Source organism: Chiloscyllium plagiosum, unplaced genomic scaffold (assembly GCF_037043375.1).
Source record: "Chiloscyllium plagiosum isolate Xiang-an unplaced genomic scaffold, Cpla_swu_hap1 HiC_scaffold_50, whole genome shotgun sequence".
NCBI lineage: Eukaryota > Metazoa > Chordata > Chondrichthyes > Orectolobiformes > Hemiscylliidae > Chiloscyllium > Chiloscyllium plagiosum.
In genome coordinates, this window is record NW_028270188.1 from 47,449,400 (window position 1) to 47,592,142 (window position 142,743).

The 142,743-nt window shown below is 50.0% G+C and overlaps 4 protein-coding genes across 5 annotated transcripts in view; 3 read left to right on the forward strand and 1 right to left on the reverse strand.

The window, feature by feature from the left end:
• The first annotated feature begins 2,007 nt into the window (after nucleotides 1-2,007).
• Nucleotides 2,008-36,539, forward strand: LOC122545228 (DENN domain-containing protein 4B-like). The gene is given in 14 exon segments (XM_087985102.1): nucleotides 2,008-2,079; nucleotides 2,081-2,172; nucleotides 2,834-2,963; nucleotides 12,162-12,368; nucleotides 18,050-18,178; nucleotides 18,506-18,653; nucleotides 20,184-20,824; nucleotides 23,917-24,042; nucleotides 26,717-26,895; nucleotides 32,571-32,742; nucleotides 33,582-33,836; nucleotides 34,997-35,113; nucleotides 36,211-36,355; nucleotides 36,532-36,539. Coding segments are annotated over 14 exon segments (2,421 nt in total).
• A 10,062-nt stretch (nucleotides 36,540-46,601) lies between these two features.
• pmf1 (polyamine modulated factor 1) lies at nucleotides 46,602-59,585 on the forward strand. The gene is made up of 5 exons (XM_043684020.2): nucleotides 46,602-46,860; nucleotides 49,336-49,441; nucleotides 54,174-54,274; nucleotides 57,282-57,477; nucleotides 58,336-59,585. Exons 1-5 carry the CDS (start codon nucleotides 46,622-46,624, stop codon nucleotides 58,378-58,380), a joined length of 687 nt encoding a protein of 228 aa, XP_043539955.2. The 5' UTR covers nucleotides 46,602-46,621; the 3' UTR covers nucleotides 58,381-59,585.
• Nucleotides 59,586-76,341: 16,756 nt separating this feature from the next.
• LOC122544765 (immunoglobulin superfamily DCC subclass member 3-like) lies at nucleotides 76,342-112,135 on the forward strand. Its single transcript, XM_087985103.1, has 14 exons — nucleotides 76,342-76,357; nucleotides 81,079-81,384; nucleotides 82,180-82,324; nucleotides 83,375-83,544; nucleotides 85,884-86,003; nucleotides 96,000-96,158; nucleotides 105,140-105,308; nucleotides 107,083-107,333; nucleotides 108,369-108,533; nucleotides 110,136-110,324; nucleotides 111,070-111,191; nucleotides 111,266-111,390; nucleotides 111,782-111,929; nucleotides 112,028-112,135. Exons 1-14 carry the CDS (start codon nucleotides 76,342-76,344, stop codon nucleotides 112,133-112,135), a joined length of 2,193 nt encoding a protein of 730 aa, XP_087841229.1.
• A 12,928-nt stretch (nucleotides 112,136-125,063) lies between these two features.
• khdc4 (KH domain containing 4, pre-mRNA splicing factor) overlaps nucleotides 125,064-142,743 on the reverse strand; it is an 84,396-nt gene continuing 66,716 nt past the window's right edge. Inside the window, exons 10-14 of one of the 2 annotated variants that reach the window (XM_087984957.1) lie at nucleotides 142,484-142,671; nucleotides 139,071-139,238; nucleotides 137,324-137,433; nucleotides 133,567-133,658; nucleotides 125,064-130,140 (exon numbers count right to left, since the gene is read on the reverse strand). In XM_087984957.1, coding sequence (XP_087841083.1) covers nucleotides 129,935-130,140; nucleotides 133,567-133,658; nucleotides 137,324-137,433; nucleotides 139,071-139,238; nucleotides 142,484-142,671 — 764 coding nt within the window. In that variant the 3' untranslated portion in view covers nucleotides 125,064-129,934. The remainder of the gene's footprint in view (nucleotides 130,141-133,566; nucleotides 133,659-137,323; nucleotides 137,434-139,070; nucleotides 139,239-142,483; nucleotides 142,672-142,743) is intronic. The other variant, XR_015755330.1, reaches the window with a different exon arrangement.

Genomic DNA, 142,743 nt, shown 5'->3' on the forward strand with positions numbered 1-142,743 from the left:
AGGTGTGGTGTGTGTTAGTGGGGGGTGTGTGTGGGGTGTGTGTGTGGGTGGGTGTGTGTGGGGGGGTGGGTGTGGGTGGGTGTGGGTGGTGGGGGGGGTGTGGGTGTGTGTTAGTGGGGGGGGTTGTGTGTGGGGTGTGGTGTGTGTGTGGGTGTGTGTGTGGGGGGGTGGTGGGGTGTGTGGGTGGGTGTGGGTGGGGGGTGTGGGTGGGGGGGGTGTGGGTGTGTGTGTGGGGGGGTGTGGGTGTGTGTGTGTGGGGGTGGTGGGGTGTGTGTGTGTGGGTGTGTGTGTGGGGGTGGTGGGGTGTGTGTGTGTGGGTGTGTGTGTGTGGGGTGGTGGTGGTGTGTGTGTGTGTGTGTGTGGTGTGGGGGGTGGTGGGGTGTGTGTGTGGGTGTGTGTGTGTGGGGTGGTGGGGTGTGTGTGTGGGTGTGTGTGTGTGGGGGTGGTGGGGGTGGGTGTGTGTGGGTGGGTGTGTGTGGGGGTGGTGGGGTGGGTGTGTGTGGGGGTGGTGGGGTGGGGTGTGTGTGGGGGGGGTGGGGTGTGTGTGTGGGGGTGGTGGGGTGTGTGTGTGGGGGTGGTGGGGTGTGTGTGTGTGGGGGGTGGTGGGGTGTGTGTGTGGGGGGGGTGTGGGTGTGTGGGGGTGGTGGGGTGTGTGTGTGTGGGTGTGTGTGTGGGTGGGGGTGGTGGGGTGGGTGTGTGTGGGTGTGTGTGTGTGGGGGTGGTGGGGTGTGGTGTGTGGGGTGTGTGTGTGTGGGGGTGGTGGGGTGTGTGTGTGTGGGTGTGTGTGTGTGGGGGTGGTGGGGTGGGTGTGTGTGGGTGTGTGTGTGTGGGGGTGGTGGTGTGTGTGTGTGTGGGTGTGTGTGTGTGGGGGTGTGGGGTGTGGGTGTGTGTGTGTGGGGGTGGTGGGGTGTGTGTGTGGGTGTGTGTGTGTGGGGGTGGTGGGGTGTGTGTGTGTGGGTGTGTGTGTGTGGGGTGGTGGGGTGGGTTGTGTGTGGGGGTGGTGGGGTGGGTGTGTGTGGGGGGGGTGGGGTGTGTGTGTGGGGTGGTGGGGTGGGTGTGTGGGGGTGGTGGGGGGTGTGTGTGGGGGGTGTGGGGTGTGTGTGTGTGGGGGTGGGTGGGGGTGTGTGTGTGGGGGGGGTGTGGGTGTGTGGGGGGTGGTGGGGGTGTGTGTGTGTGTGGGTGTGTGTGTGTGGGGGTGGTGGGGTGTGTGGGTGTGTGTGTGTGGGGGGTGGTGGGGTGTGTGGGTGTGGGTGTGTGTTGTGTGGGGGTGGTGTGGGTGTGTGTGTGTGGGTGTGTGTGTGTGGGGGGTGGTGGGGTGGGTGTGTGTGGGGGTGGTGGGGGTGGGTGGGGGGGTGGGGTGTGTGGTGTGGGGGTGGTGGGGTGTGTGTGTGGGGGGGGTGGTGGGGTGTGTGTGTGGGGGGGGGTGGGTTGTGGTGTGGTGGTGTGTGTGTGGTTTTTGGGGGAGGGGGGGTGGGTGTGTGGGGGGTGTGTGGGGTGGGGGGTGTGTGTGGTGGGGGGGGGTGGGGGGGGGGGGGTGGGGGGGGGGTGTGTGGGGGGGTGGGTGGTGTGTGGGTGGGGGTGGGTGTGTGTGGGTGGAGGGGGGGGGGAGTGTTGGTGTGTGTGTGTGGTGGTGTGGTGTGTGTGGTGGTGTGGGTGGGTGTGTGTGGGGTGGGGGCGGGGGGTTGTGTGGGGGTGGGTGTGTGTGGGGTGTGTGGTGTGGGGTGTGGGTGGGTGGGTGTGTGTGGTGGGGGGGTGGCGGGGGGGGTATGGTGGGGGTGGGTGGGTGTGGGGTGGGGTGTGGTGTGTGTGGGTGGGTGGGGTGTGTGGGTGGGGGTGGAGGGGGGGGGGGTATGTGTGGGGGTGGGTGGTGTGTGGGGTGGGTGTGTGTGTGTGTGTGGGTGGGTGTGTGTGGTGGGGGTGGCGGGGGGGGGTATGTGTGGGGGTGGGTGTGTGTGTGTGTGTGGCGGGGGGGAGCAGCTGCCTGTTGACAGAGAGTTGTGTGAGGAAATGCAGTGTGTTGCTGCTTGCCTTTTGCAGGTGGATGTGGAGAAACTGGACACGGTGCGCCTGATCGAGTTGGGATGAATCCCAGCGGAGCGAGCACACTGTTTTCATCATGCCTCCTGAGGTCCCCCAGACTGCAGACGGCAAGGAGCCCCCTCGCTTGTACAGGTCTGCTCACAGCCCACCCAAAACACACACCAGTCACTCTGGGATCTTACTGTGCGAATTTCCAGCCCTCCTCTCCCAAAGGTGTCGGGTAGGCTGGGTTTTATGCTGTCTCTAGGAGTTGTGCAACCGTCTCTCCAGGCTGTCTGTTCCTGAACGTCCCCAGCCCCCCACCCCATAGAAAGATTTCTCTGGGTTGGGTTATCTAAAGAAGCCACCATCTTTTCTGAAACGTATCCATGATTGACTTTGTTCAGTCCCTCTGAGCTCAAGCGACCGCAGTCAATGCTCTCCACTCCACTCTGAAAGGGGCTGGGAATGATCCTGCAGGAGACAACTGCTCCATCTGAGCAACACCGCTCACAGGGTGCTCGACTGCAGAAGCATCACAGCTGGCCCAAGTACTGTCCCCCTCGCCACTCCTACTGATGTCACTGTGTGCCCATGGACTCTGGCAAGTCACAGGCCCACGGTTGGGAAGGCGGGGTGGTGGGGGTCTATCTCTGTTGAACAGCAATGAGCGAATCGAGTTTAACTCTGCTTTACTAAGTTACACTCTAGCATGGGATGATGGGCTGAATGGCCTCTTATGGGAGTCTGATTGGCTAGTAATGAGGCATGATTGGTGCAGGTTGCTAGGATGGCATCTTCCTTGTCTTTGTAGCTATGATGGGTTCCCACTGCTGAAAGCTGAGCTCTTCGATAAGCCACAGGATCTGCTGAAAACCTCTCAGTTCCTGAACCAGCCAAGGAACAGTGCTCCGAGCAGCCCAGCACCTCGGAGGACCAAACAGGTACTGCAGTCTCCAGGATTTGGGCCTGCAGTTCTGTCTGTGTGCAGTGTACCACCTGGCCTTGTGTGTGTGTCAGGGGGTGTGTGTTGTACTGTTATAGCAGGCCCAGTGTGTGTATTGTACTATTATAGCAAGCCCTGTGTGTGTACATTGTACTGTTATAGCAGGTTCTGTGTGTGTGTGTGTATTATACTGTTATAGCAGGTTCTGACTGTGCCTGTGTATTGTACTGTTATAGCAGGTTCTGTCTGTGTGTGTGTGTGTGTATTGTACTGTTATAGCAGGTTCTGTGTGTGTGTGTATATTGTACTGTTATAACAGGTTCTGTGTGTGTGTGTATTATACTGTTATAGCAGGTTCTGACTGTGTGTGTGTGTATTGTACTGTTATAGCAGGTTCTGTGTGTGTATTGTACTGTTATAGCAGGTTCTGTGTGTGTATTGTACTGTTATAGCAGGTTCTGTCTCTGTGTGTGTGTGTGTATTGTACTGTTATGGCAGGTTCTGTCTGTCTGTGTGTGTATTATACTGTTATAGCAGGTTCTGACTGTGCGTGTGTATTGTACTGTTATAGCAGGTTCTGTCTGTGTGTGTGTGTATTGTACTGTTATAGCAGGTTCTGTGTGTGTGTATTGTACTGTTTTAGCAGGTTCTGTCTGTGTGTGTGTGTGTATTGTACTGTTATAGCAGGTTCTGTGTGTGTGTGTGTGTATATTGTACTGTTATAACAGGTTCTGTGTGTGTGTGTGTATTGTACTGTTATAGCAGGTTCTGTCTGTGTGTGTGTGTGTGTGTATTGTACTGTTATAGCAGGTTCTGTCTGTGTGTGTGTGTGTATTGTACTGTTATAGCAGGTTCTGTCTGTGTGTGTGTGTGTGTATTGTACTGTTATAGCAGGTTCTGTCTGTGTGTGTGTGTGTGTGTATTGTACTCTTATAGCAGGTTCTGTCTGTGTGTGTGTGTATTGTACTATTATAGCAGGTTTTGTGTGTATGTGTGTATTGTCCTGTTATAGCAGGTACTGTGTGTGTGTATTGTACTGTTATAGCAGGTACTGTGTGTGTGTGTATTGTACTGTTATAGCAGGTTCTGTGTGTGTATTGTACTGTTATTGCAGGTTCTGTGTGTGTATTGTACTGTTATGGCAGGTTCTGTGTGTGTATTGTACTGTTATAGCAGGTTCTGTGTGTGTGTATTGTACTGTTATAGCAGGTTCTGTGTGTGTATTGTACTGTTATAGCAGGTTCTGTGTGTGTATTGTACTGTTATAGCAGGTTCTGTGTGTGTGTATTGTACTGTTATAGCAGGTTCTGTGTGTGTATTGTACTGTTATAGCAGGTTCTGTGTGTGTGTATTGTACTGTTATAGCAGGTTCTGTGTGTGTGTATTGTACTGTTATAGCAGGTTCTGTGTGTGTGTGTGTATTGCACTGTTATAGGATCTGTGTGTGTATTGTACTGTTATAGCAGGTTCTGTGTGTGTGTGTGTGTATTGTACTGTTATAGCAGGTTCTGTGTGTATTGTACTGTTATAGCAGTTTCTGTGTGTGTATTGTACTGTTATAGCAGGTTATCTGTGTGTATTGTACTGTTATAGCAGGTTCTGTGTGTGTGTGTATTGTACTGTTATAGCAGGTTCTGTGTGTGTGTGTATTGTACTGTTATAGCAGGTTCTGTGTGTGTGTGTATTGTACTGTTATAGCAGTTTCTGTGTGTGTATTGTACTGTTATAGCAGGTTATCTGTGTGTATTGTACTGTTATAGCAGGTTCTGTGTGTGTGTGTATTGTACTGTTATAGCAGGTTCTGTGTGTGTGTGTATTGTACTGTTATAGCAGGTTCTGTGTGTGTGTGTATTGTACTGTTATAGCAGGTTCTGTGTGTGTATTGTACTGTTCTAGCAGGTTCTGTGTATGTGTGTGTATTGTACTGTTATTGCAGGTTCTGTGTGTGTATTGTACTGTTATGGCAGGTTCTGTGTGTGTGTATTGTACTGTTATAGCAGGTTCTGTGTGTGTGTATTGTACTGTTATAGCAGGTTCTGTGTGTGTGTATTGCACTGTTATAGGATCTGTGTGTGTATTGTACTGTTATAGCAGGTTCTGTGTGTGTATTGTACTGTTATAGCAGGTTCTGTGTGTGTGTGTGTATTGTACTGTTATAGCAGGTTCTGTGTGTATTGTACTGTTATAGCAGTTTCTGTGTGTGTATTGTACTGTTATAGCAGGTTATCTGTGTGTATTGTACTGTTATAGCAGGTTCTGTGTGTATATTGTACTGTTATAGCAGGTTCAGCAAGTTCTTTGTGTGTGTGTGTATTGTACTGTTCTAGCAGGTTCTGTGCGTGTGTGTGTATTGTACTGTTATAGCAGGTTCTGTGTGTGTGTGTGTATTGTACTGTTATAGCAGGTTCTGTGTGTGTGTGTGTATTGTACTGTTATTGCAGGTTCTGTGTGTGTATTGTACTGTTATAGCAGGTTCTGTGTGTGTGTGTATTGTACTGTTATAGCAGGTTCTGTGTGTGTATTGTACTGTTATACCAGGTTCTGTGTGTGTATTGTACTGTTATAGCAGGTTCTGTGTGTGTGTGTGTATTGTACTGTTATAGCAGGTTCTGTGTGTGTATTGTACTGTTATAGCAGGTTCTGTGTGTGTGCGTGTGTATTGTACTGTTATAGCAGGTTCTGTGTGTGTATTGTACTGTTATAGCAGGTTCTGTGTGTGTGTGTGTATTGTACTGTTATAGCAGGTTCTGTGTGTGTATTGTACTGTTATAGCAGGTTCTGTGTGTGTGTGTGTATTGTACTGTTATACCAGGTTCTGTGTGTGTATTGTACTGTTATAGCAGGTTCTGTGTGTGTGTGTGTATTGTACTGTTATAGCAGGTTCTGTGTGTGTATTGTACTTTTATAGCAGGTTCTGTGTGTGTGTGTGTATTGTACTGTTATAGCAGGTTCTGTGTGTGTATTGTACTGTTATAGCAGGTTCTGTGTGTGTGTGTGTGTGTATTGTACTGTTATAGCAGGTTCTGTGTGTGTATTGTACTGTTATAGCAGGTTCTGTGTGTGTGTGTGTATTGTACTGTTATAGCAGGTTCTGTGTGTGTATTGTACTGTTATAGCAGGTTCTGTGTGTGTATTGTACTGTTATAGCAGGTTCTGTGTGTGTGTATTGTACTGTTATAGCAGGTTCTGTGTGTGTGTATTGTACTGTTATAGCAGGTTCTGTGTGTATTGTACTGTTATAGCAGGTTCTGTGTGTGTATTGTACTGTTATAGCAGGTTATCTGTGTGTATTGTACTGTTATAGCAGGTTCTGTGTGTATATTGTACTGTTATAGCAGTTTCAGCAAGTTCTTTGTGTGTGTGTGTATTGTACTGTTCTAGCAGGTTCTGTGCGTGTGTGTGTATTGTACTGTTATAGCAGGTTCTGTGTGTGTGTGTGTATTGTACTGTTATAGCAGGTTCTGTGTGTGTGTGTGTATTGTACTGTTATAGCAGGTTCTGTGTGTGTGTATTGTACTGTTATAGCAGGTTCTGTGTGTGTGTATTGTACTGTTATAGCAGGTTCTGTGTGTGTATTGTACTGTTATAGCAGGTTCTGTGTGTGTGTGTGTATTGTACTGTTATAGCAGGTTCTGTGTGTATGTGTGTATTGTACTGTTATAGCAGGTTCTGTGTGTGTATTGTACTGTTATAGCAGGTTCTGTGTGTGTATTGTACTGTTATAGCAGGTTCTGTGTGTGTATTGTACTGTTATAGCAGGTTCTGTGTGTGTGTGTGTATTGTACTGTTATAGCAGGTTCTGTGTATGTGTGTATTGTACTGTTATAGCAGGTTCTGTGTGTGTGTGTATTGTACTGTTATAGCAGGTTCTGTGTGTGTATTGTACTGTTATAGCAGGTTCTGTGTGTGTGTGTGTATTGTACTGTTATAGCAGGTTCTGTGTGTATGTGTGTATTGTACTGTTATAGCAGGTTCTGTGTGTGTATTGTACTGTTATAGCAGGTTCTGTGTGTGTATTGTACTGTTATAGCAGGTTCTGTGTGTGTGTGTATTGTACTGTTATAGCAGGTTCTGTGTGTGTATTGTACTGTTATAGCAGGTTCTGTGTGTGTGTGTGTATTGTACTGTTATAGCAGGTTCTGTGTGTATGTGTGTATTGTACTGTTATAGCAAGTTCTGTGTATGTGTGTATTGTACTGTTATAGCAGGTTCTGTGTGTGTATTGTACTATTATAGCAGGTTCTGACTGTGTGTGTGTATTGTACTGTTCTAGCAGGTTCTGTGTGTGTGTGTGTATTGTACTGTTATAGCAGGTTCTGTGTGTGTGTGTATTGTACTGTCATAGCAGGTTCTGTGTATGTGTGTATTGTACTGTTATAGCAGGTTCTGTGTATGTGTGTATTGTACTGTTATAGCAGGTTCTGTGTATGTGTGTATTGTACTGTTATAGCAGGTTCTGTGTGTGTGTGTATTGTACTGTCATAGCAGGTTCTGTGTATGTGTGTATTGTACTGTCATAGCAGGTTCTGTGTATGTGTGTATTGTACTGTCATAGCAGGTTCTGTGTGTGTGTGTATTGTACTGTTATAGCAGGTTCTGTGTATGTGTGTATTGTACTGTTATAGCAGGTTATCTGTGTGTATTGTACTGTTATAGCAGGTTCTGTGTGTGTATTGTACTGTTATAGCAGGTTCTGTGTATGTGTGTATTGTACTGTTATAGCAAGTTCTGTGTATGTGTGTATTGTACTGTTATAGCAGGTTCTGTGTGTGTATTGTACTGTTATAGCAGGTTATCTGTGTGTATTGTACTGTTATAGCAGGTTCTGTGTGTGTATTGTACTGTTATAGCAGGTTCTGTGTGTTTGTGTATTGTACTGTTATAGCAGGTTATCTGTGTGTATTGTACTGTTATAGCAGGTTCTGTGTGTGTATTGTACTGTTATAGCAGGTTCTGTGTGTTTGTGTATTGTACTGTCATAGCAGGTTCTGTCTGTGCGTGTGTATTGTACTGTTATAGCAGGTTCTGTGTATGTGTGTATTGTACTGTTATAGCAGGTTCTGTGTGTGTATTGTACTGTTATAGCAGGTTCTGTGTGTGTATTGTACTGTTATAGCAGGTTCTGTCTGTGTGTGTGTGTATTGTATTTTTATAGCAGGTTCAGTGTGTGTGTCTGTATTGCAGTGTTATAGCAGGCCCAGTGTGTGTGTGTGTATCTGTGTTGTACAGTTATAGCAAGCCCTGTGTGTGTGTGTGTCTGTGTTATACTGTTATAGCAGGCCCAGTGTGTGTGTGTGTCTGTGTTGTACTGTTATAGCAGGCCAATGTGTCTGTGTTGTACTGTTATAGCAGGCCCAGTGTGTCTGTGTTGTACTGTTATAGCAGGCCCAGTGTGTCTGTGTTGTACTGTTACAGCAGGCCCAGTGTGTCTGTGTTGTACTGTTACAGCAGGCCCAGTGTGTCTGTGTTGTACTGTTATAGCAGGCCCAGTGTGCATGTGTTGTACTGTTATAGCAGGCCCAGTGTGTGTGTGTTTTACTGTTATAGCAGGCCCAGTGTGTGTGTGTCTGTGTTGTACTGTTACAGCAGGCCCAGTGTGTGTGTGTTTTACTGTTATAGCAGGCCCAGTGTGTGTGTGTGTCTGTGTTGTACTGTTACAGCAGGCCCAGTGTGTGTGGTTGTGTATTGTACTGTTATAGCAGGTCCTGTGTGGGTGTGTATTTGACTGTTATAGCCGGCTGTGTGTGGGTGTATTGTACTGTTATAGCATGCCATGCGTGTGTGGGTATATTGTACTGTTATAGCAGGCCGTGTGTGTGTATTCTACTGTTGTAGCAGACCGCGTGTGTGTGTGTATTGTACTGTTATAGTAGGCCCTGTGTGTGTGTGTGTGTGTGTGTGTATTGTACTGTTTTAGCAGGCCGTGTGTGTGTGTATTGTACTGTTATAGCAGGCCCTGTGTGTGTGTGTATTGTACTGTTATAGCAGGCCGTGTGTGTGTGTGTGTGTATTGTACTGTTATAGCAGGCCGTGTGTGTGTGTGTATTGTACTGTTATAGCAGGCCCTGTGTGTGTGTGTATTGTACTGTTCTAGCAGGCCCTGTGTGTGTGTGTGTGTGTGTGTGTATTGTACTGTTATAGCAGGCCCTGTGTGTGTGTGTGTGTGTGTGTGTATTGTACTGTTCTAGCAGGCCCTGTGTGTGTGTGTATTGTACTGTTATAGCAGGCCCTGTGTGGGTGTGTATTTGACTGTCATAGCCGGCTGTGTGTGGGTGTATTGTACTGTTATAGCATGCCCTGTGTGTGTGTATTGTACTGTTATAGCATGTTCTGTGTGTGTATTGTACTGTTATAGCAGGCCGTGTGTGTGTATTCTACTGTTGTAGCAGACCGCGTGTGTGTGTGTATTGTACTGTTATAGTAGGCCCTGTGTGTGTGTGTGTGTGTGTGTGTGTGTATTGTACTGTTTTAGCAGGCCCTGTGTGTGTGTATTGTACTGTTATAGCAGGCCCTGTGTGTGTGTGTATTGTACTGTTATAGCAGGCCGTGTGTGTGTATTGTACTGTTATAGCAGGCCCTGTGTGTGTGTGTGTGTGTATTGTACTGTTATAGCAGGCCGTGTGTGCGTGTGTATTGTACTGTTATAGCAGGTTCTGTCTGTGTGTGTGTGTATTGTACTGTTCTAGCAGGCCCTGTGTGTGTGTGTGTGTGTGTATTGTACTGTTATAGCAGGCCCTGTGTGTGTGTGTGTATTGTACTGTTCTAGCAGGCCCTGTGTGTGTGTGTATTGTACTGTTATAGCATGCCCTGTATGTGTGTATTGTACTGTTATAGCATGTTCTGTGTGTGTATTGTACTGTTATAGCAGGCCCTGTGTGTGTGGGTGTATTGTACTGTTATGTATTGTACTGTTATAGCAGGCCCTGTGCGTGTGGGTGTATTGTACTGTTATAGCAGGCCCTGTGTGTGGGTGTATTGTACTGTTATAGCATGCCCTGTGTGTGTGTATTGTACTGTTATAGCATGTTCTGTGTGTGTATTGTACTGTTATAGCAGGCCCTGTGTGTGTGGGTGTATTGTACTGTTATAGCAGGCCCTGTGTGTGGGTGTATTGTACTGTTATAGCATGCCCTGTGTGTGTGTATTGTACTGTTATAGCATGTTCTGTGTGTGTATTGTACTGTTATAGCAGGCCCTGTGTGTGTGTGTGTGTATTGTACTGTTATAGCAGGCCCTGTGTGTGTGTGTGTATTGTACTGTTATAGCAGGCCCTGTGTGTGTGGGTGTATTGTACTGTTATAGCAGGCCCTGTGTGTGTGGGTGTATTGTACTGTTATAACAGGCCCTGTGTGTGTGTGTGTATTGGACTGTTATAGCAGGCCCTGTGTGTGTCAGTGTTTTGTACTATTATAGCAGGTTCTGTGTGTGTGTATTGTACTGTTATAGCAGGCAGTGTGTGTGTATTGTACTGTTATAGCAGGCCCTGTGTGTGTGTGTGTGTGTGTGTGTGTATTGGACTGTTATAGCAGGCCCTGTGTGTGTGTGTATTGTACTGTTATAGCAGGCCGTGTGTGTGTGTATTGTACTGTTATAGCAGGCCCTGTGTGTGTGTGTGTGTATTGTACTGTTATAGCAGGCCGTGTGTGCGTGTGTATTGTACTGTTATAGCAGGTTCTGTCTGTGTGTGTGTGTATTGTACTGTTCTAGCAGGCCCTGTGTGTGTGTGTGTGTATTGTACTGTTATAGCAGGCCCTGTGTGTGTGTGTGTATTGTACTGTTCTAGCAGGCCCTGTGTGTGTGTGTATTGTACTGTTATAGCAGGCCCTGTGTGTGTGTGTGTATTGTACTGTTCTAGCAGGCCCTGTGTGTGGGTGTATTGTACTGTTATAGCATGCCCTGTATGTGTGTATTGTACTGTTATAGCATGTTCTGTGTGTGTATTGTACTGTTATAGCAGGCCCTGTGCGTGTGGGTGTATTGTACTGTTATAGCAGGCCCTGTGTGTGGGTGTATTGTACTGTTATAGCATGCCCTGTGTGTGTGTATTGTACTGTTATAGCATGTTCTGTGTGTGTATTGTACTGTTATAGCATGCCCTGTGTGTGTGTATTGTACTGTTATAGCATGTTCTGTGTGTGTATTGTACTGTTATAGCAGGCCCTGTGTGTGGGTGTATTGTACTGTTATAGCATGCCCTGTGTGTGTGTATTGTACTGTTATAGCATGTTCTGTGTGTGTATTGTACTGTTATAGCAGGCCCTGTGTGTGTGGGTGTATTGTACTGTTATAGCATGCCCTGTGTGTGTGTATTGTACTGTTATAGCAGGCCCTGTGTGTGTGGGTGTATTGTACTGTTATAGCAGGCCCTGTGTGTGTGGGTGTATTGTACTGTTATAGCAGGCCCTGTGTGTGTGGGTGTATTGTACTGTTATAGCAGGCCCTGTGTGTGTGGGTGTATTGTACTGTTATAACAGGCCCTGTGTGTGTGTGTGTATTGGACTGTTATAGCAGGCCCTGTGTGTGTCAGTGTTTTGTACTATTATAGCAGGTTCTGTGTGTGTGTATTGTACTGTTATAGCAGGCAGTGTGTGTGTATTGTACTGTTATAGCAGGCCCTGTGTGTGTGTGTGTGTGTGTGTGTGTGTGTGTGTATTGGACTGTTATAGCAGGCCATATGTGTGTGTGTGTTGTACAGTTATAGCAGGTCTTGTGTCTCTGAGAGTGTGCATGTCTGTGTTGCTGTGTGTGTGTTGTGCTGTTGTAGCAGGCCCTTGCACTTGTGTGTTGGTGTTGGTGTGTGTGTTGCACTGTTACAGCAGGCCCTGTGTCTGTGAATGTGTGTGTGTCTGAATTAAGAACTGTTTTTTAGAGGGGCAGTTAGTCAGGCCACACTCTGTCATCTGTAATGAACCTATGAGATCCCGTGGCCTGCAATTCAGGAAGCTGGTACGTTATCCTTGCTATCCTGATATCCTGCCCCCTCAGTATCGCAACAACAGATTTTCTGGCTATACATCATCTTTCTAAGAGCTTGCTGAATGCACAATACTTCCTGTGTTCTGACAGGACTATAGTGACTACACCAGTGGTGTCATTAGACACTCTGCGGCTGTGCAGAGTGGGTTTGCAATGTCTGTTCTCTCGTTTCCCGATGTACCTAATTGGATCCTTCTGACCATCTCCTTCCCGTCTGCAGGAGATGAAATCGGCGCAGAAAATCGCCCAGAAATATTCCCTGGTGCCTGATATGTGGGCCAAGTGCCTCCTGGGTCAGTGTTACGCTCTCTGGTTCATCTATCTCCCAACACACGTGCGTGCCTCCCCACTCAAGGTCCGTGCTTTGCAAACTGCTTATGACCTGCTGAAGAAGATGGAGACCCGGAAGGTGGTGCTGCCAGATGAGGTGAGTGCCCAGACCTGGTGCCCAGGGTGGGCTGGCTGGCTGTCTGTCTGTCCCGTCACCACCCAGGCTGAAGCAGGGGAAGCTGGAGCATCATGGTCACAGACTCAAATGTTCCTTGGGCATTGATTCAAATCCGACAGGTGGTGACATGTAAATTCAATTTGAACGTCTGGAATTAAAAGTTTGTCTGATGTAACCATTGTTGTCAATACCCATCTGATTAACTCCTGACCTTTAGCGAGAGAAATCTGCTGTCCTTACCCGGTCTGGTCCTCCAGACCCCACAGTGATAGGACTGACACTTCACTCCCCTCTCAAACGGCTTGAGTCAGTCAGTCCAGGGGCAATTAGGATGGACAATATCTACCACATTTGCCAGTGTGTCCACATCCCACAAACAAGTAAAAACCAAAGCAGGACAGACTAGGAATGTTGCAGTGAATATCTCCCCACCTGACTCCTCAAAACCTGTTCATCGTCAACAGGGCACAAGTCAGGAGAGGGCTGGAATACTCATATTTGCCTGGATGGGGACAGGTGCAACAACACTCAAAAACCCTGACACCATCCAGGATTCAGCAGCCCCCACCACAGCAATTTTCCCCCCACTATTGACACTCAATAGCAGCAGTGTGTGTCTGTCTCCCCCTCCTCTGTGTCTGTCTCCCCCAGTCTGTGTGTCTGTCTCCCCCCCCTCCCCCCCCCGTGTGTCTGCCCCCTCTTGTGTCTGTCTCCCCCCCCGTGTGTCTGCCCACCCGTGTGTCTGTCCCCCCCCCGTGTGTCTGCCCACCCGTGTGTCTGTCTCCCCCCCCGTGTGTCTGTCTCCCCCCCCCCGTGTGTCTGCCCACCCGTGTGTCTGTGTCCCCCTCTCTCTGTGTCTGTGTCCCCCTCTCTCTGTGTCTGTGTCCCCCCCTCTGTGTGTCTGTGTCCCCCCCTCTGTGTGTCTGTGTCCCCCTCTCTGTGTGTCTGTGTCCCCCTCTCTGTGTGTCTGTGTCCCCCTCTCTGTGTGTCTGTGTCCCCCTCTCTGTGTGTCTGTGTCCCCCCCTCTGTGTGTCTGTGTCCCCCTCTCTGTGTGTCTGTGTCCCCCTCTCTGTGTGTCTGTGTCCCCCTCTCTGTGTGTCTGTGTCCCCCTCTCTGTGTGTCTGTGTCCCCCTCTCTGTGTGTCTGTGTCCCCCTCTCTCTGTGTCTGTGTCCCCCCCTCTGTGTGTCTGTGTCCCCCCCTCTGTGTGTCTGTGTCCCCCCCTCTCTGTGTCTGTGTCCCCCTCTCTCTGTGTCTGTGTCCCCCTCTCTCTGTGTCTGTGTCCCCCTCTCTCTGTGTCTGTGTCCCCCTCTCTCTGTGTCTGTGTCCACCTCTCTCTGTGTCTGTGTCCACCTCTCTCTGTGTCTGACTCCCCCCTCTCTGTGTCTGACTCCCCCCCTCTCTGTGTCTGACTCCCCCCCTCTCTGTGTCTGACTCCCCCCCTCTCTGTGTCTGACTCCCCCCCTCTCTGTGTCCACCTCTCTCTGTGTTTGACTCCCCCCTCTCTCTGTGTTTGACTCCCCCCTCTCTCTGTGTCTGACTCCCCCCTCTCTCTGTGTCTGACTCCCCCCTCTCTCTGTGTCTGTCTCCCCCCTCTCTCTGTGTCTGTCTCCCCCCTCTCTCTGTGTCTGTCTCCCCCCTCTCTGTGTCTGTCTGTCCCCCTCTCTCTGTGTGTCTGTCCCCCCCTCTCTGTGTCTGACTTCCCCCCCCCCGTGTCTGACTTCCCCCCCCCTCTGTGTCTGACTCCCCCCCCCCCCCTGTGTCTGACTTCCCCCCCCCCCATGTCTGACTTCCCCCCCCCCCTCTGTGTCTGACTTCCCCCCCCCCGTGTCTGACTTCCCCCCCCCCTGTGTCTGACTTCCCCCCCCTCTGTGTCTGACTTCCCCCCCCTCTGTGTCTGACTTCCCCCCCCTCTGTGTCTGACTCCCCCCTCTCTCTGTGTCTGACTCCCCCCTCTCTCTGTGTCTGACTCCCCCCCCGTGTCTGACTCCCCCCCCCGTGTCTGACTCCCCCCCCCGTGTCTGACTCCCCCCCCCCCCCGTGTCTGACTCCCCCCCCCCCCGTGTCTGACTCCCCCCCCCCCCCGTGTCTGACTCCCCCCCCCCCGTGTCTGACTCCCCCCCCCCCCTCTGTGTCTGACTTCCCCCCCCCTCTGTGTCTGACTTCCCCCCCCCTCTGTGTCTGACTTCCCCCCCCCCCTCTGTGTCTGACTTCCCCCCCCCCCTCTGTGTCTGACTTCCCCCCCCCCCTGTGTCTGACTCCCCCCCCCCTCTGTGTCTGACTCCCCCCCCCCCCTCTGTGTCTGACTCCCCCCTCTCTCTGTGTCTGACTCCTCCCCCTCTCTGTGTCTGACTCCCCCCCCCTCTCTGTGTCTGACTCTCCCCCCCCCCTCTCTGTGTCTGACTCCCCCCCCTCTCTGTGTCTGACTCCCCCCCCTCTCTGTGTCTGACTCCCCCCCCCTCTCTGTGTCTGACTCTCCCCCCCTCTCTGTGTCTGAATCCCCCCCCTCTCTGTGTCTGACTCCCCCCCCCTCTCTGTGTCTGACTCCCCCCCCCCTCTCTGTGTCTGACTCCCCCCTCTCTCTGTGTCTGTCTCCCCCACTCTGAGTGTCTGTCTGTCCCCCTCTCTCTGTGTGTCTGTCCCCCTCTCTCTGTGTGTCTGTCCCCCTCTCTCTGTGTGTCTGTCCCCCTCTCTCTGTGTGTCTGTTCCCCCCTCTCTGTGTCTGACTCCTCCCCCTCTCTGTGTCTGACTCCTCCCCCTCTCTGTGTCTGACTCCTCCCCCTCTCTGTGTCTGACTCCTCCCCCTCTCTGTGTCTGACCCCTCCCCCTCTGTGTCTGACTCCTCCCCCTCTCTGTGTCTGACTCCCCCCCCCTCTGTGTCTGACTCCCCCCCCCCCCCTGTGTCTGACTCCCCCCCCCCCCCCCCCCGTGTCTGACTCCCCCCCCCGTGTCTGACTCCCCCCCCCCCCTCTCTGTGTCTGACTCCCCCCTCTCTCTGTGTCTGACTCCCCCCCCCCGTGTCTGACTTCCCCCCCCCCTCTCTGTGTCTGACTCCCCCCTCTCTCTGTGTCTGACTCCCCCCTCTCTCTGTATCTGTCTCCCCCCCCTCTGTGTGTCTGTCTCCCCCCCCCTCTGTGTGTCTGTCTCCCCCCCCCTCTGTGTGTCTGTCTCCCCCCCCTCTGTGTGTCTGTCTCCCCCCCCCGTGTGTCTGTCTCCCCCCCCCCCCGTGTGTCTGTCTCCCCCCCTCTGTGTGTCTGTCTCCCCCCCTCTGTGTGTCTGTCTCCCCCCCTCTGTGTGTCTGACTCCCCCCCCCCCGTGTGTCTGTCTCCCCCCCCTCTGTGTGTCTGTCTCCCCCCCCTCTGTGTGTCTGTCTCCCCCCCCTCTGTGTGTCTGTCTCCCCCCCCTCTGTGTGTCTGTCTCCCCCCCCTCTGTGTGTCTGTCTCCCCCCCTCTGTGTGTCTGACTCCCCCCCTCTGTGTGTCTGTCTCCCCCCCCATGTGTCTGTCTCCCCCCCCCATGTGTCTGTCTCCCCCCCTCTGTGTGTCTGACTCCCCCCCCTCTGTGTGTCTGACTCCCCCCCCCCCTGTGTGTCTGTCTCCCCCCCCGTGTGTCTGTCTCCCCCCCCATGTGTCTGTCTCCCCCCCTCTGTGTGTCTGTCTCCCCCCCTCTGTGTGTCTGTCTCCCCCCCCTCTGTGTGTCTGTCTCCCCCCCCTCTGTGTGTCTGTCTCCCCCCCCCGTGTGTCTGTCTCCCCCCCTCTGTGTGTCTGACTCCCCCCCCCCCCCCCGTGTGTCTGTCTCCCCCCCCCCCCCGTGTGTCTGTCTCCCCCCCCTCTGTGTGTCTGTCTCCCCCCCCTCTGTGTGTCTGTCTCCCCCCCCTCTGTGTGTCTGTCTCCCCCCCCTCTGTGTGTCTGTCTCCCCCCCCCGTGTGTCTGTCTCCCCCCCTCTGTGTGTCTGACTCCCCCCCCCCCCCCGTGTGTCTGTCTCCCCCCCCCCCCCGTGTGTCTGTCTCCCCCCCCTCTGTGTGTCTGTCTCCCCCCCCTCTGTGTGTCTGTCTCCCCCCCCTCTGTGTGTCTGTCTCCCCCCCCTCTGTGTGTCTGTCTCCCCCCCCTCTGTGTGTCTGTCTCCCCCCCCCTCTGTGTGTCTGTCTCCCCCCCTCTGTGTGTCTGACTCCCCCCCCCCCCCCGTGTGTCTGTCTCCCCCCCCCCCCCGGGTGTCTGTCTCCCCCCCCCCGTGTGTCTGTCTCCCCCCCCTCTGTGTGTCTGACTCCCCCCCTCTGTGTGTCTGTCTCCCCCCCATGTGTCTGTCTCCCCCCCATGTGTCTGTCTCCCCCCCTCTGTGTGTCTGACTCCCCCCCCGTGTGTCTGTCTCCCCCCCCCGTGTGTCTGTCTCCCCCCCCATGTGTCTGTCTCCCCCCCCCCCCGTGTGTCTGTCTCCCCCCCTCTGTGTGTCTGACTCCCCCCCCCCCCGTGTGTCTGTCTCCCCCCCCCCTCTGTGTGTCTGTCTCCCCCCCGTGTGTCTGTGTCCCCCCCTCTGTGTGTCTGTGTCCCCCCCTCTGTGTGTCTGTGTCCCCCCCCTCTGTGTGTCTGTGTCCCCCCCTCTCTGTGTGTCTGTGTCCCCCCTCTCTGTGTGTCTGTGTCCCCCCTCTCTGTGTGTCTGTGTCCCCCCTCTCTGTGTGTCTGTGTCCCCCCTCTCTGTGTGTCTGTGTCCCCCCTCTCTGTGTGTCTGCGTCCCCCCTCTCTGTGTGTCTGCGTCCCCCCTCTCTGTGTGTCTGCGTCCCCCCCTCTCTGTGTGTCTGCGTCCCCCCCTCTCTGTGTGTCTGCGTCCCCCCCTCTCTATGTCTGCGTCCCCCACTCTCTGTGTGTCTGCATCCCCCCCCTCTGTGTGTCTGCGTCCCCCCCTCTCTGTGTGTCTGTCTGTCTGTGTCCCTCTCTCTCTGTCTGTGTCCCCCCCCCCGTGTCTGTCCCCCTCTCTCTGTGTTTCTGTCCGCCTCTCTCTGTCTGTCTGCCCCCCCCTCTCTGTCTGTCTGCCGCCCCCCTCTCTGTCTGTCTGCCCCCCCCCGTGTGTCTGTTCCCCCCCCCCCTCTCTGTGTCTCTGTTCCCCCCCCCTCTCTCTGTGTGTGTCCCCCTCTCTGTGTGTCTGTCTGTGTCCCTCTCTCTCTGTCTGTGTCCCCCCTCTCTCTGTGTTTCTGTCCCCCCCCCTCTGTCTGTCTGCCCCCCCCCGTGTGTCTGTTTCCCCCCCCCTGTGTGTGTCTGTTTCCCCCCCCCCTCTCTGTGTGTCTGTTCCCCCCCCCTCTCTGTGTCTCTGCCCCCCCCCCTCTGTGTGTCTGTCTCCCCCCCCCCTCTGTGTGTCTGTCTCCCCCCCCCCCTCTGTGTGTCTGTCTCCCCCCCCCCTCTGTGTGTCTGTCTCCCCCCCCCTCTCTGTGTGTCTGTTCCCCCCCCTCTGTGTGTGTCTGTTCCCCCCCCCTCTGTGTGTCTGTTCCCCCCCCTCTCTGTGTGTCTGTTCCCCCCCCCTCTGTGTGTCTGTTTCCCCCCCCCCCCCCTCTCTGTGTGTCTGTTCCCCCCCCCCTCTCTGTGTCTCTGTCCCCCCCCCCCCCTCTCTGTGTGAGTGTCCCATGCCTGAGCTGGTTCCCTAATGCTGTCCCTCTCTGGGATTGGTTCCTGTAGATGTGCCACCGGATCCTAATGCAGATGTGTGGACAGTACGGGGAGCCTGTGCTCGCAGTCCGGGTCCTACACGAGATGAAGAAGGCTGGCATCACACCAAATGCTGTTACCTATGGGTACTACAACAAGGTGAGGGGGCACGAGGGCCCAGGCTGGCCCTGGGTAGGGAGGGGGAGGGAGGCCCTGGGTCGGGAAGTTGTGGGGGAGGGGGGGGGGGGCATGCCTGGGTAGGGAGGGGGAGGGCGGATAATGGAGAATGTGCGCTGAATAATGTAATGGGTGAGGGCCTGGGCATTGCAACGAAGCAATGGGGAGGGTGTCACTGGGTACCACAACCGCGACCCACCCCCACCCCCGGCTGGAGATACCCACTGCTCCTGTGTTATCTCAGGCTGTGCACCGGGCACACTGTGTGGAGTTAACCCTGTATCTGTCTCTGTCTGTGTTCACCCGCAGGCCGTCCTGGAGAGTAAATGGCCATCCAGTAACCAGGGGGGGCGACTGCGATGGGCTAAGCTTCGAAATGTGGTTCTGGCCCTGGCTCAGTTCCGGCGGCCCCTGAGAGAGAGGCAGCTGCTGCAGTCTGGGCCCCGGAGCCTGCTGGGTAGGTGCACCCTGACCCCGCGCCCCCTCCCTGACCGGGCACTGACCCTCCCCCCACCCCCGTCCATTCCGCGTGCGTGCCGTCCCTCTCTGTCGGTTTTACTGACAGTCAGAAGCCATGAATCTTTGGGTAAAGTTGTGGAACCGGAAGCTGAAGGGCCCTGATGGGAGCTGCGTTCTGCAGTAGTCCGGATGTGGGGCGGGAAATAAAGCAGGTGATAGGAAAGGCACTGTTACAGTAACCATGGGGGAGCCTTCAATTTGGAGGGGCACTGGGAAAATCGGGAAAAGAAATCTGTGGAATGTCTGAGAGGTACAGCCTTTCGGAGCAGCTTGTGGTAGAGCCCACAAGGGAACGGGTAGTTCTGGGTTTGGTGATGTGTAATGAGGCCGACAGGATTAGTGAGTCTAAGATGAAGGAACCCTGAAGGGACAGTGACCAAAATATCAGAGACTTCGCCTGCAGTTTGAGAGGGAGAAGCTGGAGTCAGGTGTAATGGTATTGTAATGGAGTGAAGGGAATTATAAAGATATGAGGGAGGAGCTGGCCAGAGTTGATGGGAAGGGGAGCCTGGTAGGGAAGACAGTGGAGCTGCTAAGCTAGCCAGTAATAGAAAGGAAGATTACAGGAGGTTTTTGTTTAGTTGTCTGGAAGGTGAGAGTGGACACTGGACAGCTGAAGATGTAATAAAAGGGAACAAAGAAATAGCAGAGGAACCGAGTAGGTACTTTGGATCAGTTTTCTCGGTGGAAAATCCCAGCAGCATTAGCAGAGCTTCAAGAGAGTCCGAGGCAGAGGTGAGTGTGGTGGCCATCGCTGAGGAGAAGGAGCTGGGGAAACTGAAAGGTCTCTACACCCCAGAGTTCTGAAAGAGATCGCTGTAGAGGTGATGGTGGTAATCTCTCAGGACTCTCCCGGAGTCAGGGAGGGTCCCCAGCAGCTGGCAATGCACCAGTTTAAGGAGGGAGGGAGGCAGAAGACAGGAAAGTACAGGCCAGTTAGTCTGACCCCGGCTGCTGGTAAGATTCTCGAGTCCCTGATTAGGGATGAGATTGTGGAGTACTGGGAAATGTGTGGTAACACAGGGCTGAGCCAGCACAGTTCCATCAAGGGGAGGTAAGGAGCAAATTAGACAAAGGAGAACCAGTGGACGTGGTCCATTTGGGTTTCCAGAAGGCCTTTGACAAGGTGCTGCTCAGGAGGCTGTTAAATTAGGTAAGAGCCCATGGTGTTAGGGGCAGGGTACTGGCATGGGTCGAGGTTTGGCTAACTGGCAGTACAAATGCAGCCAGTGACTAGTGGAGTTGCATAGGGGTCACTGTTGGAATCACTCGTCAGCGCTGTACACTGATAAAGAAACTGCATTCGCTCCACGTTAATGGAGTAATAGCAGCAAGAATCAAAGGGGCCAAATGGCCTGCTTCTGCTTTCAGTTGGTAAATTGTGGTAGTGAGGAATGTTTGTCCTGGTGCCAATTGGGACGATTGATTAAAATGGGCTCCTGAATAATCTTGTCTTCTCGACGCACAGAACGATCCCAGGAGGAGTCTTTGCGGCGTGCACCGAAGACCCAACTCCAGCGGCACACCACCTGGGCCGGGAGGAGTACCAGCATCGAGAGCTGGCACGGTCTGGGCTCTCCCCTAGTCAAGAGCAGGAGCACCAGCTGCACCCGTTCTGGGGCGGGTGCCCGGCGGGACGAGAGAGCCCCTGAATGCCAGAGCCGGGCATCGTCTGCGGAGCGCCCAGCCCGGAGGGGGCTGCTGCGAGGCCTACCCCGCACTGCCAGGCCTGCCCCTTCGCCAGCGCCCGCCTGCCTGTGCCTCCAGCCGGATGCTCCGGCCCAGGGCGACCTCCAACCCAGCAGGTCCTCGGAGGCACTGGATCCACGGCGCAGTCCGAAGGGCTCCCGGAGGTGGGGGCTGAGGGATTCCGGACGCGATCGGAGACACAGGGCCGGCCACAAGAAGCTCGACGAGAACTGCAACAACGTGTCGGCCTTGCCCCGCGGTCTCTCGGAGAAATTCCACAGCCTGCTGACCTCGGCATCGAACAGGCGGCCGGTCTCCCAGCCCAGCCTTGGCTCAGAGCACGGGGGCTCATCTGCCTCTGACCTCACAACCTCGTCCGAGAACCTGGGCCAGCCACTAGCTCGGGACAGCGACGGCGAGGTGAGTGAGAAACTAGAGCAGGCCGAAGCACTTCATGGGGAACACAAGCAAGCAAACAAATAGAGCATCAGGAGATATCAGGGACACGACCGAGAGCTGAGTCAGGAAAGAGCATCCTCGAGAAGAAGAGAGACAGGGCATGAGGGACAGATTCCGGGAAGTTCTTCCAGAGCTTGGGAGCTGAAAAATATATAGGAGGGGACAGAGATAGGGAGGGGGTGTAGGGGCTGGAGGGGGTTTCAGAGATAGGGAGAGGGTGTAGGGGCTGGAGGGGGTGACAGAGATAGGGAGGGGGTGTAGGGGCAGGAGGGGGTGACAGAGATAGGGGGTGTAGGGGCTGGAGAGGGTGACAGGGATAGGGAGGGGGTGTAGGGGCTGGAGGGGATTACAGAGATAGGGAGGGGGTGTAGGGGCTGGAGGGGGTTTCAGAGATAGGGAGAGGGTGTAGGGGCTGGAGGGCGTGACAGAGATAGGGAGGGGGTGTAGGGGCTGGAGGGGGTTACAGAGATAAGGAGGGAGTGTAGGGGTGACAGATAGGGAGGGGGTGTAGGGTCTGGAGGAGGGGACAGAGATAGGGAGGGGCTGGAGGGGATGACAGTGATAGGGAGGGGGTGTAGGGGATGGAGGGGGTGACAGATAGGGAGGGGGTGTAGGGGCTGGAGGAGGGGACAGAGATAGGGAGGGAGTGTAGGGGTGACAGATAGGGAGGGGGTGCAGGCGCTGGAGGAGGGGACAGAGATAGGGAGGGAGTGTAGGGGTGACAGGGAGGGGGTGTAGGGGCTGGAGGAGGGGACAGAGATAGGGAGGGAGTGTAGGGGTGACAGATCGGGAGGGGGTGTAAGGGCTGGAGGAGGGGACAGAGATAGGGAGGGGGTGTAGGGGCTGGAGGAGGGGACAGAGATAGGGAGGGGCTGGAGGGGGTGACAGTGATAGGGAGGGGGTGTAGGGGATGGAGTGGGTGACAGAGATAGGGAGGGGGTGTAGGGGCTGGAGGGGATGACAGAGATAGGGAGGTGGTGTAGGGGCTGGAGGAGGGGACAGAGATAGGGAGGGGGTGTAGGGGCTGGAGGAGGGGACAGAGATAAGGAGGGGGTGTAGGGGTGACAGATAGAGAGGGGGTGTAGGGGCTGGAGGAGGGGACAGAGATAGGGAGAGGCTGGAGGAGGTGACAGTGATGGGGAGGGGATGTAGGCGCTGGAGGAGATGACAGGGATAGGGAGGGGGTGTAGGCGCTGGAGGAGGGGATAGAGATAGGGAGGGGATGTAGGCGCTGGAGGAGGGGACAGAGATAGGGAGGGGGTGTAGGGGTGACAGATAGAGAGGGGGTGTAGGGGCTGGAGGAGGGGAACAGAGATAGGGAGGGGCTGGAGGAGGTGACAGTGATGGGGAGGGGGTGTAGGCGCTGGAGGAGATGACAGGGATAGGGAGGGGGTGTAGGCGCTGGAGGAGGGGATAGAGATAGGGAGAGGGTGTAGGCGCTGGAGGAGGGGACAGAGATAGGGAGGGGGTGTAGGCGCTGGAGGAGGGGACAGAGATAGGGAGGGGGTGTAGGGGCTGGAGGAGGGGACAGAGATAGGGAGGAGGTGTAGGGGCTGGAGGAGGGGACAGAGATAGGGAGGAGGTGTAGGGGCTGGAGGAGGGGACAGAGATAGGGAGGGGGTGTAGGGGCTGGAGGAGGGGACAGAGATAGGGAGGGGGTGTAGGCGCTGGAGAGGGGACAGAGATAGGGAGGGGGTGTAGGGACTGGAGGGGGTGACAGAGATAGGGAGGGGGTGTAGGCGCTGGAGGAGGGGACAGAGATAGGGAGGGGGTGTAGGGGCTGGAGGAGGGGACAGAGATAGGGAGGGGGTGTAGGCGCTGGAGGAGGGGACAGAGATAGGGAGGAGGTGTAGGGGCTGGAGGAGGGGACAGAGATAGGGAGGGGGTGTAGGGGCTGGAGGAGGGGACAGAGATAGGGAGGGGGTGTAGGCGCTGGAGGAGGGGACAGAGATAGGGAGGAGGTGTAGGGGCTGGAGGAGGGGACAGAGATAGGGAGGGGGTGTAGGGGCTGGAGGAGGGGACAGAGATAGGGAGGGGGTGCAGGCGCTGGAGGAGGGGACAGAGATAGGGAGGGGGTGTAGGGGCTGGAGGAGGGGACAGAGATAGGGAGGGGGTGCAGGCGCTGGAGGAGGGGACAGAGATAGAGAGGGGGTGTAGGGGCTGGAGGAGGGGACAGAGATAGGGAGGGGGTGCAGGCGCTGGAGGAGGGGACAGAGATAGGGAGGGGGTATCGGGGTGACAGATAGGGAGGGGGTGCAGGCGCTGGAGGAGGGGACAGAGATAGGGTGGGGGTGTAGGGGTGGCAGAGATAGGGAGGGGGTGTAGGGGCTGGAGGAGGGGACAGAGATAGGGAGGGGGTATCGGGGTGACAGATAGGGAGGGGGTGCAGGCGCTGGAGGAGGGGACAGAGATAGGGAGGGGGTGCAGGCGCTGGAGGAGGGGACAGAGATAGGGAGGGGGTATCGGGGTGACAGATAGGGAGGGGGTGCAGGCGCTGGAGGAGGGGACAGAGATAGGGTGGGGGTGTAGGGGTGGCAGAGATAGGGAGGGGGTGCAGGCGCTGGAGGAGGGGACAGAGATAGGGAGGGGGTGCAGGCGCTGGAGGAGGGGACAGAGAACGGGAGGGGGTGTAGGGGTGACAGAGATAGGGAGGGGGTGTAGGGGTGACAGAGATAGGGAGGGGGTGTCGGGGTGACAGAGATAGGGAGGGGGTGTCGGGGTGACAGAGATAGGGAGGGGGTGTCGTGGTGACAGAGATAGGGAGGGGGTGTAGGGGTGACAGAGATAGGGAGGGGGTGTCGGGGTGACAGAGATAGGGAGGGGGTGTCGGGGTGACAGATTGGGAGGGGGTGTAGGGGTGACAGAGATAGGGAGGGGGTGTAGGGGCTGGAGGAGGGGACAGAGATAGGGATGGGCAGGAGGAGGTGAGGATAATGGGAGAGATTTGAAGATGGGGCGGAATGGTTATGAAGTGGGCAAGCATTGCCGCCCTCGCTGCACCGTTCCCATCACACAACAGCTCCCCTCCTGAGCTCATCCCCTGTTGTTTTCAGGATTGGACCTCAGCCACAGATGATCGGGAATCAGCCGACTTTGACTCTTCTGCTTCTGACCTCCGAGACACGTGTGATTCCCGATCGTGGGCATCATCAGCAAGTCTGCAAACAGCCACCATTCAGGTCAGACACTCCAACCCCAGTACGGGGTATCACACCATCACTGCCCAAGGGGAGGGAGGGTGATAGACACAGGGACATTATCCCAGTAAGGGGTATCACCCCCATTGCTGCCGTGCGGAGGGACAGGGGGGTATCACCCCCATTACTGCCGTGCGGAGGGACAGGGGAGTATCACCCCCATTACTGCCGTGCGGAGGGACAGGGGGGTATCACCCCCATTACTGCCGTGCGGAGGGACAGGGGAGTATCACCCCCATTACTGCCGTGCGGAGGGACAGGGGAGTATCACCCCCATTACTGCCGTGCGGAGGGACGGGGGGGTATCACCCCCATTGCTGCCGTGCGGAGGGACAGGGGAGTATCACCCCCATTACTGCCGTGCGGAGGGACAGGGGAGTATCACCTCCATTACTGCCGTGCGGAGGGACAGGGGGGTATCACCCCCATTACTGCCGTGCAGAGGGACAGGGGAGTACCATACCCATTACTGCCGTGCGGAGGGACAGGGGAGTATCACCCCCATTGCTGCCGTGCGGAGGGACAGGGGAGTATCACCCCCATTACTGCCGTGCGGAGGGACAGGGGAGTATCACCCCCATTACTGCCGTGCGGAGGGACAGGGGAGTATCACCCCCATTGCTGCCGTGCGGAGGGACAGGGGAGTATCACCCCCATTACTGCCGTGCGGAGGGACGGGGGGGTATCACCCCCATTGCTGCCGTGCGGAGGGACAGGGGAGTATCACCCCCATTACTGCCGTGCAGAGGGACAGGGGAGTATCACCCCCATTACTGCCGTGCGGAGGGACAGGGGGGTATCACCCCCATTACTGCCGTGCAGAGGGACAGGGGAGTACCATACCCATTACTGCCGTGCGGAGGGACAGGGGAGTACCATACCCATTACTGCCGTGCGGAGGGACAGGGGGGTATCACCCCCATTACTGCCGTGCGGAGGGACAGGGGGGTATCACCCCCATTACTGCCGTGTGGAGGGACAGGGGGGTATCACCCCCATTACTGCCGTGCGGAGGGACAGTGGGGTGTCACCCCCATTACTGCCGTGCGGAGGGACAGGGGGGTATCACCCCCATTACTGCCGTGCGGAGGGACAGGGGAGTATCACCCCCATTACTGCCGTGCGGAGGGACAGGGGAGTATCACCCCCATTACTGCCGTGCGGAGGGACAGTGGGTATCACCCCCATTACTGCCGTGCGGAGGGACAGGGGAGTATCACCCCCATTACTGCCGTGCGGAGGGACAGGGGAGTGTCACCCCCATTGCTGCCGTGCGGAGGGACAGGGGAGTGTCACCCCCATTACTGCCGTGCGGAGGGACAGGGGAGTGTCACCCCCATTGCTGCCGTGCGGAGGGACAGGGGAGTATCACCCCCATTGCTGCCGTGCGGAGGGACAGGGGAGTATCACCCCCATTACTGCCGTGCGGAGGGACAGGGGAGTATCACCCCCATTACTGCCGTGCGGAGGGACAGGGGAGTATCACCCCCATTACTGCCGTGCGGAGGGACAGGGGAGTATCACCCCCATTACTGCCATGCGGAGGGATGGGGGGGTGTCACCCCCATTACTGCCGTGCGGAGGGACAGGGGGGTATCACCCCCATTACTGCCGTGCGGAGGGACAGGGGGGTATCACCCCCATTACTGCCGTGCGGAGGGACAGGGGAGTATCACCCCTATTACTGCCGTGCGGAGGGACAGGGGAGTATCACCCCCATTACTGCCGTGCGGAGGGACAGGGGAGTATCACCCCCATTACTGCCGTGCGGAGGGACAGGGGAGTATCACCCCCATTACTGCCGTGCGGAGGGACAGGGGGGTATCACCCCCATTACTGCCGTGCGGAGGGACAGGGGGGTATCACCCCCATTACTGCCGTGCAGAGGGACGGTGGGGTGTCACCCACATTACTGCCATGCGGAGGGACAGGGGAGTATCACCCCCATTACTGCCGTGCAGAGGGACGGTGGGGTGTCACCCCCATTACTGCCGTGCGGAGGGACAGGGGGGTATCACCCCCATTACTGCCGTGCGGAGGGACAGGGGAGTATCACCCCCATTACTGCCGTGTGGAGGGACGTTGGGGTGTCACCCCCATTACTGCCGTGCGGAGGGACAGGGGAGTATCACCCCCATTACTGCCGTGCGGAGGGACAGTGGGGTGTCACCCCCATTACTGCCGTGCGGAGGGACAGGGGAGTATCACCCCCATTACTGCCGTGCGGAGGGACAGGGGAGTATCACCCCCATTACTGCCGTGCGGAGGGATGGGGGGGTGTCACCCCCATTACTGCCGTGCGGAGGGACAGGGGGGTATCACCCCCATTACTGCCGTGCGGAGGGACAGGGGGGTATCACCCCCATTACTGCCGTGCGGAGGGACAGGGGAGTATCACCCCCATTACTGCCGTGCAGAGGGACAGGGGAGTATCACCCCCATTACTGCCGTGCGGAGGGACAGGGGAGTATCACCCCCATTACTGCCGTGCGGAGGGACAGGGGGGTATCACCCCCATTACTGCCGTGCAGAGGGACGGTGGGGTGTCACCCACATTACTGCCATGCGGAGGGACAGGGGGGTATCACCCTCATTACTGCCGTGCGGAGGGACAGGGATGCCATATTGCTGTGACACAGGCCTGTCTTGCTACTAGGTTATCCTGTCCAGCTGTTCCTTCTGTACAAGCTGTGCCTCACTGGTGTATGATGAGGAGATCATGGCTGGCTGGTCTGCTGATGACTCCAACCTGAACACCACCTGTCCGTTCTGTGCACGCTCCTTCCTGCCGGTGCTTAACATCGAGATCTATGAGCCACAACTACAGCAACCAAGGTAAAACAGCTCTCTCTGTCCCTCTCCCTCTCCACATCGTCTCCCTGTAACATCTTCATCCTTGTTGGGTCAGGGTCTCACTGCCTTCCGCTCATTCAGTGTCTTTTATGCACTTAGAGTCATAGAGATGTACAGCACGGAAACAGACCCTTTGGTCCAACCCGTCCATGCTGACCAGATATCCCAACCCAATCTAGTCCCACCTGCCAGCACCCGGCCCATATCCCTCCAAACCCTTCCTATTCATATACCCATCCAAATGCCTCTTAAATGTTGCAATTGTACCAGCCTCCACCACTTCCTCTGGCAGCTCATTCCATACACGTACCACCCTCTGCGTGAAAAGGTTGCCCCTTAGGTCTCTTTTATATCTTTCCCCTCTCATTCTAAACCTATGCCCTCTAGTTCTGGACTGCCCGGCCCCAGGGAAGAGACCTTGTCTATTTATCCTATCCATGCCCCTCATCATTTTGTAAACCTCTATAAGGTCACCCCTCAGCCTCCGACGCTCTAGGGAAAACAGCCCCAGCCTGTTCAGCCTCTCCCTATAGCTCAAATCCTCCAACCCTGGCAACATCCTTGTAAATCTTTTCTGAACCCTTTCAAGTTTCACAACATATTTTTGATAGGAAGGAGACCAGAATTGCACGCAATATTCCAACAGTGGCCTAACCAATGTCCTGTACAGCCGCAACATGACCTCCCAACTCCTGTACTCAGTATTCTGACCAATAAAGGAAAGCATATCAAATACCTTCTTCACTATCCTATCTACCTGCGATTCCACTTTCAAGGAGCTATGAATCTGCACTCCAAGGTCTCTTTGTTCAGCAACACTCCCTAGGACCTTACCATTAAGTGTATAAGTCCTGCTAAGAGTTGTTTTCCCAAAATGCAGCACCTCGCATTTATCTGAATTAAACTCCATCTGCCACTTCTCAGCCCATTGGCCCATCTGGTCCAGATCCTGTTGGAATCTGAGGTAACCCTCTTCGCTGTCCAGTACACCTCCATCTATCCTGGGACAGGCTAAGCAAAGACATGCCAGAGAATTCCTAGAGGCCTGGCACTCCAACCACAACGCCATAAACAAACACATAGATCTAGATGCCATCTATCAACCCCTCAGAAAACGAACAGGAAATGACATCACCACAAACCCCAGGAACCCCATTCAGAAGAAAGATATAAATAGAAAGCAGGAGACAACAGCTTCGCTTCACTTGGAGGTCGCCACTGATAATGTTACCTAGCCAGGTAATGAAACGTCTGGATATCAAACCTACAGCTCAGTGAGCAAACCTACACCCTGTATTCCATGAGATCTAACCTTGCTAATCAGTCTCCCATGGGGAACCTTGTCGAACACCTTACTGAAGTCCATATAGATCACATCTACTGCTCTGCCCTCATCAATCCTCTTTGTTACTTCTTCAAAAAACTCAGTCAAGTTTGTGAGACATGATTTCCCACGCACAAAGCCATGTTGACTATCCCTAATCAGTCTTTGCCTTTCCAAATACGTGTACATCCTGTCCCTCAGGATTCCCTCTAACAATTTGCCCACCACCGAGGTCAGGCTCACCGGTCTATAGTTCCCTGGTTTGTCTTTACCGCCCTTCTTAAACAGTGGCACCACGTTTGCTAACCTTCAGTCTTCCAGCACCTCACCTGTGACTATCGGTGATACAAATATCTCAGCAAAAGGCCCAGCAATCACTTCTCCAGCTTCCCACAGAGTTCTAGGGTACACCTGATCAGGTCCTGGGGATTTATCCATCTTTAACCGTTTCAAGACATCCAGCACTTCCTCCTCTGTAATCTGGCCATTTTGCAAGATGTCACCATCTATTTCCTGACAGTCTATATCTTCCATATCCTTTTCCACAGTAAATACTGATGCAAAATACTCATTTATTATCTCCCCCATTTTCTGCGGCTCCACACAAAGACCGCCTTGCTGATCTTTGAGGGGCACTATTCTCTCCCTAGTTACCCTTTTGTCCTTAATATATTTGTAAAAACCCTTTGGATTCTCCTTACCTCTATTTGCCAAAGCTATCTCATGTCCCCTTTTTCCCTCCTGATTTCCCTCTTAAGTATACTCCTACTTCCTTTATACTCTTCTCAGGATTCACTCGATCTCTCCTGTCTATACCTGACATATGCTTCCTTCTTTTTCTTAACACTCAATTTCTTTAGTCGTCCAGCATTCCCTATACCTTTCACCCTGACAAGAATATACTTTCTCTGGATTCTTGTTATCTCATTTCTGAAGGTGTCCCATTTTCCAGCCCGTCGCTTTACCTGCGAACATCTGCCTCCAATCAGCTTTCAAAAGTTCTTGCCTAATACCGTCAAAATTGGCTTTTCTCCAATTTAGAACTTCAACTTTTAGATCTGGTCTATCCTTTTCCATCACTATTTTAAAATGAATAGAATTATGGTCGCTGGCCCCAAAGTTCTCCCCCACTGACACCTCAGTCACCTACCCTGCCTTATTTCCCAAGAGTAGGTCAAGTTTTGCACCTTCTCTAGTAGGTACATCCACATACTGAATCAGAAAAAAGTCTTCTACGCACTTAACAAATTCCTCTCCATCTAAACATTTAACACTATGGCAGTCCCAGTCTATGTTTGGAAAGTTAAAATCCCCTACCATAACTACCCTATTATTCTTACAGATAGCTGAGATCTCCTTACAAGTTTGTTTCTCAATTTCCCTCTGACTATAAGGGGTCTATAATACAATCCCAATAAGGTGATCATCCCTTTCTTATTTCTCAGTTCCACCCAAATAACTTCCCTGGATGTATTTCCAGGAATATCCTCCCTCAGCACAGCTGTAATGCTATCCCTTATCAAAAACACCACTCCCCCTCCTCTCTCGCCTCCCTTTCTCTCCTTCCTGTAGCATTTGTATCCTGGAACATTAAGCCGCCAATCCTGCCCATCCCTGAGCCATGTTTCCGTAATTGCTATGATATCTCAGTCCCATGTTCCTAACCATGCCCTGAATTCATCTGCCTTCCCTGTTAGGCCCCTTGCATTGAAGTAAATGCAATTTAATTTATTAGTCCTACCTTGTCCCTGCCTGCCCTGACTGTTTGACTCACTTCTGTTCTCAACTGTACCAGTCTCAGATTGAAATCTTTCCTCACTATCTCCCTGAATCCCACCCACGCCCCCCCCCCCTCCACTTTACTAGTTTAAATTCTCCTGAGCAGCTTTAGCAAATTTCCCTTCCAGTATATTCGTCCCCTTCCAATTTAGGTGGAATCCGTCCTTCTTGTACAGGTCACTTCTACCCCAAAAGAGATTCTAATGATCCAAAAATGTGAATCCTTCTCCCATACACCAGCTCCTCAGCCATGCATTCATCTGCTCTATCCTCCTATTCCTGCCCTCACTAGCTCATAGCACTGGGAGTAATCCAGATATTACTACCCTTGAGGACCTCCTTTTTAAATTTCTGCCTAACTCTCTGTAAGGTCCCTTCAGAATCTCAACTTTTTCCCTTCCTATGTCATTGGTTCCAATGTGGACAATGACCTCCTGCTGACCCCTCTCCCCCGTGAGAACATTCTGCACCCTCTCTGAGACATCCTTGATCCTGGCACCAGGGAAACAACACACCATTCTGCTTTTTCTCGACTGGTCACAGAAATGTCTGTCTGTACCTCTGACTACAGAATCCCCGAACACAATTGATCTCTTGGAAGCCAATGTACCCCTCATTGCATTAGAGCCAGTCTCAGTACCAGAAACTTGGCTGTTCGTGCTGCGTTCCCCTGAGAATCCATCACCCCCTACATTTTCCAAAACAGCATACCTGTTTGAAATGGGTATTTCCACAAAAGACTCCTACACTAGGTGCCTACCTCTCTTACCTTTCCTGGAGTTAACCCATCTATGTGACTGTATCTGAGACTTTACCCCCCTTCCTATAACTGCCATCCATCACATACTGTTGCTGTTGCAAATTCCTCATCGCTTCTATCTGTCTCTCCAACCGATCCATTCGATCTAATAAGATTCTCAGCCAGCAGCATTTATGGTAGATATTATCCGCAGTAACCCTTAAACTCTCTCATTAAACTCCCACATCTGACAAGAAGTACATATCACTGCAAAGGCCATTCTTGCTCCTTCACCATCTACAGACCCAGGAAATAACACCATCTTATTCCTCTACAAAACCCTGTACCAGGTTAAATTAATGGCTATGGCTTATATTTTAAGTTTAATCAAGAGACTTATCTCCAAAAACATATAATCAGGAAAGAACCCATTGTACTCACTACTGCAGCCTTTCTATTGGACAGACTTAAAACAACGATTACTTCCTCATGCTCTCTGTCCAGCTCTCTATTACACATGCTCACAGTTTCCCTCGCCATGCAAATACTCCCATGCAGCTTCTTTCCCTCTCTCTCTCTGCTGTCCTCCCTCTTCTCTCTGTCTCTCTCTCTCTGTGCCTTCTCAATCTCTCTATCTCTCTCCCTCTCTCTCATGCACTGACTGTGTCTCTGGAGCTTCTCGCTTGCTGTCACCGCGGGTGATGACTCTATTGCTGTCTGATGTACTGTCTTTCCACCCCCACTGTGCACCGTGCGGTGTCGTGCTCCTCCCCCCCCCCCCCCCCCCCCGCGAGGCGTGCAGTGACCCGCTACCCCCCCCGTACCGTGCGGTGACGCGCTCTCCGCTCCCCCCCCTCCCATACTGTGCGGTGAAGCGCTCCCCCCATACTGTGCCTTGACGCACCTCCTTTCCCCTCCCCCCCCATACTGTGCGGTGAAGCGCTCCACCCCCTGCCCCCCCCCCCCCCCCCCCCCCCCCCATACTGTGCGGTGAAGTGCTCCACCCCCCGCCCCCCCCCCCCCCCCCATACTGTGCGGTGACGCGCTCCACCCCCCCCCCCATACTATATGGTGAAGCGCTCCCACCCATACTGTGCGGTGAAGCGCTCGCTCACCCCCCCCCCCCCCATACTGTGCGGTGACGCGCTCGCTCACCCCCCCCCCCCCCCATACTGTGCGGTGAAGCGCTCCCCCCCCCATACTGTATGGTGAAGCACTCCCCCCCCCCCCCCCCCCCCCCCATACTGTGCGGTGACGCGCTGCCCCCCCCCCCACCCATTCTGTACGGTGACGCGCTCTCCCCCCCCCATACCGTGCGGTGAAGCGCTCCCCCCCCCCCCATACCGTGCGGTGAAGCGCTCCCCCCATACTGTGCAGTGACGCGCTCCCCCCACCCCCCCCATACCGTGCGGTGAAACGCTCCCCCCCCCCCCATACCGTGCGGTGAAACGCTCCCCCCCCCCCATACCGTGCGGTGATGCGCTCCCCCCCCCCATACCGTGCGGTGATGCGCTCCCCCCCCCCATACTGTGCGGTGACGCGCTACCCCCCCCCCATACTGTGCGGTGAAGCGCTCCCCCCCCCCCCATACCGTGCGGTGATGCGCTCCCCCCCCCCCATACCGTGCGGTGAAGCGCTCCCCCCATACTGTGCGGTGATGCGCTCCCCCCCCCCCCCCCCCAATTCCGAGCAGCAACGCGCTCCCCTCTGTACAGTGCGGTGACGCTCTCTCCCCCCCCCCCCCCCCCCCATTCCGTGCAGCAATGCGCTCCCCTCTGTACCGTGTATTGATGCGCTCCCTTTGCTTGGCTGCAGTTCTCGGGAAGGCTCGGTCAGTACTGCCAGTTTTCAGCTACCCCTGACCGATCACCATGGGAGTGTCGTGTCGTCCAGCAGCACCCAGTCCCCTGTGCTGAGTGACCGCAGCCAGATCCTGGGTGAGGAAGAGACGGAGGCGGATTACCTGGCCAAGTGGAGCAGCACTCTGGTGAGCCGCAGACCCAGTCCCTGTGGTCATCAAAATCCTAACGTTCACTCCCTCTTCCCTGGGGAGGGAGGAGCGATCTGTTCCCCTGGGCAACGATACGAGGGGGGAGGATGCTGTTTCCATAGGCGATGAGGGGAGACGGGTCTGTTCCCTTGGGTGAGGGTGGGTTTGGGTTGTCTGTTTGACTGAGGAGTGAGGTTGAAGGGGTGTTGTGATCTGCTCCTCCGGGCAGTAATGGGTGGGTCTGGTTTCCCTGGGGGAAGGGAGGGGGATTGTATTCCGTTCCCCCCCAGGCAGTGATGGGTGGGGATTGTGTTCCGTTCCCCCAGGCGGTGATGGGTGGGGATTGTGTTCCGTTCCCCTGGGGAGGGGAATTGTGTTCCGTTCCCCCAGGCGGTGATGGGTGGGTCTGATCCCCCTGGGAGAGGGTGATTTGTTTCCCTAGGCGGTGATGGGTGGGTCTGTTCCCCCTGGGGGAGGGTGATTTGTTTTCTCAGGCGGTGATGGGTGGGTCTGATCCCCCTGGGAGAGGGTGATTTGTTTCCCCAGGCGGTGATGGGTGGGTCTGTTCCCCCTGGGGGAGGGTGATTTGTTTCCCCAGGCGGTGATGGGTGGGTCTGTTCCCCCTGGGGGAGGGTGATTTGTTTCCCCAGGCGGTGATGGGTGGGTCTGCTCCCCCTGGGGGAGGGTGATTTGTTTCCCCAGGCGGTGATGGGTGGGTCTGATCCCCCTGGACACTGGAGATGGGGGGAATGGGGGGTGTTTGGTTGGGTGGTATCCAGTGGATTGTTCCTGGTCCGGCTGTTTGACCCTGCTCTCTGTCTGGTTTGCCGAGGTAGAGTTGGCTGGGAACCTGGCGCCGGGAACTGAGTCCCGAGCGAGTCAGGGTGGCCTATGTCAGTCCCTTGGTGCTGAGGAAGGAGCTGGAGAGCCTGATGGAGAACGAAGGAGACTCAGTGCTGTCTCAGGGAGAATTCGTTGACAGCCATCCCATAATATTCTGGAACCTGGTTTGGTATTTCCACCGTCTCGAGCTCCCCCACAATCTCCTTCGCCTGATACTGACATCGCAGCACGTTAGATCCCAGTCCCAGGTAAGCACGGACACACCGAGGGAGCACAGGGTGAGGCTTGTGGAAGGTGGTGCTGGAGAAGTTCCACGTGGGCCAGACCTCATGGTTTACCAAAATAAAACAGTGCCGGTGCGGAATTACACTGGCATGATCCAGTGCCCACCATTCTGCTGATCAGAGAATCATACAGTACAGAAAAGGCCCTTTGGCCCATCATGACTGGGCCGACAAACTAAATCCAAATCAGTCCCACTTTGAAGCTCCTGACCCATAGCCTTGAATGTTATGGTATTTGCCATTCTCCTCCAGGTACTTGTTAAAGGTGGTGAGGCTTCCTGCCTGAACTACCCCCTCCAGGTAGCGCATTACAGACCCCCACCACCCTCTGGTGGGGGGGAAACAAGTTTCTCAAATCCCCTCTAGACCCCCTGTCTTTCACTTTAAAATCATGCCCCCTTTTTATTGACTCTTTGACTCAGGGGAACAGCTGCTCTCTATTCACCATGTCCATTCCTCTCATAATCTTATACACTTCTATGAGGTCCCCTCTCAATCTTCTCCATTGAAAAAAACACAGTCTGAGCTTAACCAGCCTCTCTCCAAAACTAAATGCTCCATTTCAGGCAACAACCTGGTGAATCTCCTCTCTCCCCTCTGCGGTGCAATCACATTCTTCCTATAGTGAGGTGACCAGGACTGCACACAGTCCTCCAGCTGTGGCCTCACCAACATTATGCACATACCCACCCTGCTCGTGTGGTCTACGCCACAACTGTTGGAGACAAGCATCCTGTATGCGACCTTATTAACCACCCCATTAACTTGCCCCGCCTCCTTCAGGGATCAGTGGACAAGCAGCACAAGGCCCCTCTGTTCCTCTGAGCTTCCTAGTGTCCTGCCATTCATTGGAGGACTCCCTTTGGGTACATTAGGCGGGGTCATGCTGGCCCCTGACCCGGTGAGGCGGGGTCACGCTGACCCCTGACCCGGTGAGGCAGGGTCACGCTGACCCGGTGAGGTGGGGTCACGGTGAGGCGGGGTCACGCTGGCCTCTGACCTGGTGAGGCGGGGTCATGCTGACCCCTGACCTGGTGAGGCAGGGTCACACTGACCCCTGACCTGGTGAGGCGGGGTCACGCTGGCGTTATATAACTCAGTAAGGGGAGAGTATGTCATTACAGGATCTGCCATTGTGGATGTTGCATGGCAACACACTCCTGCGAGTCCGGATCCTGTGGGACGTCCTGACGTTGACCCTAACCAGTGTCCACCCCTCTACGTTCTGTGGCGAATGTACAGTAAGTCACTGCCTCATTGTTTAATCTCGTTTTCTGATTGGCATATGGCCACCCAATCCCTGTTACCTGTGTCTAGTTTGTCACCTACTGTCCCTGTACTCTATCCCCGTTCCAAGGATGTATCCAACTCTTTTCAGACGTGTACTATCAAAACCCATTTCAGGCAACATGTCCCAAGTAACCACAGCTCCATGTATTACGGCAGATGTTTGAATACAGTTCTCTTCAGTCTGTGCCCCTCTGTTTGCTGACTCCCCAGCCACTGGGAACAGTTCTCTCCGTCTACCTGCTCAATCCCTTCGTAATGTTACCTGTTATACAGAGGCACAGTCTATCATAGGGTCTGATACAGAAACAGGCCATTTGGCCCCTCAGCACAATGCTGGTGTTGCTGCTCCAGACAAGTGTCCCCCACGCAGTGACTCTCCCACTCTCCTCTCAGGGAGAGCGACTCCCCCACTCTCACCCCCCCCAGGGGGAATGACTCCCCCACTCACCCACCCCCCACCCCCCCCCACAGCAGGAGCGACTCACCCCTCCCCTCAGCAGGAGCGACTCTCCCACTCTCACCTCCCCCCCGCCAGGGGGGAGCGACTACCCCACTTACACCCCAGGTGGGAGCAACTCTTCAATCTTTTCACTCTCTGAGTGAAGACATCTCTCCCAATAGGCACTGACCACCTGATCTTTATGTCCCTGGTCCTGTCATTAACCCCCACCCCCCATCCAAGTAGGAAGCATCACCACCATCTTATTGAAAGCTTTCACAATGTGAAGATCTCATTCATGATTGCTTTTATCATTCCCTCTCCTCGATAACGATCCCCAATCTTTCCTGACACAGTGAACTCTCTGAGCTGGGTTTGTCCCAGTAGATTCTTGGCACCTGCTCTCATGTATTTTCCTCCTTTTGATAAGGGGCAAATAGATTCTGTTCACTGCGGCCAGTGGTCTCACCCAGATTTCTACAAGTTGATTATAATGTTGTAGATTTTCAAATGTTTTGTTTGCACTCTGCGCTGCAAGAGTGGGATGGCAGTGTGTGTCTCTCTCTCTGACAGGGCTGTTTCTGATGGGTCATGCGTTGTCTCTGACAGGTCAAATGCCCATGCACAGTGGCGAACAGTGAGCCAGCCCTTTACCCTAGCTTTCCTGGAGGAAGTTGGTCCGCTATGTTGTTTAAAATGAGGTGCACAAAGCCATCGGCTGATTGTGGAGACAGCCCAGCCACCCATTGCAGAGGTAGAGGGGGTGCAGGGGTGGGGGGGAGCATGGGTGGGGGAAGAATGGAAGTGGGAAAGGGCAGGGAGACGGAGGGGTGGGACGGGGGGGCGGAGACTAAGAGGGCAGGAGTGGGACAGAGGGGTGTGTGTAGTAAGGGGGAATGGGCCAGGGGGACGGATTGGGTAACTGTGCAGGGAATTGAGGGGGAAGGATGAGGGAGCAGTGTGAAAGTCCAAGGGAGTGGTGTTTTGTGGGGGGAGGGGGTTGCGGAGAGGATGGTGTGGTAGAGCTGGGGGGAGCAGCAGTGGAACAGTACGGGGAGATGGGGGGGGTGAGGGGGATCAGAGGGGTCATGGCATGGGGGAGCTTTCGAGGAATAGTGTGGGCGGATGGTTGGGGTCAATGTTGTTGGGAAACTGTGGGGGGTGCCAACAGTGTGGGGGGGAAGGGACAGTGTGGTTGGGGGAGAGGGGAACGGTATGGGGGGAAAAAGGGACAGTGTGGGTGGGGGAGGGGGGGAACAGTGTTGGGGGGAAGGGGACGGTGTGGGTGGGCTGTTGGGGGCCGGGGGGTGACATTGTGCTGACATGTTGAAGTTGTACCTGTGCGTTCCCTCCTTTAGGAGTCTGTACAGAGAGATCCTCTCCTGACCATGGCTGCACTGGGGAAGGACAACATGGATATTGGTGAGGACCAACACACTCCGCACTGGGACTTCATGGTGCTGTCTGCTATCCAGTGTTCATAGTCGAGCATTCCAAGTCAGAATATACTTACCAGCTTACAGACACTCCCATGTGAGATGGAATAGGCTGGTAGATCAGGTAGCAACCAGCTGTGCACGCTCAATGATGTTGTTAGGCAGCTGGATACAGAGTAAAGCTCCCTCTACACTGCGCCCACCCCCATCAAACACTCCCAGACAAGGACAGCACGGGGGTAGATACAGAGTAAAGCTCCCGCTACACTGCCCCCCACTAAACACTCCCAGGACAGGGACAGCACGGGGTTAGATACAGAGTAAAGCTCCCGCTACACTGCCCCCCACCAAACACTCCCAGGACAGGGACAGCACGGGGTTAGATACAGAGTAAAGCTCCCGCTACACTGCCCCCCACCAAACACTCCCAGGACAGGGACAGCAAAGGGATAGAGTCTGAGTAAAGCTTTGTCTACGTTGTCCCCCCATCACTTTGTCACCTCTTTGCTCCCCCTCGGTTTTTCTTATTCAGTTTGGAGTTAGCTGTTTGTTAGAGTGGTTTATATTTTGGAAGTTGAGGATTTATCTGTACACTTTTAAAAAAAATAACATTCTCGCTGTTTATTTTCACTGCCCCAACCTCCACCTGTATGTCTCTCTCCAACTTATCTCTATTCATTCCACTTCTTTCTCTCATTCCCCCAAGTGTGTGTCTCTCTTTCTCTCTCCCTCCTTTCTCATTCCGTCTCTCTCTCTATCCTCTCACCTCCTTGTCTGTCTGTCTCTCTGTTTCCACACCTCTCTCTGTCTCTGTCCCCTCACCTGTCTGTCTCTCTCTGTATTTTCTCTCTGTCCCCTCACCCCTCTCTCTGTCTCTGTCTCTGTCTCTCTCTCTCTCTCTCTCTCTGTCCCCTCACCTGCCTATGTGACTGTCCCATCTCTCACTCCCTGTGTATCGTTCTGACAGGCATATTTGACAAGAGATACCGGGCTGCCTGTTCCCGCCTGACTAGCTCCTGGAGCTCAGTGCAGCTGAAGCAATATCGTGTTTTGCCTCCGAGTGCCAAGGCCATTGACTGCCGGAAAACCTTTGGAGCCCTGTTGGAATGCTGATGTTAGGCTGCACTCAGCCAGCAGCCCGAAGTACAGACGCACTGTCCAGATGTCTTCTGTCTGTCTCTGTATATAACTGCCCCTGTGAAAATTGCACTGTGGTGTTGCAACCCATGCACACCCTGTAAATATGATGGTGTTTAACACTGTACAATGTGGTGAGCCAGCAAGGAGTGCGAATTGTGTCTGATATGAAGCAAAATAATGTCCTGGAAGAGAAATTATTTTTACAGTCAAAGTATATGATGCTGTGTGTATGTGTGTGTGAGAGTGTGTGTGTGTGTGTGTGAGAGAGAGAGAGAGAGAGAGATGGGAGTGTGTGGAGACAGTCTTTACACACTCTGTCAAACAGGCTTCAGTTTATGAGTTTAACATGGTCTTAAAATCTGTGACAGCCACAGGAAGTGATTTTAGATGGTGGTCAGTGTCCTTCCGTTGTTTAATTTTGTTACTTAGTTTGTCAGTTTGACTTGTCGAGACTGATCGGAGCGAGGGGAGATGGTGTGAGGTTGTGAGGAGTTCCTCTCTCCAGTTTGTTGTACGGCTCTCAAGAGTCCCCTGACCTGACTGGACTCTGACCTCCTGAACTTTCAGGTCCCCAGGAATGAATCTCTTCATTCTGACCTTCCCCCTGAATGGCCTGGCCCCAATTTTAAGGATGACTCCCCTCTCTGTTCCCCCTCCCCCCCTCTCTGTTCCCCCTCCCCCCCTCTCTGTTCCCCCTCCCCCCCCCCCTCTCTGTTCCCCCTCCCCCCCCCTCTCTGTTCCCCCTCCCCCCCCTCTCTGTTCCCCCTCCCCCCCTCTCTGTTCCCCTCCCCCCCCTGTTCCCCTTTCCCCCCCTCTCTGTTCCCCTTTTCGCCCCCTCTCTGTTCCCCTTTCTCCCCCCCTCTCTGTTCCCCTTTCCCCCCCTCTCTGTTCCCCTTTCCCCCCCCTCTCTGTTCCCCTTTCCCCCCCCCTCTCTGTTCCCCTTTCCCCCTCCCCCTCTCTGTTCCCCTTTCCCCCTCCCCCCTCTGTTCCCCTCCCCCCCGTTCCCCTCCCCCCCCCGTTCCCCTCCCCCCCCTCTGTTCCCCTCCCTCCCCCTCTGTTCCCCTCCCTCCCCCTCTGTTCCCCTCCCCCCCTCTGTTCCCCTCCCCCCCCCTCTGTTCCCCTCCCCCCCCCTCTGTTCCCCTCCCCCCCCCTCTGTTCCCCTTCCCCCCCCTCTGTTCCCCTTCCCCCCCCTCTGTTCCCCTTCCCCCCCCTCTCTGTTCCCCTTCCCCCCCCTCTCTGTTCCCCTTTCGCCCCCCTCTCTGTTCCCCTTTCGCCCCCCTCTCTGTTTCCCTTTCCCCCTCCCCCCTCTCTGTTCCCCTTTCCCCCTCCCCCCCTCTGTTCCCCTCCCCCACTCTGTTCCCCTTCCCCCCTCTCTGTTCCCCTTCCCCCCTCTCTGTTCCCCTTCCCCCCTCTCTGTTCCCCTTCCCCCCTCTCTGTTCCCCTTCCCCCTCTCTGTTCCCCTTCCCCCCCTCTCTGTTCCCCTTTCCCCCCCTCTCTGTTCCCCTTTCGCCCCGCCCTCTCTGTTCCCCTTTCCCCCGCCCTCTCTGTTCCCCTTTCCCCCCGCCCTCTCTGTTCCCCTTTCCCCCCGCCCTCTCTGTTCCCCTTCCCCCCCCCGTTCCCCCCCCTCTCTGTTCCCCCCCTCTCTGTTCCCCCCCCTCTCTGTTCCCCCCCCCTCTCTGTTCCCTTTCCCCCCCCTCTCTGTTCCCCTTTCCCCCCCTCTCTGTTCCCCTTTCCCCCCCCTCTCTGTTCCCCTTTCCCCCCCCTCTCTGTTCCCCTTTTCCCCCCCTCTCTGTTCCCCTTTCCCCCCTCTCTCTGTTCCCCTTTCCCTCCCCCTCTGTTCCCCTCCCCCCCTCTCTGATCCCCTCCCCCCGTTCCCCTTTTCCCACCCCTCTCTGTTCCCCTCCCCCCCCTCTGTTCCCCTTCCCCCCCCCTGTTCCCCTTCCCCCCCCTCTGTTCACCTTCTCCCCCCCCTCCCCCCCCGTTCCCCTCCCCCCCCCGTTCCCCTCCCCCCGTTCCCCTCCCCCCCGTTCCCCTCCCCCCCCGTTCCCCTCCCCCCCCGTTCCCCTCCCCCCCCGTTCCCCTCCCCCCCCGTTCCCCTCCCCCCCGTTCCCCTCCCCCCCCGTTCCCCTCCCCCCCGTTCCCCTCCCCACCCCGTTCCCCTCCCCCCCCCCCGTTCCCCTTCCCCCCCCGTTCCCCTTCCCCCCCCGTTCCCCTTCCCCCCCCGTTCCCCTTCCCCCCCCGTTCCCCTTCCCACCCGTTCCCCTTCCCACCCGTTCCCCTTCCCACCCCCCTCTCTGTTCCCCTTCTTCCCCCCCCCACTCTGTTCCCCTTCCCCCCCACTCTGTTCCCCTTCCCCCCCACTCTGTTCCCCTTCCCCCCCACTCTGTTCCCCTTCCCCCCCTCTCTGTTCCCCTTCCCCCCCTCTCTGTTCCCCTTCCCACCCTCTCTGTTCCCCTTCCCACCCTCTCTGTTCCCCTTTCCCCCCCCCCTCTGTTCCCCTTTCCCCCCCCCCTCTGTTCCCCTTTCCCCCCCCCCTGTTCCCCTTTCCCCCCCCCCTCTGTTCCCCTTTCCCCCCCCCTCTGTTCCCCTTTCCCCCCCTCTGTTCCCCTTCCCCCCCTCTCTGTTCCCCTCCCCCCGTTCCCCTTTTCCCACCCCTCTCTGTTCCCCTTCCCCCCCCTCTGTTCCCCTTCTCCCCCCCCCTCTGTTCACCTTCTCCCCTCCCCCCCCGTTCCTCTCCCCCCCCGTTCCCCTCCCCCCCCGTTCCCCTCCCCCCCCGTTCCCCTCCCCCCCGTTCCCCTTCCCCCCCCGTTCCCCTTCCCCCCCCGTTCCCCTTCCCCCCCGTTCCCCTTCCCACCCCCCTCTCTGTTCCCCTTCTTCCCCCCCCCCACTCTGTTCCCCTTCCCCCCCTCTCTGTTCCCCTTCCCCCCCTCTCTGTTCCCCTTCCCCCCCCTCTCTGTTCCCCTTTCCCCCCCTCTCTGTTCCCCTTTCCCCCCCTCTCTGTTCCCCTTCCCCCCCTCTCTGTTCCCCTTCCCCCCCTCTCTGTTCCCCTTTCCCCCCTCTCTGTTCCCCTTTCCCCCCCTCTCTGTTCCCCTTTCCCCCCTCTCTGTTCCCCTTTCCCCCCTCTCTATTCCCCTCTCCCCCTTCCTCCCCTTTCTGTTTCTGTTCCCCTTCCCCCCCCCCCTCTGTTCCCCTTTCCCCCCCTCTCTGTTCCCCTTTCCCCCCCCTCTCTGTTCCCCTTTGCCCCCCCCTCTGTTCCCCTTTCCCCCCCCCTCTCTGTTCCCCTTCCCCCCCCCTCTCTGTTCCCCTTCCCCCCCCCCTCTCTGTTCCCCTTTCCCCTCCTCTCTGTTCCCCTTTCCCCCCCTCTCTGTTCCCCTTTCCCCCCCTCTCTGTTCCCCTTTCCCCCCCTCTCTGTTCCCCTTTCCCCCCCTCTCTGTTCCCCTTTCCCCCCCTCTCTGTTCCCCTTTCCCCCCCTCTCTGTTCCCCTTTCCCCCCCTCTCTTTTCCCCTTTCCCCCCCTCTCTTTTCCCCTTTCCCCCCCTCTCTGTTCCCCTTTCCCCCCCTCTCTGTTCCCCTTTCCCCCCCTCTCTATTCCCCTTTCCCCCTTCCTCCCCTTTCTGTTTCTGTTCCCCTTCCCCCCCCTCTCTGTTCCCCTCCCTCCCCCCCCCGTTCCCCTCCCCCCCGTTCCCCTCCCCCCCGTTCCCCTCCCCCCCGTTCCCCTCCCCCCCGTTCCCCTCCCCCCCGTTCCCCTCCCCCCCGTTCCCCTCCCCCCCGTTCCCCTCCCCCCCGTTCCCTCCCCCCCTGTTCCCCTCCCCCCCGTTCCCCCTCCCGCCCCCCCGTTCCCCTTCCCCCCCCCGTTCCCCTTCCCCCCCCGTTCCCCGTCCCCCCCCACCCTGTTCCCCCCCCCTGTTCCCCTTTCTCCCCCCCACCCTGTTCCCCCCCCCGTTTCCCTTTCTCCCCCCCCTTCGCCTCTTCTCCCCCCCCTCGCCTCTTCTCCCCCCCCCTCGCCTCTTCTCCCCCCCCCTCGCCTCTTCTTCCCCCCTCGCCTCTTCTCCCCCCTCGCCTCTTTTCCCCCCCGCCCCTTTTCCCCCCCCTCACCTCTTTCCCCCCCCTCGCCTCTTCCCCCCCCTCTCTCCCACTCTCTTCCCCCCCTCTCTCCCACTCTCTTCCCCCCCCTCTCTCCCACTCTCTCCCTCCCCTCTCTGTCACTCTCTCCCTCCCCTCTTCCCTCTAAGGTAAGGGGGAGAAAGACCCTCAGTAACAGAGGCTGGAATTCATTGATTGGGGGTGTGGGGGAGGGGAGTCAGGGCGGCTGCATGACAGGGTGTGATGGATCGGACTGGGATTACTGACCGAGAGACACGGATGTTGGGTAGATGCTCTGACACCTTTATATTGCACATGCGTATTGCAAAACAGTATTTATTTCACAAAAAAGCCATGTCAGTGCTGCTAATGCTGCTGTATGTTGTGTAAATATTTCCTGAGGGGTGGGGGGGGGGGGGTGGTGTGTGTGTGTGTGTGTGTGTGTGTGTGTGTGTGTGTGAGAGAGAGAGAGAGAGAGAGAGAGAGAGACAGCAAGCGTGTAACTGTGAGGGAAGTTCGGGATGGAGCTACCAGACTTGACCCTGCACAGTTACTGCCTTACCCTATCCTTTTCCCCTTACCCTGGGACTTCTCGTCCTCCTGGGCTGCTGTCCTTGCCCCTGAGGACCTGCCCATTCCCACTGGTTTGGAGGAGAAGTTAGTTAAAGTGAGGCAGGCCATTTAGCCCATCCTTACTTCCCTGCCCACCATCACTGGAAGGTGACTGTTAAATGAGAGGGATCCCGTACCCCAGTGAGGGTCAGCCCCTTCAGGAGAGGGAGAGGGACCCCGCACCCCAGTGAGCGTCAGCCCCTTCAGGAGAGGGAGGGGGACCAGGGAAAGTCCGCACCTTCAGGAGAAGTGAAGAAAATAATTTTATTAACCTTTCCAGTAAAGGGAGGTAGGTTGGAGTTCGTTGGCCCTTTGCAGGGTAGTATGTCGGTTATAGATCATTAAACGTTGCTCAAATAGGAAATGTTGGGCAATCCCAATTGTGGGTATTTTAAGGTTTACAGTGTCCCAGGCACATACTGTTTGTGATGGCCTGGTATACACTATCCTGCACATAGACTGATTGCGTGGTGTTGTATTATGCAGTGCACTGGGCACTGATTTCTACTGCGATGTGCGCTTTGTTCTGTTTTATCTGTGAAACTGCTACTGATAGTCTACACTGTACAGAGCCACTTGCTGATCAGTAAATCCTGGGCGTTAAGGCCATCTATCATCTGTCTGCATGTCTGATTATTTTTCTTTCTCCAAACTACAACCCCTCTGACTGTACCCACTCCCTCAGTGCCGACTCTACGACAGTGCAACATTGCCCCAACACCGACCTCTGACAGTGCCTGCTCCCTCAGTGCCCACCCTTCGACAGTACAACAATCCCTCAGCGCTGACCCTCTGACAGTGCCCACTCCCTCAGCACCCACCCTCTGACAGTGCAGTGCTTTCTCAGCGCCGACCCTCCAACAGTGCCCGCTCCCCCAGTGCCAACCCTATTTGGAAGATGAGAGATATAAATGACAGAAAAGGAAGTGTGCTTATTAAAGGTGTCGGGTTAAGAACCAAGCTGATTACAGCAGGTCAGAAGGAAGGTGAAAAACCAAGTACAAGAAGAGAAATTATGAAACATTAATGGAAATCCCAAAGCCTTCTCTCAACACATCATTATAAAAAGTTGGTAAAAGGCAGCTGAGGATTAATTGGGATTGAAATCAGTATTTACACTCTGAGGTGAGAGACATGACTGAGGTGTTAAATGAATACTTGGCATCTATCTCTACCCACGAAACAGATGCTGCACAAACTACAGTGACAGAGAAAGAAACTCAAATCATTAGAATGGTATGTAATTTAATTAGTATATCCAATACTTTCTATCAGTGCAACACTTGAAGGTGATGAGACTTGGGAACCAAGCGAAATGTATCTAAAGATACTAAAGGTCATGAGAGTGGAAACTGCAGAGGTGTTGATGATAATCTTTCAATTTTCCCTGGATTGGGGCTAATCCAAAAGATTAGAGAACAGCAAACATTTCATCCTCACACAAACATAGTTGCAGAAGTGCTCTCGCAGTTCCAGATGATTTAACAGCAGTGGTGTGGAAATTTCAAGAACATTGTTCTGCATAGATTAAGAGTCACATGGAAAACGTGGAGTGATTTGCAAGTGTCAGTGCAGATTTGTTTGGGGGAAATTGTCTAATTAACTTGGAGTTTTTTGAACAGAACAGCAAGGCTCGATGAGGGTGGTGCTGTTGGTGTGGTGTACATGGTCTTTGAAAGGTGTTTGATAGAGTGCTACTGAAAAGACAGGAGAAAGTGAGGTCTGCAGATGCTGGAGATCAGAGCTGAAAATGTGTTGCTGGAAAAGCGCAGCAGGTCAGGCAGCATCCAGGGAACAGGAGAATCAACATTTCGCTTATGCCCGAAACGTCGATTCTCCTGTTCCCTGGATGCTGCCTGACCTGCTGCGCTTTTCCAGCAACACATTTTCAGCTACTGAAAAGACAGGTAAGGAAAGTTATAGGTCATGGAATTGTAGGGACAGTAGCAACATGACTTTGGGTGAGTGGTTATTTTTAGAGCTGAAAGGTTTGTAATGGTATCATAGAATCCCTACAGTGTGGGAGCAGGCCATTCAGCCCATTGGGTCCACACTGACCCTCCAAAGAGTATCCCACCCCTCTACTCTATAACCCAGCATTTCTTATAGAGCAAACTCTTGCAGACACAGGGAGAATGTGTAAACTTCACACAGTCATCCGAAGATGAAATCAAACCCAGGTCCCTGACAACTGAGCCACCATGCTGCCTAAAGTTCAATATTGGGATCCTTGCATTTTCTGATACACACAAGTGATCCTGTGTGCAGGGGACAATTTCAAAGTTGCGGATAGCACAACACTTTGGAGAATTGTTGAGGAGGACAATGTAGAAATTCAAAAGGACATTGGTATGTTAGTAGAGAGAATGGATCGATGAAAGACGAAGTTCAGTGTGAAGAAAGCTGAGGTGATGCCCATCACAAGGAACAGGGAAAAACTATAAAGTAAAGGGAGATTGCAGGAGATACTCAGCAGATCTGGCAACTTCTGAAGACAGAAACAATACTTTGAGTGCAGTAATCCTCCTTCAGAGTGTTAATTCTGCTTTTTCTCCACAACATGGGCTTCTCCAGCACTTTGCTTTTGTTTTAGATTTTAAGCCTCTGCAGTTCTTTGAATTATTATCACATAAAATACATGAATCTGAAGGGTGTGTCGGAGCTGAGGGAGTTGGGTGTATAAATACTTGTCGTTAAGGACGTTAGAACAAATAGACAGCTGTTTGCAGAGCATACCAATTCTAGGTTTCATAAATAAGAGTACAGTAGTAGGGACGTTATGATGATCTTATACAGAACCAGTAGTTAGACCTCTGCGGGAAGATTTGTGTTTGGTTTTGGACACTGCATTAGGAAGGATAGAGTCATAGAGATGTACTGCATTGAAACAGACCCTTCGGTCCAACCCGTCCAGATATCCCAACCCAATCTAGTCCCACCTGCCAGCACCCGGCCCGTGTCCCTCCAAACCCTTCCTATTCATATACCCATCCAAATGCCTCTTAAATGTTGCGATTGTACCAGCCTCCACCACATCCTCTGGCAGCTCATTCCATACACCTACCACCCTCTGTGTGAAATAGTTGCCCCTCGGGTCTCTTTTATATCTTTCCCCTCTCACCCTAAACCTATGCCCCTCTGGTTCTGGTCTCCCCGACCCCAGGGAAAAGACTTTGCCTATTTATCCTATCCATGCCCCTCATAATTTTGTAAACCTCTATAAGGACACCCCTCATCCTCCGCTCCCGGGAAAACAGCCCCAGCCTCTTCAGCCTCTCCCTGTAGCTCAGATCCTCCAACCCTGGCAACATCCTTGTAAATGAACCCTTTAAATTGTGTTCTGTGATTTTTTTTAAAACTTTGACAGAAATAGGGAGCCAGGAGGAACAGCATGGGCTGAAAGGCCGCCTACCAAGTCTCATAGCTTTGATAGGCTCAAACGGGGAGTGGGTGGGGTCTCTGTATTGAGTGACCCTCAGTCTGACCAATCATGGATTTAGAGTGGTCCGCGCGATCAAAGCCGATGGTAGGCGGTTCCAAGAAGATTGGCCAATGACAGGAGTCCACAGAAACAAACCGGGCGCAGTTAACGTGTCGGTTTTCCTGATTCGCCGGGAGCGAAAGCGGGGCCCAATCAGTGCAGAGAGGGTGGGGCGATCGGCGCCTGACTGACAAGCCTCTAGCCCAATTGGCAAAGCGTCCGTCGACCAGTCAGGTTGAAGCGCGCGGGTGGGGCCTTTGGCGGGAAGAATGGAGCTCGAGAGCGGCGAGAGGAGAGGGAGCGGAGTAACGGTCACCCCCGAGGGAGGGCGGGAGAGCTCGGAGGGCGCCCCGCCTGAGGGGGAGCGGGGAGGGGTAACCCCGCCGTCCACGGGTCTGGACACTTCATCCGGATCGGGGGCGGACACTCCGGCCTCGGACTCAAAAAGGCTGAGACTGTTCAAGGCGGCGATAGATACCACAGTGGAGAAGCTTCTAGAAACCGCCAGGTAACAGTCAACAGACTGCCCCTTTAAGGGAAACCTGCCCGTGTTACACTGGAACTGCCCCTTTAAGGGAAACCTGCCCGTGTTACACTGGCACTGCCCCTTTAAGGGAAACCTGCCCGTGTTACACTGGAACTGCCCCTTTAAGGGAAACCTGCCCGTGTTGCATTGGCACTGCCCCTTTAAGGGAAACCTGCCCGTGTTACACTGGAACTGCCCCTTTAAGGGAAACCCTGCCCGTGTTACACTGGCACTGCCCCTTTAAGGGATACCTGCCTGTGTTGCATTGGCACTGCCCCTTTAAGGGATACCTATCCGTGTTACACTGGCACTGCCCCTTTAAAGGATACCTGCCTGTGTTGCATTGGCACTGCCCCTTTAAAGGATACCTGCCCGTGTTACACTGGCACTGCCCCTTTAAGGGATACCTGCCTGTGTTGCATTGGCACTGCCCCTTTAAGGGATACCTGCCCGTGTTACACTGGCACTGCCCCTTTAAGGGATACCTGCCTGTGTTGCATTGGCACTGCCCCTTTAAGGGATACCTGCCCGTGTTACACTGGAACTGCCCCTTTAAGGGATACCTATCCGTGTACATTGGCACTGCCCCTTTAAGGGATACCTATCCGTGTTGCATTGGCACTGCCCCTTTAAGGGATACCTGCCTGTGTTACACTGGCACTGCCCCTTTAAAGGATACCTGCCCGTGTTACACTGGCACTGCCCCTTTAAGGGATACCTATCCGTGTTGCATTGGCACTGCCCCTTTAAGGGATACCTGCCTGTGTTGCATTGGCACTGCCCCTTTAAGGGATACCTGCCTGTGTTGCATTGGCACTGCCCCTTTAAGGGACAACTGCCCGTATTGCATTGGCACTGCCCCTTTAAGGGATACCTGACCCTTTGATGAAAAGCCCCTTGTGTTTGGATTGTCCCTCAAGGGGTACACCTCTATAAGGTCCTGCCCCTTTAAGGAATACATCTTTAACTTTAAAGAATCACCCCTTGCCCAGAGATTCCCTTTTTTAAGGGTTCATACACAGAGACTACACCATTGTGGGACCCCCATTACAATGGGGAAATGCCTGCTGACACTAGAATTGGCCCGTTAAAGAATCCCCCTTGTACTGGGTCTACTCCTTTTAAGGAATTCCCCCTACATTAGGAATGTACCCTTTGAGAGAACCTCCTTACATCGGGGCTACCTGTTTAGATTGCCCGTTCATTGATCAGATCGTGAGAGTTGGGACAACATGTTGAGGTTGCACAGGACATTGGTAAGGCCACACCTGGAATATTGTGTACAGTTCTTGACACCCTACCTTAGGAAGGACATTATTAAATTGGAGAGAGTTCACAAAAGATTTACCAGGATGTTGCTGAGACTGGAGGGTTTGAGTTAAGGGATAAGCTGGGAACTTTTTCACTGGAGCGTTAGGGGCTGAGAGGTGACCTTATAGAGGTTTATAAAGGGCTTGGTAAATGGCCATGGTCTCTTTCCCAGACAAAGATTTAAAAGGGACATGATGGGCAACTTTTTCACACAGAAGGTGGTTCATATGTAGAATGAACTGCTCGAGGAAGTGGTAGATGGAGGTACAGTAACAACATTTAAAAGTTTTGAAAAATCATGTAACATCAGTACTGGGATTTACATATTAATAAACCAAAACCTGCAACCCATTCTAAAAGATGAAAGACTTAACAGCAATCTAGGTTTGTTCAAAATATCATTTCAGTTGCATGACACTGTAATCTTTTGCTCGAAATTCTGTGTTTTGTGGTCCTGCTCCACATACTGATGAAGGAGCAGTGCTATGAAAGCTAGTGCTTCCAAATAAACCTGTTGGACAATAACCTAGTGTTGTGTGATTTTTAACTTTGTCCACCCCAGTCCAACACCGGCTCCTCCACGTCATAACGTTTAAAAGACATTTGGAAGGAATGTGCACAGGAAAGGTTTAGAGGTATATGGGCCAATCACAGGCAAATGGGGCCAGTTTTGTTTAGGAAACTGGACTGGGTAGACAAGTTGGACCCAGGAGTCTGCTTCCATACTGCATGACTGTCATAAGCAAGATCAACCCAGTATTTACTGCCCTTGAGAAGGTGTGAATCAATGCACTCCATCTGTTGTACGTCCAGATTTGGAAGGGAGTTGCAGGATTTTGACACTGCTGATTTGATTACTACTCTGTCTCCGAATACTCTGTCAGATCAATCCTATCTGCAAGCAGTGTGTGTTCTGCTTGAGCTCTTTAAATGCCTCAATATCCGCAAACTAGGTTGTTCATTGGCCTTTGGCATATGTGGTCAACTAATAGCAACTGCTGGTAATTTACTCCACCTCTAAATTTGAAATGAATCTGATTACTTTATTTTGTGTATTTGTTTTGATTTTCACACTGACGGTTGCTTGATGGATATGTTTTAATAATTGAGGGCATGGTACCCTGTTTTTCTTCCCTCCATATGTAGCTTTGAGAGGTTTGCTCAGTGCTTTCAACCTGTTTACAAAATTCAGCCACAGTTCACACATAGTGTCTACAAGCAGCTTATTTCTCAACTCCAGACCTCTATCCAGGTGAGCAATGAAGAACCCTGTTTATTAAAATTTCTGGCTGTTGTCAAATTTGTTAATTGATCAATTGGTTCAAAATTAATAGCTCTGTCAAAGAAATGGAATAGGCTCAATGGGCCAAATAGCTGTGTTGTGTGGTTCTTTGTTTGCCTTCCTACCAAATCTTTTGCCATCTATTTTGTGTTTTTCACTAGTTTAATGTTCTATTTTCCTCTTTATCAGTTTCTTGGTCCTATTTTGCTGAAGGAGAAAGTGAGGACTGCAAATGCTGGATATCAAAATCGAAGAGTGTGGTGCTACAAAAACACGGCCGGTCAGGCAGCATCCGAGGAGCAGGAGAGTCAACGTATGCTCGAAGTGTTGAACTCTCCTGCTCCTTGGATGCTGCCTGGCCAACTGTGCTTTTCCAGCACCACACTCTTCGTCCCTATTCTGCTGAAGTCGAAAATGTTCCCAGTCATCGGTCTTCGTAATATTTTGGCAACTTTATTTCTTTCGTCTAATGCAATCTTTTAATTTCTGTCAATTACCGTGGTTAAACTACCTTCCTGACAAGATTTTTGAGTCTCAAAGAAATGTAAATTTGTAATCACCATGTTTTAAACTGTCTGTGAACCGGCCCTATTGCTCAATCTACCTTATTACAAGTGTCTTTCACTGGAATGTCAGACATTGAGAGGTGACCATATAGAAGTTTATAAAATAACAAAGGGTAGAGATAGAGTTAATAATAGTTGTCTTTTTCCCAAGGATGGGGGAATTTCAAGACCAGGAGGCACAATTTTAAGGTGAGAGGAGTCAGATTTTAAAAAGATGCGAGGCGCAAATGTTTTGGACAGAGGGTGGTTCGCATGTGTCATAAATTTCTTGAGGATGTGGTGGATGTGGATATGTTTAAAAGACACTTGGATAAGTACTTGAATAAGAAAGGTTTGAAGGGATAGGGGATAGGAGCAGGCAGGTGGGATGAGTTTAGGTAAAAACGAGGACTGCAGATGCTGGAAACCCGAGTCTGGATTAGAGTGGTGCTGGAAAAGCACAGCAGGTCAGGCAGCATCCAAGGAGCAGGAAAATTGACGTTTTGGGCAAAAGCCCTTCATCAGGAATTCCTGATGAAGGGCTTTTGCCCAAAACGTCGATTTTCCTGCTCTTTGGATGCTGCCTGACCTGCTGTACTTTTCCAGCACCACTCTAATCCAGGTGGGTTTAGTTTGGGATTATGTTTAGTATGGACTAGTTGGACCAAAGGGTCTGTTTCCATGCTGTATAACTCTATAATTCAGTAGAAAATCAATCTCAATTGTAATCAAGATTGACCCTACTTCAATACATTTTCTACTTGTCTGTGTATTAATGACAAGATCACAAGCTAGATGGCCAGTTTTGAGTATGCTAACCTTTTTAAAGAACTGATGTGACTCAGAACGGTTCAGGGATCTTTTCACTTTGAAGTGTTAAGTTCCACACTTCTTAAAATTTGTTTCATGAGAGAAATACAGTATTTTTAAATGTTAGTATGCAAAGGCGTAGCCAGATTGTTTCTTACAGTTTCCTAGTTTATTTTCAGTTGAAGAACCTGGTTTAGGTTCACTTTCAAATTTAATGTATAATTCTATAATATTATATAATATATATTCTGTAGAAGTTCCATTACAAAAGAGTATGAATTATAAATTTAAGGGTATTGCAGCTGTACAAGTTGCTGCTGAGACCACATGTGGAGTATTGTGAGCAGTTTTGGTCTGCGTATTTAAGAAAAGATATATTTCACTTGAGGCAGTTCAGAGAAAGTTCACTGGGATGATCTCCAGCGTGGCGGGATTATTGTATGAGTGAAAGTTAGGTCGTCCTGCTCAATGGAGTTTAGAAGAATGAGGTGATCTTATTAAAATAGATAGGGGCTGTTGGGCTAAATGCTGAGAAAATGTATCTTCTGCTGGGAGAGTCTAGGATCAGGGGGCATAATCTCAGAATCAAAGGGTGCCAATTTAAGACTGAGATGAGGAAGAATTTCTTCTCTCAGTGGTTTGAGATTCTTTGGAACTCCTTGTCAGAGAGATCTGTGGGGGCAGAGTCTTTATGTCTATTTCAGGCTGAGATAGTCAGATTCTTGATCAGTCGGGAAATCAAAGATTATGGGGAAAGGGCAGGAAAATGAACATGAGGTATGTCAGATCAGCCATGATCGTATTGAATGGCACAGGAGGCTCAATGGGCCAAACAGGCTGCTCCTGTTCCTATTTCTTACGGTCTTGTAATTAGATCTTTTTCATTGCACAATACTATATCTAAAATAGAACGTAGAACAGTAATGCACAGCCCACCGTATCTGTGCTGACCATGATACCATTTCTAAACTAATTCCATCTACCTGCTCAAGGTCTGTATCCCTCTGTTCCCTGCCTGTTCATGTGTCTGTCTAAATGCCTTATAAACTTTGCTATTGTATCTTCTTCTACTACTACCCCAGCAGCATGTTCCAGGCACCTGCTACCCCCTGTGTTTTCCTCACTTTAAAGTTTCTCCCCATAACCTTAAACCTTTGCCCCACGGTATTTGACATTTCCATCTGGGAAAGAGACTCCCAACTACCCCCCTATATCCCTTGTAATTTTATATACTTCTATTAGGTCATCTCTGTGCCTTCGACTCAAGCAAAAACGATCCAAGATTACCTTTATAGCCAATACACTGCAATCTAGTCATCATCGACGTAAACCTCTTCTGCATCCTCTCCAAAGCCTCCACATCCATCCTGTAGTGCAACAGTCAAAACTGCGCACAGTACTCCAAATGTGGCCTGACCAAATCCTTGTGCAGTTGCAACATGACTTTAATACTCAGTGTCGTAACCAATGAAGCAAGCATGCTGTGTCTCTTCTTTATCGCCTTATCCACTTCCATTGCCACTTTGAGTGACAGTTTTTACTAAATTCATATTCCACCATCTGCCATTGCAGGACTCAAACCTAGGTATCAAGGACATTATCTGAATCGCTGGATTAATAGTTCAGTTACAGTACCAGTAGACCATCATTTTCTCAGAATGCTACAAGAAATAGCATGTTATCTTATTGGATCCCTGAAATACAGTCCTAGAAAACTATCTTGTAGGTTGGTGTCAGTTGAAATTCCATGTTATTACTGCATTATCCAGCTTCCTAATTTATACCATGCTGTATAATACTGTTTAGTGGCTTACAAACAACTCCCACCACTCTTTGTCCTTTGCTGTTGTGGTGTAAAATTATGTCCCAATACATGTGTGAATCATAATGTAACACATGTATTGGGCCAAGCAGTGGAATGTGGTGAAACGGTTAAAAATTATGTCCCAATACATGTGTGAATCTAACCGGAATGGAGGTGTTGCTTAGTCCCGTGTGAATCTTATTACACACCTCCCCGTGTGAATCTTCTTATCTGTATGTAACCAGAATGGAATGTGTTTTTTAGCCTTGCTCTGCTGTTCACATGAATGTTTATATCTGGAAAAGAGTATATCAGCTGGAAAAGTCTCCAGTTCGGTGAGTCTGCTCCGGGGTTACGTTTAACCGCCGAGCGTGGGTTGTTGGCAACCGCTCTACGAGAACTGACGGCTCCCAGTTCCGGTAACATGTAGAGTGAGTATAAGCCAGACCCGGGAGTCTGCTCCGGGGTTACGTTTAACCGCCGAGCGTGGGTTGTTGGCAACCGCTCTACGAGAACTGACGGCTCCCAGTTCCGGTAACATGTAGAGTGAGTATAAGCCAGACCCGGGAGTCTGCTCCGGGGTTACGTTTAACCGCCGAGCGTGGGTTGTTGGCAACCGCTCTACGAGAACTGACGGCTCCCAGTTCCGGTAACATGTAGAGTGAGTATAAGCCAGACCCGTTGTAAGTATGAGACCTGGTTGTGGCGACGCTGCGGGGAATAAAATGCTCATATTCTAGCAGACTCGCCTCTTGGTCGTTTGTTCTGTGTCAGACTACTCTCCTACGAACCTGACCTTGAGAATTTTTTAAAACAGCTGTTTCTTAGCTCCACACACTGATTCTACATCTTGAATTTCACTGCTGTTGATCCTTCACTGACAGCATTATCCCACCTTCTTTTCCTTACTATCTATTGTTCCTGAATGTCAAATACCCGTGAGCATTTAGTTCCTGGTTTTGGTTCAAATTGCAGCCATGTCTCCATCATGGCACTTAAATCTTACCTGTTTATTTGTGCAGTCAATTCATCTATCTTGTTGCAAATGCTATGTGATTTCAGTGAGAGATCATTTCAAAGAATCCCTACAGCGTGAAAGCAGGCCTTTCGACCCATCGAGTCCACACCAACTTTCCAAAAAGCATCCCACCCAGACACAACCCATCCCCAAAACCCTGATTTTCCATGGCTGATCCACCTAACCTGCGCATTCCTGTACACACGGCAATTTAGTATGGACAATCCACCCTAACCTGCTAAATGACATCACCAACCCAAAGAAACCCAAATGTATAAATAGAAAGCAGAAATCGTCAGCTGTGCTTCGCCCGGAGGCTCACTGAAGATGTTACCTAGTAGGAAATGAACATCTGGAAATGAACCTTCCAGCTCAGCCAGCAAACCTACATCCAGAACCTCAACCTGAGCTACAAATCTTTTCAAAACTCGCTAAGATATTGTGTATTAAATCCTTTGCGTGTACATAATTAATCTGAGATCCAGAACCATCTCCTGAAACCTGCTCTTTTTTTCCCCATTACAGGAAGAAGTCAGTCAGATCTCTGAAGATGGACTGTTTGAACGAGCACTCCCTAAATTGGATCAGCTGGAACGTGAATCTGAAGCACGTACAGACCCTGCGTGGTAAGGGCAGACTGCAATCATTCAGGAGTAAACTAGCAGCTGGATAGAACTCCTTGTCTAACAGCAGAGTCATACAGCATGGAAACAGACCCTTTGGTCCAATTCCTCTGTACATCCCAATCTGACCTAGTCCTGCTTGCCAGTATTTGGCCCACATTCCTCTGAACCCTACCTATTCATATACCCATCCTTTTAAATGTTGTAATTGTACTAGCCTTCACTTTGTCTGGCAGCTCGTTCCACACATGCATCACCCTCTGCATGAAAAACCTACTCCTCAGGTCCTTTATAAATCTTTCTCATCTCATGATATATCTGTGCCCTCTACTTTCGAACTCCCCCATCTTCTTGGCTATTCACCCTTTCCATGCCACTCATGATTTTATAAACCTCAATAAGGTCACCCCTCAGCCTCTGATGCTGCAGGGAAAACAGCCCCAGCCTATTCAGACTCTTCCTGGTAACTCAAACCCTCAAGTTCTGGCAACATCCTTGTAAATCTTTTCTATATACCCCCAAATTTAACAACATCCTTCCTATAGAAAGGTGACCAGAATTGCATGCATTATTTCAAAAATGACTTAACCAATATCTCTACAACCACAACATGACACCCAAACTCTTATACTCAAGTGCACTGACCAATGAAGGCAAGCATACCAAACCCCACCTACACCACTCTGTCTACCTGCAACTCCACTTTTAAGGAACTATGCATCTGCATCCCTGGGTCTCTGTTTGGCAACAATCCCCAGAGCTCACCATTAAATATATAAGTCCCGCTCTGGTTTGCCTTATCAAACCGCAACACCTTGCATTTATCTAAATTAAATGCCATTTGCCACCAAGACTGCAGCAGCTGATCACCATCTTCTCCAGGGCAATGAGGGATGGGCAGTAGATGCTGACCCAGCCAGTGGTGCTCACATCCCACAATGAGTTTAAATAAAATCTATTTCCAAGGGCTGGCCTGGTATAACTAGTCTGAACAATCGCAGGGTTCCTGCTCCTGATCACTGTCGGTGATCTCTGAGTTAGAGAATGAGAGGGTAAACAATGTGAATGGAATTGTTTTTCCCTTTTGCTTTGAAAGTGTTTTCGATAAATGCGAGATGTTGCATTTTGGTAAGGGAAACCAGGGTGGGGCTTATACAGTTAATGGTGGCTCTAGGGACTGTTGCCAGAGAAAGTGCCCTACGGTCTCAGGTAGACAGAGTGTTGAAAAAGGAGTTTAGTGTGCCTGCCTTCATTGGTCAGTGTACTGACTATAGGAGTTGGGATGCCATGTTAAGGCTGTACATTGCTGAGGCCACTTTCAGAATATTGTGTACAATTCTGGTCACCCTTCTGCAGAAAGGATGTTAAATTTGAGAGGGTACAGAAAAGATTTACAAGGATGTTGTTGCCAGGACTAGAGTTTGAGTTACAGGAAGAGGCTAAGCAGGCTGTGGCTTTGGAACTATAGATTAAGTCTGACAACAGTGGTGAGCATGTTGTTGGAGGACATCCTGGGGGACAGGATTTACATGTGTTTGGAATGGCAAAGACTCATAGTCATAGTGATAGTTGTCATGGCTTTGTGTGTGGGAAATTGTATCTCAATAACTTGATTACTTCTTCAAAAAACTCAATGAAGATTGATGGGGGCAGAGCGGTGGACATGATCTACATGGACTTCAGTGACCCGTTCAACAAGCTTGCTCAGGGTAGACTGTTTAGCAAGATTAGATCACATGGAATAAAGGGAAAACTAGCCATTTAGATACAGAAATGGTTCAAACGTAGAAATCAGAGGGTGGTGGTGGATGGTTTCTTTTAAGATTGGAGACTGGTGGCCAGTGGTGTGCCACAAGGATCAATGCTTTGGATGTGTATATAGGAGGAGAAAGTGAGGACTGCAGATGCTGGAGATCAGAGCTGAAAAATGTGTTGCTGGAAAAGTGCAGCAGGTCAGGCAGCATCCAAGGAGCAGGAGAATTGATGTTTTGGGCATAAGCCCTTCAGGAATGAGGAAGGTGTGCCAAGCAGGCTAAGATAAAAGGTAGGGAGAAGGGACTTGTATATAGGAGGTATGGTTAGTAAGTTTGCAGTTGACACCAAAATTGGAAGTATAGTGGACAGTGAAGCACAATGGGATCTTGATCAGATGGGCCAAGTAGTGGCAGGAGTTTAATTAGATAAATGTGAGGTGCTGCATTTTGGAAAGGCACATCAGTGCAGGTCTTATACGCTTAATGGCAAGGTCCTGGGGAGTGTTGCTGAACAAAGAGACCTTTGAGTGTAAGTTCAGTTCCTTGAAAGTGGAGTTGCAGGTAATAGGATAGTGAAGAAGGCGTTTGGTATACTTGCCTTTATTGTGTGCCTTTATTGATCAGTACATTGAATATGGGAGTTGTGAGGTTATGCTGTGGTTGCACAGGACATTGGTTAGGCCACTTTTGGAATATTATGTGCAGTTCTGGTCTCTGTGCCATAGAAAGGGTGTTGTGAAACTTGAAAGAGTTCAGAAAAGACTGACAAAGACGTTGCCAGATTTTGAAGGGTTTGAGCTGTGGGGAGAGGCTGAATAGGCTGGAGCGTCGGAGGTTGAAGGTTTATGAAATCATGAGGGCCATGGATAGGATGAATAGACAAGGTCTTTTCTCTCGGATGGGGGAGTCTAAAACTAAGGTGAGAGAGAAAAGATTTAAAAGGGACCTAAGGGGCAGCTTTTTTCACACAGAGGGTGGTGGTGTATGGAATGAGCTACGAGAGGAAGCGGTGGAGGCTGGTACATTACAACATTTAAAGGGCATCTGGATGGGTATATGAATAAGAAGGGTTTAGAGGGATGTAGGCTAAATGCTGGCAAATGGGACTAAATTTATCTAAGATGTGGTCGGCATGGATGAGTTGAACTGAAGAGTCTGTTTCTGTAAGTCTCTACGACTCTAATGTGGATATCGGTGTGTGTGGGACTGATGTAGTATGTCACCTGCTAAATGAAGCCCCTGTTGCTGAATTTCAGGCGTCCCACAGGCTCCCCAGCTGTGGACCTACGGACGCACCTGGTGCCATACCTGTTGCAACAGCGTGATTACCTGCGTCTGAAACTGAAGAGGGCAAAGGAGGAGAATGCAGCTCTGGCACAGTCAGTCCTCGAGGGCAGGAGCAGGGTCGAATCGTTGGTGCGAGTGCGAGACGAGCAATGTCAGCGTTGGCAGGTATGGAATACTAATAAACAGCAGCGCAGCTCACTGCTGTCTTGAATCATGAGTGTAGATCTTCCACGAACAAGATGGCATGTTGGCTCAATGGTTAGCACTGCTGCCTCACAGCACCTGGAACCTAGGTTCGATTCCAGCCTCTGATGACTGTCTGTGTGGTGGTTGCACATTCTGCCTGTGTCTGCATAGGTTTTCATTGGGTGCTCCGGTTTCCTCCCACGTGCCAAAATAGGCAGGTTAGATGGATCAGCTGAGCTAAATTACCCTGTAGTGTCCCTTTTGTTCATTTTCTCTGTAGTTCTGCTCCTTTCTGTATAATCTTGCTTTCAAAGTTACTGGAAGTGTTGACCAAGTCTAGGTTTGTATTGTTGTAGTTGATCACTCCTTTAACCTCTCAACAAAGGTACCTGTAAAGGGTTCTTACCTTTGTATCATTGAATTGGCTCACTGTCTGTATCAGGCGCTGAGCTGACTGGGGGAGAGTTTTAAATCGAGCAGTGGTATACCAAAACTGCATCTAATCTTGAGACCAGAGGTATACCAGAGCTGCTGTACATACACCTTGTGTCTGGATGCATGACGCTGTCTCACTTTAGTCTACTTATTAAGCTCTATTTATTGTCTCTAGCCTCCTAGTGTCCAGGGATGTGTGGGTTAGTGATGGGAAATGCAGGGTTACAGGGATAGGGAAAGGGGCTGGATCTGGAAAGGATACTCTTTGGAGGATCAGTATGAATTTGATGGGCCTACTGGTCTGCTTCCACACTGTAGGGAATCTATGAACATATTAGTGTATGTTTGGCGGAGGCTGGATCTCGATGTCATGTTGCTAACACTGGTGTATTTGATTCACAGCAATGTACTGAACTCTGTCGTCAGTTTCAGTTGGACGAACACTGAACAAGTGAAGGTGGCCGGTGTCTGAATGCCGTTGTTGAATTCCAAGTGATTTTCTAATTTTTGATGTGTTCATGTACCTTCACTCACATTCTGTGATCTTCAGAGGTGAACCGGCCCAGCTCAAAGTCCCTGCATACCTCAATAAATAACTGATGAGGAGGTAAATGGTACCCAGGTAGGAAGGGTAAATGAATGGTATGTGTAAAGTAGAGAGAGGAATAACAATGACGTAGTGACTGTCCTTTTCCTCTGCAGACTGAATTGCTCTGCTGGCTGACTGCGGCCCATGAGATAAAATTAAGGGCAGTCACACCAGCTGTTCAAGATAGTATAGAGGAAGCATTACTCTCTATCTAACCCTATGATTGATGTGGACAATGTAGAGAAAGCTTTATTTTAAGTTTAAAAGCACAGAGGGAGCTTTACTCTTCCTAACCCTGTACTGACCTCATCCTGACAGTGTTTGATGGGGACAGTGTAGAGTGGGTTATTTCTGCGCAGTATCCCTCAACTTGATGGATAAAAAGATCCCTTAAACCTGGATGTTTGGCCTCTGCTTTGAGGTTTGAATTTGAAAGCCAATCTCTGTTGCTGTATATTGGTAATTTTATTTTGTTCATTTTCTCTTTTCTGTATAATCTTGCTTCCAAAGTTACTGGAAGTGTTGACCAAGTCTAGGTTTGTATTGTTGTGGTTGATCGCTCCTTTAACCTCTCAACAAAGGTACCTGTAAGGGGTCCTTACCTGAGCTGACTGGGGGAGAGTTTTAAATCGAGCAGTGGTATACCAAAACTGCATCTAATCTTGAGACCAGAGATATACCAGAGCTGCTGTATATACAACTTGTGTCTGGATGGATGATCCCATCTCAGTTTGGTCTATTTATTAAGCAGTGTCTCCTACCAGTCTGGGAGTATGTGAGTGTATGCAGACACTCTGAAACCAACAGCCTGGTATCTCACTCACTCAGTTCTATCGCATTATCCAGCAGCCGCTCATTCTACCGTGGGACTAACTTCTTCAACACGCACAAACAGTGGCATCTGTACTGTCACTGCAGAGAACATTGTCTGCACAAATTTTCTTCGAGGGCAGTGTTTAGGATGGCTGTGAAATTTGTCACGGGGTGGGTGGTTGGTGGGCGAGGAATTATCAGTGTAAATTTGTGTTTGCATTAAACCAAAGCTGAAAATCAGCGTGAATCACAATCATCCTGTGTTCTGTGTCTTCATTTTCTTTTCCCCCCTCCTCTTGTGCTGGATTGCAGGCCTCACTCCAAAGGTATTGCAACAAGGTAGGACTGTCTGTGCCGAGAGCAAGACTGTTTGAGTAGCCTGCTGGTGTTTAATTCCTTCCTCATGGGAGGAAAAGAAGGGCAAGATGCTATTTCTGTTGATGCCTGAGCTGGGACAGACTAGATGACTAGATCGACGAGAGGTCGATCCTGGCAGTTTCTGGCTGATGAAGTCACTGATCTGTCAACGGGAAGCACCTATACCAGCAATAACACTTTATCCCAGCTCTTCCTTATTCTGAAACAAACAGTAACCATTCAGTCCCTGGAATAAGCTGCTCGGTAGAGAAATGAATCCCAAACAAAGTTACCAGCAGGAAGGAGAGAGAACTTTAACTCAGTGAGAATCAGCTCAGCGTCACCAAGTACAACAGAAGGCCATTCGATCTATCTTGTTTTATGCCAGTGTTATCCAATTCTGTTCTGTAAGATCACATAATCTCACTGACCATTCAAACTCTAGGTCACAACAACTAACTACTTCTACCCTGTTACTTAGTTCCTGTGTTACTGCCGTGGGGTATGTCTGAGTTGGTGGGTAGCTGTGTCTCCCTAAGGTATTGTCATCCTAATTTTTAAGTCCCTCTTTTTCTGAGAAACATCCTTTAGCCCTACATATTCCTTTTCTCTGTAACCCATTCAAGATCCCTCCCTACGTCTGTCACCTCCCCCAGTCCCTATACTCCCTGTCACAAGACCCTTTGACTCTACATCCATCCCTATCTTGAAAACCTCCTCCAGCCCCTGACAGCCCTCCCTATCTCTGTCAATTCCTTCAGCTCCTCCACCCTCTTCTCTGGCTCCTTAAAATATTTTGCTTTGATCAAGAGTTATGTTGCTTTACACAGACGCCTTTGTATCTATCAGCGTGTAGCTTTTCAACCTGTGATTCTCTACCACACTGAAGTAGCTACATAACTAGTGCTCCGTGCAGTATTGAAGGAGACCATCACAATGGCAGTTGCTATATTATAAAGTTGGATCCACCCCCTCAAACCTTGCATCCACACACAACTTGATCAATATCAAAACTTTGCTAAAGAGTTCCAGCAATGCCAGATGTGACAAGGAGAAATTGAGCTTACTGCAAAGTGTTATCTCACTGTGTCTCCAAATACATTGGGACAATAGAACTCCCCTCCAGAATGTTCAGCTCCTGAATAGCAGATTACAGGAGCTCTGATCTTTTGCCCTACGCAGCCATCGGGGCCATTACCCAGCTAATGGGATGAGGGACTACTCCTGCTGACTGTGACAGAGGCACAGCACTCCACTGACACCCCCCACCCCCCTCCCTGCTTCTCTGCATTGCAGCCGTTACCAAGGTTTTACACTCTTGACTCCAGCTTCTTTCACACCAATGGACATGAACAATCCTGATGGAGGTGGGGGGAACTGTGCTCATTTCTTATTGAAAGAGAAAGTTTTGCTGCTGAAAGGACCATACTCAGGCTTCCTTACACTCAATTGTTTCCTTTATGTAGTTCACTCTCCCTCAACCTAACCTCATTTTCTAATTAGGTTGGTTGGTTGGCATGGGTGGGGGAGAGAGAAGGGAATTACATTTCTGTAGCACCTTTCACAACCTCAGCATGTCTTCAAACACTTTATGTCTAATCAATAACTTTTGAAATGCGGTTGTTGTTTATTGTAGGTGACTTGGGAACCAATTTGTTCAGTGATCACCCACAAACAGTATGCAATGGTGACCTGGATCATTGGTTTGCTTGAGATGTTGGCTGAGGAATAAATACTGGCTCCAGGAGGCCAAGATGAACATGTCAACTCTTCTTAAAAGTAAGGCTGGGTGTCTTTTTCCATTCACCTGGGAGGACAAACAGATCTAATAACTTATCAAAAATAATGCAGCCCTGCATCTATCGCACTGGAGTCAGGATTTTTGTGCCAAAGTCAGACTTGTGTACCCCTCACCCTCTGACTCGGCCGTGGCAAGTGGAAACACGTACCTATCTGGAGTCGACCTTGATGTCAACACAAGCGAGCCTGAAGATCGATTCAGGGGGTTGGAGGAGTGGGTAGTTGGGATTGACCAAAATATCAACACAATTTCCAGCAATCGGCACAGGGCCACAATTGGAGGCAGGATGTCATGGTAGATTCACAGTGTGTGACATCGAGTGTCTGTGAGTGTGTATATCATAGAGTATCTGTGAGTGAGTGAGACATCGAGTGTCTGTGCATGTCGTTAAGAGTGTCAGTGAGCGAATGTGGCATTGTGAAAATTTCAGTATATGTGTAACAGTGAGTTGGTGTGACTGTCAGGCAAAGAGAGCATCAAAGTCAGTGCTGCTGGCTTCCACAGGCAAATACCCTGCCAACATAGAACATTACAGCGGAGTACAGGCCCTTCAGCCCTCAATGTTTCGCTGCCCTGTCATACTAATCTGAAGCCCATCCCACCTACACTATTTCATGTACGTCCATATGCCTGTCCAATGACGACTTAAATGCCCTTAAACTTGGCGAATCTACTACCGTTGCAGGCAAAGCATTCCATACCCTTACTATTCTCTGAGTAAAGAAACTACCTCTGACATCTGTCTTATACCTATCTCCCCTCACTTTAAAGTTGTATCCCCTCGTGTTTGCCATCCCCATACTTGGAAAAAGGCTCTCCCTGTCCACCCTATCTAACTCTCTGATTATCTTTCACCACCCGGATTTTCATTGCTCCACCATTGGATGCCATGCCATCCAACCTCTGGAATTCCCTCCTTAAACCTTTCCACCTCCCTCAGATCCTCCTTAAAGCACTTGACAAGTGCTTGTGTGCTTGCCCTAATTTCTTCCTCACTTGGCTGAGTGTCAGATTTTGTTTAATCAATTCCTGTGAAGTGTATGTTGTCGAAGGCATCTTATCAACACAGGTTGTTGTCTGTTTGGGGTTCTGGTTTGACTGGGCCTCCGCTGACCTGTTTCTTCAGAGAATGGTAGAGGAAGAAAATAGTTAAATGTATTTATTGTTTGAGGAAGTTCTTTAGTACAGTTGAGATTTTGGGGGTCAGGTCCCAAGAACTGATAAAGTGTGGCAGTACACGTCTTAGAGCTGACGGCTGCTAGTGTCTGCAAACTAATCACAATTAGCTTGCAGGCTTGCACAAGGTATTGTCCCCAATAGTTTTGTTAACCTGTTCCACATGCTTTCACTTTTATTAACAATCTGCCTGTGAGGAGACACTGTGCCTTTAGAATTAATTATTTGGCATCTCCTGATCCTGTTTACTTAGTAATCTCTATCCTCATTCTCCTATCAGCATCCTTTCAATATAAAGCCATTACAGGGTGTCAAATTATACCCTTGCTTTACTTTTAGTGCGTAAGGGAGGGTTTGAGTGTTTTAACTTTCAGTCAATTGCCTCCTGGTTCCAACTGATTCCTATCCAATAATTGGCCAATCAACTATCAAGCCTCATGAGATTATTCCCCCAACCTTCCTCCCTTCCTCGCCCCCTGCCTGGCTGCCACACATATATCAGTGTCTCTCTTTTGACAGACTGTGAATGAAGAGTAAACAATAAGGAGCAGTGGGGGTGGTGGGAGGGTGTCCTCAACTGTGGGCAGACTTGGACAGCCAGCCAGCGAGCGAGTGAGGGAGAGCGCAGGGGGAACGGAATCTGAGCTTTTCTAGGAAACTGAAATAAAAAAAAGACGGTAAAACACCCTGCTACGCGCCCGGACCGCCACAGAAACTGTGTGTCGGAGTGAGACCATAATGTTGGCGACACCACAGTGCGACCCCTGAGTTTGTTACAATTCACAGAATGAGCGAGCCAGCGTCCAAGCCGCAGGCAGGAGTTTGGCTCACGGTTTTGTTGCTGTCGCTAATGTTGGGTGAGTTGGGAATTGCATTGTCCCTTTTGTGAAATGGGGCAAGGGGCTGGGGGGGCGGTGGGATGGTCCTGCAGGAAGTTCCAAAATAAACTTAAGTCTGTTTGCATTGTTGAACAAAATCTTCCTGCAAAATAAAGGAAACAGTTTTAAATTGGGGGGAGGCAGTTTTCTTCAACAAGGAATGTGAAATCCTTTTGGTGTTCGTGAAAGGTTTGCTGACCAGTACTGTGTAATCTCTCAGTGGAACTCTGCTCCCTTAAGAGTAACTGGTTGTCCTTTTAGTCACTTACAATGTGGTCTGTCACCTCACTGTCAGCAAGGTCCCGATGAGCAGCAGCTTCTGAGCTTTCACTATTTGACCTATCACCACAACACCAGCAAGTTTTGGGAGGCACTAGAAGATTTCTGCCCACATAGCTGTGTCTGAATTTGAAAGTGCAATTGGTCAGAAATGTTTGGACGGTGAGCCAACAACACTGTTATTGATGAGGGCAACACTGTACAGGATGGAAAAAGCAAGAGGCCATCAGACAGAAGTCCTCTAAAATCTTAGTCAGCGGCCTTGTGTCAAAATTTAACACTTAGTACATGATGTGACATTGCATTACTGAGGGAGCACCATACTCCCAACTCAGCGAACAAACCTACTTCCAGAACCTCAAACTGAGGTACAAATCTTCTCAAAACTTGTGAGCACCATACTGTTGGAGAGTTGGTGCAGAGGCAGCGCCACATTGTTAGAGGGTCAGTGCTGATGGAGTGCCACACTTCCATAGGTTCAGTACTGAGGGAGTGCTGCACCGTCAGAGGGTCAGTACTAAGGGAGTGCTGAACTGTTGAAGAGTCAGTACTTGGGGAGTGGTGCACATTCAGAAGTTCAGCACTGAAGGAACATGGCACTGTTGGAAGGTCGGTGCTGAGGGAGTGTTGTGCTATCGGAGAGTCAGTGCTGAGGGAACGCCACACTGTCAGAGGGTCAGCGCTGAGGGAACACCACACTGTCGGAGAGTCAGCGCTGAGTGAGCGGTATAGCGTTGCAGGACAAGTGCCAGGAGAGGTATTGAAAATCCATTTTGAAAAAAAAGTCAGGAACAGTGCTTAGCATTAGAATTGCCTTCATATTGCTATCCTCCCCCACCAATCTCTCCAACTGGCCCCATACCTCCCTCACATGTCCATCCTCCGCATAGGAGCCCCAGAACAGCATCCTGACCCTCTGACCTGCGCCGCCCTTCCACCTCCTGCTGCCTTGATCATCCTCCCATCACCACCCCACACACACACATCTGTCCACTCACCAATTCAGGTCACCGGCTGGGGGCAGAGATGCTGCAGGCCCCTCACCTTCCCACTCCGTTTCTCCTTTTCCCTGACAACATGAGCTGTTGGCCCTGTCACAGTCTGCACTGCCTCATGGAATCTTCCTGTTCCCTCTGGTCCAGGGTTGACCACGGTGTGCAGTTTTGCACTTAGCCATCAGGGGAGCTTTCTGAGTTTGAAAACAGAAGGAGATGCTTGAGAAAGGGACTGAATTTGTACAGTGATTGTCTCATTACAGTGCAGTTTATGCTAATCCAGTTGCTGGTCTATGACAGTCTCTCACTGACTGCACAGACCGGTTAGTGAGAGGGCAGGGGTGAACTATCTGCCAGCTGTACACTACCATTTGCAGTCTTTTGCAGCTTCCCTAAAGCTAAAAACATGACCAGCTTTCTGCTGAGGATGCTGTTCTCATCCAGATTTAGTTATTAGACAGTAGCCCCTCTGATCAGAAGGCACAGGGTACAACCCCACATCCTCCACCCAACTCCATCAGTTAGTGTAGGAGCAAATTATTGCAGATGCTGAAATCTGAACTGAAAACAAGAGATGCTAGAGATCACAGCGGGTCAGGCAGCATCCACGGAGAGAGAGCAAGTTAACATTTCGAGACTAGATTGCTCTTCGGGAGAACCTAAACTGGTCAAATCTGGTTGATTTAAGATTTATATTTTTTACCCCGATTCAAATTATTCTGATTTGGAGATGCCGGTGTTGGACTGGGGTATACAAAATTAAAAATCACATTATCAAATCACAAGTTCAAATTATCTTAACTACCTTTAAGATGTACTTGAATGAACACTTAAAACTCAACACTATGAACTTAGTGTGGAAAAGAGGGACTAGTATAGATGGTTAGACTTTTTTTTGCACTTCAGACTTGATGACCTGAAGGGCCTCTTCTACACTTTTAAACTTAAAGTAAAGTTTTTACTACACTGACCCCATCAAACACTCCCAGGGACAGCACAGGGGTTAGATACAGAGTCATGCTACCTCTACTCTTTTAAACTGAAAGTAAAGCTCCCACTACAGTGTCCCTGTCAAACGCTCCCAAGACCGGGTTAGATACCGTGTATAGCTCTCTCTACACTGTCTCCATCAAACACTCCCAGGACAGGACAGCACAAGGTTAGATACAGAGTAAAGCTCCCTCTACACTGTCTCCATCAAACACTCCCAGGACAGGACAGCACAAGGTTAGATACAGAGTAAAGGTTCCTCTACACTGTGTCCATCAAATACTCCCAGGACAGGGACAGCGCAGAGTGAGATACAGAGTAAAGGTCCCTCTACACTGTCTCGATTTAACACTTCCAGGACAGCCGTAGCACATTTAGATATTCTGTACTGTATGATTGTATGACTCTGGGCACTGTTGGAGGATCACAGCTGAGGAGGCGATCAGGTCAGTACTGAGGGAGCACTGTACTGTCAGTGGGTCCGAGTTGATGGTGGTCAGTACTGAGGGAGGGCCGCACTGACCGTGGTTTAGTACTGAATTGAATTGAACCGAGGCTTTGTCTTGCAAGCAATACAGGCAGATCACATAGTTAAATAGCATAGATAATAAATAATAGGTAAACAGCAGCAAAAACAAAAACACAGAGTTTGTGAGTCCATTCAGTATTCTAACAACAACAGGGTAGAAACTGTTGTGAAACCGGCTGGTGCGTGTGTTCAGACTTCTGTACCTTCTCCCAGATGGTAGAGGTTGTAGAAAAACATTGCCAGGGTGGGATGTATCTTTGAGAATGCTGGCAGCCTTTCCTTGCCAGCGGGCCTGGTAGATGGATTCTATAGATGGGAGGTTGGCCTTTGTGATTGTCCAGGCCGAGTTCACCATTCTCTCTAACCATCTCCGATCCAGGTAGTGATATATCCAGATAGAATGCTCTCGATGGCGCACCTATAAAAGTTGGCAAGGGTATTTGCCATTATGCCAAATTTCCTCAGCTGCCTGAGGAAGAAGAGATGTTGGGCCTTTGTAACCAGTGCGTTCTCATGAAGAGTCCAAGAAAGCTTGTTGTGGATGACCATTCCCAGGAGCTTGACACTCTCCACTCGTTCCACCTCTGTGCTGTTAATGTGTAGAGGGGCATGAGTAACATCCCGCCGAAAGTCAATAATGAGTTCCTTGGTTTTTCCGGCATTCAGAGCTAGGTTATTCTCAGTGCGCCATTTTTCCAGGTCTTCCACCTCCTGTCTGTAGTCTCTTTCGTCGCCATCTGAGATTTGACCGACTATGGTGGTGTCATCAGCGAACTTGTAAATGGCATTAGTCTGGTATTTGGCGACGCAGTCATGGGTATACAGTGAGTACAGTAGGGGGCTGAGTATGCACCCCTGAGGGGCTCCAGTGTTGAGGATTCGGATGAAATATTGTCCCCAATCTTCACTGATTGTGGCCTGTGGGTCAGGAAACTGAGAATCCAGTTGCAGAGTGTGGGGCTTAGTCTGAGATCACTAAGTTTAGTAATCAGTCTCGAGGGGATAATAGTGTTGAAGGCTGAACTGTAGTCAATGAGTAGGATTCTTGCGTAGCTGTTCTTGGTGTCAAGATGTTCTAGGGCAGAGTGAAGGGCAAGTGATATGGCATCTGACGTGGATCTGTTGGTCCGATAGGCAAATTGGAGTGGGTCAAGAGTAGTGGGGAGGCTGGAGTTGATTTAATGCCATGACCAGCCTTTCAAAGCACTTCATGACCACTACCACTGGGCGGTAGTCATTGAGACATGCTGCATACGGATGATGTTGGCCCTCTTGAAACAGGCAGGGACAGTGGCCTGCTGCAGGGAGAGGTTGAAGATATCCGAGAAGATCTCTGCCAGTTGATCTGCGCATGCTCTGAGTGCATGGCCTGGTACACAGTCTGGTCCCATTGGTTTCTTTGGATTCACACAAAGGAAAAGCAATCTGATCTCTGATGCAGTGACTATTGGGATAGGTTCGTCAGGAATTGTCGGAATACATGTTCCCTCTCCGCCGAAATTCTGCTAAAGCGAGCATAGAAGGCGTTGAGACGATCTGGGAGGGATATATCATCATCTGCTATCTTGCATTGTCTCCTTTTAGTTTGGACCGGTATTGGTCCTTGGCTGTCTTAATGGCTCTGTGAAGGTCATACTTGGATTCCTTATATTTGGGGGGGTCTCCTGATCTGAAGGCCTCACACCTGGTTTTTAGCAGGTTCTGTATGTCCTGGTTCATCCAGGGTTTCCTGTTGGGGAACACCCAGATTGACTTCCTCAGTATGCAGTCCTCCACACACTTGCTGATAAAGTCTGTGACGGTGGTGGCATACTCGTCCAAGGTACCTGCGGGCTGTTTGAACACGGCCCAATCAGCCAATTCCAGACAGCACCGGAGTTGATCTACTGCACCCTCCAACCAGCACTGGACTGGAGCGCCGCACTGTCGGAGGGTCAGTGCTAAGGGAGAACCACGCTGTCGGAGGGTCAGTGCTGAGGGAGCACTGCACTGTCGGAGGGTCAGTGCTAAGGGAGAACCACGCTGTCGGAGGGTCAGTGCTGAGGGAGCACTGCACTACCGGAGGGTCAGAGCTGAGGGAGCACCGCGCTGTCGGAGGGTCAGTGCTGTGGGACCGCCGTGCTGTCGGAGGATCAGTGCTGAGGGAGCGTGCGCTGTCGGAGGGTCAATGCTGAGGGAGCGCCGCGCAGTCGGAGGGTCAGTACTGAGGGAGCTCTGTATTGTCGGTGGGTCAGTACTGAAGGAGTGCCGCACTGTTGGTGGATCAGCACTGAGGGAGTGCTGCACTGTTGGAGGGTCAGTACTGAGGGAGTGCCATACCGTTGAAGGGTCAGTGCTGAGGAAGTGCTGCACTGTCGAAGGGTCAGTGCTGAGGAAGTGCTGCACTGTTGGAGGGTCAGTGCTGAGGGAGTGCTGCACCGTCGAAGGATCAATGCTGAGGGAGTGCCGCACTGTCAGAGGGTCAGTGCTGAGGGAGCATTGCTCTGTCACAGGGTTGACATGGACTTATTAAAGTCCACTTTTAACAGATCATCTTAAATTTTTTTGAGTCTGTAACTCGTGGAGTACAGAAGGCGGAACCAGTGGGTGAGGTGTATTTGAATGTTGAAGATGTTTGATCAGATCCCATGCAAGTGGCCAGTCTGCAAAGTCTGAGCGCATGGGATGAGGATTGGTTAACAGAATGAAAAGACTATGGGAATAAACGGCTTATACTTGGACTGGTAGACTGGCTATTGGGGTACTACGCAGTTAACATGTGGAGCAGTTAACATCAGAATGAACAAGATGTCTGGCACTCCAGTTCTATTGTTATAGAAATGTACAGCACGGAAACAAACCCTTCGGACCAACTCATCCATGCCAACCAATACCATGGCTGATAACCTACCTCATCGCTATTTCCCCTCAAACAAGACCATATCCCTTAATGTCTCATCGAGAAATCTGTGTGGAATACAGTCATGTTACTGTAGGTCAAATTAATCTAGTCCCATTTGCCAGTATTTGGCCCATATCCCTCTGAACTCTTCCTATTCATTTATCCATCCAGGTGCCTTTTAAATGCTGTAATTGTACCTGTCTCCTCTGGCAGCTTGTTCCATACATGCACCACCCTCAGTATGAAAAGGTTGCCCCTTAGGTTCCTTTTAAATTTTCCCCTCTCACCTTAAAGCTATGCCTTCTAGTTTTGGACTCCCCTATCCTGGGGGAAAGACCTTGGATATTCAACTTATCCATGCCCCTCATGATTTTATAAACCTCTGTGTTCTTTTATTTTTCCTTCCCACACCCAGACTACCACCTGACATCGGTTGTGCTTATTTTTCCCCAGCACCCATGTCGTGTGTGTGTGAGGAGCGTAGGACTGAAGTGCCACAAAAAAACAGAGGAGAAGGTTTTTAAGAAAATCAAAAAAGGGAGTGCAAACTCCCACACCCAATATATACATGGTCCATAGACTCCGCAGCGCCACAGAACAAGCAGTTGGGCTGGGAGTCCGTGAACCACCGCAACCCGCGGTTGCAGGGGACCACTGTGTGCAGCACCTTCCACCCCAGATCCCCAAGAGAAAGGGGGAGGACTCTCTCACAGAGTGTCCTCCACTGAGGATCCCTATCACCTGGTGGCAGATAAGCACACTAAGGTATGTCCAGGCGGTGGATGAGGGAGAAGAGGTGGACGGTTGCAGCAGCTGTCTGTAAGGGGCCCCACCGTTTTATGTCCCTAAAAGGGGTAAAACTCAAATTCCGGAGGTGGCTCAGTTAGTGGGGCACAGGTTCCCGCGGGACGTACGGGACTTTGGTGCCAATGTGAAATTCCATCCAGGCAGGGGTGAGCGCAGGCGAGATTCCACTGCACACCTGAGATAAACCCCAGATAGAGGAGATGGGTGGTACTCCAAAGAAACCTCCGCAACTCCTCCGGCAGAGAGTCCACCCACCATGGACCGGCCAGTAGTCCGGAACATTTGGCCCAGTTGATCCTGGCGGAAGACGCTGCCGAGTACACTGCCTGGCACTCGCGCATCCTCTCCGGGTTAGCCGGGTCGGTGAAAGTGAGGAGCGCGTTGTCGACGTAAGCCAAGAGGACCACTCCTGTGCCTGCGCCGCGCAGAACCAGCCCCGACAACCTCCTCCGCAAGAGGCGCAGGAAAGGCTGCATGCATAGGGAATACAGCTGGACGGACAGGGGGCAGCCTTGACTTACTCCTCTTCCAAAGCGAAGGGGCGCCGTCAGGGACCTGTTAACTTTAACCAGACACTCTGCAGCGGCATACAAAAGTCGGATCTGGGTGATGAACCGCGTCCCAAACCCTAATGCCTGCAGAGTCCCGAGCAGATACTCGTGATCGACCCTGTCGAACGCCTTCTCCTGGTCGAGAGACAGGAAGGTGCTCGGCAGACCAGCCCGTCGACAGAAATGGATCAGGTCCCGGACCAGGTGGACGTTGTCGTGTATCCTCCGGGGACCATATAGAACTGGTCCAGGTGAATCATGTGGGCCAGCACGGAAGCCAGGCGAGAAGACAACATCCTGGCAAAGATTTTATAATCCGTGCCGAGGAGGGAGACCGGACACCAGTTCTTCAAAGAACGAAGGTCCCCCTTTGGCAGCAGGACGATGACTGTCCTGTGCCAAGAAAGGGGCGGCTCTCCGGCAGTAAGACACTTCCCCAGGATCTGTGCGTAGTCATGCCCAGAACGTCGCAGAACGCCCTGAAGAATGCCACGATCAGCCCGTCCATCCCTGGGACTAGCCCCTCGAAAGCTGGTCAAGGGCGCCGGTCAGCTCCTCTAAAGTGACGGGAGACCTCAATATTCTTGTCAATCAGCCAGGATTCCCTGACTGAATCAGGTTATCAGGGAACTTGTATTCTATGAGGGCCACCTAGCTGACCTCATTACAATCACTACACTAGCGTGTCAATGCTGCATGCACTTACTTAGGGGAAGCAGCACGTTAGTCCTTTATGGAAGAGGCTTTCAGTACAGGAGGAAGAACATCTTACTGCAGTTGTACAGAGCCTGGGTGAGACACCCACCTGAGTATTGTGTACACTTTTTTAGTCTCCTGATGTGAAGAAGGATATAATCACCAGGGAATGATGCAGTGATTGTTCATTGCACAGATCTCTAGGCCGGTGGGATTACCCGATGAGGCCGGGTCTTGGAGAGCCGACCTGTATTCTCAGAGTGGAGAAGAATGGGCAGGGATCTCCAGGAGGCTTACAACATTCTTACAGAACCCAACAGGGGAAATGCTGGAAAGAAGTTAGCCCGGACTGAAGGGGGAGCTAGAACCAAGGACACAGTCTCAGAATGAGGAGGAAGCCCTTTCGGAGTGAGAGATGAGGAATTTTTTTCACTGAGAGGAGAGTAGAGCTTTCCAATTCCCTTATCCAGAGGCAGTGTAAGCTCAAACTGTGACTGTCTTCCACATTGAGATTTCGAGATGAGGCATTAAGGGATATGATGATAATTGGGGGAAAATGGTGATGAGTTAGGCATTCAGCCATGAGCTAGACTGGTCAGGCTGGAGGGGCTGAATGGCCCACCTAGACATGTTCTCACATGTTCTGTAAAGCAGATAAAGTCAAAATCCAGTAAACTGCACAGTCAGTGCTTTCAGACGTAGAGGATACATCTGTAACCTGAATCCCAATGTGAGTTGGAGTTCAGGGAACCAGTATCCTATTGAAAGGTGGTGTGTTTGGGAGCCATGCCTCAGTAAGTAGGTTTCAGTGTGGAAAGCATACCCCAGTGAGAGTCAGTATGTGTGTGTGGGACCCCATACCCCAGTGAGAGTCAGTGTGTGTGTGTGGGACCCCATACCCCAGTGAGAGTCAGTGTGTGTGTGTGGGACCCCATACCCAGTGAAAGTCAGTGTGTGTGTGTGTGTGTGTGGTACTGCATACCCCAGTGAGAGTCAGTGTGTGTGTGTGTGGGACCCCATACCCCAGTGAGAGTCAGTGTGTGTGTGTGTGGGACCCTGTACCCCAGTGAGGGTCAGTGTGTGTGTGTGTAGGACCCCGTACCCCAGTGAGAGTCAGTGTGTGTGTGTAGGACCTTGTACCCCACAGAGAGTCGTGTGTGTGGGACCCCATACCCCAGTGAGAGTCAGTGTGTGTGTGTGGGACCCTGTACCCCAGTGAGGGTCAGTGTGTGTGTGTAGGACCCCATACCCCAGTGAGAGTCAGTGTGTGTGTGTGTAGGACCTTGTACCCCACAGAGAGTCGTGTGTGTGTGTGTGGGACCCCATACCCCAGTGAGAGTCAGTATGTGTGTGTGGGACCCTGTATCTCAGTGAGAGTCAGTATGTGTGTGTGTGGGACCCTGCACCCCAGTGAGCATCGTATGTGTTGGACCCCATACCCCAGTGAGAGTCAGTGTTTGTGTGGAACCCCGTACCCCAGTGGGAGTCAGTGTGTGTATGTGGGACCTTGTACCCCACAGAGAGTCGTGTGTGTGTGTGTGTGGGGGACTCCATACCCCAGTGAGAGTAAGTATTGGTAGGTCCCTGTACCCCAGTAAGAGCCTGTGTGTGTGGGACCCTGTACCCCAGTGATAGCCAGTGTGTGTGTGGGACCCTGTACCCCAGAGAAAGTCAGTGTGTGTGTGTGGGAACCTGTACCCCAGTGAGAGTCAGTGTGTGTGTGAGCCCATATCCCAGTGAGAGTCAGTGTGCGTTGGACCCCGTACCCCAGAGAGAGTCAGTGTGTGTGTGGGATCCGTACCCCAGTGAGTCAGTGTGTGTCGGACCCTGTACCCCAGTGAGAGTCAGTGTGTGTGTGTATGTGTGGGACCCTGTACCCCAGTGAGAGTCGGTGTGTGTGTGACCCTGTACCTCAGTAAGAGCCAGTGTGTGTGTGGGACCCTGTACCCCAGTGAGAGTCAGTGTGTGCTAGTTTGTGTGTGTTTGTGGGACCCTGTATCCCAGTGAGAGTCAGTGTGTGTTGGATCCTATACCCCAGAGAGAGTCAGTGTCTGTGTGTGTGTGTGTGGGATCCGTACCCCAGTGAGAGACAGTGTGTGCTTGTGTGTGTGTGTTTGTGGGATGCTGTACCCCAGTGAGGGTCAGTGTGTGTGTGAGACCCCAGTGTGGGTCAATGTGTGTGTGTGGGACCCTATACCTCAGTAAGAGCCAGTGTGTGTGTGGGGCCCTGAACCTCAGTGAGAGTCAGTGTGCATGTGTGGGACCCTGTATCCCAGTGAGAGTCAGTATGTGTGTGCGACCCTGTACCGCAGTGAGAGTCAGTATGTGTGTGTGGGACCCCATACCCCAGTGAGAGTCAGTATGTGTGTCTGGGACCCCATACCCCAGTGAGAGTCAGTATGTGTGTGTGGGACCCAGTACCCCGGTGAGTGTCAGTGTGTGTGTGTGTGTGTGACCCATTCCCCAGTGAGAGTCAGTGTGTGTATGGGACCCATTCCCCAGTGAAAGTCAGTGTGTGTGTGTAGCCGTAACCCAGTGAGAGTCAGTGTGTGTGTGGGACCTATTCCCTGGTGAGAGTCTGTGTGTGTGGGACCTATTCCCTGGTGAGAGTCAGTGTGTGTGGGCCCCATTCCCTGGTGAGAGTCAATGTGTGTGTGGGACCCATTCCCCAGTGAGAGTCAGTGTGTGTGTGTGGGACCCATTCCCTGGTGAGAGTCAGTGTGTGTGTGGGACCCATTCCCCAGTGAGAGTCAGTGTGTGTGTGGGGGACCCATTCCCTGGTGAGAGTCAGTGTGTGTGTGTGGGACCCATTCCCTGGTGAGAGTCAGTGTGTGTGTGTGTGGGACCCATTCCTTGGTGAGAGTCGGTGTGTGTGTGTGTGGGACCCATTCCCCAGTGAGAGTCAGTGTGTGTGTGGGACCCATTCCCCAGTGAGAGTCAGTGTGTGTGTGGGGGACCCATTCCCTGGTGAGAGTCAGTGTGTGTGTGTGGGACCCATTCCCTGGTGAGAGTCAGTGTGTGTGTGTGTGGGACCCATTCCTTGGTGAGAGTCGGTGTGTGTGTGGGCCCCATTCCCTGGTGAGAGTCAATGTGTGTGTGGGACCCATTCCCCAGTGAGAGTCAGTGTGTGTGGGGGGGACCCATTCCCTGGTGAGAGTCAGTGTGTGTGTGTGGGACCCATTCCCTGGTGAGAGTCAGTGTGTGTGGGCCCCATTCCCTGGTGAGAGTCAGTGTGTGTGTGGGCCCCATTCCCTGGTGAGAGTCAGTGTGTGTGTGTGGGCCCCATTCCTTGGTGAGAGTCAGTGTGTGTGTGGGCCCCATTCCCTGGTGAGAGTCAGTGTGTGTGTGGGCCCCATTCCTTGGTGAGAGTCAGTGTGTGTGTGGGCCCCATTCCCTGGTGAGAGTCAGTGTGTGTGTGGGGGACCCATTCCCTGGTGAGAGTCAGTGTGTGTGTGGGCCCCATTCCCTGGTGAGAGTCAGTGTGTGTGTGTGTGTGGGACCCATTCCCTGGTGAGAGTCAGTGTGTGTGTGGGCCCCATTCCCTGGTGAGAGTCAGTGTGTGTGTGTGGACCCCATTCCCTGGTGAGAGTCAGTGTGTGTGTGGACCCCATTCCCTGGTGAGAGTCAGTGTGTGTGTGGGCCCCATTCCCTGGTGAGAGTCAGTGTGTGTGTGTGGACCCCATTCCCTGGTGAGAGTCAGTGTGTGTGTGGGCCCCATTCCCTGGTGAGAGTCAGTGTGTGTGTGTGTGTGTGTGTGTGGGACCCATTCCCTGGTGAGAGTCAGTGTGTGTGTGGACCCCATTCCCTGGTGAGAGTCAGTGTGTGTGTGGGCCCCATTCCCTGGTGAGAGTCAGTGTGTGCGTGTGGGACCCATTCCCTGGTGAGAGTCAGTGTGTGTCAGGGGAACCTATTCCTGGTGAGAGTCAGTGTGTGTGTGTGGGACCCATTCCCTGGTGAGAGTCATTGTGTGTGTGTGGGCCCCATTCCCTGGTGAGAGTCAGTGTGTGTGTGTGGAGCCATAACCCAGTGAGAGGCAGTGTGTGTGGGACCCATTCCCTGGTGATAGTCAGTGTGTGTGTGGGCCCCATTCCCTGGTGACAGTCAGTGTGTGTGTGTGTGGGACCCATTCCCCAGTGAGAGTCAGTGTGTGTGTGTGGAGCCGTAACCCAGTGAGAGTCAGTGTGTGTGTGCGCCCCATTCCCTGGTGAGAGTCGGTGTGCGTGTGGGACCCATTTCCTGGTGAGAGTCAATGTGTGTGTGGGACCCATTCCTGGTGAGAGTCAGTGTGTGTGTGGGCCCCATTCCCTGGTGAGAGTCAGTGTGTGTGTGGGCCCCATTCCCTGGTGAGAGTCAGTGTGTGTGTGGGCCCCATTCCCTGGTGAGAGTCAGTGTGTGTGTGGGCCCCATTCCCTGGTGAGAGTCAGTGTGTGTGTGGGCCCCATGCCCTGGTGAGAGTCAGTGTGTGTGTGTGGAGCCATATCCCAGTGAGAGGCAGTGTATGTGGGACCTATTCCCTGGTGAGAGTCAGTGTGTGTGTGTGTGGACCCCATTCCCCAGTGAGAGTCATTGTGTGTGTGTGTGGAGCCGTAACCCAGTGAGAGTCAGTGTGTGTGTGCGCCCCATTCCCTGGTGAGAGTCAGTGTGTGTGTGGACCCCATTCCCTGGTGAGAGTCATTGTGTGTGTGTGTGGAGCCGTAACCCAGTGAGAGTCAGTGTGTGTGTGCGCCCCATTCCCTGGTGAGAGTCAGTGTGTGTGTGGACCCCATTCCCTGGTGAGAGTCATTGTGTGTGTGTGTGGAGCCGTAACCCAGTGAGAGTCAGTGTGTGTGCGCCCCATTCCCTGGTGAGAGTCAGAGTGTGTGGGGGGGGGGCATTCCCTGGTGAGAGTCAGTGTGTGTGTGTGTGTGTGTGTGTGTGTGGAGCCGTAACCCAGTGAGAGTCAGTGTGTGTGTGTGTGTGTGGAGCCGTAACCCAGTGAGAGTCAGTGTGTGTGCGCCCCATTCCCTGGTGAGAGTCAGAGTGTGTGGGGGGGGGGGGGGCATTCCCTGGTGAGAGTCAGTGTGCGCATGGAGCCGTATCCCGGTGAGATCCATGTTTGAAAAGTTGGAGCTCTATGCCAGCTGAGCCAGAACGATCGAAGTGACTCGTCTAAATCTAGATGAGTGCCAATTAAATGTTGTATTATATTTATACGGATGGGACTGTGCAGGCAATTGCTGCAGGAGGCAGTCAGGCTGGAAGCCCTTCCCCCACAGGTTGTTAGTGTGAATTCACTTTGTTCCTGTGACTGTTTGTACCATTGGCCAGACCGAGACTCTTGGGAGTTGGGTGATCCCTGAACGCCCCTTCCTTCAACATCATCCATTTCTCCAAAGAGAGCCAAATGTCTTTTAAGACGTTAATTGAATTATTTCGAGAAGCTGAGCCATTGGAAGGAGCCTCAGAGCAGCAGGAGTTCAGGATTGCATTCACAACCTGTCAGCCCATACAAAGGGACAGGCAGAGAGTTCAAGAGCACCCAGGTCCTATTCAGCACAAATCATCAGAGTCAACCTTAGCTCCATTTCGCAGCACCAGCAGTTGGGCGTCACTCTGATAGCCAGACAGATTGCATGGTGCCATTTATCTCTCACATTCCTGAAACTGCTACCTCTCACTTCAGTGGCAATTCACGTTCGGCAGCTGTCCCTCTGATAGCCACAGTGATAATCAGTCTGCACAGTTCGAGCTAGCAGGCAGTTTAACTGTAGAAAGCAGCACATCTGAACGCAGACCAGTCTCATTGACAAGTTTGCAGATGGTTAGCACTGCTGCCTCACAGCATAGGGACCTGGGTTCGATTCCAGCCTCAAGTGACGTCTCTGTGGAGTTTGCACATTTTCCCCTGTGTCTCCATGGGTTTCCTGCAGGTACTCCGGTTTCCTCCCAGAGTCCAAAGATGTGCAGGTTAGAGCGGGTTGGCCATGCTAAATTGTCCCATAATCTCTAGGGATGTGTAGGCTGGGTGAATTAACCATGGATAGTGTGGGATTATGGAGATGGAGTGTTTGGAGGGGTAGTGAAATCTTGATGGGCTGAATGGCCCCCTTCTGTACTGGAGGAATTCTGTGTAACATTAGTGGGTGTAACAGTGCAATATAAATGTATTAGGCAATATGAGGTGGTGTGTGCTAGAGTGTGTCAGTGTGCTACATCAAAATGTTACAGTGCAATAAGGGGAGCTGGTGATGTTAGACCATAATCTCACTGGACTGGCAATCCAGAGATCCATACTAAGGTTTTTGAGATATGTTCAAATCCCATCCTGACAATAAATGGAATTTACGTTCAATTAATTGATATAACATCATTTGTTCACGGGACATAGGTGACCCTGGCTAGATCAGCAGTTATTGTCCATACAGCACAGAAACAGACCCTTCAGTCCAACTTGGATATCCCAACCCAATCTAGTCCCACCTATCAGCACCTGGCCCATATCTCTCAAAACCCCTCCTATGCGTATACCCATCCAGATGCCCTTTAAATGTTGCAATTGTACCAGCCTCCACCACTTCCCCTGGCAGCTCATTCCATAGATGTACCACTCTCTGTGTGAAAACGTTGTCCCTGAGGTCTCTTTTATTTCTTTCCTCTCTCACCCTATACCTACTCCTTCTAGTTCTGGACTCCCCCACCCCAGGGAAAAGACTTTGTATATTTATCGTATTCGTGCCCTCATGATTTTATAAACTTCTATAACGTTACCTCTCAGCCTCCGATGCTCCAGGGAAAACAGCCCCAGTCTGTTCAGCCTCTCCCTATAGCTCAAATCCTCCAACCCTTGCAACATCCTTAAGTCTTTTCTGAACCCTTTCAAGTTTCACAACATCCTTCCGATAGGAAGGAGACAGAATTGCACGCAATATTCCAAAAGTGGCCTAACCAATGCCCTGTACAGCCACAACATGACCTCCCAACTCCTGTATTCAGTACTCTGACCAATAAAGGAAAGCATACCAAATGCGTTCTTCACTATCCTATCTACCTGCAACTCCACTTTCAAGGAGTTATGAACCTGCACTCCAAGGTCTCTTTGTTCAGCAACACTCCCTAGGACCTTACCATTAAGTGTATAAGTTCTGCTAAGATTTGCTTTCCCAAAATGCAAATTAAAGCACTAACCCCTCTATACACTTCCTTACAGACAGACAAAGGCAGGAAAAAGACATGGGTGTACTGGACAGAGGGGCAAACCCGGAATGCGGTTCAGTGCTCTTTGTTCTTGTGCTAATCAAATAAAAAACTGTTTTCCAATCGTCCTTCTCCAGATGACACCAAGCAGCAGCTTCACTGATAAAAGATCTCTGCATTATCGAACAAAACCACAGCTTACAGCAATTGTTGAAGGAAAGATAAACTGGTCTTGTTCAAGGTTAAAGTGGCTTAAAGAAGGGAACAGAAAACTCCTGAACTGCTGAAGGCGTCTTAATTTCTTTCAGTAGCAGTGGTGGACTCTCCCTCTTTATGGGCATTTAAACAGGCATTGGATAGGCATATGGAGGATAGTGGGCTAGTGTAGGTTAGGTGGACTTGGATCGGCGCAACATCGAGGACCAAAGGGCCTGTACTGCGCTGTATTTTTCTATGTTAATGTAACCCGTTGTGAGCTCTCTCCAACAGATCATCTCCTCACATCTTCTATAATCGATCTACTCTTTTAAATCTCAATTTTAAGTCTGTCAGAATTACCAACAATGACCCCTTCTCTCCCTGCACCTTCTCTGTAGCTGTAACACTGTATTCTGCATTCTTACTCTGACATACTAATGTAAGTTAAAAATCACAGGACACCAGGCTATAGTCCAACAGGTTTATTTTGTCCGGTAGCTAGCTACCTGATGAAGGAGCAGTATTCAGAAAGCTGCACTTCCGAATAAACCTGTTAGGCTATTAGCTGATGTTGTGTGATTTTTAACTTTGTCCAACAATGGCTCCTCCACATCATACTTACGTAAGGTATGATTTGCCTGGATAGCATGCAAGACAAAACCTTTCACTGTGTCTCCGTACTTGTGACAATAATAAACTAAATCAAATCAAAATCTTACCCCCGTCCCCAAGCTGTTCTGCTAACCCAAGAACCAATCATGTGTTGTTGACCGGCAGAAGATCTTTGTCACAAACAGAGATTTTGTGGGCGGCATGGTGGCACAGTGGTTAGCACTGCTGCCTCACAGCGCCAGTGACCCGGGTTCAATTCCCGACTCAGGCGACTGACTGTGTGGAGTTTGCACATTCTCCCCGTGTCTGCGTGGGTTTCCTCCGGGTGCTCCGGTTTCCTCCCACAATCCAAAAATGTGCGCGTCAGGTGAATTGGCCATGCTAAATTGCCCGTAGTGTTAGGTTAAAGGGGTAAATGTAGGGGTATGGGTGGGTTGCGCTTCGGCGGGTCGGTGTGGACTTGTTGGGCCGAAGGGCCTGTTTCCACACTGTAAGTAATCTAATCTAATCTAATCTAATCCTGGAAAAGCTCAGCAGGTCTGGCATAGTCCGTGGAGAGATATCAGAGTTAGCGTTTCGGGTCGAGTGACCTTTCTTCAGAACAAAACTTTCTGACAGGCCTGCTGAGCTTTTCCAGCCATTTCTGTTTGTGTTTCTGCAGTTTCTTCCAGGTGTTTTTTTTTAGCAAATCCTTGTCATTGGTAACTGGTCACTTAGTACTGAACCAGTCAACCAAAATTCCATCTGTCCACAACCCTTTTGGTTCCAGTTCAACTGCAGACCCTGCTGTACCCTGCAGGTATGCAATGAATATCTGGTTCCTTACTTACAAACTGTGCACCCAGGCTTATTTAAAAAAAATATTCATTTCATGGTTTCAATAACAATTCTTACAAGTTCACACAAATTAAAACATATTAACCTTACATTCCCTCATCCTTGTAAAGATGACATCAGCTGCAGTCTCCTAAACACAGACCTGGCCAGTCCAATTTGTAACTTGAATCATTTTGACAAATGTGTCCTCCCGAGCTTTCAAGGCTGATTAAACATTCCTGAGGTTAGGGCCCAGTGCTGAGTGCTGCTGGGGGACTGGGCCACACTGTCCTGATTAAACATTCCTGAGGTTAACGGCCCAGTGCTGAGTGCTGCTGGGGCTCTGGGGTCACACTGTCCTGATTAAACATTCCTGAGGTTAGGGGCCCAGTGCTGAGTGCTGCTGGGGGACTGGGCCACACTGTCCTGATTAAACATTCCTGAGGTTAACGGCCCAGTGCTGAGTGCTGCTGGGGCTCTGGGGTCACACTGTCCTGATTAAACATTCCTGAGGTTAGGGGCCCAGTGCTGAGTGCTGCTGGGGGACTGGGCCACACTGTCCTGATTAAACATTCCTGAGGTTAATGGCCCAGTGCTGAGTGCTGCTGGGGCTCTGGGGTCACACTGTCCTGATTAAACATTCCTGAGGTTAGGGGCCCAGTGCTGAGTGCTGCTGGGGGACTGGGTCACACTGTCCTGATTAAACATTCCTGAGGTTAGGGGCCCAGTGCTGAATGCTGCTGGGGCTCTGGGGTCACACTGTCCTGATTAAATATTCCTGCGGTTAGGGGCCCAGTGCTGAGTGCTGCTGGGGGACTGGGCCACACTGTCCTGATTAAACATTCCTGAGGTTAGGGGCCCAGTGCTTAGTGCTGCTGTGGGACTGGGTCACAATGTCCTGATTAAACATTCCTGCAGTTAGGGACCCAGTGCTGAGTGCTGCTGGGGGACTGGGCCACACTATCCTGACGTATAACATGATGTGTCCCAATTGTGTATTGCAGATGGAGGCTTGTTCTCCGAGTTATATTTTGTGGAGGAACCAAGTGATGTGATTGCAGTGAGGGACCGAGCGCTGATGTTAAACTGTCAAGTGGAAGGGGTGGAGCCCATCACCATCACTTGGAGGAAGGATGGTTTACCGCTGCAGGGCAGAGGCCGTATCTCAGTGCTCCATAATGGTTCGCTCTGTATCTGCAACTTTCTGAAGAAAAAGGAGAACAACGAATCGGATGTCGGGGAATACGATTGTACGGCGCGAAATCGATTTGGCATTCTGCTCAGTCGCAAGGCCCGTGTGCAGGTGGCAAGTAGGTGATACCTGCCTCATTCTCTTCACCTGCAGCTATCACTGCCACACCTCTCTCTCTCTCTCTCTCTCTCTTATTGTCTCTCGCTGTCTCACCCAAACCCCTCCAAATTCCTCCCTCTCTCTTTCTCATTCTCACTCTCTCACCCATATCCCTCCAGATTTCCCTCGCTCTCGCTTATATCTCTCTCCAGATACCTCCCGCTCTCATTTTCTCTCTCACCCATATCCCCCAGATTCCTCCCTCCCTTTCTCATTCTCTCTTTCTCTCTCTACCTCTATCTCTCAACCAGATTCCTCCCTCTTTCTCTCTCATTCTCTCTCTCTCTCTCTCTCTCTCTCCCTCCTCCATTCTCTCTCAACCGGATGCCTCCTGATCCCTCTCTCTCATCCGACCCCCTCAATCCCAGAAGCTCACCCGGATCCTTCCCCGATCTCTCTCTTTCTCTCTTTATGTCTCTCTCTCTCTCTCTTTATGTCTCTCTCTCTCTCTCTCTCTCTCTGTCTGGATTTTCTCTCTCTTTCTTATGTCTGTTCCCCTCAATCCCTCATCCTCACTCAGAGTACAACCCCCCTACCTTCAGCCTCACTCTCACTGCGTCCCTACCCTGGAATCCTCATTCCCTCACACTTCCATGACACCTGGTCACTTCTGATTCCTCCCTGTGCCGCTGAGCTATCCTCATTGTGCTTCATTCTCTCTCTCTAACTGGTCAAACCTCTGTGTCTTATCTGAAACCTTGGTGAGTAAGCTTAATGAATGCCTCTCACTGTTCCTGTCGGTCTTCCCTTCCAGCTTTGCCTCGGTTTCAAACCCATCCTCAGTCCATGAAGGTGCAGCTGGGAGGAGTGGCCCGGTTCGAGTGCCATATCTTCGGGATTCCTGAAGCCAAGATAACCTGGGAACTCAACCGTGTTCCTTTGAACATGGAAGACGCCAGGTAAGTTGCAGCTTTCCAACCAACCATGAGAGAGTGATCATTCAAAACGGTCAGCGCTGAGGGAGCTGGCACTGTTGGAGGATCAGGCACTGAGGGAGCTGGCACTGTCAGAGGGTCAGTGCTGAGGGAGTGCCACACTGTCAGAAGGTCAGCGCTGAGGGAGTGCCGCACTGTCGGAGGGTCAGCACTGAGGGAGTGCCGCACTGTCGGAGGGTCAGCGCTGAGGGAGCTGGCACTGTCAGAGGGTCAGTGCTGAGAGAGTGCCGCACTGTCGGAGGGTCAGTGCTGAGGGAGTGCCGCACTGTCGGAGGGTCAGCGCTGAGGGAGTGCCGCACTGTCGGAGGGTCAGCGCTGAGGGAGTGCCGCACTGTCGGAGGGTCAGCGCTGAGGGAGTGCCGCACTGTCGGAGGGTCAGTGCTGAAGGAGTGCCAGACTGTCAGAGGGTCAGTGCTGAGGGAGCGCCGCACTGTCAGAGAGTCAGTGCTGAGGGAGCGTCGCACTGTCGGAGGGTCAGTACTGAGGGATTGCCGCACTGTCGGAGAGTCAGTGCTGAGGGAGCGTCGCACTGTCGGAGGGTCAGTATTGAGAGATTGCCGCACTGTCGGAGGGTCAGTGCTGAGGGGGCAGGCACTGTCGGAGGGTCAGTATTGAGAGATTGCCGCACTATCGGAGGGTCAGTGCTGAGGGGGCAGACATTGTGGAGGGTCAGTGCTGAGGGAGTGGACACTGTTGGAGGGTCAGTGCTGAAGGGTTCAACAGGAGCCAGTGTTTTAGGTATCATACACTTAAAGATCCAGCAGCCAGTATTTTGATGAAAAGCTGGTATTATTACTTGGTGTCATGAAGCACTGTTTAATCCTCTGCTTGTATCTCAGACAAGTGGTTATTTAGTGGTGTTTTACCTCACTGTGGCTGAATTTAACTTGTCTGCTGCCCTCTCTCTACATCCTGCCCTTGTCTGTAAAGCTGTGAGGTGTGGAGCACTGTCATTCCCTGTGCCATACTGTGACAGAGTGTGGAAAGCATGACTGCCTCTGCTTTTGTCTCCAGGTATACCCTGCTACCAACTGGAGTTCTTCAGATCACCCGGGTACAGCAGCAGGACCTGGGCTCCTACCGCTGCGTGGCAGTCAACATTGCAAACACCCGGGCCAGCCACGAGGCTACACTCAGCCTGTCAGGTCAGGGCCACAACATGGCCTTCAGCTGCCAGTGCAGCTGTGCCTCACCCTCCACAATCCTACATCACCTTCTGTAACCTTCCCTCACCCTCCACAACCCTCCCTCACCCTCCAGCTGTGCCTCACCCTCCACAATCCTACATCACCCTCCACAACCCTCCCTCCCCCTCAATAACCCTCCCTCCCCCTCAATAACCCTCTCTCCCCCTCAATAACCCCCTCCTCCTCAATAACCCTCCCTCACCTTCAATAACCCTCCCTCACCTTCAATAACCCTCCCTCACCTTCAATAGCCCTCCCTCACCCTCAATAGCCCTTCCTCACCCTCAATGACCCTCCCTCCCCCTCAATGACCCTCCCTCACCCTCAATAACCCTCCCTCACCCTCAATAACCCTCCCTCACCATCAATAACCCTCCCTCACCCTCAATAACCCTCCCTCACCGTCAATAACCCTCCCTCACCTTCAATAGCTCTCCCTCACCATCAATAATCCTCCCTCACCCTCAATAGCCCTCCCTCACCCTCAATAACCCATCCTCCCCCTCAATAACCCTCCCTCACCGTCAATAACCCTCCCTCACCGTCAATAACCCTCCCTCACCATCAATAACCCTCCCTCACCCTCAATAACCCTCCTTCAACGTCAATAACCCTCCCTCACCGTCAATAACCCACCCTCACCCTCAATAACCCTCCCTTACCCTCAATAACCCTCCCTCACCTTTTCAATAACCCTCCCTCACTTTCAATAACCCTCCCTCACTATCAATAACCCACCCTCACCCTCCATAATCCTCCCTCACCCTCCACAACCCTCCCTCAACATCAATAACCCCCTCTCACCCTCCACAACCCTCCCTCACCCTCAATCGTCCCTCACCCTCCATGACCCTCCCTCCCCCTCAATAACCCTCCCTCCCCCTCAAAACCCACCCTCACCTTCAATAACCCTCCCTCACCTTCAATAACCCTCCCTCGCCCTCAATAACCCTCCCTCACCCTCAATAATCCTCCCTCGCCCTCCACAACACTCCCTCAACATCAATAACCCCCTCTCACCCTCCACAACCCTCCCTCACCCTCAATCGTCCCTCACCCTCCATGAACCTACCTCGCCCTCCATGACCCTCCCTCACCCTCAATAATCATCCCCTACCCTCCATAACCCTCCCTACCCTCTATAACCCTCCCTCCCCTACCACAACCCTCTCCCACTCTCCATAACACAGTTTCAATAACCTCTCACCTTCAATAACCATCCCTCACCCTCCACTGCCCCTCCCTTACCACGGAATATTCCCACTCCCTTCACGAGCCCCCCCTCACTCTCCTTCTCCCTCCAGAGCCCTCAACAGCCCTCCCTCACTGCCTCACCCCATAGTCCTCCCTCTCCTTTATCTTGTCCTCATTATCATCTCTCACCCTCTCCCTAACCCCCATCCCCATTATGGTTCCTAACCAGCTCCCTAACCCCCATCCTCATTATGGATCATACCCAGCTCCCTAACCCCCATTCCCATTATGGTTCCTAACCAGCTCCCTAACCCCCATCCTCATTATGGTTCCTACCCAGCTCCCTAACCCCCATTCCCATTATGGTTCCTACCCAGCTCCCTAACCCTCATCCTCATTATGGTTCCTACCCAGCTCCCTAACCCCCATCCCCATTATGGTTCCTACCCAGCTCCCTAACCCCCATCCCCATTATGGTTCCTACCCAGCTCCCTAACCCCCATCCCCATTATGGTTCCTACCCAGCTCCCTAACCCTCATCTTCATTATCATCTCTCACCCTCTGCCTAACCCCCATCCTCATTATGGTTCCTACCCAGCTCCCTAACCCCCATCCTCATTATGGTTCCTATCCAGCTCCCTAACCCCCATCCCCATTATGGTTCCTACCCAGCTCCCTAACCCCCATCCCCATTATGGTTCCTACCCAGCTCCCTAACCCCCATCCCCATTATGGTTCCTACCCAGCTCCCTAACCCTCATCTTCATTATCATCTCTCACCCTCTGCCTAACCCCCATCCTCATTATGGTTCCTACCCAGCTCCCTAACCCCCATCCTCATTATGGTTCCTATCCAGCTCCCTAACCCCCATCCCCATTATGGTTCCTACCCAGCTCCCTAACCCCCAACATCATTATGGTTCCTACCCAGCTCCCTAACCCCCATCCTCATTATGGTTCCTACCCAGCTCCCTAACCCCCATCCCCATTATGGTTCCTACCCAGCTCCCTAACCCTCATCTTCCCCACTCTCCCCTGCCATCATAGCCGACCTCCAGTCCCTCTATGTGAGGTCAGGCCCAGCTGTCTGCTGTTTCTGACGTGTTTCTTAATTCTTTCCCAGTTTCATCTCCCCAGGCAGACCAGGAACCTGTAATCCTCTCAGGCCCACAGAACCTCACCCTAACCATCCACCAAACGGCCATATTGGAGTGCATCGCCACAGGAAATCCTAAACCCATTGTGTCCTGGAGCCGCCTCGGTGAGTGTGAGACAGGATCAGAACAGTCACAGAGCTGAGTGTCTGGGGTGGGGGTCAGATTCTGCTGTTGTACCTGCCAGGAACACCTGAGGTCAACCCCAATAAAAATGCACACACTCCCAATCCCAGCATACCTTACTCTCAGACTGTCACATCATTGTCAGCAGTCTCTCAATTCCCAGGCTGTGTGTTTCTGTCATGGGTCTTCACGTGACTGAAGTGGCCAATTTACCTTGGGCACACAGGGCAGGACATCCCACCAAGTTCTGAACCCAAATTGCAGGATTTGCTTTGTTTCCTGCCTCACCATTAACTTTAGATTCAAAACATGCTGCAACTTGCTGGGCACAGTGTCACCATTCTGACCAATTTTGTGGTGAGCTCCTCGAAGCCGTTCATGCGTCAGGGAGAGCTTCAGAGAGCCTGTGCAGTGTTTTCTTTGTCCACCCTGAAACGCTGAAAAGGTTGGCAAAACTGGACCCAGCAGGGAAGACAATTTTCAGCCTCCCAGACACATTGTAACTGGCTTTTGCTTGAGTGCATGCAGAGCTGGCTTCAAGAAGAACTGTAATATTTGTTTTATGGTTCACTCAATGCATCTCAGGAGGCGTTGCTGGTGAAATTTCCCTAGTCCAGGTCTCACTGCAGTACAGGAGTGTGGTGACAACGATTGCTTTGTACACTGCTGTGTAGAGTCGCAGAACTCTTTATTGTCAAATACTCACTGGCGCAGTGTGTAAAAGGCTAAGTTGTGCAGCTGATCCAGTGTCGGATCTATTCAGTAGTGACCTTTCGACAGAGATGGCTACCAAAACATGGAAAGTGCTCAACATATAGGGGCAGCTTGGTGGTTAGCACTGCTGCCTCACAGCGCCAGGGACCCGGTTCAATTCCTGCCTCAGGCGACCATCCATGTGGGGTTTGCACATTCTCATTGTGTCTGTGTGGGTTTCTTCCAGCTGCTATGGTTTTCACCCATAGTCCAAAGATGTGAAGGTAAGGATGGATTAGCCATGCTAAATTACCCATAGTGCCCCAGGGATGTGAAGATTGGGGTGGATTGACCATGCTAAATTACCCCGTAGGCTAAATGAGTTAGCCATGGGAAATGTGGGGTTACAGGATAGGGTGGAGGTCTGAGTGGGATGCTCCTCGGAAGGTCAGTGATCACTTGATGAGCCTAATGGCTTCTATCTGCACTGTAGGGAATCTATAATTCTATAATGTTATGCTATCCCAGAGTCCCTCCTTCAGAATATATGGGGAGGTGGAATATTTAACTAACCAGATCAGTTTTGTTTTGGCAACATCATTTTTTTAAAAAGCAGGGAAGGGATAGACCAGGGACATACAGACCAGTTAGTCTAATCTCACTCATAGGAAGTTATTAGAAAGAATTCTGAGGGACAGAATATGTCTGCACTCAGACAGCTACAGATTAATCAGGTATAGTCAGCAAGAGGGTGGTGATAACCGGGAGTGAAGGTAATGAATTTGATGTGGTCTACATGAGCTTTAGCAAGGCTTTTGATTAGATCCCTCTTGGCAGACTGGTCAAAAATGTTCATGGGATCCAAGACAAGGAGACACATCAGATCCAAAATTGGCTGTGAGGCAGGATGCAGAGGGTGATGAGTGAGGCATATTTCTGTGAATAGAAATTTGTTTCTAATGAGGTTCCATAGAGCTTGGTGGCCCTTACCACTTGTGGTATATATTAATGATTTGGACTTAATACTCCTCCCCCCCCATTTATCAAGAAATTTGCACAACATGATACAAAAATTGGTCAGGTGATAAATAGTGAGAAGGGTAGCCTTAAAGTGCAGGAGGATGATGGTCAGCTCAGCAGGATAGTGGCAAAAGGGCCAGCTCAGTGGTTAGCACTGCTACCTCACAGCACCAGGGACCCCGGTTCGATTCCTGCTTTGGGTGATTGTCTGTTTGGAGTTTGCACGTTCTCCCTGTGTCTGGGTTTCCTCCAGGTGCTCCAGTTTCCTTCCACAATCCAAAGACAAAGATGTGTAGGTTAGGGTGGATTGGCCATGCTAAATTCCCATAGTGTTAGGTGCATTAGTCAGGGATAAATAGAGAATAGGGGAATGGGTCTGGGTGGGTTACTCTTTGGAGGGTCGGTGTAGACTTGTTGGGCCAAAGGGCCTGTTTCCATACTGTAGGGAATCTAATCTAAAAAAGAATGGAATTCAATCAGGAAAAGTGTAAAGTATTGCACTTGGAGAGGCCTAACAAGGCAAGGGATTACACAGTTGAATGAAAGGACCCTGTAAAGTACTGAGTGACCTTGGTGAACAGTTCAACAGGTGCCTAAAGGTGGCATGGCATGTAGATAAGGTGGTTAAGAAGACGTGTGGAATACCTGCCTTTATTAGCTGAGGTCTGGCACACAAGAGCAAGGAGGTTATGCTAGATCTGTATAAAGTGCTGCTGTGGCCACATCTAGTGTACTGTGTGCAATTCTGGTCCCCACGGCAGCACGGTGGCTCAGTGGTTACCCCTGTTGCCTCACAGCGCCGGGGACCCGAGTTACACATTCTCCCCGTGTCTGCGTGGGTTTCCTCTGGGTGCTCCGGTTTCCTCCCACAATCCAAAGATGTGCAGGTCAGGTGAATTGGCCATGCTAAATTACTCAAAGTGTTCAGGGATGTGTAGGTTAGGTGCATTAGTCCAGGATAAATGTAGGATTATAAGGGAGGGGAATGGGTGTGGGTGGGTTACTCTTCAGAGGGTCGGACTTGTTGGGCCGACTTGTAGGGATTCTATGACACATTATGGTCAGGATGTGAAAGCACTAAAAGGAGCAGAGGAGATTTACAAAGATGCTGCCTGGGCCAGAGAGTTTGAGCTATAAGGAAAGAATGGGTAGATTTGGGTTGGTCTCCTTAGTACAGTGAAGGTTGAGAGAGGTCTATAAGATTGAGAAGCATGGATAGAGTGATTAGGAAGGCATTTTCTCCATTGGTAGAGAGAGGTCCAAAAAGAAAATGTGAGGTTATACACTTTGACAGGAAGAATAGAGGATATATTAATGATATTTAAATATTTAAATGGAGAAAGACTGCAGAAAGCTGAAATACAGAGGAATTTGAGAAACCTTGTGAATTTATCATAAAGAGTTGGGATCCGTTTCAAAGGGAATGGAATATAAATTAAGGAAGTTTTGCTAAAACTATACAAGACAGCAGGCAGCTGGAATACTGAGGCTGCTTATTTAAGGAAGGTTACTGGCACTGGAGATAGTCCTGAGAAGGTGCACCAGGCTGATCCCAGAAATGGAGGGACTTTCTTATGAGCAGAGATTGAGTAGACTGGGATTTTATTCGTTGGAATTTAAAAGAATTAAGGGGGGATCTTATAAAAACATATAAAATTATGAAGGGAATAGATAAGATCGAAACAGGGTGGGTAGGATTGAGGAACTGCAAAGGTGAAAAACCACAGTTGGAGTTATGTACAGGCCTCCAAACAGTAGTCAGGAGCTGAGGCACAAGATACACCAGGAGGTAGAAAAGATGTGTGGGAAAGGCAAAGTTACAGTGATCATGGGGGATTGCAATATCCAGGTGGACTGGGGAAATCAGACAAGAAAAGGAATTGGTGGGGTATTATTAGAGAGGTTTTTTGGAGCAGCTTGTGATAGAGCCCACGAGGGAACAGGCAATACTGGACTTAGTGTTGTGCATTGAGACAGACCTGAGAAGGAATCCTGAGGATACAGTGAGTATAACATGATAGAATATATTGTGCAATTTGAGAGGGAGACGATAGAAACAATGGTGATGGTACTACAGCTGAAAAAAAGCAGCTGCAAAGGCATGAGGGAGCGCTGGATAGAATAGACTGGGAGAGGAGCCTAGCAGGAAAGCCAGTGGAACAGCAATGGCAGGAGTTTCTGGGAGTAATTCAGGAGACACAACAGAGATTCATCCCGAGGGAAAAGAAGCATGGTACAGGGAAGGTGAGGCAACCGTGGCTGACCAGGGAAGGCAGGGATCATATAAAAGCAAAAGAGAAAGCATATAATGTGGTGAAGGGCAGTGAGAAACTTACAAAGACCAACAGAGGGCAACAGGAAAAGAATAAGATTAAATATGACGGTAAGCTAGCCAGTAGGAGTTTCTTCAGATATATAAAGGGTAAAAGAGAGGCAAAAGTGGACATTGGGCCACTGGAAAATGATGCTGGAGAGATAGTAGTGGAGAACAAGGAAATGGCTGAGGAATTGAATAATTACTTCACAGAGAATGATGGCCATCACCAAGGAGAAGGTGCTAGAAAACTGAATGACCTGAAGGTGGATAAATCACCTGGACCAGATGGACTACATCCCAGAGTTCTAAGGGTGATAGCTGAAGAGATAGTGAAGGCATTAGTGGTTTTCAGGAATCGCTAGAATCAGAGATGGTCCCAGAAGACTGGAAAGTCACGAACATGACAATCCTGTTTAAAAAGGAAGTAAGGCAAAAAAATGGAAAATTACAGACTGATTAGCCTAACCTCGGTCATGGGTAAGATCTTGGAAGCTGAGATTTCTGAATACTTGGGAGTGTATGGTAAAATAGGGCAAAGTCAGCATGGTTTCATCAAGGGGGAGGGTCATGTCTAACAAATCTACTAGAATTATTTGAGGAAGTAACAAGCAGGTTAGACCAAGGAGAGCCAATGGATGTTATCTACCTGGATTTCAAGAAGGCCTTTGACAAGGTGCTGCCCAGGAGGCTGCTGAGTAAGATAAGGGCCCATGGTGTCAGAGGCTCGGTGTTAGCATGGAGAGAAGCTTGGATGTCTGGCAGAAAGCAGAGTGGGGATAAAAGGGTCTTTCTCAGGATGGCAGTCGGTAACAAGTGGTGTTCCGCAAGACTCGGTGTTGGGACCACAACATTTCACTTGATACCTTAACAATCTCGATGAAGGAACTGAAGACATTTTGGCTAAGTTTGCAGATGGTACAAAGATAGATAGAGGGACAGGTAGCATTGAGGAGGTGGAGAGGCTAGGAGAGTGGGCAAAGAAGTGGCAAATGGTCTGGTCCAGGATTCTCTCAAGGTAAATTTGCAGGTTCAGTCAATAGTTAGAAATGCAAATGCAACAGTAGCATTAATTTTGAGAAGATTTGAATATAAAAGCAGGGATATACCTCTGAGGCTCTATAACGCTCTGGTCAGGCCACATTTGGAGTATTGTGCACAGTTTTGGGCCCCATATCTCAGGAAGGATGTACTGGTGCTGGATGGTGTTCAAATGAGGTTCATGAGAATGGTCCCAGGAATGAAAAGCTTAACATATGAGGAAGATTTGAGAACTCTGGGTCTATACTTGATGGACTTTAGAAGGATGAGGGCGGATCTAATTGAAACTTACAGAATACTGAACGGCCTGGACAGAGTAGATAGAGTCATAAAGTCCTAGAGATGTACAGCATGGAAACAGACCCTTTAGTCCAACCCGTCCATGCTGACCAGATATCCCAACCCAATCTAGTCCCACCTGCCAGCACCTGGCCCATGTCCCTCCAAACCCTTACTATTCATATATCCGTCCAGATGCCTTTTAAATATTGTAATTGTACCAGCCTCCACCTCTGGAAGCCCGTTCCATACACGTACCACCCTCTGTGTGAAAAGGTTGCCCTTAGGTCTCTTTATATCTTTCCCCTCTCACCCTAAACCTATGCCCCTCTAGTTCTGGACTCACATATCCCAGGGAAAACACCTTATCTATTTACCTTATCCATGTACTCATGATTTTATAAACCTCTGTAAGGTTCTTGAATTTTATTCTGTTAATTAGTAAATCCCTTCTCTTTTTCACTGAAGGATTTGTGGAGCTTATTTTTCCATTTCAATTCTCTAGAATATGTTTTTTAACCTACTTGGAGTCAAATTTGTATGGTCTTAAGTTCTTGATTTTAAGTATTGATTATATTGGATAAATAAATGTGATGGTTTAAAAGTTTTCCAGTAGATATCATCTTCTGTTTCTTATGATCCAGCTTTTAGTAATACTGAACAAGGTAGATCCCAGTGTGAAACCAGGCCTGATAGATCATAGGTTTAATTTTTGCACTTGGTACTGTGGTGGTTCATCAATAAAGATGTTCATACAGGACCGTCAGTAATTAATGAGAACACAAGTTAATAACACATAAAAGAAGCAAAGCTTTAAATAAATTAGCCAGTTTCTTAGATCTTCACATAAAGAGCATAACAAGATTTCCTCCTGTTTCCCATCAATGTTCCATAAAGATACTCAAACCCAGTGTGGGATTGTGTTCAAATAACGACTGGAATCAGTGAGTGGGGAAAATAGCCTCTTTTATGAGGGAAGATGTTTCCATTGGGAGGAGACACTAGGGCCTGAGGGCACAGCCTTAGAGTAAAGGGAAGACCTTTTAGAACGGAGGTAAGGAGAAACTTCTTCAGCCAGAGAGTGGTGAATCTATGGAATGCACTGCCACAGAAGGTTGTGGAGGCCAGGTCATTGAATGTATTTAAGACAGAGATGGATAGGTTCTTGATTGTTTAGGGGATCAAGGGTTATGGGGAGAAAGCAGGAGAATGGGATTGAGAAACTTATTAGCCACAACTAAAAAACACCCTCTTGGGAGTTATCTACAGGCCCCCAAACAGCAGTATGGATGTAGGGTGTAAGTTGAATCAGGAGCTGAAATTGGCCTGTCGCAAAGATGTTACTACAGTTGTTATGGGGGATTTCAACATGCAGGTAGACTGGGAGAATCAGGATGGTATTGGACCTCAAGAAAGAGACTTTGTGGACTGCCTCTGAGATGGATTCTTAGAACAGCTGGTGCTGGAGCCTACCAGGGAGAAGGCAATTCTGGATCTGGTATTGTGCAACGAACCAGAATTGATCAGGGACCTCGAAGTGAAGGAGCCATTGGGAAGTAGTGACCATAATACAATAAGTTCAATCTGCAATTTGAGGGGGAGAGGGTACAATCGGAAGTGACAATATTTCTGTTGAATAAAGGAAACTATGGAGCTATGAGGGAGGAGTTGGCTAAAGTTCAATGGTGCAATACCTTAGCAGGGATGACAGTGGAGGAACAATGGCAGATATTTCTGTGTATAATGCAGAAGATACAGGATCAGTTCATTCCAAAAAGGAAGAAAGATCCTAAGAGGAGGCATAGGTGGCCGTGGCTGACGAGGGAAGTTAAGAAACATATAAAGTTAAAAGAGAAAAATTATAACATAGCAAAGATAAGTGGGAGGACTGGGAAGCTTTTAAAGAACAACAGAGGATTACTAAGAAGGAAATACGCAGAGAAAAAATGAGGTACGAAGATAAACTGGCTAAAAATATAAAGGAGGACAGTAAAAGCTTTTTTAGGTATATGAAAGGCAAAAAAATGGTTAAGACTAAAGTTGGGCCCTTGAAGACAGAAACAGGGGAATATATTACGGGGAACAAAGAAATGGCAGAAGAATTGAATTGGTACTTCAGATCTGTGTTCACTGGGGAAGACACAAGCAATCTCCCCGAGGGAACAGTGGCTGAAGGACCTGAACTGAAGGGAATTTATATTTGCCAGGAATTGGTGTTGGAGAGACTGTTAGGTCTGAAGGTTGATAAGTCCCCGGGGCCTGATGGTCTACATCCCAGGGTACTGAAGGAGGTGGCTCAAGAAATCATGGATGCATTGGTGATTATTTTCCAGAGTTCGATAGATTTGGGATCAGTGCCTGCGGATTGGAGGGTGGCTAATGTTGTACCACTTTTTAAGAAAGGTGGGAGAGAGAAAGCAGGAAATTATAGACCAGTTAGTCTGACCTCAGTGGTGGGAAAGATGCTGGAGTCTATTATAAAGGATGAAATTATGACACACCTGGTTAGTAGTAACAGGATAGGTCAGAGTCAGCATGGATTTATGAAGGGGATATCATGCTTGACTAATCTTCTGGAATTTTTTGAGGATGTAAACTCTGAAGATGGACGAGGGAGATCCAGTAGATGTAGTGTACCTGGACTTTCAGAAAACTTTTGATAAAGTCCCAGATAGGAGGTTAGTGAGCAAAATTAGGGCACATGGTATTGGGGGCAAAGTATTAACTTGGATTGAAAGTTGGTTGGCTGACAGGAAACAAAGAGTAGTGATAAACGGCTCTATTTCGGAATGGCAGGCGGTGACCAATGGGGTACCGCAGGGATCGGTGCTGGGACCGCAGCTTTTTACAATATATGTCAATGATATAGAAGATGGTATTAGTAATAACATTAGCAAATTTGCTGATGATACTAAGCTGGGTGGCAGGGTGAAATGTGAGGAGGATGTTAGGAGATTACAGGGCGACCTGGACAGGTTAGGTGAGTGGTCAGATGCATGGCAGATGCAGTTTAATGTGGATAAGTGCATGGTTATCCACTTTGGTGGCAAGAAAAGGAAGGCAGATTACTACCTAAATGGAGTCAAGTTAGGCAAAGGGGCAGTACAAAGAGATCTGGATGTTCTTGAAGGTAAGCATGCAGGTACAGCAGGTAGTGAAGAAGGCTAATAGCATGCTGGCCTTCATAACAAGAGGGATTGAGTATAGAAGCGAAGAGGTTCTTCTGCAGCTGTACAGGGCCCTGGTGAGACCACACCTGGAGTACTGTGTGCAGTTCTGGTCTCCAAATTTGAGGAAAGACATTCTGGCTATTGAGGGAGTGCAGCGTAGGTTCACGAGGTCAATTCCTGGAATGGCGGGACTACCTTACGCTGAAAGACTGGAGCGACTGGGCTTGTATACCCTTGAGTTTAGAAGACTAAGAGGGGATCTGATTGAGACGTATAAGATTATTAAAGGATTGGACACTCTGGAGGCAGGAAACATGTTTCCGCTGATGGGTGAGTGCCGAACCAGAGGACACAGCTTAAAAATACGGGGTAGACCATTTAGGACAGAGATGAGGAGAAACGTCTTCACCCAGAGAGTGGTGGCTGTGTGGAATGCTCTGCCCCAGAGTGCAGTGGAGGCCCAGTCTCTGGATTAATTTAAGAAAGAGTTGGATAGAGCTCACAAGGATAGTGGAATCAAGGGTTATGGAGATAAGGCAGGAACAGGATACTGATTAAGGATGATCAGCCATGATCATATTGAATGGTGGTACAGGCTCGAAGGGCAGAATGGCCTACTCCTGCACCTATTGTCTATTACACCAGAATTTTGTACAGTTGCAATATGACCTCATGGCTCTGAAGCTCAATCACTCTACCAAAACAAGCTAAAACACCATATGCCGCCTTAACAACCATATCAACCTGGGTGGCAATTTTCAAAGATCTAGGTACATGAATACAGAGATCTCTCTGCTCATCTACACTGCCCAGATTCTTACTGTTAGCCCAGTACTCTTTATTCATGTTGCTCCTTCCAAAGTGAATCATCTCACACAGTTGGATAGAGCTCACAAGGATAGTGGAATCAAGGGTTATGGAGGTAAGGGAGGAACAGGATACTGATTAAGGATGATCAGCCATGATCATATTGAATGGTGGTGCAGGCTCGAAGGGCAGAATGGCCTACTCCTACACCTATTGTCTATTGACTGAATGGTGGAGCAGATTTGATGGGGCAAATGACCTAATTTCTGTTCCTATGTCTTATGGACTGTTTGTTGCTCACCATGGGACTGTGTGGAACTCGCTCCCAGACTGTTACTTATTGTGGGACTGTGTGCAACTAACTGCGGGAATGTGTGGAACTTGCTCTCGGAGTGTTACTCACTGTGGGATTGTGTATAATTCGTAACTGGACTTTGTGTGACATGCTCCTGGCCTGTGTTACATGATCCTGATCTGTATAATTCCTTCCTGGTTTGTGTAACTCTCCTGGTCTGTGTAACTCTCCCTCCTGCACTGTGCATACCTCATGCCTAAACTATATGTCGCTCCCTCACAGACTGTGTGTTACTCACCCACTCCTGGCTCACTTCTGGCATGTAATAATTAGTTTTCTTTGTTCTTCCCTATTCCAGATGGACGTTCGATTGGAGTGGATGGAATCGAGGTGCTTGGGACGGGGAATCTGATGATCTCTGATGTGACTGTACATCATTCTGGGATTTATGTCTGTGCAGCCAACAAACCAGGAACCAGGGTTCGACGTACAGCCCAAGGCAGGCTGGTGGTGCAAGGTGTGTAGGTGTAAGTCACACTGGGGGTGAGCACAGCGGGTGAGGGGTGTCTAGGTGTAAGTCACACTGAGTGTGAGCACAGGGCGTGAGGGGTGTGTAGTGTGTAAATCACACTGGGTGTGAGCACAGGGGCTGAGGGGTATGTCGGTGTAAGTCACGCTGGGTGTGAGCACAGGGGATTAGGGATGTGTAGTGTGTAGATCACACTGGGTGTGAGCACGGGGTGAGGGATGTGAAGCGTGTAAATTACACTGGGTGTGAGCACAGGGGGTTAGGGATGTGTAGTGTGTAAATCACAGTGGGTGTGAGCACAGGAGGTTAGGGGTGTGTAGGTGTAAATCACACTGGGTGTGAGCACGGGGTGAGGGGTGTGAAGCATGTAAATTACACTGGGTGTGAGCACGGGTTTAAGGGTGTGTAGTGTGTAAATGACAATGGGTGTGAGCACAGGGGGTTAGGGGTGTGTAGTGTGTAAATCACAATGGGTGTGAGCACAGAGGGTGAGGGGTGTGTACTGTGTAAATTACACTGGGTGTGAGCACAGTGGGTTAAGGGTGTGTAGTTTGTAAATCACAGTGGGTGTGAGCACAGGAGGTTAGGGGTGTGTAGTGTGTAAATCACACTGGGTGTGAGCACAGGGTTGTGTGAGATGTGCGTAGTATCAAAAAGTGTAATGCGGGAAAAGCACAGTCAGTCAGGCAGAATCCGAAGAGCAGGAGCAATGGATGAAGTGCTTCTGCTCGAAACGTCGACACTCCTGCTTCTCAGATGCTGCCTGACCTGCCGTGCTTTTCCAGCGCCACACTCTTCGACTCTGCTGTCTCCAGCATCTGCAGTCCGCATTTTCTCCTGAGATGTGTAGTGTGTAAATCACACTGTGTGAGTACAGGGGTGAGGGGTATGTGAGGTGTGTAGTGTGTAAATCACACTGTGTGAGTGAGTACGGGGGGTGAGGGGTATGCGAGGTGTGTAGTGTGTAAATCACACTGTGTGTATGAGTACAGGGGTGAGGGGTATGTGAGGTGTGTAGTGTGTAAATCACACTGTGTGAGTGAGTACAGGGGGTGAGGGGTGTGTAGTGTGTAAATCACACTGTGTGAGTGAGTACAGGGGGTGAGGGGTATGCGAGGTGTGTAGTGTGTAAATTACACTGTGTGAGTGAGTACGGGGGGTGAGGGGTATGCGAGGTGTGTAATGTGTATATCACACTGTGTGTGAGTACAGGGGGGTGAGGGGTATGCGAGATGAGTAGTGTGTAAATCACACTGTGAGTGAGTACAGGGGGTGAGACGTGTGTGTGAGTACAGGGGGTGAGGGGTATGCGAGGTGTGTGTGTGCTGAAGTACCAGGGAGTAAGTGGTTTTGCCTGGACATCTCCGTTTGAACACGTTATGTACCTGTGGAGTACAGCTCGCTTGGGATAACATTGTCATGGTGTCTGCTGAACAGATAATGGGGCAGGATGAATCGAGGAAAAAATTGGAGGTACCGGGGTGGGCCTTGGCCAAGTTTAAAGTCAGTGCTCTGAGCACTTGCTGGAGTCTGGGAGGTGGGCAGTCCGACTTTTCCTGACCTCTCTTTTTTTAATTTAAAAGGAGGATAAAAGCCCAAAGACTTCTCACGGACAGCTGCCTGGACATCTGGGATAACTGCGGCACACAAAGTGATCACCCGAGTGTGTCTAAACTGAGTCCCTGAGACAGGTCGTGACCCACTGCCCTCCACACCCTGAACTCGTTCATAAAGAATCGTCAGACAAAACGAGTTCTTCGAAATGGCTAATAGATAATGGGGAGTGTGGGCTGGGGGAGGGGGTGATCGGGGAGGAGAGATTCCCCAGCCCCTATTGTCTGTCTGTTTCCTTTGTCATACACACAGTCTGGAGTGAAGGCTTAGAGAATTGAAGGGGCCCTCAGTGACCAGAATCGATTGTTAGCATTTGGTTAAATGTAATAAATTAGCTCTGCCCATCCAGTGCAGCTGAAAGAGATTTGGAGACCCCTCGAGACAGGGCGGCGTTCTGTGTTGAAAGGCACATGATGGAGCGCTGTTTAGTTTGGGAATTGGGGGTGGTTTGCCGTTCTCTCCCACCGTTTCCAACCTGCTGACATACTCTGGTCCGGTGCAGCTCCTGACCTTGAATAACCTCTACCTGGCAGATGCACAATTTCAACAAGAAAGGGACTGGTAATGTCCGATTGACTAAAGGGGTACACTAACTTTCACTTCACATCGGAAAAAACATTGCTCTGATTCCCCCGAGATTCAGTGAATGAGCTGGCAAGTTTGTACCAAGCTCCCGGGACAGGACCAGCACGGCTTTCAGTCCCGTTTCCAGGATTGAAACAGTCTGTGTCTGGATGCAGCAAGACCTGGGCGACAGTTAACAACTCTGCAACAAGAACGAGGCTGAGAGGCAGCCTTAAAGTCATAGAGATGTACAGCACAGTAAGAGACCCTTTCACTCCAACTTATCCAAGCCAACCATATATCCTAAATTAATCTAGTCCCATTTGGCCCATATCCCTCTAAACCCTTCCTATTCATATACCCATCCAGATGCCTTTTAAAATATTGTGATTACACCCATCCCCATCACTTCCTCTGGCAGCTCATTCCATACATGCACCACTCTGTGTTAAAATGTTGCCCCATAGGTCCCCAAATTAAATCTTTTCCCTCGCCTTAAACGTATGCCCTCGAGTTTTGGACTCCCCTACTCTGGGAAAAAGACCTTGTCTATTCACTCTATTTAGAGTCATAGAGATGTAAGCATGGAAACAGACCCTTTGGTCCAACTCATCCATGCCGACCAGATATCCCAACCCCATCTAGTCCGACCTGCCAGCATCTGGCCCATATCCCTCCAAACCCTTTCTATCCATATACCCATCCAGATGCTCTTTAAATGTTGCAATCGTACCAGCCTCCAGCACATTCTCTGGCAGCTCATTCCATACACGTACTACCCTCTGCGTGAAAATGTTGCACCGGAGGTCTGTTGTGGTTCTGTTCACCAAGCTGGGAATTTGTGTTGCAGACATTTCGTCCCCTGTCTAGGTGACATCCTCAGTGCTTGGGAGCCTCCTGTGAAGCCCTTCTGTGATCTTTCCTCCGGCATTTGTAGTGGTTTGTCTCTGCCGCTTCCGGTTGTCAGTTCCAGCTGTCCGCTGTAGTGGTCGGTATACTGGGTCCAGGTCGATGTGCTTATTGATTGAATCTGTGGATGAGTGCCATGCCTCTAGGAATTCCCTAGCTGTTCTCTGTTTGGCTTGTCCTATAATAGTAGTGTTGTCCAAGTCAAATTCATGTTGCTTGTCATCTGCGTGTGTGGCTACTAAGGATAGCTGGTCGTGTCATTTCGTGGCTATTTGGTGTTCATGGATGCGGATCGTTAGCTGTCTTCCTGTTTGTCCTATGTATTGTTTTGTGCAGTCCTTGTATGGGATTTTGTACACTACATTGGTTTTGCTCATGCTGGGTATCGGGTCCTTCGTTCTGGTGAGTTGTTGTCTGAGAGTGGCTATTGGTTTGTGTGCTGTTATGAGTCCTAGTGGTCGCAGTAGTCTGGCTGTCAGTTCAGAAATGCTCTTAATGTATGGTAGTGTGGCTAGTCCTTTGGGTTGTGGCATGTCCACATTCCGTTGTCTTTCCCTTAGGCATCTGTTGATGAAATTGCAGGGGTATCCATTTTTGGCGAATACATTGTAGAGGTGATCTTCTTCCTCTTTTTGCAGTTCTGGTGTGCTGCAGTGTGTTGTAGCCCTTTTGAATAGTGTCTTGATGCAACTTCTTTTGTGTGTGTTGGGGTGGTTGCTTTCGTAGTTCAGGACTTGGTCTGTGTGTGTGGCTTTCCTGTATACCTTTGTGGTGAATTCTCAGTTTGGTGTTCTCTGTACCATCACGTCTAGGAATGGGAGTTGGTTGTCCTTTTCTTCCTCTCTAGTGAATCGGATTCCTGTGAGTGTGGTGTTGATGATCCGGTGTGTGTTCTCTATTTCTGTGTTTTTAATGATTACAAAGGTGTCATCCACATATCTGACCCAGAGTTTGGGTCGACTTTGCGGGTAAGACTGTTTGTTCTAACCTTTGCATTACCACTTCTGCTATGAGTCCCGAGATGGGTGAGCCCATGGGTGTGCCGTTGATTTGTTCATATATTTGGTTGTTGAATGTGAAGTGTGTTGTGAGGCACAGGTCCAGTAGTTTGAGTATGCCGTCTTTGTTGATAGATTCAACGTCCTGTTGTCTGTTCTGTATGTCCAGCAGGTTAGTTATTGTTTTTCTGGCTAGGGTTTTGTCGATAGAGATGAATAGTGCCATTACAGTGCCCCGGAGGTCTCTTATATTTTTCCCCTCTCACCCTAAACCTATGCCCTCTAGTTCTGGACTTCCCTACCCCAGGGAAAGACTTTGTCTATCCTATCCATGCCCCTCATGATTTTATAAACCTTTATAGGTTCACCCCTCAGCCTCCGATGCTCCAAGGAAAACAGCCCCAGCCTATTCAATCCCTCCCTATAGCTCAAATCCTCCAACCCTGGCAATATCCTTGTAAATCTTTTCTGAACCCTTTCAAGTTTCACAACATCTTTCCGATAGGAAGGAGACCAGATTTGCATGCAATATTCCAACAGTGGCCTAACCAATGTCTCGTACAGCCACAACATGACCTCCCAACTCCTGTACTCAATACTCTAACCAATAAAGGAAAGCATACCAAACACCTTCTTCATTATCCTATCTACCTGTGACTCCACTTTCAAGGAGCTATGAACCTGCACTCCAAGGTCTATTTGTTCAGCAACACTCCCTAGGACCTTACCATTACGTGTATAAGTCCTGCTAAGATTTACTTTTCCAAAATGCAGCATCTCACATTTATCTGAATTAAACTCCATCTGCCACTTCTCAGCCCATTGGCCCATTTGATCAAGATCCCATTGTAGTCTGAGGTAACCTTCTTCGCTGTCCACTATACCTCCAATTTTGGTATTATCTGCAATCTTACTAACTATACCTCTTATGTTCACATCCAAATCATTTATATAAATGACGAAAAGTAGTGGACCCAGCACCGATCCTTGTGGCGCTCCACTGGTCACAGGCCTCCAGTCTGACAAACAACCCTCCACCACCACCCTCTGTCTTCTACCTTTGAGCCAGTTCTGTATCCAAATGGCTAGTTCTCCCTGTATTCCATGCGATCTAACATTGCTAACCAGTCTCCCATGGGGATCCTTGTCGAACACCTTACTGAAGTCCATATAGATCACGTCCACCACTCTGCCCTCATCAATCCTCTTTGTTACTTCTTCAAAAAACTCAATCAAGTTTGTGAGGCATGATTTCCCACGCACAAAGCCATGTTGACTATCCAAACCAACATGATCATTCTAAAAGATGAGAGACTTAACAAACAATCTTGGTTTTTTTCAATAAACAGTTGCAGTTACATCACACTGTAAACTTTTGCTGTAAATTCTGTGTCTTACAATCTTATTCTCCACAACCGCCTGATGAAAGAGCAGTGCTCCGAAAGCTAGTACTTCCAAATAGACCTGTTGGACTATAACCTGGCGTTGTGATTTTTAACTTTGTCCAGTCCAACGACAGCATCTCCAAATCATGATCAGTCCTTGCCTTTCCAAATACATGTACATCCTGTCCCTCAGGATTCCCTCCAACAACTTGCCCACCACCAACATCCGGCTCATCAGTCTATAGTTCCCTGACTTTTCCTTATAGCCTTTCTTAAACAGTGGCACCACATTAGCCAACCTCCAGTCTTCCAGCACCTCACCTGTGACTATCGATGATACAAATATCTCAACAAAGAGCCCAGCAATCACTTCCCTAGCTTCCCACAGAATTCTAGGGTACATCTGATATGCCGCTCATGATTTTATAAACCTCTATAAGGACACCCCTCAGCCTCCAATGCTCCAGGGACAACAGCCCCAGCCTATTCAGTCTCTCCCTGGAGCTCAAACCTTCCAGCCCTGGCATCATCCTTGTACACCATTTCTGAATCCTTTTAAGTTTCAACATCTCTCCTGCAGCAGGGAGACCAGAATTGAAAATGGTATTCCAAAAGTGGCCTCACCAATGTCCCTTACAACTGCAACTTGACCTCCCAACTCCTAGAAATAATTCTCTGACCAATAGAAAAAAATGCCTTCTAAAGGTTTATAAAATCATGAGGGGGTATAGATAAGATTAATGGTAGTTGTCTTTTTCCTGGGGTAGGGGATTTCAAGACCGGGGGCTAATATTTAAGGTGAGAGGAGGGAGATTTAAAAATGACATGAGGGGCAATTTTTTACATAGAATGAACTTCCGGAGGATGCGGGTACAGTTAAGATGTTTAAGAGACATTTGGTTAAATCCATGGCTTGGAGGGATATGGGTCAGGAGCAGGCAGGTGGGACTAGTTCAGTTTGGGATTATATTTGGCATGGAGAAAGTGAGCACTGCAGATGCTGGAGATCAGAGCTTAAAAATGTGTTGCTGGAAAGGTGCAGCAGGTCAGGCAGCATCCAAGGAGAAGGAGAATTGACATTTCGGGCATAAGAAGGGCTTATGCCCGAAACGTCGATTCTCCTTCTCCTTTGATGCTGTCTGACCTGCTGTGCTTTTCCAGCAACGCATTATATTTGGCATGGACTGGTTGGACTGAAGGGTCTGTTTCTGTGCTGTATGACTCTGTAAGAGAGAATTTAACCCTCGTCCCTTGACGTCAGTGCCATTACAGAATTGTTTTTTTCATTCGGTCATGAGATGGATGGACCAGCATTTATTGCCCATCCCCCAATTCCTCCCAGAGGGCTGTTAACAGTCAATCCCATCACAGAGATGTACAGCACAGAAACAAACCTTTCAGTCCAACTTGTCCATGCCGCCCAGATATCCGAAATAAATCCAGTCTCATTTGGCTCATGTCCCTCTTAAACCATCCCATTCATATACCCAGAGCTGAAAATGTGTTGCTGGAAAAGCGCAGCAGGTCAGGCAGCATTCAGGGAACAGGAGAATCGACGTTTCAGGCATAAGCCCTTCTTCAGGAATGAGGAAAGTTTGTCCAGCAGGCTAAGATAAAAGGTAGGGAGGAGGGACTTGGGGGAGGGGCGTCGGAAATGTGATAGGTGGAAAGAGCTCAAGGTGAGGGTGATAGGTCAGACTGGGGTGGGGGCGGAGAGGTCAGGAAGAAGATTGCAGGTTAGGAAGGCAGTGCTGAATTCGATGGATTAGACTGAGACAAGGTGGGGGGAGGGGAAATGAGGAAACTGGTGAAATCCGAGTTCATCCCTTGTGGTTGGAGGGTTCCTAGGGGGAAGATGAGGTGCCCTTCCTCCAACCGTCGTTTTGTTGTGGTCTGGCGATGGAGGAGTCCAAAGACCTGCATATCCTTGGTGGAGTGGGAGGGGGAATTGAAATGTTGAGCCACAGGGTGGTTGGGTTGGTTGGTCCGGGTGTCCCAGAGGTGTTCTCTGAAACGCTCCGCAAGTAGCCGGCCTGTCTCCCCAATATAGAGGAGGCCACATCGGGTGCAGAGGATGCAATAGATGATGTGTGTGGAGGTGCAGGTGAATCTGTGGCGGATATGGAAGTTTCCTTTGGGGCCTTGGAGGGAGGTGAGGGGGGAGGTGTGGGCGCAAGTCTTGCACCTCCTGCGGTTGCAGGGGAAGGTGCCGGGAGTGGAGGTTGGGTTGGTGGGGGGTGTGGACCTGACGAGGGAGTCACGGAGGGAGTGGTCTTTACGGAACGCTGATAGGGGAGGGGAGGGAAATATATCCTTGGTGGTGGGGTCCGTTTGGAGGTGGCGGAAATGACGGCGGATGATGCGCTGAACATGGAGATTGGTGGGGTGGTAGGTGAGGACCAGTGGGGTTCTGTCCTGGTGGCGGTTGGAGGGGCGGGGCTCAAGGGCGGAGGAGCGGGAAGTGGAAGAGATGCGGTAGAGGGCATCGTCGACCACGTTGGGGGGGAAATTGCGGTCCTTGAAAAAGGAGGCCATCTGGGTTGTGCGTTTTTGGAACTGGTCCTCCTGGGAGCAGATGCGGCGGAGTCGAAGGAATTGGGAGAATGGGATGGCGTTTTTACAGGGGGCAGGATGGGAGGAGGTGTAGTCATTTCCTCTCCCCCCCACCTTGTCTCAGTCTAATCCATCGAATTCAGCACCGCCTTCCTAACCTGCAATCTTCTTCCCGACCTCTCTGCCCCCACCCCAGTCTGACCTATCACCCTCATCTTGACCTCTTTCCACCTATCACATTTCCGACGCCCCTCCCCCAAGTCCCTCCTCCCTACCTTTTACCTTAGCCTGCTGGACAAACTTTCTTCATTCCTGAAGAAGGGCTTATGCCCGAAACGTCGATTCTCCTGCTCCTTGGATGCTGCCTGACCTGCTGCGCTTTTCCAGCAACACATTTTCAGCTCTGATCTCCAGCATCTGCAGACCTCACTTTCTCCCCATTCATATACCCATCCAGGATGAGTCTATGTGCCTGGAGTCACCTGAAGACCCAGCCCAGGTAAGGACAGCAGATTTCCCTTCCCTGAAGAACTGAGTGACCCAGATGCATCTTGACAGGTATCGACAACAGGTTGGCTCTTGCCACTGTGTGATTTGAGCCTTTGGCATGGGATTTTGGGTTACTAGTCCAGTGACAATACCACCTTCCCACATCTCCTCTGTCAGTATCCTGAAACTGAACTGGACTATCTGTATCAATATACTGGCTGCAAGAGCAGGTCAGACGCTGGGAGTACTGCAGTGAGTAACTCAGGTGTTGGGGTCAGGTCAAGTCACGTGAGGCAGTCTTAGCAGTGAGAATTGGAGATGATTTTAAAGTCCCCATTTTCCAGAAGAGGAAGCTGTTTGTCGTTCAGTCAGCCTTTCCTCCAAGCTGCAGCCTTCCCCCGTCAGTCTCAATCTGTCTCTCTCTCTCACTCTCTTTGTCTCTGTCTCTTGTACACAGCTCCTCCTGAGTTTGTCCAGTGGCCACAGTCAGTCAGTAAACCAGCAGGAAGTACAGCTGTCTTCACCTGTGTGGCCCAGGGAGTCCCAGAGCCACATGTAATCTGGCTTAAAAACGGCAATGAGCTGACCTCTCCCAGTGAAAACATCAAACTGACTCACAGCAACAGGTAAAGCCAGCACACTGTTATTGGATCAGACTTTCGGAAATGTGCTTCTGACAAATCTCCCCTGTCTATTCAATTCTCCCCAAACTCCCACCTGATGGTGGAAGACAGGACCCTTGTCTGTATCTGACATGTTTCCTGTACGTCTACCCTCACCTCTTACCCTCCCAGGGTCAGAGTGTTCCCTTCTCTGCACCCCAGCATCCTCTGTGTCCAAAGAATCACCTTAAACACATTCAAGTGAAGCAGCAATTCACTTGTACATCTTTCCAACTTCTCAACAGCCTCTGATGCTCACAGTGTGGCCTCCTTTCTGTCGATCAGATTGATGACCACTTTGCAGGGTACCTCCACTCAGTCCATAAGCATGGTCCAACCTTTCAGAGACTTGCCATTTCAATGCACCACCTCGTGCTTCCATTGCTGAAATTCTGTCTGAGGACTGCCACAGTGAGTGGAGTCCAATGTAACTCTGGAGGAACAGCATCTCATCAACAGGAGTTCAACAACTCAGACCATCACCTCTGTTCTCAGCACAGACCCTCCAACAGTGCAGCACCCCCTCAGCACTGACCCTCCGACAGTGCCCGCTCCCTCAGCACTGACCCTTCGGCAGTGCGGCACTCCCTCAGCCCTGACCCTCCAACAGTGCCCGCTCCCACAGCACTGACCCTCCGACAGTGCCCGCTCCCTTAGCACTGACCATCCGACAGTGAGGTGCTCCCTCAGCACTGACCCTCCGACAGTGTGGTGCTCCCTCAGCACTGACCCTCCAACAGTGCAGCACTGACCCTCCGACATTGCGGCGCTCCCACAGCACTGACCCTCCGACAGTGCCCGCTCCCTCAGCACTGACCATCCGACAGTGAGGCGCTCCCTCAGCACAGACCTTCGGCAGTGCGGCACTCCCTCAGCCCTGACCCTCCGACAGTGCCCGCTCCCTCAGCACTGACCCTCCGAGAGTGAGGCGCTCCCTCAGCGCTGACCCTCCGTCAATGCCCGCTCCCTCAGCACTGACCCTCCGACAGTACCCACTCCCTCAGCACTGACCCTCCGACAGTGTGGTGCTCTCTCTGCACAGACCTGTGACATTCCCTCAATGCTGACCCTCCACACTGATTCTGCACAACACAGAGACCATCAGAGTTCAAGCTGAAATGGACTTTTAAACCAAGTCTCTGCTCTATAGAACCTGCCAAGAGAAACCTGAGTAAATCGTATGTGGATTAGCTGACAGCTGTTGATTGTTTAGGGGCGTCACGGTGGCTCAGTGGTTAGCACTGCCGCCTCACAGCACCAGGGTCCCAGGTTCGATTCCACCCTCGGGCAACTGTCTTGTGGAGTTTGCACATTCTCCCCGTGTCTGTGTGGGTTTCCTCCGGGTGCTCCGGTTTCCTCCCACAGCCCAAAGATGTGCAGGTCAGGTGGATTGACCATTCTAAATTGCCCATAGTGTTAGGTCAGTTAGTCAGAGGGAAATGGGTCTGGGTGGGTTACTCTTCGGAGGGTCGGTGTGGACTGGTTGGGCTGAAGGACCTGTTTCCACACTGTAGGGAATCTAATTTGTTTGTAAATTGTGAATCTCAGAGCTCCGATCTGTGGGCAGTTTCAGGCTGTCTGTCTGATCTGACCACTGGGGTGTGTTCTCACATGGAAATGGGCAGTTTGTGTAAGGGTGAGCTGTGTCCCTGTTGAGGTATAGTGGCCTCAACAGGAGGCTGGCATCGTGGAGTTGGATTTAACCTGAATATCAGTACCTCTCATCTCTCCTGTCCAGCACCTTGATTATAAACCACATCACCCCATCCGATGAAGCCATATACCAATGTATCGCCAAGAACAGTGCAGGTACTAACCAGGCAAGTGCACGCCTTGCTGTCGCTCTCTCCCAGGAGCTTCCCGAACCCCCAGATGATGTACGGGCAGAAGCTGTGTCTCACAACGCGATCCGTTTATCCTGGAAAGAGCCGGCACACAGTGTCACTGAGGAGATCATCGGCTACGTGTTGCATATCCGACAGGCTGCAGGTAGGTTACCGCTGTTCCTGGACATCCCCTCCCCCGAGAGCCCAGAACTGCTCCCCCCCCGAGAGACCAGACCCCCTTACCCATCCAGAGTCTAGACCACACCAACTGTGCATTGATGGCTGGCCCATTTCCTTACATCCGGATCTTGTTCCCCTACTTCCTGATCCCATTTTCCAACATCCAAACTCCGATTTCTGACATTTAGACCCCTTTCCTAATGTCAGACCATGGCAACACAACGCCTGGGGGAAGAGCACCTCATCTTCCGCCTAGGAACCTTCCAACCACAAGGGATGAATGCAGATTTCTCCAGCTTCCTCATTTCCCCTCCCCCCACCTTTTCTCAATCCCAACCCTCAGACTCAGCACCGCCTTCTTGACCTACAATCTTCTTCCCGACCTCTCCGCCCCCACCCCTTCTCCGGCCTATCACCCTCACCTTAACTTCCTTCCACCTATCGCATTCCCAACGCCCCTCCCCCAAGTCCCTCCTCCCTACCTTTTATCTTTGCCTGTTTGGCACACCTTCCTCATTCCTGAAGAAGGGCCTATGCCCGAAACGTCAATTCCCCTGCTCCTTGGATGCTGCCTGACCTGCTGCGCTTTTCCAGCAACACGTTTTTCAGCAATCACCTGCCCCTTCCAAGCTTGATATACCAGGGACCCGTGCATGTCTGGTGATCCCTCCCATAGTTGACTGGCTGAAATAAGAGGTGATTTACTGTCTTTGCAGAACTAATTGTCTGCTAAGTCTGGTGTGTCATTAGTTGCTATTATGTATGTATTGTGATGTTCAGACCCTGTTTCCCGACATCCAGATCCTGGTTAAAAGCAGCCAACCCCATTTTCCAATGTCTGCCTCACATTTCTGGATGTCTGCATCCCAGCTTCCCAACATTTCCCTGAATCCAGGCCCTGTTTCCCTACATCTGGACTTCGATTCCTGACATCCAAACCTTGATTCCCGACATCCGGATCCCATTTCACAACGTCCGGAGCCTGAACCTTAATATGTTGCCTGTGCTCAATCTCCAGATGCGGAAGGCAAGGAGCTTCAAGAGGCTGTCAGTAAGACTGCATTCCAGCACGTTTTCACCAACCTGGAACCTGCCACAACCTACTCTATGTACATCAAATCCTACTCTCCAGTCGGAGCCAGCAGTCCCTCTCATCTGGTCACTGCCACAACAGCAGGGCAAGGTAAAGGTAGACATCTCTCGAAGGTTGACACAGATTGACTGTGTCCAGTTCTGGTCTCCCTGTTAAATAATATCCTTCCTTTATCTGGAGAGGATTCCAAAGAAATTTACCAGGATGATGGTGACAGTGGAGGGTTTGAGTTATAAGCAGAGATTGAATAGGCTGGGACATTTTCACTGCAGCATAGGAGGTTGAGAACCTGATGGAGGTTTACAAAATCATAGATTTCGTCATTCCTGATGAAGGGCGTATGCCCGAAACATCGATTCACCTGCTCCTCGGATGCTGCCTGACCAACTGTGCTTTCCCAGCACCACACTCTTCTACTCTTATCCCAGTCCATTTTCTGTTCTCCTTTCTCTGCATTGTCACCTGCACATTACCTCAGTCAAGTTCCTTCCTCCATTACCCCTACCTGCCTTTCTAGGCTGGATTGTATTCTTTCCTATCCATACTGCCCTCACTTTGTATTCCATTTTCCTCAGTTTCCATTCTCCTACCTCCATTTACCTGGGCTATCCTCATTTTTCCTTACCCTTCCTGTTATTATATGATTTCCCCTGTGTTGCTTCTGCTTGTTAGACTAAATTTTCAACTTTTGAGGCTGGGATTTGAACCTGTGATTACTAGACCCAGAATGATGTTTGTTGAACTACTGCTAGAACATGGTGTAACATGGTTCCATTTGAATTCATCTCAAATAGCCAGCAATTGTTGTCAGATGTAATGAACGGACGGAAGCATTTGGGTTCCTTGTAATCAGTCCGTCTGTACCCAGTAAATAATACTCAGACAGAAACATACGAACATAGTGAGGACAGGTTTGGGAATGAGAGATTCACAATCACCTACCTCTGGGACACCCGCACCAACCAACCCAACCGCCCCGTGGCTGAACACTTTAACTCCCCTTCCCACTCCGCCAAGGACATGCAGGTCCTTGGCCTCCTCCATCGCTAGACCATGGCAACACGACGCCTGGGGGAAGAGCGCCTCATCTTCCGCCTAGGAACCTTCCAACCACAAGGGATGAACTCGGATTTCTCCAGCTTCCTCATTTCCCCTCCCCCCACCTTATCTCAGTCCCAACCCTCGGACTCAGCACCACCTTCTTGACCTGCAATCTTCTTCCCGACCTCTCCGCCCCCACCCCCTCTCCGACCTATCACCCCCACCTTAACCTCCTTCCACCTATCGCATTCCCAACGCCCCTCCCCCAAGTCCCTCCTCCCTACCTTTTATCTTAGCCTGCTGGGCACACCCTCCTCATTCCTGAAGAAGGGCTTATGCCCAAAACGTCAATTCTCCTGCTCCTTGGATGCTGCCTGACCTGCTGCACTTTTCCAGCAACACATTTTTCAGCAATCACCTGCCCCTTCCAAGTTTGATATACCAGGGACCCGTGCATGTCTGGTGATGCCTCCCATAGTTGACTGGCTGAAATAAGAGGTGATCTACTGTCTTTGCAGAACTAATTGTCTGCTAAGTCTGGTGTCTCATTAGTTGCTATTATTAACATACTTCATTGCCACATTCAAATCTGCTTCATTTTGCTATTCCTCGTTCTTTACAAAACCTGACATCTCTCTCTCTGACTCTCAGTTCCAGATGCTCTGATATTCTTCACCCAGGTGCTGAACTCCTCCGCAGTGCAGTTATTTTGGCAGCTGTCTCACAGTCAGGACCTGATTGATGGATACAAGGTGTATTATAGAAACGTGCAGAGCTCCCAGGTCCTGGGGCCCACGCTGCTGTCCAGCAGTGCTACCAGTTTCACCATCACACACCTGGGTAAGTGAGAACAGCAGGCAGGATTCTACACCTGAGGCTTCCCCTCGACCTCCAACACACACATGCACATTCTCTCACACTCACACAATCTCTCACACACACACATACTCTCTCTCTCACACACACACACTCAGACACACACATACCAGAATGTCAGAACCAAACAACAAAGAGGATGTATTTGGATTCTTACTTAAAGAATTATAGGTTGTTGCAGCACAGAAGGGGGAACACACCACTTTGTCCCAGCTGGAGGTGAATGATCCCTTAGATCCCACTGGAGTAGACAGTGTCTTGATTTAACATTGCATATGAAAGACAGCACCTCCAATAGTGTAGTGCTCTCCCAGCGCTGATCCCCTGACAGTGAGGCCTTCCCTCAATGCTGACCCCCCCCTGACAGTGCGGCCCTCCCTCAGCGCTGAACCCCCTGACAGTGCGGCCCTCCCTCAGCGCTGACCCCCTGCCAATGCGGCCCTTCCTCAGCGCTGCCCCCCCCCAGTGCGGCCCTTCCTCAGCGCTGCCCCCCCCCCAGTGCTGACCCTTCCGCTAGTGTGGCATTCCTTCAGCATTATCCCTTCACCAATGTGGCATTCCCTCACCATTGACCCTATATCAGCAGAACATGCCTTTACAGAAGTGCATTTAAGATTGATGGTGCCTGGACTTTAGAGTACTTTCCTGCTTGGTAGCATTTTGAATTATTTTGGTCTGCTTGAGCTGGGCTTTTGGTTTTTGTTTGTAGAACCTTCGGCACTCTACGAGATTAAGATGTCAGCCTTCAACCAGCATGGAGATGGAAACAGCACGGAGCGATACGTGTCTCTGAGGGAGAATACTGAGTTGCCAGGCACGTGTATTGTAATTGTGTGTGCATCTATTTTGCGTATCTGTACACTGACAACTCACTAACAGCCATGTCAATGCTTACAGCCCCACAGACTCCCCCCTGTGACTGTAAGTCATCAACAGAGAGCCCACTGACCGGCATAGTGGTCGGGATCCACATTGGAATGGCCTGCATCATCTTCTGTGTTCTCATCCTCATGCTGGGGTACCAGAGAAGGTAATGGGATGTGGCGGGAGGATGGAGTGGAGGATGGGGAGACACAGTGTGGAAAGGGTTGAAGAAGGAGGCTGGGAAAAGACTGAGGCAAGGGGGTGGAGGAGAAGTGGGAGGGGAGAGTGAAGGAAAGGAGAAGGGTGAAGGGATAAAGAGAAGGAAGTATGAGGATAATGTTGGGGGGGGGGGTGAAGAGTGGAGGGATGAAGAAAGGGAGAAAAAGGAAGTGACAGTTGAGGAGGGGACCTTTGAAAAGGTGATAGAGTCATGAAGCACACAAACAGACCTTTCAGCTCATCTCAAATTTCCTGCCCAAGCTTGGTGAGAGAAAGAGAATTGTAGAGGACATGTAAGAGATTAGCTGATGTGCTCACTCTGTCTCCGTGTCTTTTAGTCTGTTTGGGTGTAAGGGTATCAAGGAGAGTTGGACAGTCCCACAGGCTGGACATAGCCTGAGCCAAGAGGGACAGAATGGCCACGTGGAGCTGGATAAAAAGGATGAAGCTGGGAGAGTGATGGAGATGACGGAGTTTGTCAGTGGGGTGAGACCAATTTCATAATAATTGCAGCATCAGTAATTACCCATCACGTGTATATTTTTGCATTACCCTGATACGCCACTCTCCTCTCACTTTTTAAGAAGTTTCAGAACGGAGATGCAGTTTCAGAGAATGGTCATGATCGAGAATGTTCCTCCAGTCAGCTTCAGGTCGTGATTGAGCAACATCCAACAGGACCCAAACCCTGAGAACCTCCAGCAGAGACACAGCTCCACCATTTCAATTTCCTCTTTGTATTTTCCTCTGAACCAAAGATCTGATGTGGGTTTGAGACCGGATTTTTAAAAATCGGGTTTACCTGGAATTTTAGCAAGTCTAGAACCAGCTTTAACTGAATTTGTTCGTACTAACCCAATGCAGTCGGACACTCCAAAGATTCCTACCTCAACTGACATGAATGTTTTAAATGTGAGCCATTTTTAGTAAGTTCTCCACATCCAGTGACTGACACAACTACCTCAAGAGTCATTGGTTCGAACCGCAGTGAGAGAAACCCTCTCAAACTGTCTCACTGCAGACTGAGTTAAACAGCTCCTAGTTTAGAACTAAATATTCTATACATCCAAATATTTTAAGCTGGCTGAAAAGCATCCAAAGATTTTAGAGATTTAGGAGAAACTGAATTTATCATATTTTGTATCCAGTAATTCTGTATTTCAGCTTCCAAGTCCTTCAGTGAATATTCATTGTGTCCTCCAAAGCTCTTTGGAGTTCTGACTCCTGAGGTTTCATAATCACTTCTGCACCCCCCCCCCAGAGCTCTTATTGATCCATTGGCCTGAAAACTCAGCGTCTGATGTGAGAGAGAGAGAGAGAGAGAGAGAGAGAGAAGGTGTTCCTTACACCCCTCAGACCAAAGATGCAGACCAGCCACCTAACCTGGGCATCTCTGCTAATTTCACTGTACTCAATTATGGCCCACAATCTCCCCTCTCTCTCTTTGTCCTTCCTCATCTTTCTCAGTAATCTCTTTCAACAGAGGAAGGCAAGCTTGCACATTAGAATTTCAAAGCAGGAGTGTGCCATTTCATTTCTTGGACCTATTATGCTGTTTGATGAGGTAGCTTGACGGTGATCTGATTGTGGCCTCAACTCCTCTCTCCTGTCCACTTTTTGATTCCCTTTGTCATTCAACAATACATTGGCAACCTGACTTTAAAAATGTTCAATGATCCAGACTCCCCTGCCCCCTGCGAAGAGACTTCTACTATAAGCAATCCTCAGAAAAGATTTCTCCTGTCTCAACTATCCAAGACAAAACATTCTTTTCAGTGTGCTTCCTGTCAAATACACTCCGGCTTGTATATGTTTCAATAAGATCACCTCTGTAACTTGTAAAATGCCACCTTCCCTCAGAGGAACCAGTCAAGTGAGCCTTGTCTAAACTGCTAATACAATTAATCATTTTTATTAAGTAAGGAGACCAAATATGTGCATAGTAGTTAAGATGTGGTGTCACCAAGTGCAATAAAACATAAGTCATAGGGATGTACAGCACAGAATCGCACCCTTCAGTCCAACTCGTCCATGCCAACCAGATATCCTCAATAAATCTAGTTCTATTTCCCAGATTTGGCCCATGTCCCTCTAAACCCCTCCTATTCAGATACCCATCCTTAAAAGATGCCTTTTAAATGTTGTAATTGTACCAGCCTCCACCACATACCTACGTTTATATTCCATTCCCCTTACAATAAACAAAGACTTTCAATTTGCCTTCCCAATCATTTAATGTCCCTGCATACTAACTTGTGATCCATGTACTAGGACACTGTACCACACATTTTTGTAATCTCATCCCCTTTCTATTCGTTCTCCTACAGTGGACAAGTTCAGAGTTTGGCACGAGAGCTCCATTTTTGCCCATTCATCGAACCTGTTCAAATCCCTTTGTCCTCCTCACAACTTATTCTTTTATCTTTGTCATCAGCAAAGTTAGCAATGGTGCACTTGGTCCCCTCATTTTCATACAAGCTATTGACATAGATGGTTAAAAAGAGGCTCCAGCATAGATCCCTACGACACTTTTCTAAGTTAGCAAAAAATAAGTTGCAATGAGTGATTTAGCCCTATTTTGCTTCAACATTAGTTAGCCAATCCTCGAGCCATTTTCACCCACTTTACCATGAGCTCACATTTTGTGAGTAAACTTCAGTGTGGCACCAAATCAGATGCCTTTTGGAAATCCAAGCACACCACATCTGTGAAGATCCCCTTTTTCCACATTGCTTGTTGACTCTAGTTGCCTTGACTTCAGTCAAATACAATTTTCATTTCACAAAACCATGTTGATTCTGCCTGATTTCATTGATTGGGAGATGCCGTGTTGGACTGGGGTGTACAACACAACACCAGGTTATAGTCCAACAGGTTTAATTGGAAGCACACTAGCTTTCATCTGTTCGAACAGATGAAAGGCTTAACAGACAATCAATTTTTCAATGTATAATTTCAGTTACATCACACTGTAAATTTTTGCTATAAATTCTGTGTTAGGATTGAGCCCTCCACTACCACCTGATGAAGGAGTGTCACTCCGAAAGCTAGTGTGCTTCCAGTTAAACAACAGATTGTAGCATTTTCCCCACAATGAATAAGCTAATGGGCCTGTAGTTTACAGCTTTCTGGAAGACACGAGCTATATTTTCCAGTTTCCAATCTGATGTGGCTTTCCCAGAATCCAGGGAAATTTGGGAAAATCACAAACACTTCTTTAAAATCTGCAGTCCATATCCTGCTATTCATGTTTCTGTCAAATGCCTCTTAAATATTGCTATCGTATCTGCTTCTATCACCTCCTCTGATAGCACATCCCAGGCACTCACCGCCCTCTGTGCTTGGAAAAAAATGCCTCTCACATCTGCTTTAAACTTTCCAACTTTTATCTTAAACCTGTGTCTCCAAGATATTGACATTTCTGCCCTGGGAAAAAAATTCCAACTATCCACACCTATCACAATTTTGTAAACTATCAGCTCACCTCTGATGTTCAAATGAAAACAAAAAGTTTGTCCAACCTCTCTTCATAGCTAATTCTCTCCAAACCAAGTGACATCCTGGTAAACCTTTTCTGTGGCCTATATAAAGTTCTATACAGCTGCAACATGACTTACCAATTTTTATAATTTATGCCCTGATTGATGAAGGCAAGCTTACCATATGCCTTCTTGACCAACTTATCCACTTGTGTTGTCATTTCCAGGGAAATGTGGACCTGTACACCTATATCCCTCTGTATGTCGATGCTACTAAAGGTTCTGCTATTTGCTGTATACTGTACCTCTCTCCTGCATGAGACCTTCTAAAATGCATCACCTCACATTTGTCTGGATTAAACTCCATCTGCTATTTCTTCACCGAAGTCTCTAACCTGTCTATGTCCTGTTGTATCGTCTGGCAATCCTCCTCACTAACCTAAGCTTCCTCCAATCTTTGTATCGTCTACACACCTATTAGTCAGACTTTCATCCAAATCATTTATATGTATTGTAAACCACAGGGGTTCCAGTACTGATCCCTGTGGAACACCACTGGTCACAGATTCCAGTCAGAAAAACACCCTTCTGCCACTACAGTGTGTTCTATGCCAAGTCAGTTCTGTATCCATCTTACCAGCTCACCATGGACCTGATAGGACTTCACCTTCTGTGCAGGCCTGCCATGAGGGACCTTGTAGACAACAGCCACTGCCTCGCCCTCATCAAAAAGCACAATCAAGTTTGTGAGACGTGACCTTTCCCGCATGAAGTCTTGCTAATAAGCCCATATTTTTCCAAACGTGAGTAAATCCTGTTCCTAAGAATCTTCTCATATAACTTCCCTACCACTGACATAAAGTTCACTGGCTTGTACATTCCCAGATTATCCCTGATGTCCTTGTTAAACAGAGGAACAACATTTGCTATTCCATGGGACCTTGCCTGTGACTAAACAGCATACAAAGATTTTGTTCAAGGCCATAGCAATTTCCCCCTCAGCATTCTGGGACAGATCCCATCAGGTCCTGGTCCAGATACTTTTCAAAACACCCAACACCACCACCTTTTTTATGTCGACATACCTGCCCCAAGGACTCACCATCCACCAGATCCTTCCCCTTGGTGAACACTGATGCAAAGTATTTAATTAGGACCCCACCCACTTCCTCCAGCTCCACACATAAATTCCCTCTTTTGTCCTTGAGTGGACCTACCTTTTCCCCAGCTAACCTCTTGCTCCTGAGAATCCCTACAGTGTGGAAGCAGGCCATTTAACCCATCAAGTCCAAACCGATCCTCTGATGACACAAACTCATGCTACTGCCCTATCTCTGTCACCCTCTATTTCCTATGGATGAATCACCTAGCCTGCACGTCGCTGCACACTGTTGACAATTTAACATGGCCCTTCCACCTAATGTGCACATCTTTAGACTTCCATTTGTATAAAAGGCCTTGGGATTTTCTTTAATCCTGTTCACCAGGGAAATCTCATGGTCCCTTTTAGCCTCTCAATTCCTTGTTTGAGTTCTATCCTGCTATCTTTGTATTTTTCAAGGGCCTGTATGTCTTCAGTTTCCTAAATCTTACGTATACCCCATTTTTCTGTTTTGGATACAAACAAACTGCAGATGCTGGAATCCAAAGTAGACAAGCAGGATGCTGGAAGAATACAGCAAGCCAGGCGGCATCAGGAGATGGAGAAGTTGATGTTTTGTGTATAACCCTTCTTCTTTAGGGGTTAAACCCAAAACATCAACTTCTGCACCTCCTGATGCTGCCTGGCTTGCCATGCTCTCCAGCCTCCTGCTTGCCTACTTCTTTTTCCTTTTGACTAAGCTCTCAATTTCTTGTGTCTTTCCAAGGTTCCCAAATCTTGCTATCCTTATCCTTCGTTTTCATGGAATCATATAGTCCTGAACTCTAATCATCTGACCTTTTAATAGATTCCCATATACCAGATGTGGATTTACCCTCAAACAACCACCCCGAATCTGCATTCCCCAATTCCTACCTGATATTGTGGTAGTTAGCCATCTCCCAATTTAGAACTTTCACTGGAGGATTACTGTTGTCCTTAAGTAAGGTAAAACTTACAGAATTATGGTCACTGTTCCCAAATGTTCCCCTACTGAAACTTCAATAACCTGGCCTGGCTAATTCCCCAATACCAGGTCTAGTATGGCCATTTCCCTACTTGGAAGATTTACATATTGCTTCAAGAAACTCTCTTGGACATACCTCAAAAATTATAGAACATAGAACAATACAGCACAGAACAGGCCCTTCGGCCCACGATGTTGTGCCGAACATTTGTCCTAGCTTAAGCACCTATCCATGTACCTATCTGATTGCTGCTTAAAGGTCACCAATGATTCTGACTCTGCCACTCCCACAGGCAGCGCATTCCATGCCCCCACCACTCTCTGGGTAAAGAATCTACCCCTGACATCCCCCCTATACCTTCCACCCTTCACTTTAAATTTATGTCCCCTTGTAACACTCTGTTGTACCCGGGGAAAAAGTCTCTGACTGTCAACTCTATCTATTCCCCTGATCATCTTATAAATCTCTATCAAGTCACCCCTCATCCTTCGCCGTTCCAATGAGAAAAGGCCTAGCACTCTCAACCTCTCCTCGTACAACCTATTCTCCATTCCAGGCAACATCCTGGTAAATCTCCTCTGCACCCTCTCCACAGCTTCCACATCTTTCCTAAAATGAGGTGACCAGAATTGCACACAGTGGCCTTACCAAGGTCATATACAGCTGCAACATCACCTCACGACTCTTGAATTCAGTCCCTCTGCTAATGAACGCTAATACACCATAGGCCTTCTTACAAGCTCTATCCACCTGAGTGGCAACTTTCAAAGAGCTATGAACATAGTAAGGTGGAGGAGCGGAGGGATCTTGGGGTCTAAGAACCCTACCGTTAACCCTGTATTCCGCATTCTTATTTGTCCTTCCAAAATGGACAATCTCACACTTGACAGGGTTGAACTCCATCTGCCACTCCTCAGCCCAGCTCTGCATCATAACTAAGTGCCTTGACAACAGCACTCTTCACTATCCTCAACTCCACCAATCTTCGTATCGTCTACAAATATACTGACCTACCCTTTGACTCCCTCTTCCAAGTCATTAATAAAAATTACCAACAGCACAGGACCCAGAACTGATCCCTGCGGAACTCCACTTGTAACTGGTCTCCAGGCTGAATATTTACCATCTACCACCACTCTCTGACTTCGACCGGTTAGCCAGTTCTCTATCCAACTGGCCAAACTTTAGATTAGATTAGATTAGATTACAGTGTGGAAACAGGCCCTTCGGCCCGACCCGCCAAAGCGAAACCCACCCATACCCCTACATTTACCCCTTACCTAACGCTACGGGCAATTTAGTATGGCCAATTCACCTGACCCTGCACATCTTTGGACTGTGGGAGGAAACCGGAGCACCCGGAGGAAACCCACGCAGACACGGGGAGAACGTGCAAACTCCACACAGTCAGTCGCCTGAGGCGGGAATTGAACCCAGGAACTTCCCACTATCCCATGCCTCCTGACTTTCCGCATAAGCCTACCATGGGGATCCTTATCAAATGCCTTACTAAAATCCATGTACACTACATCCACTGCTCTACCCTCATCCACATGCTTGGTCACCTCCTCAAAGATTTCAATAAGACTTGTAAGGCAAGACCTACCCCTCACAAATCCGTGCTGGCTGTCCCTAATCAAGCAGTGTCTTTCCAGATACTCATAAATCCTATCCCTCAGTACCCTTTCCATTACTTTGCCTACCACCGAAGTAAGACTAACTCACCTGTAATTCCCGGGGTTATCCCTATTCCCTTTTTTGAACAGGGGCACAACATTCGCCACTCTCCAGTCCCCTGGTACCACCCCCATTGACAGTGAAGACGAAAAGATCATTGCCAACGGTTCTGCAATTTCCTCTCTTATTTCCCACATAATCCTAGGATATATCCCGTCAGGCCCGGGGGACTTGTTAGAAAGGAAGATGTGTTGGGCATTTTGAAAAACTTGAGGATAGACAAGTATCTCCTCTAGCTTACCAGTCCATTTCATACTCTCCTCTTCAACAATACGGTCCCTCTCGTTCGTAAATACTGAAGAAAAGTACTCATTCAAGACCTCTCCTATCTCTTCCGACTCAATACACTCTCCCACTACTGTCCTTGAGAATGACAAGAACGAGGGAGGTCCGATCATGTTTCTCACATATGCATAAAGTGCCTTGGGGTTATCCTTGATCCTACCTGCCAAAGAGTTTTCATGCCCTCTCTTAGCTCTCCTAATCCCTTTCTTCAGCTCCCTCCTGGCTATCCTGTATCCCTCCAATGCTCTGTCTGAACCTTGTTTCCTCAACCTTATGTAAGCCTCCTTCTTCCTTCTTACAAGACATTCAACCTCCCTCGTCAACTAAGGTTCCCTCACACGACCATCTCTTTCCTGCCTGACAGGTACATACATATCAAGGACACGTGTATCTGTTCCTTGAAAACATTCCACATTTCAACGATTCTCCCTCATCCAAGCCCCTGGCACTCGGAGTCCCAGACAATACAGTCGGTTCTGCTTTAACGCACATTTCTTCAACGTGAATTGATTATAATTTGATTGAAAAATTTCGACCATTATTTGTAGAAAGCAACCACCTTTACCTGTTGTTGGCCATGACGCGACTCTCCTGTTGTTGGCTATAACACGACTCAAGTCCTATTGGTTTAAATGGGGCTGCTATTACGCGATTTTGTTTATAACACAGGATCGCACAGAAACAGATCTATCATGTTATATCAGAAGTGTATATGGGGAAGTTAAAAAATTGCTCACCACAATAACCCAGCTGTTGTCACATTTTTCCATAAACCATCCACATATCTGTTGTTGGAGGCAAAGTAATTGCACCTTTCCTATTCCTGACCTCTACCTATATGGCTCCGTTAGATAAACCCTCCAAGGTGCATCCTCCCTGCTCCCCCCATACAGCTGTGATATTCTCCCTAATCAGTAACACCTCCTTTACATCCCTATCTCATCTAAAACATCTACACCTCAGAACATTTAGCTACCAATCATGTCCCTCTCTAAACGAAGTCTCTGTATTAGAGCTTAGATAAATACATTTAACAAGAATATAGTTAAGTTTGACTGCCTTACGTGTCATACTCCTATCGTTTAAGCAAATGCACCTCAGACCATCAGTCCTGCCATATTCAGTATCCCCTCTCTGTCTGTTCTTCCTCTTGGCCTTACTGCCCTCAGTCACTGAGTTTCCTTCAGTCATTTCACTTGCCAACGTCCTGCTCTGAGTCCCCACAAGTTTAAACCCTCCTGACTGGCACTAGCCAGGATATTGATGCCCCTCTAGTTTAGGTACAGCCTGTACTTCCTGTATAGATCCCACCTGCCCTGGAAGACATCCTAATGATCCACATACCTGAAGCCCTCCCTCCTCCACCAGCTCTTTAGCCAGATATTTAACTGTACTATCTTCCTTGTCCACACTTCAGTGGCACATGGCAGAGTGAGAAATCCAGAGATTACAATCCTGGACGTCCTCCTTTTCAATTTACTACTTAACTCCCTGAACACCCTTTGCAGGACCTCATCACTAATAAAACAATTACAATCACCAGGAAAAGGAGACTGAGAGAATTAAGTTCCTCTCTTCCTTGCACAAGTACATGTAAATCAAGAAGTGAAATGTTATTTATATTCTCTATAATGTGAACAGATAATTGCTACTTTGACTGACACAGCCCTTTACTTTGTAATGTACAAATAAGCAGGATTAATTAATTATGTCAATGCCAAGAGTAACTTCCTTGATAGTTGGCTCCACAATGTGCTGCTCTAAGAAACTTTCCTTAAACACTACATGAACCCATCTCCCAGGCTATCTGCCGTAATTTGATTTATTCAATCGATGTAAAGATTAAAATTACCCGGAATTTGCAATAATGCTTTCTTACAAGCCTGTTATTTTTCCCTGTACGCTCTGTCCTTGAGTTGTACAGTTAGGGAAAGTATAATCTACATCCACAAGTAATATCTTAACTTTGCTATTTAACCTTCTACCTAAACCGATTCCTCATAAGAGTTATAGAAATGAACAGAATGGAAACAGACCATTTGGTCCAAATTATCCATGCTGACTAGATATCCTACATTAATCTAGTCCCATTTGCCAGCATTTGGCCCATATCCCTTTAAACCCTTCCTATTCATGTACCCATCCAGATACCTTTTAAATATTGTAATTGTACCAGCCTCCACCACCACCTCTGGCAGCTCATTCATGCACCACTATTTGCATGAAAAAGTTGCCCCTTAGGTCCCTTCTCACCTTAAACCTGTGTGCTCTGGTTTTGGACTCCACTATCCTGGGGAAATAATCTTGGATATTCACAGTATACATGCCCCTCATGATTTTATAAACTTCTTTAAGGTCATCCCTCAGCCTCTGACGCCCCCCCCCCCCCCCTTTCCTATTTGGCTTCTCCTTCGAGCTCAAACCCTGGCAACATCCTTGTAAATCTTTTCTGCATCCTTTCAGGTTTCCTCAGATCCTTCCTACAGCAGGGAGACCAGAATACCATACAGTATTCCAGAAGTGGTCTAACCAATGTGCTGTACAGCCGCAACATGACCTCCCAACTCCTATACCTAATGCACTGACCAATAAAGGCAAGAATACCAAACACCTTCTTATATCTGTAACTCCACTTTCAAAGAACTATGAACTTGTATTTCAAGGTCTGTTTGTTCAGCAATAGTCCCCAGGACCTTATACACACAATGGTAAGTCCTGCCCTGATTTGCCTTTCCAAAATGCTTCTTGATGATTACACAGTAAGACACAGGAGCACCATTCAACCCATCGAATCCAATCCATCATTTATGAGAGATCATGGCTGATTGGATGATCTTCAACTCAACTATCTTGCCTTAATCTCATAACCTGTCTATGGTCCTTTTTTTTGTATTAATGCCATCCTTAATTAAGAGCTATCCTGCCACCTTTTTCTAATTTCCAGCTCATCCAAATGACATCAACTATTCAAATGTCAGCTTTAATCACTTTGCCAACCCTTTATCTCTGTATTAGAGGATAGTTTATTTCTACATGAGCTAACAATTTCTGTCTTGTGAATGCCAGACACATTCAGATAAAGAACCTTTAGTTTTGATTTTTTAAAAATTTGGCCTTATCTGCTGGTGCACTGTTAAGTTGGTATATTGCACTCTGAATTTCAGTCAGACCCAATCAATCACTAAGGAAGGTCATAGCCCCTAATCCACTCAAGGTGGATAATTCCCCCTGCCAACCTAGCCACGTTAACCTTCCAGGTAGAGCTTGCACTGTTTACTGATAGACTCACCTTGCTCACCACCTTCCTTCACCCCACCACCAAATCCACATCTTATTTCACTCCTTTCCAGATGTGTCCTATTTTCCCTTTGTGTTAGATCAGTGAGGAAGTGACCACCAATTGTTTCCTCATCTTCCAGCAGTTTCTGTCGAATGGGGATGAGGAGCAGATCTTGCCCTTATTAATCTCCGTGCAATGAGAGCTCAGCTGTAGCCTTGTCCCTGTTACCTCTGTAGTTCTGAGATCAGGGCAGCAATTTGAGATCACATCAGGTGAACTACACTGCCAGCCAAAACAGAGGGAGTGGGAAGATTTCGGGAAAATTTAGACTTTTTGTTTATGTAAAGGAGCAGAACTGGCAATCTAGTGTTCCCCTGAGCTATCAGAAATGTAACCACTGTCAGCCCAAGACCAGTCTTTAGTATGACACCTGCCATCCTCATCTTCCCATTTCTACAGTCAGAGCCTTTAAAGCATAGAAAAAGACCCTTTATCCCAACATATCTATGCTGGCCATCAAGAATCTATCTTCTAATCCCATTTCCCAGACATGACTTGTAGCCTTGCATGCATTTCAACTTATCAGCGTAACACCAAATAAACACTCAATGCCCCTGGCTGCACTAGGGATGGTGAATTCTATCTGAAAAGCTACTTGATTTGAAAACAAACCAAAAAACAGCTGATTTCCTTATTTTAAAAACATTCATAAGATCACCACACACTCATGGATGAGTTTGATACCAAAGTTCCCCTATATTTACAGATTGTTTTGAGAAATTTTTTCTGGAGGAAATATCCTGTGCAATGGCTTAGTGACTGAAAATTCTTGCCCCTCACACCCTTATTATCCTTATTTTCCTGTGCAAGCTGGCTGGGGAAGGAATCATTCCCCAATGCATCCATCTAGTCTCAATGTCTGCATTTACCTTGTGTTTACAATCTGACTTGGGACCACTACGCCTCATTTAAAATCTTCCTGTTTGTTACACCCTCCTGTTTACAGTCCTTGACCATTCAGGGTGCTTATATCTATTTCAAGATCTCATTTGTAACAGATTAAATGTTTAGCTTTGAGTTTGAATGATGCTCAGTCATTAATACTTTGATGCTTTTAGCTATCCAATTCTCCCCAAGTACTTTATTCCTAATCCTAGGACAAAATAAGTCAAATGAACTAGAGTTAAATGTTTGTGGGGTGGGAGGGAGATTAGTGTGACTAAGACTCACTGCACAAACATCCTGTTATTGCCTTCAGCTTTACCAAGTTTCTGAAACAAATCAGTTGAAATGCAAACTGTGAATTTTCATTTTTAAAAAAACCCTCTGGTTTGAGCAAGAGATTCTCATCAGCAGAATCAGTGGCTGTGTGAGGCAGTTCCACTCTGTCAGACCGAACTGAGACTGATTCACAGACAGTAATGAGTGAGGGACTGCTCTCACCGCTGCACACTGCCTACAGCACTGATCTTTCCTGTTACCTTGATTAACAGTCACAGCTCATGAAGTTTGACTTCCATTGGCTTAGCAACCATGAACCGTTCCTCTTCCATATCCTGCCCACTCCCAAAACCCACTATAATACACAGAAAGTGACAGTGCTGCAGGCAGATTTATAATAATGCACTAATTACTTACTGCCATGCTTATCTTTTCCTGCTGCCATCCTAGGTGATATAGCCAGTCCATTCTGTGCTACACAGGTGACAGGCAGTGTCTGTTCCCTCAGTAAACACTTACTTGTCTAGACAGCCACTATGGACTCCAGTTTGAGAATAGCCGATATAAATTAAATGTTAGAACAGATGCAAGGGGTGGTGGTCTCCTGTTTTATTAGATTAGATTACTTACAGTGTGAAAACAGGCCCTTTGACCCAACGAATCCACACCAACCCTCCAAACAGCAACCCACCCAGATTCTAGATTAGAGCGGTGCTGGAAAAGCACAGCAGTTCAGGCAGCATCCAAGGAGCAGGAAAATTGACATTTTGGGCAAAAGCCCTTCATCCAGACCCATTCCCCTACATTTACCCCTTCACCTAACATTACGGGCAATTTAGCATCGCCAATTCACCTAGCCTGCACATCTTTGGACTGTAGGAGGAAACCCACGCAGTCACGGGAGAATGTGCAAACTCCACACAGACAGTTGTCTGAGGCGAGAATTGAACCCAGGTCTCTGGTGCTGAGACAGCAGTGCTAACCACTGAGCCACCTGTTAGCGTCACCAGTGTGTCAAGACAGGTCACTTTTGGACTGAGATTAAGTACCATTATGTAAGACTTGATGTGCAGCCCCAAATAACATTCCCTGCAACACCTTGAAACAGCAGGGGCTACCATTCAAACCAGATTTCTATATCACACCTGGTTTCTAGAGATTGAGGGATTTACAACGAACTTGCAGAAATCATGTTGATGAGGTTCTCTTTCGTGAAGCCAATATTAATGGGTGCAGGGTCAGCAGATGAACACCTAAAATGATAGTTTCCCCAAAGATGCTGAAAGAATTCAGAAACACCATTAACAATTTTTGAGCCATTGGACTGTTATTTCAACATGTGATGTGCCAAAAACAATGTTCTAATTAATACACGTGTGGAACTAACAGGAAGTTTCTGCTGGAGTGGTGTGGGTTACCAGCTGTGTCACAGCTCAGATAAAACAGTGTTGAAGATACTCAGCAATGTGTGGCAGCATCTGTGAAGACAGAAAAACGAATGCTGCCAGATCTGTTGAGTCACTTTCTGTTTTTATTTCTGATTTCCAACATTTTCAGTGATTTGTTTGCACGTGTATCACAGTTCACTAGTCCATAATGCAGCAAAGTCTCACCTAAGCCTGGCTCTTCTGCAGGATTGCAAATGGTCTAAGTACCTCACCACAAAACAGCAGAGCTTTAACCACCCAATGGCTTAATACACACCTCCTAACCCTGCCCTGGAACAAGCCGCAGTCCAGGTAGCTCTGTCCCATTCAGTGAAGTCTTTAGTCACACTTAGGAAAAAAAGCTAGTACCAATGAAATTAAAAAGCTTTTGTGTGTATTTTTGTAAAAGATGCTTGTCAGATGTTTGAACTTTTCCTTTCTGTCAACTTTGATCTCAAGATTCTGCAGGAAGTCCTTATGTTTCAAGCCTTTGTATTGTTGTTGGGCCCTAGTTGCTGCAAGATTAATGCATCAAACCCCAGTTGGATTTAATTAGTGGAAGTGCAAAGTGGAACATTAGAATCCATAACTAATCTAGAAATTAGTATGTGATTCCCTGTACACTGACAACTCTCACCTCTACTTCCATACCAGCTGTTGCTAGGAACTTCAAGAATGGATAATCTGCATGTTCCTCCAGTTAATCCACTACATTCCCTGTCAATAGACAGCAGTACATTCTCCACTGATTCCATTCCTTGTTGAGTGTGGTGCTGGAAAAGCACAGAAGGTCAGGCAGCCTCCGAGGAGCAGGAAAATTGATGTTTCTGGCATAAGCCCCTCATTCCTGAAGGGCTTATGCCCGAAACATCAATTCTCCTGCTGCTTGTCCTTCTGTGCTTTTCCAGCACCACTCTCGACTCTGATCTCAAGAATCTACAGTCCTCACTTTCTCCTAGTTGATTCCATTCCTTGCACTGGTTACTGTCTCTTTTTGTGACAAGACCACACCCAGTCTTGGCCTATCTGCTCTGAAGCCAAGGAGCCATATCTCTCTCAGTCTAGACCTCCTATAAACTTTAGCTCCTCCCTACTGCTCATGTCCTATCCCACTCACCTATCATTCCTAAGCAGCCTAATCAACGCTGGCTCCCAATTGTTTGTATGCATTCACCTCCCCTGAAGTTCTTTGCAGCCACTCCCAGCCAAAACTGCTTCATCGACGCCAAGAACCTCTTTAAAAATTTATCTTATTGACCACATTTGCTATATCATTCTTTGAACCTTGATTACATCTCAAGTGCCTTAGGACGTTGACCAAAGGTGCTAGATAAATGAAGCTTGTTGCAGGGACAGAGCTGAATTAGCAAACAATTGTTTTACTTATTGCATATTTACCCCTCACTTTCCCTGGCTGTGTACAGAAATGGGAGAAGTGTCCAGTCTATTCCACAGATCTCACAGGAAAAGTTTCTGGAAAGTCACAGCATCAGATGAACCATCATAGTCTTGAATGGCCAGAACAGAACAAATCTCTTCCTATTATGTGAGCCACCCTCTCTGGCCTGGGGAACAGCTCAGTAAGGCTTCATAATCCCTCTGCACTAGTTTCATTTCCACTAATTTAATGGATGAAGTAAGGAATCCAGCTCTACTTCTACCCAGGTAACAGTGGCTCTTAACGTGGACACACTTGCAGCAAAACAAAGGGTTGCCAACATTTACTTATCTACTAGAATTAGAATCACTTTCTTCAATTATCTTCATCTAGATTATTTTCCTTTGGTAAAATAAAATTGTTTGGAAAAAGCACCCTGTCTTGAAGATGCTAATTGTACTAAGTACTTTACAGCATGGCAGGTTATGACTATATTCTGTCAGAACATAATGTGGCTATATTTAACAATTCACTACACAGTTGAAAATAGCAATCTGTACCTGTTACACTTCACTTTGAGCAGCCTGATGTTCACTAACAGGTGCCTGGATGTTTCCAGTGTTAGCTGGGTGAAGGAACCACTCCCTGCTCTGCCAGTTCCGGCAGCTGGTCTCAATTCAATGGTTGGGGCAGTTACTGAATAACTGGAGTTAAGGCAGCTCACTATGAGAGTAGCTGCACACCACATGGACTTCAGCAGCTTCGAGGTAGCAGCCAACCATGAGGGCAACTAGGGATGGGCCACAAATGCTGGCCCACCCAGCAATGCCCATATCCTATGTACAGCAGATTAAAAACATGCATCATTGATTAAAGCCATGTGCAGCAAGCCACGACTGCAACTTAAGAGGTCAGTGCCTCCAACAAATCCATACCACTGCCATTCACCAAACTCTGGAACACACACTTACCTCTGTTCCAAAGTGAACCCTGCTCCTGTATCTGCAAAGCTGCTCTAACCTCTCACTTGAACTCAGCTCATTAGCTGGGTTCTAACTTCCCCAACACCTGACTGACTCAACTGATTAAAGCTCTGCTTTGTGTCGTTCAAGACGAGTTGGAGCTGTTCAGCAGATTCTGAGTGGTTCAAGAGGAATTTAGAGAATAATATTCAGCTTGACTTTATTTACAAAGGGCAAGGTAAGAACTTTGTCATAATATTTACAGAAAGTGAGAGACTATAACCAACACGGCTATAACAGCCAGAAATTAATGTTCATTATTCCAACTCCCAGGTTTTTAATCAACATTACCGTTTGAAGGCATGTGGCACGCATGCAGGTAAGAGGAGTGCACACAGGTTCAAAAATCACAACTTTTATAATCATTTTCCTCTCAAATTCAACTCTCAACGGAAAGGCGTTAGCTGAGAGTTAGGCAGGTACAGCTGCTCCTAATCCATTACAGTTTAAAGTTCCATACTCAGGTAATGGATCAAATCCAGATGGCAACATGCAAATCAATAGCATTATCCATCACTGGCTGCTGCGGTAAAGTACTTATGGAACTCTGGTCAATGTTGTACGTAGCAGCCAATTTGTACACAGCAAGATCACAATGGCAAGTTAAGTTGTGTGTGATGTCGACTGAGGACATCAGAGACAACTCCCTGATCTTCAAGATTACTACCAAGGGGTTAGGTTTAACATCTCATCTAAATGATGACCAATCCAACGGCATGGTGTTCCCTCGGTACTGACTGTCCAACAGTACAGAATACCCTCTCACTGCTCCCCTGCTGTGTCAACCTACATTGTGCACTCCAGGGAATGGATTTCAGGCCCCTTGACTCATAGAAGAGACCCCAGCTGTCAATGCATTCTCGGCAGAGTTCATAGATTGGCTTTGGCCCTGCACATTAGCTCGAGTCTGAACTAATTCAGGGTAGGGAGAGGAAGGTGCATTTTGACAGATAAATATAAGACAGACAGAAGCTGACAATAGCAGTCCCTGTGTATAACTCTTAAAACAACCACCTTGCGAAGAAGGGCTACAGGAAGTTTCTTGGGTTTGTGTACAATACTCTGCCTGGCTGCTCTACAGCATCTGTCAAAACAGATGTAGTCTGGCAGCTGTGATGCCCTTTAAATGCCAGCAGTGAGAAGCAGAGCTGACCATCAGGACACATCAAGGGATGAAACTTATGAGGAAACGTTAGGACCTGTATGTATTAGAGTTCAGAAGAAAGAGATGATATTATGAGAACACAGTATCTACCCCTCAAATCTTGAGACAATATTCCCCCTTGGAGGGAACCTCAAACTTGGCATTCTTGTTTCAGAATAATTTCTACTCTCAATGGGCTGTTGGGTCTGTAGAACACTTCCCCACAGCATGGAGGTTTGAAAATGTTCAAAGGCAAACTTTTGATTGATGAGGGATTGGAAGATAACAGGGGGAGGATGGAAAGTGGGATTCAGACCACAGATGAATCAGCCGTGACCTTACTGAAATGACAGAGCAGGCTCCGCAGCACATGACCTACACCTGCTATTTCTTATGAACTTAGGCTAAGCCCTGTGCCAGGGCACTACCAAACCAGGTGGAATACAGTCTATAAAATTAGACTGTTCAGGTCAGATGGTGGCAGTGTTCAGATCCAACCTGGGGAACAGAAGGAGGGAAGGAATGGGTTTGGGTTCCTGTGTCACAGATGGGGCTCCAGAGACAGCTGGCTGCCACATACCTCATGTGAACCGAACAGGGCACCTCACTCAGACTAACACGACGCAGAAGCTGTTATCTGCAAGACTGGGGGTGCAGGACAGGGAGTTTGAGGAGCAGGCTTCCTGCAATACACAGACACATTAGCGGGGCAGCAGCAACTTTGATTGGAATGTACTCTACAAACTCACACCTGGATAGGTAGAGGGAATAAGGCCTGGAATAAACAAGCGAACTCTTAGCAAGAAGGAACACAGCTGCAAGAGTTTGCCCACTGCTCCAGAGTTCTAGTTATTCGTTCAGCTTCATCCCAGAGCTTCTGTCTCTCTCGCTCTTTCCAACATTTACAGGCCCACTTTGTAATCTGTGAAGGCCTCTGATCAGACACTCATAGGCAAAAATGATAAGTACATCCCTAATGTCAGTCAGTGCAGCTTGATCCATTCCCCTGCCGAGAGTCAGCTCCCTCTTGGCAATGAGAGAGATTCCAACCTTAGGTACACAAACCCAACAATCCCATGTGCAGAAACCAACCCTCACATTGCTACACGAGTCCCGGAGACTCCTGGGAAACCGCAAGGGAAACAAAAGAAGTCAACTTCAAACTTTGAGAATAAAGCAATTTCTTGGTAAACATTCCCAGCCCTCCCTCCCAAAGAAAAGCATAATGTTTGAAGCTCTAACACTCTTAACCGTGCAGCATCAGAATGGCCACATAGGTAGAAGCTCTGTTCCACTCAGCCAAGAGTCTTTGTGCCAATCTGCATGCCAATAGTTCACATTAACTTTGAGGGCCGTCGTGATCTTTCAGGTGAGTGTGGGCCCAGTCTTACTTTCCAAGAACCAGTCAACTACGGTGCCATCCAGAAGGGCATCTGTTGCTGGGCTCGCTGAGGAGGTAGTGTGTACCGGCACTCTGCACTCCAGCCCTGCACCATACTCTGCCTCCTTCTGGAATGTTCTTCTTCCTCATCCGACGAATCCCCACCGTAGGACACAAGCCGCGATCCCCTCTCACTCATCCTCCTCATCTTCATCGAGGGCTCCCCAAGACGATCTAGAGATAGGCAAAACAAAAACAAGAGACACAAACAAAAACACACACACAGACAGACAGACACACACACACACACACACACACACACACACAGTAGAATAAACAGTCCCAAAAAAAAAGCTCGGGAAGAAAAAAGGGTTTGTTATTGGGAACCATTTGTAGTTGTCGATGTGATGACGGTTTGGCACACGGGCCACAGTTGTCCAACACACAGAGCAGCCAGCCAACCAATGTTTCATCAGCCACGGCAACAGCAGAACCATGGAAAAGAGAGAAAGAGAGAGAGAAACACAAAAAAGGAAAAGGTGATGTTAGAACACAATCCATCAGTGATAAACGTGCCATTTGTCAGGCTGGGTGACCGAGGAGATTTACAAAATAACCCATGAGACTGACAAAAACTCTCGCTTCACACTGGCGTTTACCACAGGTGATCAGTCAGTCAGAATTCACCTGGACACCTGCCCCCTCTCTAAATCAGGTCTCTCTGTACCTGTCCCCTCACTAAATCGGTATCTCAATATTACCCCCCCTCCTCTGAATCAGGTACCTCAAACTAACTCCTACTCTACTTCCTCATCTCTAAATACTGGACACCAGTCAGTGAGCAAGTTCCCTGGCTGACTCTCTCAAGGATCACTGGACAGTGAACAGGAGCAGGTACTCTGGCTGTTTCCACCCCCTCTCACTCCTTGACCCAAGGATCACTGGACAGTGAACAGGAGCAGGTACTCTGGCTGTTTACACCCCCTCTCACTCCTTGACCCAAGGATCACTGGACAGTGAATGGGAGAAGGAACCCTTGGTCCTTTGTTTAAGATTTAAATTCTTTCAGGGGATGTGGTGTGGCATCGCTGGCTGGGCCAACATTTATTGCCCACCCATTCCTGGAGGTGGTGGTAGTGAGCTGCCTTGAGCTGCTGTAATCCTTGTGATGTAGGCATACACACAATACTGTTCAGGAATTTTAGAACTTTGACTGAAAACAATGGCAATATTTCCAAGTCCAGATGGTACTGGGAACCTGCAGGTGGCGATGCTGTGCCTCTGTCCTTCTAGATGGTAGAGGTCACAGATTGAGAAGGACCTTCGATGAATTGCTCCAGTGCATCTTGTAGGTGGTACACACTGCTGTTACTGAACGTCAGTAGTGAAGGGAAGGAACGTATGTGGATGTGGTGCCAATCAAGCGGGCTTCTAGGTCTTGGATTATGCCAAGTTTCTCGAGTGCTGTTGGAGCTGCACTCATTCAAGCAAGTTGAGAGCACTCCATCACACTCACCTCGTGCTTTGTAGAAAGATGTTAGGGAATCAAAAGGCAATTACTTGGCACAGAATTCCCAGTCTCTGACCTATTCCTGCATCTACAGTATTTATATGACTTGTTTATATAAGTTCCTTATTTATATATCAGTTCCTAGTCAATCCCCAGGACAGTTGTAAAGGATTAGCAATGACAATCAGACTGAATGTCAAGTGGAAATTCTCTCTTATTGGAGATGGTTACTCCCTGGCCCTGTTAGGTATTAATGTTACTTGCAACTTGTCAGCCCAAGCGTGAATACTGTGCAGATCTTGCTGTATTAGCATTGTATTAGTAATATCTGTAGGAGTGGTGAATGGCACTGAAAATTATGCAATCATCAGCAAACATCCCCACCTCTGACCTTCTAATGGAGGGAAGGTCATTGATGAAGCAGCTGAAGATGGTTGGGCCGAGGACACTCCCCTGAGAAACTCCTGCAGAGATATTGTGGAGCTGAGATGACTGACCTTTAAAACTATAACCATCTTCCCATGTGCCAGGTATGACTCTGACCACCACAGAGTTTGCCCCCACTCCAATCCCCATCGATTCCAGTTTTGCCAGGGTTCCTTGGTGCCATTCAGTTAAATGCAGCCTTGATATCAAGGGTTGTCCCTCTCCCCTTCCCCTCTGGAATTCAGTTCTTCTGTCCATGTTTGACTCAAGGCTATATTGTGGTCAGGAGCTGAGTGACCCTGGGGGAACCCAAACTGGACACCACTGAGCAGGGTATTGCTGAGCAAGGTGCTGTTTGATAGCACTGTGGATGGCACCTTCCATCACTTTACTAATGGAGACTAAACTGATGGGTGGTGATTGGCCGGGTTGGATTTTGTATACAGGACATACCTGGGCAATGTTCCACATTGTCAGGTATAGCCTGTGTTGACACTGAGTCAGCACAGAGCTGCTCAGAGACCTGAAGGAATGTTATTACCATGTTGGAAATTAGTTGAGTGACGGGGAACAGAGTTGGGGATTGGGTAAATTCTGAAACTGACAGGTAGACGAGTGGTTTCCCAAACAGCTCAGTGTTGGGGTGCCAGTGAATCACTCTGGAGGGGTAGGAAGTCTCCTGTCCAGATTTGTGGATGTGACAGTAAGCTGCACTCTGAGCAGTGTTGATACACCATGAATGACAAAGTGAAAACAATGGGTCCAGTGAATAGGCAGAATTGCAGCAAACTGATTCCAACCAAATTTGAACCAAAAGCAATTCAAACTCTGTTAATAACAGTGGAGGCTCAGAGAGACTGAACAAGGCCCAAGGACAGATCCATAAATTGTGAACAGATACAGGCAATAATCCAGTGCAAGCCTTCATGTCGACTGACCTGGAATACAGAGGCATATCCTGTACCACACCACAATGATACAGAGCCCTGAGTCACAGTATGCAATCCTGGGCTCCATGCCTTTGGAAGATTCACCAGGTCTCAAAGGGACTGAATTTACCCAGGAAGATGACACAAAGTAAGATTGCATACCTTGAAATTTCAGCAGTTTAACAGTGAATTGATTAAAGTTGTCAGAATATGAATGGGAACAGATAGAATGAATCATTTCTGGTGGTTGGCAAGTCAAGGGTAAAGTTTAGATTGAAAGTGGAGCCACCCTATCAGGAAGGAAGATACAAATGCTCCTTCACTAACAGGCTAACATAAAATTAGAAATATCCTTTCAACAAAATGGCAGTGGCCCCATAATTCCTGACAGCTTTCAAAAACCAAGTTGGGGTTGGGACCCAGGTCAGCTGTGATCCCTCAGAATCGTGGGTGTAATAGATTGGGAGAATCTCAGCCTTTGGCCATAACGCTGGTCACTGAGATGCACTATTAATGGAGTACGCAGTCAGAATCATCTCCTATCATCTCTCTTCAGGAACCCAAGTCTACATTTCAAAGAACAAACCCTTACTGGGCTAGAAAAGTGGAACTAAGGTCCTGACAGCAAGACAAGTTAGGTTTGGTGAAAAGGGCCTACTAATTAATTCAGTCATTGCAAGGAAACAGCAGCCTCTCAAGAGATAGGGTGAACAGAGAGCTCCTTAGAAATCCCAGCTCTCACACCCATCATGACCTTGCAGCAATTTTGTGCTGGGGACTAAGTAGCCCACTCACCCAGAGACGCTGGAGGTCTGTACATCCCACACTGATCTTCTGGCTGCACGAATCCTTCGTTGAGAAGTCGTGGTGGTGGGGGCATCAGCTGCCTGGGTGGGGGGAGAGAGGAGAACATGAATAGCAAAATCTAACATTGGGACAGTCAACAAAGCACAAACATATTTCACAGGTGGAGATTTATGGAAACATAATCGCCACAAAATCAACATGACAATTCTGTACTGGGGTAACAACGGAGCTACAACAGAGTTTCCGTTAAAGCTATTCATGGTGAGGCTCCACATGGAGCACAGAATTCCACCCACCAGCTCTCACTCTAGGATAGTGTTCACATCCCTGCGTGGGGTTACTGCTACCTGGGATACAGGGATCAGATCCCTGCGTGGGGTTACTGCTACCTGGGATACAGGGATCACATCCCTGCGTGGAGTTACCGCTACCTGGGATACAGGGATCACATCCCTGCGTGGAGTTACCGCTACCTGGGATACAGGGATCAGATCCCTGCGTGGGGTTACTGCTACCTGGGATACAGGGATCACAGCCCTGTGTGGGGTCACCGCTACCTGGGATACAGGGATCACATCCCTGCGTGGGGTTACCGCTACCTGGGATACAGGGATCAGATCCCTGTGTGGGGTCACCGCTACCTGGGATACAGGGATCACATCCCTGCGTGGGGTTACCGCTACCTGGGATACAGGGATCACATCCCTGCGTGGGGTTACCGCTACCTGGGATACAGGGATCACATCCCTGCGTGGGGTTACTGCTACCTGGGATACAGGGATCACATCCCTGCGTGGACTTACCGCTACCTGGGATACAGGGATCACATCCCTGCGTGGAGTTACCGCTACCTGGGATACAGGGATCACATCCCTGCGTGGGGTTACTGCTACCTGGGATACAGGGATCAGATCCCTGCGTGGGGTTACCGCTACCTGGGATACAGGGATCACATCCCTGCGTGGAGTTACCGCTACCTGGGATACAGGGATCACATCCCTGCGTGGGGTTACCGCTACCTGGGATAGAGGGATCACATCCCTGCGTGGGGTTACCGCTACCTGGAATACAGGGATCACATCCCTGCGTGGGGTTACTGCTACCTGGGATAGAGGGATCACATCCCTGCGTGGAGTTACCGCTACCTGGGAAACAGGGATCACATCCCTGCGTGGGGTTACTGCTACCTGGGATAGAGGGATCACATCCCTGCGTGGAGTTACCGCTACCTGGGATACAGGGATCACATCCCTGCGTGGGGTTACTGCTACCTGGGATAGAGGGATCACATCCCTGCGTGGAGTTACCGCTACCTGGGATACAGGGATCACATCCCTGCGTGGGGTTACTGCTACCTGGGATACAGGGATCACATCCCTGCGTGGAGTTACCGCTACCTGGGATACAGGGATCACATCCCTGCGTGGGGTTACCGCTACCTGGGATACAGGGATCACATCCCTGCGTGGAGTTACCGCTACCTGGGATACAGGGATCACATCCCTGCGTGGGGTTACCGCTACCTGGGATACAGGGATCACATCCCTGCGTGGAGTTACCGCTACCTGGGATACAGGGATCAGATCCCTGCGTGGGGTCACCGCTACCTGGGATACAGGGATCACATCCCTGCGTGGAGTTACCGCTACCTGGGATACAGGGATCACATCCCTGCGTGGAGTTACCGCTACCTGGGATACAGGGATCACATCCCTGCGTGGAGTTACCGCTACCTGGGATACAGGGATCACATCCCTGCGTGGAGTTACCGCTACCTGGGATACAGGGATCACATCCCTGCGTGGGGTTACCGCTACCTGGGATACAGGGATCACATCCCTGCGTGGGGTTACTGCTACCTGGGATACAGGGATCACATCCCTGCGTGGAGTTACCGCTACCTGGGATACAGGGATCACATCCCTGCGTGGGGTTACCGCTACCTGGGATACAGGGATCAGATCCCTGCGTGGGGTCACCGCTACCTGGGATACAGGGATCACATCCCTGCGTGGAGTTACCGCTACCTGGGATACAGGGATCACATCCCTGCGTGGGGTTACTGCTACCTGGGATACAGGGATCACATCCCTGCGTGGGGTTACTGCTACCTGGGATACAGGGATCACATCCCTGCGTGGGGTTACCGCTACCTGGGATACAGGGATCACATCCCTGCGTGGGGTTACTGCTACCTGGGATACAGGGATCACATCCCTGCGTGGGGTTACTGCTACCTGGGATACAGGGATCACATCCCTGCGTGGAGTTACCGCTACCTGGGATACAGGGATCACATCCCTGCGTGGAGTTACCGCTACCTGGGATACAGGGATCACATCCCTGCGTGGGGTTACCGCTACCTGGGATACAGGGATCAGATCCCTGCGTGGGGTCACCGCTACCTGGGATACAGGGATCACATCCCTGCGTGGAGTTACTGCTACCTGGGATACAGGGATCACAGCCCTGTGTGGGGTCACCGCTACCTGGGATACAGGGATCACAGCCCTGCGTGGGGTTACCGCTACCTGGGATACAGGGATCACATCCCTGCGTGGAGTTACCGCTACCTGGAATACAGGGATCACATCCCTGCGTGGGGTCACCGCTACCTGGGATACAGGGATCACATCCCTGCGTGGAGTTACCGCTACCTGGGATACAGGGATCACATCCCTGCGTGGAGTTACCGCTACCTGGGATAGAGGGATCAGATCCCTGCGTGGGGTTACCGCTACCTGGGATACAGGGATCACATCCCTGCGTGGAGTTACCGCTACCTGGAATACAGGGATCACAGCCCTGTGTGGAGTTACCGCTACCTGGAATACAGGGATCACATCCCTGCGTGGGGTCACCGCTACCTGGGATACAGGGATCACATCCCTGCGTGGAGTTACCGCTACCTGGGATACAGGGATCACATCCCTGCGTGGAGTTACCGCTACCTGGGATAGAGGGATCACATCCCTGCGTGGGGTTACCGCTACCTGGGATACAGGGATCACATCCCTGCGTGGGGTTACCGCTACCTGGGATAGAGGGATCACATCCCTGCGTGGGGTTACCGCTACCTAGAGCACTGAGCCATTCCCAACCAACGAGAAAGTCACTGATCTCCCAGGGGTCCATACCCAGGGTTTGGGGTGACCGGCTAGCTCTGACCTTTTGAGGAAAAGTGAAAGAGTTGGAATCGGCCCTGAAGTCCCTACCAAGCATTCACATTTTACAAAATGCAGTCTGTCTGTACAGCTCCAGGCTAAACACTCCATCCAGCAGAGTCTAAACAAAAGGTCTTCTGAATTACCAGCTGAATGAATCTCAGGATGGAACCATCTCTAACACCAGCGAATCTAACCCTGGAGCACAAAGGGATTAGACCAGGGCATCTGAAGCTGTGTGCCCCACCCGTGAGAGTTTGGAGTGGTGAACTGAAGCATCAACAGTTCAGACCGAATGCTCAAAGCTGAGGGGTCCTTATGGATTCCCTCCGTTTTATCTAGGGGTGGCTAGGTCGCCCAGATCTGATTGCTAAAACTCAGAAAAGGCTGAGATCTGGTTTCTGATCTTCACACCAGGAAAGGTCTCAGGTATTACAGTGGGGTACTGGCTAAGCTGAACTGATAGACAAAGGCACTCAATAGGGGATTGGCACCACACCGCCCAGTGGGTATCAGAGGGGCACCATGGCAATGTATCCTGGTGGTAGCTCAAATAAAACACAACGCAGGAAGAAACCCACCTGTCCCTCTCCTTGGCTCTGCCGCAGGGATCAGCGAAGACCATACCAGCTCCACTCCGTCCGGTCTGAGAGGACCCTGTACCTAAATTAGTCATATGAATGGGTCCATGCTATGAGCAGAAAAAAGCAGCAGCATTAGCAGCAGTAACAATGCTTCCTACTGCAGCATCCCGTTGCTAGGTTGCAGTTGTGAATACATACTCACTAACCTATGCCTATTTCAAAGTTGCAGCAGCAATGCACCAGCTGAAACAAAGCACGAGCTGGGATTTCACAATCTGGTGACCCACACCATGTACTCTGGGACCGTGTCACTGCAGAGGCTGGGAAGCCAGTTGGCAATGAATGCAGCTAACAGCACCTTCCCATCCTCAGTGATCTTTCAGCAGAGACCAGTCTAGTGGCACAAGCCCTGATCGTTCCGGGTTGCTGAATGAAGCCCAAGCTTCAGCAATGCTCAACAATCTGCTTACGTATAAAAACTCTCCAAATTTCTTTCATAGCAAGCCATGAAATGCAGCTGGAGAACTTTCTAAAGTGTACTGACCACAAAACAAAGCAGCAATCTCAAACCATTACATCACAGGAAGGCTATCTGAAATATTGCCTTATCTTATCCCAGGATGTCCCTGCCCTGGGAATATTTGATGGGGACAGTATAGAGGTAGCTTTTCCTCTGTATCTAACCTTGTGTTGTCCCTGAGAGTGTTTGATGGGGGGACAGTGTAGAGGCAGCTTCACTCTGTATCTAACCCCATGTTGTCCCTGTCCTGGGAATGATTGATGGGGATAGTATTGAGGAAGCTTTATTTTGTATCTAACCCTGTGCTATACCTGTCTTGGGGAGTATTTGCTGGTGACAGTTTAGAAAGAGCTTTACTCTGTATCTAAGTTAAGCTTATATTAAAACAAAAGCTGAGCACATTGCTCATCACTGCTCTGTGTCCAGTCCATGAACCAGATCTAGTGGAGATGTATCAGCTCCTGATTGAAAGCTTGACTCCTATCTCGGAGATAATTTCGTAGTGATTAATTTTAACATCATGAACTCCGGGATAATACAAAGCTGGCTACGTTGACAAAGGACGCAGCATTTCAGCACAAGTGCTGTCCTGACAGGAGAACAATCCTAAATAGTTCTGTGCCCCCTTCTCTCGGAGTGACACCTCTCCAGTTAGAATAGCCATCTTGTGATACTCAACAACATACCTCTTGGCAAATTCGGACAGCCCAGACAACAGCAGGGACTCCAATTCTGTCTACGTTATACTGTACAAAATACATGGAATGTGTAAAATGCCTCAGGGAGCACCCAAGAAACAAGAGGGCAGTTACAAGCTGCCTTCCTGTAGCTACTTCAGAATGGGCAGAGCCCCAACACCCATCCCCAAAAGCACATATACACAGGAAGGCTGACTCTGACAGAATTGATGGAGGATTCTTTCCATACGAGGAACTGTCCAATAACTCGTCCCTTTGACAGGCCAGCATTGGAGAGAAGTGCAGAGACGATAGGTTCTGGTTTCAGAATGGAGCTTCTACTGAGCCAATCTAGTACACTTAGCTGATGCCATGTGGTGGGAGAAAACATTAACAAGTAATTTGGCCTGGAGGATCTAACGGCATTGAAGGCCAGATAACAAATACAGGCTGGTGACAGTCAGCCAGACTTCACTCTGAACCCCAAAAACCCCTTCTGTCCTGCTGCCTTTCACAATCCTGTAGTGAGTAAGGGCGTATCTCCCACCTGGTAGCCCAGCAGTGCCGATTCCTCTTCACTCTCTTCAGTGAAGCGTCTCTTGTGGCCCTGAGGTGGAGGGAGGTGAGTGGAGGGTCTCGGTGCACCCATCATCCCATCATAAGCAGGTGTATTCACAGGTAATGGCGTGGCGTAGTTGCCAACCACAGGGTTTTGCTGCACACAAATGGTATTAAAATTAGAACAAACATGACTTTAATATGTGCTCCATGACAAGAGCCACAGCAATACAGCTCACTCCTTCTCACGCAGAAGCACTCAGGAACCAAGGATCCATCTGACCCTGACTGAGGTGATCAAGTCTTACTGCTGCAACACAGTCAGAGCACATCATTCATCAACCAGGGAAGACAGTAACCACTCCCACCCTGAAAGTAGTCGGACAGCCCACTGGAAAGTGCAGATTCCCAGCACTCTCATGCAAAAATATGACATTCAGAAATAAACAACAGCTTTCTAAACAGGATGGTTTGAACAATAATCTGACTCAGAAACACAGAGTCAAAGCTGGCTAACAGCCAGAACTCAGGTATAACCAGTATCACACACACCTCCCCCTGACTAACCCAGCCCAGACCCAGGTATAACCAGTATCACACACACCTCCCCCCTGACTAACCCAGCCCAGACCCAGGTATAACCAGTATCACACACACCTCCCCCTGACTAACCCAGCCCAGACCCAGATATAACCAGTATCACACACACCTCCCCCTGACTAACCCAGCCCAGACCCACGTATAACCAGTATCACACACACCTCCCCTTTACTAACCCAGCCCAGACCCAGGTATAACCAGTATCACACACACCTCCCCCTGACTAACCCAGCCCAGACCCAGGTATAACCAGTATCACACACACCTCCCCCCTTACTAACCCAGCCCAGACCCAGATATAACCAGTATCACACACACCTCCCCCCTTACTAACCCAGCCCAGACCCAGATATAACCAGTATCACACACACCTCCCCCCTTACTAACCCAGCCCAGACCCAGATATAACCAGTATCACACACACCTCCCCCCTTACTAACCCAGCCCAGACCCAGGTATAACCAGTATCACACACACCTCCCCCCCTTACTAACCCAGCCCAGACCCAGATATAACCAGTATCACACACACCTCCCCCCTGACTAACCCAGCCCAGACCCAGGTATAACCAGTATCATACACACCTCCCCCCTTACTAACCCAGCCCAGACCCAGATATAACCAGTATCACACACACCTCCCCCCTGACTAACCCAGCCCAGACCCAGGTATAACCAGTATCACACACACCTCCCCCCTCACTAACCCAGCCCAGACCCAGGTATAACCAGTATCACACACACCTCCCCCCTCACTAACCCAGCCCAGAACCAGGAATAACCAGTATCACACACACCTCCCCCCTCACTAACCCAGCCCAGACCCAGCTATAACCAGTATCACACACACCTCCCCCCTCACTAACCCAGCCCAGACCCAGATATAACCAGTATCACACACACCTCCCCCCTCACTAACCCAGCCCAGACCCAGATATAACCAGTATCACACACACCTCCCCCCTTACTAACCCAGCCCAGACCCAGATATAACCAGTATCACACACACCTCCCCCCTTACTAACCCAGCCCAGACCCAGGTATAACCAGTATCACACACACCTCCCCCCCTTACTAACCCAGCCCAGACCCAGATATAACCAGTATCACACACACCTCCCCCCTGACTAACCCAGCCCAGACCCAGGTATAACCAGTATCATACACACCTCCCCCCTTACTAACCCAGCCCAGACCCAGATATAACCAGTATCACACACACCTCCCCCCTGACTAACCCAGCCCAGACCCAGGTATAACCAGTATCACACACACCTCCCCCCTCACTAACCCAGCCCAGACCCAGGTATAACCAGTATCACACACACCTCCCCCCTCACTAACCCAGCCCAGAACCAGGAATAACCAGTACCACACACACCTCCCCCCTCACTAACCCAGCCCAGACCCAGATATAACCAGTATCACACACACCTCCCCCTTACTAACCCAGCCCAGACCCAGATATAACCAGTATCACACACACCTCCCCCCTCACTAACCCAGCCCAGACCCAGATATAACCAGTATCACACACACCTCCCCCTCACTAACCCAGCCCAGACCCAGGAATAACCAGTATCACACACACCTCCCCCCTCACTAACCCAGCCCAGACCCAGCTATAACCAGTATCACACACACCTCCCCCCTCACTAACCCAGCCCAGACCCAGCTATAACCAGTATCACACACACCTCCCCCTGACTAACCCAGCCCAGACCCAGGTATAACCAGTATCACACACACCTCCCCCCTCACTAACCCAGCCCAGACCCAGATATAACCAGTATCACACACACCTCCCCCCTCACTAACCCAGCCCAGACCCAGATATAACCAGTATCACACACACCTCCCCCCTCACTAACCCAGCCCAGACCCAGATATAACCAGTATCACACACACCTCCCCCTGACTAACCCAGCCCAGACCCAGGTATAACCAGTATCACACACACCTCCCCCCTCACTAACCCAGCCCAGACCCAGGTATAACCAGTATCACACACACCTCCCCCCTCACTAACCCAGCCCAGACCCAGATATAACCAGTATCACACACACCTCCCCCTGACTAACCCAGCCCAGACCCAGGTATAACCAGTATCACACACACCTCTCCCCTCACTAACCCAGCCCAGACCCAGGTATAACCAGTATCACACACACCTCCCCCCTCACTAACCCAGCTCAGACCCAGGTATAACCAGTATCACACACACCTCTCCCCTCACTAACCCAGCCCAGACCCAGGTATAACCAGTATCACACACACCTCCCCCCTCACTAACCCAGCCCAGACCCAGGTATAACCAGTATCACACACACCTCTCCCCTCACTAACCCAGCCCAGACCCAGGTATAACCAGTATCACACACACCTCCCCCCCCCCCCACTAACCCAGCCCAGACCCAGATATAACCAGTATCACACACACCTCCCCCCTGACTAACCCAGCCCAGACCCAGGTATAACCAGTATCACACACACCTCCCCCTCACTAACCCAGCCCAGACCCAGATATAACCAGTATCACACACACCTCCCTCCTGACTAACCCAGCCCAGACCCAGGTATAACCAGTATCACACACACCTCCCACCTCCCCCCCCCCCCCACTAACCCAGCCCAGACCCAGGTATAACCAGTATCACACACACCTCCCCCCTGACTAACCCAGCCCAGACCCAGCTATAACACTCATCAGACACTTCTCCCCCTCATTTACCCACCCAAGTACAAGTTGTATCAGATATCTCTAGATGACTATGGGCATCCACAAATGATGGTGGAAACATACCTGCCCAGGCACAGCCAGGGGCTGTGCTGCTCCCGACACTGGGAACTGTGCAGCTTCAGGACCACATGGTCTGGGATATGAACTCTGTGAGGACTGTAGCGGAATAGGGCCCACTGGGTACCTGGCCTGGTAACCCTGGCCAGGGTAATAATGCTGCTGGGGCACAGCTCCAGGTACCTGCTGGTAACCTTTAAAACAGAGAATATACAGGTTAGTAGACAGTGAGTGCTAGACACACAGCTGCTGAGGCACTGAGTACA

Excerpts from the sequence above, each read along its gene's own strand:
- pmf1 (XM_043684020.2), top strand. The coding sequence starts at position 46,622 with ATGGAGCTCGAGAGCGGCGAGAGGAGAGGGAGCGGAGTAACGGTCACC. Across the intron at positions 54,275-57,281 it reads GCACGTACAGACCCTGCGTG|GCGTCCCACAGGCTCCCCAG; the intron begins GTAAGGGCAGAC and ends GCTGAATTTCAG. Across the intron at positions 57,478-58,335 it reads AGCAATGTCAGCGTTGGCAG|CAATGTACTGAACTCTGTCG; the intron begins GTATGGAATACT and ends TTTGATTCACAG.
- LOC122544765 (XM_087985103.1), top strand. Across the intron at positions 83,545-85,883 it reads CTTCAGCTGCCAGTGCAGCT|ACCAGGAACCTGTAATCCTC; the intron begins GTGCCTCACCCT and ends CTCCCCAGGCAG. Across the intron at positions 108,534-110,135 it reads TGCCACAACAGCAGGGCAAG|TTCCAGATGCTCTGATATTC; the intron begins GTAAAGGTAGAC and ends TCTGACTCTCAG.